Source organism: Alexandromys fortis, unplaced genomic scaffold, assembly GCF_014885135.2.
Source record: "Alexandromys fortis isolate MF-2015 unplaced genomic scaffold, M_Fortis_MF-2015_v1.1 scaffold_150, whole genome shotgun sequence".
Taxonomy (NCBI): Eukaryota; Metazoa; Chordata; class Mammalia; order Rodentia; family Cricetidae; genus Alexandromys; species Alexandromys fortis.
In genome coordinates this window covers 977658-1113683 of record NW_026068027.1, presented here as the reverse complement: position 1 = coordinate 1113683, position 136026 = coordinate 977658, and the positions used below count along the sequence as shown (strand labels likewise).

The window sequence follows — 136026 nt, the reverse complement described above, 5'->3', positions numbered from 1 at the left end:
GTCGTCTGTCGTGCTTAATCTCCGCATGCAAACAAGATTATGTTTCTGCCTACATGTGCTATAGCCACCCCGCATATAACTAAACACATTAAGAAGAGGTGGCAAAATCCCTTGAGGAATGCTTCGTCTTCCAGTGTCCCATAATTTACATAGGATAATATATATTTACAACACCTAAGCACTAATATTATCTCAACGGATGTCGCATTACATGATAAAGGAATAGAGGAAAGAAAACACAAATGTCTGCTTACTATGTGTGTGTATATGCACAAACATGTCCTTAACACAACAGGACGGGAAGACATCAGTTACAGTCCTCATTTCCGTGACTGGCCACAGGGCCTTAGCCGGTGGTACTGATAACTTCTACTACTCGTTCTGTGCCTCCTCCCCTCAGAAAGCGCCTTGAGTGGAGGGGTGACCCATTCCTCTGTCCATGAAGGGTGGGGATCCTGTCCCCCAGCCTGGATTGGGTGGTGGTTTCCCATTGTCCTTGATTGCAGGACAGGGCATGGTAGCACCAAGAGGACGCCCTAAAGCCACAGTTCTCAACCTGTGGGTCGGTGCCTTGCAGGGATCGCATATCAGATATCCTGCATATCAGATACTTACTTTATGAATTATAACAGGAGCAAAATTACAGTTATGAAAGTCGCAACAAAAAATTTTACGGTTAGGGGGTCACCACGACATGAGGAACTGTATTAAAGGGTCTCAGCATAAGGAAGATTGACAACCAGAGCCCTAAAATGTCTTCCGCACTCCAGACGTGATCTTATCTCCATTGTGAAGAAGGAATTCAGCTTCCCCTTGGTAGACTGGATAAATCACCCTCCTAACATCTGTTCCTTTCTTAGCTTGGGACTTGTTCCCCAAAGTGGCGGAGCAGGGGGGGGAGGGGGGGGTGTCTTAGCGTCTACTGAATTGTAATGTTTGTAACTCCTGGCAGGACTGCTCCCCTATGGAGCCACAACTCCTGGCTAGCAGAGCCGAGAGTCCAAGGAACAGGAAGAAAATCAGTTCCTAGGTCACTAGAGGTGAGAGTAGCGGTGCCGCCCTCATTTCCACTCCTTGATTCCTAGACCCTAAACCCTGGCTATGGAAGAAGTCATAGTGTGTACTGGAGGTTGATTCAAAGCACATGCAGTCTTCCGGAAAGCACGACCCCAGCGCTTTACGCTGCTCCCATCTGATTGGCGCTGTAACTGTCTTTAAAAAAAAAAAGCCATTTGAAGCCAGGCAGTGGTGGCACACACCTTTAATCCCAGCATTCAAGAGGCAGAGGCAGGTGGATCTCTGTGAGTTGGAGGTCAGCCTGGTCTACAGAGTGAGTTCCAGGACAGCCAGAGCTGTCTCAAAACTCCCCCCTGCCAAAAAAAAATTCCATTCCAAGGGCTGGAGCAATGGGCTCAGTGGTTAAGGGTACCAGTTGCCCTTCCAAAGGAACTAGGTTTATTTCTAAACACCTGTATGGTGATTCACAACCATCTGTAACTCGAGCTCCAGGGGGATCTGACACCCTCTTTTGGCCTCCAAGAGCACCAAGCACACACATGGTAAACAGACATGCATGCACAGAAACATCCATACACATAAAACTGAAAAAGTGAAAAGCCCATTCTACCATTCTGCCAAGCCAGCTCTCTTCAGGATGGTGGGAACCGGTGAATTCCATGAGCGGGGGCCCACTGGCCCCTTACTTGGCTTAGAAGTGAGTTCCTTAACTACAAGCAAAGCTGTGGAATACCATGGTGGTGGATCAGGCACTCTGTAAGTCCACGGGTGAGTTCACCAGAGGCATGGACAGGAATGGAAACTCCATAAGTATTCAAGTAAGGAAAACACACTGCAGTTTCCACAGTGGTGCCTGCCACCAGGGGGATAGTTGTCATCCTGGGGACTGGTGCCATAGTCTGTATCAGGGTCCTCTCAATGAACAGAACCCGGAAAATGAGCACATCCGAAGGGGATGTATTGGATTGGCTTACATGATATGAGCTGAGTAGTCCAGCCACGGCTGTCTCACACTAGAGAGGCCAACAGTCTGGTGGTAGCTCAATCCACGAGGCTGGATGTCTCGGCAGTCCTGACCAGGTACTAAAGCCCGGGAAGAAGGTTCCTGGGGAGCAGCTGGTCTTCAATCTACGTCGGAATCCCAAAGAAGTAGATTCTGAGATTAGTGAAGGAATGCATCTTTGATAGCAACAGGATAGATGGACTTGCGGGCGAGGCGAAGGCAAGGAGCCAAAACGGAAATCTGCTTTCTCCCTTCACCCTTTTATCTGGGTTAACACCCTCCCTTCAGCTCTCCCCACTTCAAAGAGTCTGGTCAAGGAAATCCCTCACAGAAATGCCCACAGGCTTGCCTCTTAGTTGATGTTAGGTCTGGTCAAGTTGACAACCAAGATTACCACCATCTCAGGGAATCTGTAAAATGGTCCCAGTTCCAACATTTCTTCCACATTTCGCAAGTCCAGTCCCAGAAAGATATGTGCTTTTAAGGGTCCCTTTTTTGTGTGAGGCTCAAGTGATGCTCTCTCGGCCTCGGGAGTAGGCAGTAGTTGGGTGTGCTGGTGCACCCTACCACACACGGTTCCTTGGTTTTGAAACACTACAATTCAGCAAACAACCACCGAGCCAACCTACCACTCATTCTTCTGTTTCTTCGGCTAACACTGATTGGGCACCAAATGTCTGCTTGACCCTTGGGATGCTAGCAGGGTACAAAGAAGATTCAATGCTTGCTCTCGTGGAAACCAGTTGGGGAGAAAAAGATAGGGTGTGCTCAGCGGGAGAGAGCTTTCACATCCGAGGCACCTGGTGCCAGGCCTAGCTGGGCATTGGGAGGTCAGCACTGCTATGGGGACTGGGGACGAGGAGAGAATGCCGAGAGAGCAGCTGGTGTCGCCAACATGCAAGATGGCGGCGATCGGAGAATGTTCTTCAGGGAACCGGGGTTTAAACTGAGACCTGAAGGGAGTTAACAAGGCACAAGGAGGGGCCCGGTGGTGGGCTCTTGGTAGGGAGAATAGTACGCACAAGGCTCTGCAGCAAGCAAGACCTAGAAGTTCACGAAGAGCTCAGGATGAACATGTTCTCTGGCTGGAAGGAACTTGAGCCTGACGTGGGAGGATTACGTGGAGTCAGCAGTATTATAAGAGGGTGTGCTGGAGAGATTTTTTTTTTTTTTAGAAACGTAAGTTCAGAGGTCATAGACTCAGGGTAGTGTGCTTGGATAAGGGAGCAGAGTCCATTTTCCTGAGCACATGGTATCAGAAGACAAAGTCAAACAGATAGGGTACTAACGTGGGAAGCCCTGCCGCTACTGGAGGCATTTAACACTGCAGGGAAGGGAAAACTGATAGAAGTCGGGGCTCAGGGGCCTGCTGCGGCAGGGGTGAGCAGGGACTGAAAAGGCGCCCACGCCTTGTTTCAGGCTGCCCCTTGGGTGATGGTGGGATGAAGGTGCACCTGAGCAGATGTTTCTGGTTGTGCTGAGGAACACTCAGGACCAGCACAGCTAGGAGATGGGTAACCCCACTCCGAAAGGAACTAGGCATGTGATGGAGAGCGGGTCTGAGAGATGGAAAGACCTGGATCCATGTCCAACTCTGAGCAATGTTCCTAACCACATGGAGCCTCGCTCTCCTCGTGAGTAAGTGCCGGTGTCATTCGTTAGTACTTGTGGGATTAATGGCGTGCCTTTGGTGTTTGGCCTCACTATGGAGACCAGGCTGGCCCGGAACTCAGAGATCCACTTATCAGTGTCACCAGGATGCTGGGGTTAAAGACGTGTGCCACCATGCCTGGCTGGTTTGTTTGTTTTGTTTTTAAAGAAAGGACCTCTGTAGGCCAAACTGGAAAGGATCTCTATAGGCCAAGCTGGTCTAGAACTCGAAGATTTTGAAATTCCTGATCCTCCTACCTCCGCCTTCCAAGAGGGTAAATCCCTGAATTTTTTTTCTTTTCTTTTTCTCTTTCTTTCTTTTCTTTTTTTTTTTTTTTTTTTTTTTTGGCAGTGTCTTGCCAAGTACCTCAGGCAGGTCTCAGTCTTGTGACACTCCTACCTCTGCTGGCCAGCACTGTGACCTCTGCAAATATTGCTAGCACAATCACTAATGGAACAGAGAGGAGAGTTATGATCCTTGTTTAAGCAAGGGTAGATTCCCTTCCCCCATGTCAGATGCCTGTGAGTTCCTTGGCAAGGAGAATTTGGAGCTTGGGGAAGAAACCAGAGCTGGTATTAAAGATGGGGGCTCCACCTGCAGATGAAGTTTACTTAGGAGCTGGGAAACCATCCCGAGAGAACTGAGGGGAGGTCCCCGAGGGAGTCTTAGGAAGGATGAGCAAAAGGCCTTAGGCCAAAAAACATTGCCCATCATGCTGCGAGCTCTGGAGGATTGATTCAGGGGAGGGGGTGACCTGCCCAGACTCAGCCTCTCACTCCAACTCCTGTCCCAGGTCTGTGACAATCTTGGCCGGCGACACACACCTGCCTGTCCCCTCTGTGCCTTCTGCTCCCTGAAGCTGGAGCAGTGCCAATCTGAGAGCACCGTGCTGCGGCAGCGGTGTGGTGCTTCCCACAAGATACCCTTCATCAGCCCCTTCCTCTCAGCCCAGAGCATATCCACTGGCAACCAGGTACCTCGGCCGGGAGGCCTGCAGCAGGGAAGGCTGGAGGGACCATGGGAAGGATGTCTGGGGGTAGAGAGGCCTGTGCCTCTCATGTGTCTCGTGTCCACAGGCAAAGATCCCAGAAAAAGGCCGCTTTGGTGGGCTGGATATGTATGGAGGGCTCAGCTCTGACTTCTGGTGTAACCGGCTTGCCTTGAAGGGCTGTGAAGATTACCGAGTCTCCAACTGGCTCAGGGCTGAATTCCTTAGCTTCCAGGAAGGGGATCTCCCCACGAAGGTCAGACACTTCCCCTTCAACCTTGTCCCCCTCAGGCACTCCTGGTTCTCCCTATGAACTTATTCTGGAAAGCCAGAACTTGGGGCCCTGGCTCTGAGACCCGGTCCTTAGTGGCTTCCTGCCATTCTTTAACAGACCCTCCCCCCAGTAAATCAGGGTCATACCCAACAAAGCAGTAGGAACCCAGTGCAGTGAGGAAGCTCTAGACTTGGAGGCAAGATAGAGACAGAAGTTCTGACCCCAACTCTACCCATGGTTTGCTGAGTGGCATTGGTCAAGTCACGGCCTACTGCAAGCCAGAGTTCACTCACGGCCACAGGGAAAGCCTAGACTCTGCCCGGCCCTGAGGAACTCGCCTCCTGAAGCCCTCTTCCCATCTTGTCCAGTGCTTTCCCCATCAGTGATACCAGTGGATTTCCCCTTCCCCCTAAGCTGCCACCTCTGAGTTGTTGATGACCTATCGTGGCTGGGAGCCAGTCCCAAGCCCACTCCTTGGTTTGACAGCAGGCAAGGGCCACAGGGGAATGGTTGATCACTGTCAGTCATCAGAGGTCCTTGTGCCCTTCCCCCTCGGGCCTCCTGATCATTGGACTATTAACTGGGTCACCTTCCTATGTTCTATACTCTCATCTGTGTGTGTTTGTGTGTGTGTGTGTGTGTGTATGTGTGTGTGTGTGTGTGTGTGTGTGCATTGCTAGGCATGGCACCCAGGACCTTTGTATAATAAGCAAGCCCTTGACCACTCATGTGCTGGACCCCTAGCTACCTCCTTCTGTATCCCCAGGAAGCTGACCAATAGGATGCTCCTGGTTCCCCTCCCCTCCTTACTGTTTTCTAAGGACCCAGGACCGAGGGTGGAAGAAGACAAAAAGCACGGTGGGGTACACCCCAGTTACACACAGCTTGCTTCTCTAGGGCCCTGGCCCACCCAGGACTGCCATAACCCTTAATCTAGAGACTGGTGTCCTGTCAGGGTTTTGATACTCTGTCCCTCTCCCTGGCTCCCGGTTCAGATTTGTGACACAAACTATGTCCAGTATCCAAACTACTGTTCCTTCAAAAGTCAACAGTGCCTGATGAAAAGCCAGAACCAAAAGGTGAGCTCCGACCCTGTCCTCGGCCCTTAGTAGCCCCTTAGTGCTCCTGGGAGGGTCTGGTCTGAGCCCTCTCTTCCAGGAGCTGGGTTATGGAAACAGCTCCTTGTCAGCTTCTCTGAGGCAGAAACCTCCTCTTCCTAGTCTGGAGAGAGCCAGGTCCTCTCAGGCAGGAGCAGGCAAGGGGAGCCAGTACAGATAAGAGGGATGGGCCCAGGAGGACCCAGTGGGAAGCCCTTGGCTGGCCTGAAGACGGGATGCTGAGTTTCAGTCTGGCCTCCCAGCCTTGCTCAGTAGGTAGCCTACAGTACTTACTTCCTCTCTGAGTTTAGGCCTCCTCTGTCTTAAAGGAGGGTGAACCATTGAAACCCCGTCTGTGTCCCTTTCTGCCCTGTACCACCTGCCCTGGCTCTGACCGCTCCTCACGTCGTGCTCTCGTACGTAGACGTACGCATGTACGTACATACGTACGTACGTACATACCATCCTTTTGTAGGTGTTCCGCATGAGATGTTTGTTGACCGAGAACTACGATGTGCTGAGCCTGGCTAAAAGCGAGGAGATTATCCTTCGGTGGAACCAAGAATTTAACACTTTGGCTCTAGGCCACTTTGGATGAGCCGGGGTCTGTGCTGTCCCTGCCCCAGCCCGACCTTTCCACTTCCTCCATCGCTCTTAGACCACATCTATCAGTAGGCGTCCAGGTGCCCCTCACAGGTGTCTTACCTGACTTCTACTTACATTTTCCTCGGGTTGGGACAGCAGTCCCAGAGAGGTCCGTGATGGGTGCTCCACGTGCCTTGAAGAATACCTTCGAATAAAGTGTTTATCTCCAGCCCATGTGCTCTATTTAGTGTGGTCCCCGCCCTCAGCACCGCCAGCCACCTCATCCCCTAGGAATCCACCATCCACCTCCAGACTCCCTCCCGTTGGGAGGGCTCCACCTGCGAATGAGAACCTCCTGGGGACAGCTCTGAGGAAGCATCCTGCACCAAGAGAAGCAGCAGGGATCGAGAAGGTATGCTGGCCTTCGTCTCTGAAACTCTGGGCTCCACAAGCTCCCATGTGAATATGGGATTCTCAAGACCGAAGCCTGAGATTGTATCGACCCCAGAAAGTGTGACTTATCTTGCACTTCCCTCTATGCGGAGGGAGGAGACTGAAGCTACATCCTGGAGCTCAGAAGCCACAAGCGTACAAGCCATGTCAGATGGTCTCGATGCTGAAGCACCTTGAAGCGGCACTTTGGCACTGGCCTGGAAGAATTTGGACACTCACGAAGCAGTGCAGCTGGAGAAAGCACGTGTAGCGTCTCTTCGATAGGCTACCCGTCATTAGCAGCGTTTTAGTTAAAAGGAAACAGAACTCAGGGTTGGGGATGTAGCTCCCTTGGCAGAGTGCTTGCCTAGCATGGACAAGGCCCTGGGTTCCATCGGGCGTGGTGATCCATGGGAAGTGGATCAGGGTCATCCGTGGCTGCATAGTTTGAGGTCAACTTGGGCTACATGAGACCCTGTTTCCCAAAAAGGGGTGATAATTGTGGGGGACTAGAGAGATTGCTTAGCAAATAAAAGCATTTGCTGACAGGCCTGGTGCCTTAAATTCAATCCCCAGAACCCATGTTAAGAGGTGGAAGGAGAGAGTCAACTCCACAGTGTCGACACAGGTACCACGGCGTGATTGCACATTGCCTACATGGATCTCCCAAACACACACACACACACACACACACACACACATCTACACCTTCGTAATAAAAACATTCTCAAGCCAGGAGGTGGTGGCACACACCTTGATTTCCAGCACTCAGGAGGCAGAGGCAGGCAGATCTCTGTGAGTTCGAACTCAGCCTGGCCTACAAAGCAAGTTCCAGGACAGCCAGAGCTATATATTAGAGAGACCTTGTCTCAAAAAACCAGAACAACAAAATCAGAGGGGGGGGGGGGGGAAGAAGGCTCAATGGTTAAGGAAACTTCCTGCTCTCGCAGAAATCCCAGACTTGGTTCCCAGCACCCATGTCTGGTGACTCCAATTTCCAAAGGTCTAGTGCTATCGTCCAGCCTTCACAAGCACCTGCATGTACCTTGCACACATAGGCACACTCAAGGATACACATATGTAAAAAATTATTTTTTATTTTAGTTAAAATTTAATTTCTCCCCTTCCTGCTCCTCTCTCCAATTCCTGCCACGTTCTCTCCTCACTCCCTCTCAAGTTAATGGTTTCTTCTTTCACTGTTTCTCTCTCTCTCTCTCTCTCTCTCTCTCTCTCTCTCTCTTTCTCTCTCTCTCTCTCACACACACACACACACACACACACAATCTGCTTTAGTGTTGCTTGTGTATACATAGTTTCAGGGTTGACCATTTCGTATTGCTTAAGTTAATTAAGGGGTTCATCCCTGGGAAAGACTAATTCTCCCTCTCTCAGCCGTCATTAGCGGCCAGCAGTTCTTTGTCTAGAGGTGGGACTGCTGGTGGTTGTGTGTGTCCCCCCCCGTCCCCCCCGTCCCTCCCCACATTAGCAGGTACTAGTGTTGTCATTGTTCAGACCTTGTTTGTTTAGGCAGCCATATTGCTGAGGTACCATGGGTGAAGAAGTATCCTTGTCTTTTCTAAGAGACACGTTCTCACATTAGACTTCCTGTTCCTCTGGTTCTTTCTGCCCCCTTTCAAAGACGTTTCCTGAACCTTAGGTGCAGGAAGTGTATTGTCGGTGTATCCATTGGGGCTGGGCACATCAGTATCGGTTGTGCCCAATTGTGGTTTTTCTGGAGCATAAAATTTCTTTAAGAAAAAAAATCAAGAGATTGCCAGTCATGGTGGTGTACACCTCTAGAACACCAGCACCCAGGAAGCAGAGGCAGGAGGATCTCTGTGAGTTCAAGGCCAGCCTGGTCTACAGAGTGAGTTCTAAGCTAGCCAGAGATACATAATGAGACCTGTCTCAAAAATGGAAAGTTGAAATGTGCCCAAAATAGTAAATCTGGGTGTGGCTTGGTGGAAGAGCGCCTGCTGACCTGCAGGGGCCATCCTGGATTCAATCCTCACAAAGGAAACAAGACAATTAGAATAAGGCTTTCCTTATGCACCCTCAGCCAGCTGGAGTGGTCAGTCAATCCTGGCTTCCCATTCTGCACAATGCTAATGCTGCCTTTTGCCTAGTGTTTGCCAAACTCATGTAACCATAATACCTTTTCCAGACCCCTCCAAAAACACTGCCTTTGATCATGTAGCAAGGGGCAATGCTCAGCCCAAAGATGCAGACAGGAACCACCCTAGGCTCCCTGCCTCCAGGAGCTCCCAGCCTGAGACAGCAGCGGGAGAGGAGGAAGCATCCAGACAGGCCACTGCTAAGGAGGAACTGGGTGTGTGCTGGCATGGAGGGAGAACACTTGGCATGCCCGTGGGCCCTAGGCAGCGGAAGATGCAACCACGAGCCACATGAAGTAAACCACCTACCTGACCCAAGAGAGGAAGAGAGCAGGCAGGGAGGAGACAGGTAAGAGTAGCCTGGGTGGGGGGGAGGGTGTTAGTCATCAGGCATGGGGGTGGGTGTGCCACCTGGAGTTCCCGGAAACTGCAAGTCTGTGAGCCATAGTCGGGATGACTAGAGGTAGGGCTGGGTTTTCATCAGCTCTTGGGACTCGCGTCTCGGACCCATTTGCTGAGGTGTCTGTGGTCAAGGCTTTTCTCCACTCCCCCTCTGTGGGTTTGGAAGAGTGCACCGAGCTGGCCTGGATGGACTGAGATCTCTGGGGTGGGTGTGTCAGGCCCGCCCAGGAGCAGGTCCTACCGGCACAGCTCAGCCCAGCCCAGGGTGTCAGAGTGTCAGCGGAAGCAGTCTTGGGGCAGCGGCAGAGGAAGAGCGGCAGAACACAGGTATGGGGGTGTGACAAGCGGGGTCTCACCAGAAGTGGGGGACATTGGTGAGGATGGAGAATACGGGTGGGCTGTAGGCTTTGAGGAACCCTTTTGGATAAGGCGAGAGGGCAAAAGGAGCTGCCCTCCCCCTGCCGGGGGACAGATCTTTCCACAGGGGGCCTGAAGAGGCAGCCAACATGCCTGGCACACCCGAAGGCCTGAAGCCCCACTGTGAACCACCTTAGGGTCCTCCCCTAAATCGTTAGGCTCCTGCTTTCATGCTGACCCTGAGTTCCCTGAGGAGAGCTCTCTGAGATCTGCTCCCCTCACACCCACTCATCTTGCAGGACCAGGTCCTAACCTGGAAGACACTGAGCTGAACTGATTAAAGTTAGCTAACGATCTGGCCGGGAAAGATGGCCCTCCCTGGTCACCAAGGTGTGTTTTATTTGGTTATTTGATGCTGGGATAGAATGACTATAAGCTAAGCACTTGATCTACCACTGAGTGCCCCCTACCCCCCCTCCCCCGCTTTTGAGATGTAGCCCAGGCTGGCCTCAAAATCTAAACATAGCCAAGGAGGTCTTTGAACTCCTGATTCCTCTCCCTCTGGAGTCTGGGATTCCAGGCACGGACCACCACAGCAGTTTTCTGCAAGTGCTGGGGTTGAACCCAGAGCACACTAGGTAAATACCCCACCAACTGAGGAGCTGCATCCCCGCTCTCCTGACTGACCCTTTTGGGGAATGAAGTCTCATGCTTTTTTCTGGTCTCTGTGTTTGTTTTTTTTCAAGACAGTGTTTCTCTGTTTAACAGTCCTAGCTGTCCTGCAACTAGCTCTTGTAGACTAGGCTCGCTTTGAACTCACAGAGATCCACCTGCCTCTGCCTCCCAAATGCTGGAATTAAAGGCATGTACCACCACCGCCCAGCCCGAAGTCTCATGCTTTCTAGGATGGTCTTCAACTCCTAACCTCAGATGATCCCTATCCTATCAGCTTCCCGGATAGTTTCAACTACACGAGTGTGCCACGACGCTCAGATCTACTTCATCTATTTTTTGTTGTGCCCGAGGTAGAGCCTGGGACCTTGTGAATGCCAGTAACCTTTCTGCCACCGAGCTACCCCCAGCCCTCCCAGCTCTGTTTTAATGGGTCATGAGGAAGCGCTGCCCCTACCTGACATGCTGAAATGGAAGGGTGCTGGGCCGTCTTGGTCTCTCTGTCCACACTGCTTTGACAGACTATGGCTCATGAGTAGCACAAAGGGGGAGGAAGTGCGCTCTTGTGCATGTGGAGAACCTGTGGAAGGCTGTCTGGGACCTTTGCCATCCTCATGCAGGCCACTGCCTGCCTACTGCCTACGGCTTTAAGGGGCTCAGTGACAAGAAAGGGACTCAAAGACTTCCAGAACTTTCGTTTATGATAAGCTGAAGTCACAGCCCTGGGGGAAATGGAGGCAAGGAATATGACAGTGGCCATCACCTCTCAAACAACCAGAGACACCAGAGGCCAGCTCAGTTAATAATAATAATAATAAAACCAAGGAGAACACAGCAGAAGAGGGGAGAGCTGATGAGGATATTGGCGTAGCTAGAAGGCAAAGTGCTTGTCTAGTGTGCACTAGGCCCTGGGTTCATCCCCAGCATCAGAAACAAAGGGCGTGGGCCTCTGAGGCCAGTGGTGTGATGGAGGTTCAGGGTAAGGTCACCCAGCCTAAAAGGCTCCGGGAGCTTACTCAGAAGAGGCAGGACCTGTCAGGCCTGAAGCGAGGGTAAGATGTACACAGGGCAGAGATCAGCACGGTGTGAGCCTACAGCAGTGACTTTGAGGGGGTTGGAACTTTCTTTCCTGTTTTTCCAGCTTTGGGAGGTAGGGTGGAGGGACAGGTAGGTAAGCTGTCATCTACACAACGGGGAAACCAATTACTGGACTCTGGGTCACCTGTGACTTCTGGCTTTCCCAGAAAAGCCTTGTGAAGGCTGATCATAGTCCCAGCACTCTGGAGCCTGAGGCTGAAGAATTGTCGTGTATTCCAAGTCAGCCAGAGATATGCTGTGAGATCCTATCTCAAGGAGAAAGGAAGAAAGGAGGGAGGAGAGGGAAAAGGGAAACCCCACTAAAGGGGGCTAGACAGGTATAGGAAGGGAAATTGAGGCCGGGCGCCTTTAATCCCAGCGCTCAGGAAGCAAAGGCAGGCGGATCTCTGTGAGTTCGAGGCCAGCCTGGTCTGCAAGAGCTAGTTCCAGGAGAGGTTCCAAAAGCTATAGAAAAACCAAAAAAGGAAGGGAAATTGCTGAGCCCACGAGGGAGACTGAATCTGAGGACCACGTTAGAAGGGCAGGGAGAGAAAGACTGGGGGAGAGAGGACAAGCAGGGCTGTCCTGAGCAGGGAGAAGACAGGGCCCCAGTGACGGGGCAGGATTCCTGGGCCTGCAGGAATGGCTACTGGGCCACAGGAGGCCTCTTCTCTCTTTCTGGTGACCCCAGACTCTATCTTCTTCTAGGCTGGGTGACCTCACTCTGAACTCTCCAAACCATTGCCCTGGCCCTCAGTCTCAGGAGAAGCTGACTGGCAGCTTTAAACTGTGCACAGGAAGGCCAGAACACACCTTTTGCTTTAGTTTTGTTTTGACAGCAAGTCTCACCGTGTAATTCTGCTGCCCTGAACTCACTACATAGAAAAGTACGCACACCCCGGCGGACAGGGTTTCTTTGCCTGACCTGAACCTGGTGATGTAGACCAGGCCTGGGACCTGTGGTGACCTTCCTGCTTTCTGCCGCCCAAGTGCTGGCATTACAGGTATAAGCCAGCACACCTGAGACCGGGGCAGAACTAACAAGTCTAAGACAGGGTTCCCGGCAAACCCAGGGGCCCTGTGGGGAGCTTAGTGACTGCACATGATGTCACCCCTGCACCCAGGCTGTCAGGGGTGAGGCGCAACAGCTTGGCAGTGCTTGAACAGAAGCAGAGGAAGTGTCAAAGGGGCAATTTAGACACTTAGGGAGAGGAGTGCTATTTCCTGTGTTTGGGCTGAGAAATGACCTGCGGTTACCCCAAAGGTAATTGTCGGCACAAAGACCTGAATTTTGGCCCCTTGGAGAAGGCAGAAAGATGTGAACTGGTAACAGGAGTCACCGAGCAAGCTGTCTGTGGCACATGGGAGAGAGGCAAGGTGGGGGAGCAGAGTGCCGGTGGTGGGCAGGCTCTCCCTGTCACTGCTGAGCTTGCCAGCTGCAGCGACCTTCCGCATCGCATTGTCGGCTACAGGCTGGGGAGGATGGCCCCCTCAGGCAGAGCAGGGGGGCCGCGTGGAGGGCTGATCATGAGCTAGCCTCCTGCCCACTTTACTCTTGGCTTTTACTTCCTGCCTGTGACAGAAAAAAGCCCTGCCCCTCGCCCTTATCTCAGCTAAGAGCAGCACCCAGCCCAGCTCAGAGGGCAATGGAACAGGTTCCAGAGGTCCTGAGGAGGTAAGGAACAAGGGCCCCAGAAAGACAGGGACGCCTCGAGCCACTGGCCTGCTCTGATTTGAGCAGCGTGAGGGTGGAAAGCATGGTGCCCCTGGTTCCTCTATGTTGACTGTGGTTTCTCTGGTGCTCCATGCCTGTGGGCTGAGATATTTTTTGCATACATCTGTATGAGCATGCGCTTATGAAGAAACCTGGCTCTCTGTGCTTGGTAAAGATTTTCCCTAAGGCAGGGGCTAGGACTCCTCTTTCTTCTCTGGCCCACGTGGCTCTGCAAGTGTGTAACAGCCTGTACACAGACACTGATTTGGATGCTAATGTATGCATGCCTCCGTGTGTCTGTGTATGAAAATGTGTGTCATGGTGTGCCTATGTGACATCAGTGAGTGTCCGTGTCACCAAGCTGTGTAGGCCTCCGTGGCCCCCTCCTAGCTGGAGAAATGAAACATCACTCTTCCTTCTTTTTGGAGGTAACTGCTGCTTAGATTTTTTTTTTTCCATCTCCGCCTCCCCCCAACCTGGCCTCTTCTTCAAGGCAGAATTGGGGAGAGGGTCTGTGCTACTTCTCCCCCACACCTACACCCCTCTTTCCACACTCCTCTTTGGCAGTTTTCCCCATCTTTGCCATCTGGCCTGGCACTGGGCCCGTACAGCTCCTGAGCCAGGAGCCTGGGCGGAGCTCAGGGAAGGAGGGGAACAGGGTAAGGGGCCAGGCAGGGGCCTTAGCAGCTTGGCCTTTCTGTCTGTTGGAAGGAAGCTTTTTCAGAGTCGCCACGATAAAGAAACCCAAGAACTTCTCTTTGGAATAGTGTAATGAGTCCATCGCCGTTTCCCTTTAAGTAGCAGTTCAAAGATTCTTTCACATTTTGATCTACTTAAGATTTATTTATTTATTTATTTATTCATTTGGTTTTTCGAGACAGGGTTTCTCTGCAGCTTTGGAGCCTGTTCTGGAACTAGCTCTGTAGACCAGGCTGGTCTCGAACTCACAGAGATCCACCTGCCTCTGCCTCCCGAGTGCTGGGATTAAAGGCGTGCGCCACCGTCGCCCGGCTACTTAAGCTTTATAACTTGTTTTAACAGACAGACTTGAAATTCCCAGAAAAGAATGTATTCCTGCACTCAATATCTAGAATGTTCTTCCTAATTGTAGGGGTTCTTGATTTTACAAGTAAAATGGTAAGATTTTTGGTTACAAAATGATAGTTCTTGCTGTTTTGCTTACAAACTGTTATTGAATTTTTGAAATGTTTTCATTTTTGTTAATTTTGTAGTGATTTATTTTATTTTGAGTGCATTGTTGTTTTGTCCACATGTATATCTGTATGAGGGTGTCAGATCCCCCAGAACTGGAGTTATAGACAATTTTAGCTGCCATGTGGGTGCTGAGAATTAAACCTTGATCCCCTGAAAGAGCAGCCAGTGCTCTTAACCAGGGACCAGAGGTGTTGGAGTCCCTGGAGCTGGAGTTCCAGGTTGTGAGTCACCCGACAATGAGAGCTTGCAAGTGAACCCTGGTCCCCCACAAGAGCAGTCCAAGCCTTCACCTGCCATCTCTCCAGGTCCCTTAACGAAACTGTAATGCAAGTGTTTTCCGTAAGGCCTGTGCAGAGACCTGGTGTCCTGTGAGTCAGTAAAGAGCGGAGAAGCAGAAGCGTGGTAAACAATTTGGTGGTTATAGAAGCACCGAGAATAGGCTAATTGTTGCATGGAAACCATTTTCCTTCCAGGTGGCCACAGAGATTCACTCAGGGAACCTAGGTGCAGCGCAGAAGTGTGTGTTTAAGAATGTGATCCTCACCCTAGGGCTTTGCCATCTAGTTGGGGAGGGGGGGCTAAATACACAAAACAGCAGGTAGGTTAAAAGCACTTCAAAGCAGCCAGCTAAAAGGCTTTTCTCTTTCGGAGACCAGGTGTCCCTTTTGGCTCAGGCTGGCCCTCGCTCCTGGGCTCCTCCTGTCTCAGCCTCCCGAGTAGCTGGGACTTCAGGAATGCGCCACTGCTCCTTGCTTAAGTGCTTCAGTACTCAGGGGAAGATTGTAAAGAGGCATTTCTGTGTGTGTGTGTGAAAGAGATGGGTGTGTGCAGCCAGTGTGCTGAGAGGATTCAAAAGGAAGTGGGTATTAAAACGAATACCAATCGGACAAATGAGGAAATGATATGTTACCCATGGGCATAGATTTCATACAGGCAATTATAAAAGACCAGGTAGTCTGTGCAGCACCCATCCACAAACCCTCTTCATTCTTGTTGGGAGCTGCAATGTACGGTTTTGGACTTTGGAGCTGGGCGGTCCAAGATTTGGGGCCTGCCTTTATTCCTCGGAGACCAGCTTTTGTTTTCTTTCCCATAACAATGAAGACAAACACCTACCTCAAAGAACCGTGGGGAGGACTAGAGACAACATGCTTGGCCTGGCTGCTGGAGTGGCTCACTTCTTCCCACTCCACCTGTACTGGTGTAGATGCTGAGCTGGCAAAGATGTCAGCCTCCTCCTGAAGCCCCTCCTGCTCAGAGCCTAAGGAGAGGGACTAAGACCTAGCTGTCACTGTGCGTGTAGGGACAGCTGAGGTGTCTGTGGACCCCGGGTAGCCCAAAGGAAGGGACTCGACCACAGCTGCCCTGCAGAGGAAGACAGAGCCACGAAAGAGGTCACACGGCCTCGTGTAAAATGACCAGGTTTATTGGGTAGCAAAGGGGAGGAAGAACATTCCAGGCTGAAGAAATGCCAGCTGCCAAGGCAGAGGCCTGCAAACACAATGTATGTGCAGAATTCGCTGGCTCGCCGTAAGCGGGGCAGAGGGACATGGTCCTTTGCTGTTCCGCATGCTTGCATCTGACTTGGTGCTAGTATCTGTATCTGTGGGGTACGAGTATCTCAGACCCCGTCAGCTGCCAACGTTTTTGGAGCATAAATCCTATACATATTGTCCTATATACCTCAAAGCCAAGGTCAGGTACTACATGCCTGTAACCCCAGCACTTGGGAGATGGAAACTGGAGGAGCAGGAGTTCAAAGCCACCCTCGGCTACTTAGTCTTAGAGCAGTCTAGGTCACCTGAGATCCTGTGTCCTCCCCTGCTTCCCCCAAACCACCTATCTCTAGGTTGCTTATAACCCATGTAATACAATATAAATAGATTTTTATTGTTGTTTTTGTTCCACTTTCTCTTTGAGTGTGTGCACTGAACCCTTCTGCGTTTGTGTTTTGAAAAAGGGAAAAGGGTTTCCCTATATAATCCCATATATTATATATTATATGAGCCTTATCTCATTTCCTTATCTCGGCCCAGTCTATTGTCCTGCCTCAGCCTCTGGAATTAGAGGCCTGTGCCCCACACCCTACTTTAAAGAAAAAAAATTTAAAGAATATTTATTTTTATTTTGTATGAATGGAGTTTTGGCTGCATGTATGTCTGTGTACCTACCACATGTGTACGGTGCCCATGGAAGCCAGAGAAGGCGTTTGATATCTTGAAACTGGGGTTACATTTGTGAGCTGCATGTGGGTGCTGGGAATTGAACCCAGGTCCTCTTGAAGAACACCAAATTCTTTTTTTAAAAAGATCTTTGTTGTTTTGTTTTAGACAGAGGGTCTCTCTACGTAGCTCTGGCTATCGTGAAACAAGCTGTGTAGGGACTGGCCTTGAACTCGCTACATAGAGGGTCTTCCTCTAGAGCCCAGGGTAACCTTGAATTTGGGATCTTCCTGTTCTTTGAGAGCTGTGAGTACCACCATCTCAGACCAGTGCTTCCACGCTGCACTTTTTGAGGGACTAGTGACAAGGGAAAAGTCGTATAAATATTCAAGACAGAAGCGCTTTTTTTTTTTTTCTGAGATGAGGTCCTGCTGTGTTTCCACGGCTGTTTTTAACCTCCTGTGTTCAAGTGGCAATCCTACCTCAGCATCCCTAGCAGCTAGATGTGATCTGTTCAGCTGGCTTGAGACAGTTTCACTTGGTAACCTAGGCTGAACTCTTGGCAGTCTTCCTAAACGCGAGTGTGAGGAGGATGACCTTGAACTCCCGTTCCTCCTGGCTCGGTCTTCCAAGCTCTTGATTGCAGGTGTGTACCATCACACGTGGGTGTACTTAGGGTTTATAAGGCCCTGGGTTCCACCCCTTACCATCACATGCTACAGTGTGGCTGGATGCATGGAAGGATGGATGGAAGAACGAGCAGATCTTGGAAACAGGATGCTATGTGAAATAAGCCAGACACTGGGCGAACACTGTATCGCTCCACTCCAGTGAGGCATCTAGAACAGACAATTCAGGGACATAAAGTAGGAAAGAGGGTACCAGAGACCGGGGAAGGGGTGAGGCAGGTGGTATTGCTTTATGAGTATAGCACTGTTGGACATAATAAAAAAAATTGGTTTCTGGAAATGATTTGTTGTAAGACATATATTAACAGCATGATGTTATACCCTCTTTAAAATGATGCTAAGGGATAGCGAACGGCTCAGCAAGTACTCAGGGGACTTGCTGCTCTTCCAGAGGTCCCAACTTTTGCTCCCAGCACAACTGCCTGTAACTTCAGCTCCAGGAGACCCTGGATTCTGGCCTCCTCCGTCACTACACTCATATGCACGCCCTCACCACCACACACAAATACACATAATTAAAATAGTAATAACAAGGACTTGGAGAGCCAAGTGGTGCACGCCTTTAATCCTAGTACTTGGGAGGCAGAGAGGCAGGAGGAACTCTGTGAGTTTGAGGCCAACTTGGTCTACATAGTGAGTTCCAGACCAGATGGGGTTAAAGAGAGATTCTGTCCCAGGACAGCCAGAGCTACACAGAGAAATCCTGTATAAAACCAAACCAAACCCCAGAGAGATGGCTCAGAGGTTGAAAGCACTTGTCGCTCTTGCAGAGGACTGTGGTTTAGTTACCCCAACCCACATGGCTGCTCACAGCCTCTGCCACTCCAGATCTAAAGAGCCTGATGAAGAAGTTCTAGCCTCCAAAGGCACCGGGCACACACGTGATTCACATCCATGCACTCAAGCAGAGTGTTCATAACCATAAAACTTTAAAAAAATAACTTTTTAAATTAAATAAAATGATGTTAGAGTCGGGTGCAGTGGGAGACACCTGCATTCCCAGCTGAGGCAGAACACTTCAACCCTGGAACTCAGGCCAGACAGCCTGGGCAGCATAGTCAGACTGTGGCTCCAGGAAGAGAAGTCAAATAAAATGTAAAAAGTGAAACTGGAGCTAAGGATGGTGGCGCACACCTGTAACCCTAGCACTTGGAAGGTTGGGGCAAGAGGCTCAAGAGTTCAAGGCCAGCCTCAACTTCACATCAAGTTTAATGCCAGCTTAGGCTACCTGAGACCCTGTCTCAAAAAAAAAAAAAAAAAAAAGTAAAGATCAAGTTATATATATTCTAACACACACACACACACACACACACACACACACACCTGAGTATGAGGCAGCGATGGGGAGGTGGCTCCTGTGGCCTCTTGCCTATGAGGGAGGTGGGGCCCTAAGGCCCTATCTTGTCCATTATCTACCTCTCGGCTCTCTGTGGTGCACCAATTGGTTCCCTGGTAGGGAGTGTACCATGGCTGTAAGGAGGGCTCACAGTTCTTGGGGCTGCAGTTCTGGACCTGTGGGTTGTGTCTCCTTTGGGGATAACATATCGTATCCTGCATATGAGATATTTACATTCATAGCAGTAGCAAAATTACAGTTACCAAGTAGCAAGGAGATAATGTTATGGTTGGGGGTCACCACAAATGAGGAACTGTATTAAAGGGTTACAACATTAGGAAGGTTGAGAACCTCTCACTGCCTTGGAGCCTTCCCCCACCTTTCTGACGGGAATGCTAAAGTGCTCTAAATGTGCCTCTGACCAGGGCTGCTGGCAACTGCCTTGCAGTACACCGGCACATTCTTATTCTCATTTTGTAGATGAAGAAATGCAGCGTTAGTTTAGTCAAACTGAATGCAGCTGGTCTCTCTGACAGAAGCCAGCCCACAAGGGACAGGTGAATACGATGGACAGGACTGGGATTGTGCTGGACTTGAGAGTCTGAACTTTATCCCTAGATAACAGGGCACCCACCCAGCCCCAGGCCCAGAGGAAGTGTGCAGCAGCCCTTCTCCCGCTGGTCAGACCTATTTGTGCTGTTTGTTGGTAGTCTTCCTCTAATGGACCGTGAAGTAGGTGGGTGGGACAAGGCCTTTGTTTTGTTGTTTGTTGCTGGAGCAGGCTGGAACCTTCTAAGGATTCCGTAAGCATTTAAGAGCAGGAGGGAAGGCAGAAATGGAAGCATTTTCATCTTACTTAATGTCCAAACAACGTCTTGAAGTAGAAGGCACTCAGACTCCTTCACAGTGCACCCAGATAAGGAAAGTGAAATTCAGAGGGAATGCCGTCTCTGGGGTCACAAAGCAAGGCAAGTGACAAAGCCAGCACTCCAAGCATAGCCTGTCTGGGATCGGTGACCGCAGGACCTGGGCAGGACACTGACGACAGAGGGGCGCTATAAAGTCATTCTGGCAGAAGGATGGAGTAGGTGGAGCGAAGAGCCCTGAGGCTGAGAAAGGACCCACGGAGGGCAGTCGTGTTAGCTAAGCATTTAGAGGACGGTTCTGTCTCTACTAACTTTATTTTTGCCTTGCCTTCCTATTCCAGGTCTCCGCTGCTGAAGTTGTGGTACCAAAGGCTTCCAGCCTTGGCCAATCATCTGCCCCTGAGGTCATAGACTCCACTCCCATGTCTTGCCTCTGCTGGCTTTGGGACAGACTCAGCATAGCCACCAGGCTACCACCCTGGAGGTGAAAGCCATGCTCGTACCTTAGCATTCCCCATGATGCCTCAGCCTAGTTTCTCTTCCCACTTGGACACGATGTTTGCCAATTCTTCAGCCAATGCCTCTTCTACCAACAGCCCTGTGCCCCAGTGCCGTGACTATCGGGGCACACATCGTCTGCATATGGTGGTCTACAGCCTGGTGTTGGCGACTGGTCTCCCTCTCAACGCTCTGGCTCTATGGGTCTTCCTGCGTGTGCTGCGCATAAACTCGGTGGTGAGCGTGTACATGTGTAACCTGGCAGCCAGCGACCTGCTCTTCACCCTGTCACTGCCCCTGCGCCTCTCCTACTATGCACGGCACCACTGGCCCTTCCCGGACTTCCTGTGCCAGACGTCGGGCGCCATCTTCCAGATGAACATGTACGGCAGCTGTATCTTTCTGATGCTCATCAACGTGGACCGCTACGCGGCCATCGTGCACCCGCTGCGACTGCGCCACCTGCGGCGGCCCCACGTGGCGCGGCGGGTCTGCCTAGGCGTCTGGGCGCTCATCCTGCTGTGCGCCGTGCCCGCCGCCCGCGTGCACAGCCCGTCCTCCTGCAGGTACGAGAACAGCACCGTGAGCCTGTGCTTCGAGAGTTTCAGCGATCAGCTGTGGAAGGGCGGGCTGCTGCCGCTGCTGCTGCTGGCTGAGACCCTGGGTTTTCTGCTGCCCTTGGCGGCTGTCGTCTATTCGTCGGGCCGGGTCTTCTGGACGCTGGCGAGGCCCGACGCCACTCAAAGCCACCGGCGCCAGAAGACCGTGCGCCTCCTGCTGATCAACCTCATCATCTTCCTGCTGTGCTTCGTGCCCTACAACTCCACGCTGGCTGTGTACGGGCTGCTGCGGGCCAACCTGGTGGAATCCAGCCTTGAGGCCCGCGATCAGGTGCGCGGTGTGCTGATGGTGATGGTGCTGCTGGCCGGCGCCAACTGCGTGCTGGATCCGCTGGTGTACTACTTCAGTGCCGAGGGTTTCCGAAACACCCTTCGCAACCTGGGCACCGCGCTCCAGACGAGGCCTCTGGCTACCAATGGGGCTCGAGGCGTGCTCACCGAACCACCCTCAGAAACCACCCAAAACACCGGGCAGGACGCCACCAGTCAGGGGTTACTCCAGCCTGGCAATCTGGAAACACACATCACCCAGAGCCCCCAGGATTCAGCCCTCTGAAAGGACACAGCGTCACAGTGTACTCTCGGGCCTCCCTTAGGGTGTACTTTTCAGCGAGGTGGGCTGGGGACTTGGACTTTGAAGCAACTGCAGTCCTAGTGTGCCGAAGGAGATAAGTGTGTGAGCAAGGGCAGGAAAGCCAGAGTGTTGCTGGTGACAGCGGTTAGCTCTGGTTTTTCTTCAGAGGAAGTCTGCTCCAGGAAGTAGGAAGCCACGTGGTGAGTATGCTCATGGCTAAGAGCTGATACATGGAAGAGAAGCTGGAACTCCTGGATTTAGGTCATCAGTCTGAGAACTGAAGATTCCCTGACCTTGGTGAATCAGCTACACAGAAATTCATCCGTCATCTTCAAATACAAAACTCAGGGTTGGTGGTAGAACCTAGAACCCACTGCCTGCACATGCTGGGCCACCTCATCCCCACTGAACCCCATCCCAGCCCACCTGCTGCCTTCTGTGCTGATGTGAGGGCCATGGGCGCCACGCCGCCTGCCCTCAGGTTCACTTGGCTTCCCTGCGCAGGTGGGAGGCAGAATACACAGGTTTATCTGATATGCACTGACCTCTTTTGTGACCTGTAACAGTTTAGACTTGACACCCAGTATGAGGTGGTGGGGGCAGAGCAGAGCTACGGGTTGATTCCCTCCCAAATCCTGGTTCTTTGTCCCTTTCTCGGCACGTTTTCTCCTTCTGCCACTCTCTGGGCCTTTTCCATTCTGTGTCTTTAGTTTTCATCCTCTTCCCCCCCCCCCCCCCTAGACTGTGCTGCTGACCTTGAACTTGGTACTTAGTAGAGGCTGGCCTTGAATTCTTTTTTTTTCTTTTGAGACAGGGGTTCTCTCTGTTGGCCTGGAATTTTTATTTGAGGAAGGCTCTCTCTACACAACCGCCACTCTGCTTCACCCCCTCCTCACTCATTCTCTCCATACCTGTCCCTCTCTTCCTTTCTCCTCTCCCTCTCTTCTCCCCTCCCCCTGCTCTGCTCTCCTCCCCTCTCCTCGCACCTCTCCTTCTCTCCTCTCATTCCTCTCTCCCTCCCTAAGTCTTAACATTTTTTAAATCAAGCATCAGTCCTCAAACTGTTGGGTCTCCAATCCCTTTATGCAAAAATTGAGAGACCTGAGAGCTTTTTTTTTTTTCTTTTTTCTTATGTTTTTGAAACATGTTAAATGTGTTAAACAATACAGAGGGACATACTCCATTTAGCCAAGAGCAGTGATGTCATCACATTTCATAAACCTTCTGGAAGCTTCTGTATATACTGGGGCGAGAACCAGCATTAGTTCTGGGACGTGTTAGTGTTACAAACATAGTTTTGACCTCAAGGACTTCTTCAGAAAGCCCAGAAAGCTCTGGGTCACACTTTGACATCACTAGCTCTGAAGTATTAGAGTTCACATCTAACTTCCTCTAGGATGTTGTTTTTTGACTCTGGGATGAGGGCATTGATTAGCTAATTGCTAATTGTGGTTCTTAAGAAGGTGGGGAGTGGGGGTTGGAGGCCGGGTGTACAGCCAGACACACAAATGCAGGGCCAGGGTGGAGCATTTCTGAGGAAGGAAAAGACATAGTGTTCAGCAGGAGAGAAGACTGTACAGGGAAGTAAGGGGGACAGGAACACAGGAAGAGCTCTCAGCAAGCAGAGCCTGCCTTTACAGCAAGCAGGCGGCCAGCAAAATGGTTTTCTTCCCTCTTTATCCAAGTAGCAGTTGGGTTGCTGGGAAGGTTGCAGAGTTGGTCCTGCGACAGTTTTAGATCCTGACATTGAGAACTGTGATCACGTATGTGTCCTTTACGCACTGTGGCCCTGTGTCTCCCACTACAGAGAGATTTCCCAAGTGCTTCTGTTTCAGTTACGATTTGGGCCTTTTGTGTCTTTACAAGGGTTTCGGTTGGTGATTCACAAGAGTAAGATGACCTCTGGTGGCCAAACCAGGGAACTAACCTCGCTTCCTCAATGATAGGCTAGTATCAGTCCAGGTGGATGGGAGTCCCCCACCAGGCCCTTACCACCAGCTGCTCTACAGAGGCCTGCTGTTAACATCTGTCCCTTGCTCCTCTGGATTCAAGGTCTGTGCTCTTCCTGAGAGGATAATATAAGCAACATCAGCCCTGCTCGGCTGAATCTCGGAAACTGCTACCCAAACAGAGTTAAACAGAATCGTCAAAAGTCTTGGGGGTAAGGGTGTGGAGTCTGTGGATGTAGCTCAATTGGTAGAGTGCTTGCCTCTTGCCTTGCATGCATGAAGTTCCAGGTTTGAAACCCAGCACCACATAAACCTGGCCTGGTGTTGTATGCTTGTAATTCCAGTACCCAAGGAGTGGGGTCCTGGTGGCACAACCCTTTAATCCCAGCACTGGGGCAGCAGAGATGGGCACCTCTCTGTGAGTTTCAGGCCAGCCTCATCTACATAAAGAGAGTTCCAGACAGTCAGGGCTACATAAAGACCCTGTCTGAAAGAGAGGAAGAAAAAAAAGAAAGAAAGAAGTGGAGACAGGAAGCTCAGGAGTTCTAGGTTGTTCTCAGCTCTGGGATACATAAGACTGTCTCAAAACAAAACAAAACAAACAAAAAAAAACCACAAAGTTCCCAGCTGCGCTGTGGGGGCCTATGCCTCTAAGTCTTAGTCTGGTGTGCATGCCTATAACCCCAGCTTTGTGGATACTGAGGCTGGAGAAGCATGCATTTGAGGCCAGCACCTGCAAGTCACTAGGTGTGATCTCTAGCACTATAAAGCTAAATCAAGAACAAATACATTGACAATATGAGTACTTTCATATTCCGGTTCTGAGCCGACTCTAGAGTAATTAAAACAGCGCGCATCACCCCATGGACCATGTAACTTATTCCAGTGTTTGTATGCGTTCCCTCTCTTCCTCCATCTCCCTGGCCGGGGAGCAAGGATTTGGTTGGTTGGTTCATTGATGTATTCATTGGCATCTAGAACAGTGCCTGGTACAGAGGAAGCACTCAATAAAGACTCGCTGAATGACCAGTCAGACCTCGTGACGTTCTTGGCCATCTACAGGTGAGCAGTAACGCTAATGGAAGACGGGAGGTAAAGGAAAGCAAGGAAGGTACTGGCGGTTAACTGGGGCGGGAGCCTGAAAAGTGCCCAGGGAGGTTTGCTCACAGACATACTTTTTGTTTGTTTGTTTGTTTTGTTTTTTGAGACCGGGCTTCTCTCTGTAGCTTTGGAGCTTGTCCTGGTACTCGCTCTGTAGCCCAAGCTGGCCCCTAACTCACAGAGATCTGTTTGCCTCTGCCTTCTGAGTGCTGGGATTAAAGGTGTGCTCCACCACTGTCCGCCTGGCGAGAACTGTAGGGAAATCAGGCTGGGAGACTCTAAAAAAGAGAGCGAGCTGTAGGAAGAGCTGCAGTACGGGGAAGTGTGGTCAGGTCCCTGGAAGAAGTGAACAGAAGCAGGTTGTCTCTAGGCTGGAACCCATGGTGTCAGATCCAGAACTGTTCCTACACATTTCACCACCGTGAGAACAGAGGCAAGACTAGATAAAAGAGGTACTGGAGCCGGCGGTGGTGGCACACACCTTTAATCTCAGCACTCAGGATGCAGAGGCAGGGGGATCTCTGCCAGTTTGAGGCCAACCTGGTCTACAGAGAGTTCCAGGACAAGACAGGGTAACACACAGAAACCCTGTCTTGAGAAACAAAACAAAATAAAAAGGTATTGTAGGCAGAGGGAATGAACAACACTGGATAAGTAACAGGCTGTGGAGACTGAAGAAAGCCCAGGTCGCTGCCATTAGTGTCCCCACCCCCCATCCCAGTCCAATCAGCACGCCCATGCTCTCTGGGCCTGCCCCATTTAACATCAAGGGGCATTCCAAGGAGAAAGAAGAGAAACTTCCCAGAAAATAAGAACAATCGTCAGATATGTTGGTACAGGATTGTAATCTTAGCTACTCAGGAGGTTGAGGCAGGGGGATCTTTTGTTCAAGGCCAGCCTGGGCAAGTGAGTGAGACCCTGTCTCAAAATAAACAGGGGGCTAAAGATATTTTTTTCCAAGCATGTGTAAAGACTTGAGTTCAACCTCCAGTATGGAAAAAAGAATGAATTAAAGGTAGAAACAAAGTATCTCTGCTCCCTCCCCCACAAAATAAACTGTTATTCCCATGACAGAAGTGTCAAGTGTTGACAGACACCCGAGGCTCCAAACTACTTTGGGGCCTGTGGTAGGAGAATTTAGAATTCAAGGCCAGCCTGGACAAAAAAGAAAAGATCCAAATCGGGCATTGGGGTGCAGGCCTTTAATCCCAGCATTCAAGAGGCAGAAGCAGGCAATCTCTGAGTTTGAGGCCAGTCTGGTCTACAGAGTGAGTACCAGGACAGCTAGGCTACACAGAAAAACCCTGTCTTGAAAAACAAACAAGAAAAAAGGAAGGAAGGAAGGAAGGAAGGAAGGAAGGAAGGAAGGGAGGGAGGGAGGGAGGGAGGGAGGGAAGGGAAGGAGGGAGGGAGGGAGGAAGGAAGGAAGGAAGGAAAGACCCTGTCTCTCAATGAATATATAAGCAAATAAATATTTTGTACACCAGGATTTCAATATAATTTTATATTTAATGCCTCTAATTTTTCTTTTCTTTTCTTTCTCTCTCTTTCTTTCTTTCTTTCTTTCTTTCTTTCTTTCTTTCTTTCTTTCTTTCTTCTTTTTGAGACAAGATCCCAGATCTCTCTGCTATCCTGGTACTCACTATGTGACCAGGCTGGTCTCTAGCTCACAGAGATCTGCCTGCCTCTGTTTCTGGAGTGCTGGGATTAAAGCTAAGCACCACTGCATACCTGGCTTGCTTTTTTGAGACAGGCTCTCGCCTGTCCCAGACTGTCTTTGAGCTCTCAATATTCCTGTCTCAGTTTCTGAAGTGTTAAGATCACGTATGCGCTCCACTGTGCTTTTATTTTGTCAAGAAAGGGTTTCTCTTTACCGTTGTCCCGGAACTCACTCTGTAGACCAGGATGACCTTGAACTCACAAAGCTCCACTCGCCACCTCACCACCACTGCCCCGCCCTGTGTTTCTAGGGTGTCTCATCTTATTTAGTTAGTATAATGGCCTCTGAGATATGAATATGATTGGCCCGTTTCACAGAGGAAATGTGTGAAACCTGAGGTCTGAAGGTCACACAACCAGGAAGTGGCTCAGTTTCCCAAACTCTCACTCTACTTTCAGACTTAGGAAAACTGTCACCCCCTCCCTTAATCATGCAACCAATGACATTCCCAGCTGCTTTCCCTCCAGCCACCTAATTCCTTCCTGGCCCATAATACTTCTTATCTCTGTTATATCTCGTCGTGTAACAAGTTTTCTCTGAGACTGAAACATTCCACCTTGCGGGGGGAAACTTCTTAAGCAGGAAAGTCAACAGTTTCAGGAAGTCCCTAAAACTGATAAGATTCACGAGGCCCCTCACAGTAAGAAATAAAGCTGAGAGGGACTAAGGGGAGCCAAGTTCTAAAGACCCTCAGACCAGGCTAGCTGCCTGAAAGAAACAGAAGTCAGCTGAAGAGGCTTAGACCAACTGAGTCATCACTTGAAGGGATGCTCTCCAAGCTGCTGAGCCGCCTGCAGGCTGTGCAGTGAGCTCCAGGTCCCCAGCTTTGGGAGCTGTCACCCAGGCTGGGGTGGGCTTTGGTGATGTAGCTGTCTTTGAGTCACATCTGCTCCTCTAAGTAACCTCTCACCCATATTCCTATAAGTAACCCCAATAAAACTCAGAGGTTCACCGAGTTGGACTTTGGTGGCATCCACACTTTGTTCTGTCCTGGGCTCCTTATATGGGGTGAGTAGACGTGTGTTGTATCTCCCTGGGAAGTTTTGTCGTGCTTCCGTCCTCGGTCTCCTTACCTCCTCTTTCCCCCCTCCTCTCACGAACCACCTAGCTGTCCCACCTGCAATGATTATCTCTGCATTGCTCTTCCCAGATCCTTCTCCCCACCCTGGACCATTTCCCAGCTCCCCTGAAGCCTCCCTTTATGCTTGCCTTGGACCCGTGCACCACACACTGTGTGGCTGAGTGAGGGCTGAGACCTGGACCCAACACATCCCTGCCGCAGTAGCTGGTCTTTGTCAGTGGCACACAGAGTGGCCTAGACTTCCTGCAGTTGGCCGTGATGCTCTCCCCAAGGCTGAGATATGCACATTTCTGTGACAGTCAGTACTCTTACATTCCCCCAACTCAGCAGGAGGGGATAATTCCTCGGGTCTTAAGTTCCTCCAGGTCCATCCTCTAACGGATGGGATGGCCGGGAGAGTTGGGATGCAGGTAGCAGTCTTGAGAAACAGTTCAGGAGACTCAGGACGGAGGTGAGCATCCCAAAGGATGGCGGAGCTGCTTCCCTTTTGGCCCCGCACTGTCTCCCAGAAAAAGCCTGCAAGGGTTGCGAACTGGAGTTCCATGAGGACTGGGAGAGGAGAGAGAGGTAAACCTCACGTGGGCTTTCCTTCTCTTTCAGCAGGCCCTGGAGACAGACCAGAAGCTAAGATAGTTGTCCCACGCTGCTTTCCAGAACTCTTCAAGAACTGGAAAGAAAAGTTTCTCCTGCTGGGTTTCGAGAAAACCAAAGGCTTCCAGGACTTTGGAATCAAACAGATCTGGCTAGCAGTGTCAGCTGTCACTTCTTAGCAATGCGACATTGACCAGTTAACCTCTGTGAGCCTCTGTTTCCGGCCCTGTGAAATGGGGCTCATAGGACCTACTTATTGGGTGTTTGAGGACCAATGCAATTTGAGAGGCACTTTAGAATCCCATAAACGGGAGCTCCTTCAAGCATCAGGCTCTTCGGTAGGGTTTTGGGCTTGCTGGCAGGACGCTTCTGAAAGCCAGCAAGGAGACCAGGTGCGTCGTCCAGATGAGCCCTGCTACTGAACAGAACTAGAGGCAGGGGAACGAGCATAGGCAGGCTGGGCACGTTTCCATGGTGCTGGGTCAAGCAGGCAGCCTTGGGGCAGCGACTGGCCCATTGCCCTCTGGGGGCACTCTCTCCCCATGAGGCTGATGTCCAATCCTATGGACTAATATGGAGGTGGAGAAGTGCATGAAAGGCAGAGGAGGGAGAGGAGAAGGAAGAGTCAACGGTGGAGAAAGGGCCGGGGAGAAGGCTGGAGGGGAAGTAAGGGCCAGGCAGGCACAGGGTGGGGCTGGGAGAGGGGCCCGTGGCCCTGAGGGCAGCGCCAGCCCTGGAGGGAAAGCTCCGACCCAGGGAGGGAGGAGGGACAGGGAGGGAGACCAGCAGCGCTGACACAGCCTCGATGTGTGGAACGGGCTGGGGTTTGGCCCACAGGTCAGGCGTCTGGCAGTATTATGGGATGGAGAGGCCTTAGGAGACAGGGAGAGTATTATGGGCTGGAACAGCCTTAGGAGACTGGGGAATATTATGGGCTGGTGAGGCCCGGCTCCAACTGGAGGCGGGAGGAAGGGGTGCGGGGCGGGAAGGGGGGGTGGTGGTGGAAGGGAGTATTATGGGCTGGAGGCCTCCTGCGACCAGAGGCAAGAGTATTATGGGCTGGCAAGGCCTTCGGTGGCCAGAGGGGGGAGCAGCGGGGGATGGCACCGGCTGCATGTGACTGAGGGGGGGCCAAGTTGGGGGGTGATGAGTGGGGGTGGGGGAGCTTATTATGGGATAGCTCTTTGTACCTACTGCGGGGACTGCTTCTCCAGAAGATATTATGGGATGTCGTGTGTGGGAGGGGGTGGGGGGCTGGGGAATTATTATGGGATGGTGGTGCAGAATTGGGTGGGCCTGAGGTGCTCTTCTCCCCCCCCCCCCCCCCCGCCAGTTCACCCCTTACTCTCTCACCGGTGGTTCTAAGGTCAGCCTCCCTCCAAGAGCCCAATGGGAACACCTGAAATTCATCTCTCTACACACTTCACCCACACACACCAACAGCCACTCCCCCCCTCCATACTGGGCACCTCAGCCCATCCTAGGCATCTCCCCTGTCTAGCAGCCACCTCCGGACTGTGGAGGGGAAAATGTAACTCCTGGATAATGGGGAGAAAGCCTCATAGCAAGGTTATGATGGCCAGTGGTTCCCACCTGCATGTCACCTTTGACCCCCAAATTCTCATGCCACTCTCCTCCCTTTCCTCCCTCGGGTCCACGAAGTGGGGGCCCTTGGGTCTCCCCTCCCCCGCCCCTCCATTTCCTCTCCACCTCCCTCCACAGCCGTAACCAGTAAAACAGGCGGCCGGCTATTATGGGATGGCTGCTCCCAGCAGCTCTGCAGGGAGGGGGCGGTCACCGCGGAATGTCTCTTGTGGGTGGCTATTATGGGATGGCCGCCTCTCTTCGGGGAGGGGTGGGGGCTAGGGAGGGGAAGTATTATGGGATGGACCTAGCACAGCTGGGTGGGGCTGTCCTGGGTAGGTAAAGCTCTGGGGAGGGCAGGGAGGGGGGGGGAGGAAAGGAAGGAAGAGGGAGGGAAGAAGCTGGGGAGGGTGGGGTGAGCCCTGGAGCCAGACCTGAGGCCTGGCAGGAGTAACTGGATAGAGAGGTTTCTTTGGTGACAGCTGTTGGAAGAGGCCCCAGGGGCAGGCTCCATCGAGCCAAAGCCTAGGACACCTGGGTCCTCTTCACATCTTGGGGGTTGCGGAGTACAGGGTACGCGGGGTAGAGCTGGAAGAGCTCCCTGCTACGTGGCTCAAGCACTCCCTTCCACCTGTGCCGCCTATAGCCTGGGGACTATGTCTTCTGCAGGGGGTTGAACACAGACACGTGAACGCCGAAAATGTAGAGGCTGGGTGGGCTCCTGAAAGACAAATGTCCCTCCACAAGCCCCGTACGGGCTGCATCCTGTCTAGCTGTCTAGTCTTCCCAAATTCTCATTCTGCCAGGGCAGAACAGTAGCCCCTGGGATCTCTGGGCAGAGGTGTGAGGAGAGGACTGTGCTCAACGCTCCAGGATACCCTCCTCGGGGTGTTATTCCGGGTTCTTATATACCATAGGGTGGAAACAATTCTAGATAACTGGCTAGAGAGGCTGCCCCCTTGGGTGCATTCATTAGGAGATTATACCATCCTTAGTCTCTGTGGGCCAATCATGTTAGTGGCTTATTTATAATTGATCAAGGAGGTGGGGATGGGGCAGAGCAGGGAGGGGAGGCACAGAAGCAGGAGGGCCACAGCAGCAGCACAAAAACATACCCTACACCTCTCTGGCATTCAAAAGACAGGGAGTGGAGGTGGAGATTTGGCTCAGCAGTTAAACCACTCTTGCTGGTGACCTGGGTTCCCAGCACCCTCAAGGTGGCTCAGCTGCCCATAACTCCAGTTCCAGGGGCTCTACTGTTCTCTTCACACACTGGGCATGCACATGGTGCACATACGTACATACACGCGCACAAACACTCATGCACATAAAATAAAAAATCTAAAAAGAAAGATTCAACTAAAAGACAGGGAGGGATTTGCATCTTCTTGTGATGGTGTCAGGGAGAGGTGGGGAGTGAGAGAAGCAAAGGGGTAAGCATGGGTGTGGCTGATGAATGGATACCAATAGTTAAGGCATAGGCAAGAGTCTGTGACTACCTACTTGTAAACCCTCCCTGGTTTATATTCCCCCATATGTGGTGATGTGGCACACATAGGAGAGGTAGGATCTGAGGAAGTTGGAGATATTTATCACACAACTGAATTTGAGGCCCAGAGACATGGTGGATGGAAGAAAACAGGGATTAGAAGAGGACCTAATAGGTATCCAGCAGCACTATGTAGGAAGGAACAGCTTTCCTGGAAGGAAAGTTATAGTGTCTTCAAAGAGCCATATCCTAGCTGAGCAGTGTTAGCACACACCTTTAATCCTAGCACTCAGGAGTGCAGAGGTAGCGGATTTCTTGAGCTCTGAGTTCGAGGCCAGCCTGGTCTACAGAGCCAGTTCCAGGGCAGGTAGAGCTACACAGAGAAACCCTGCCTCAAAAAACAAAAATGAAACCCAAAAAAACAAGGGACTGGAGAGATGGTTCAGAGGTTAAGAGCACTGACTGCTCTTCCAAAGGTCCTGAGTTCAATTCCCAGTGATCACGTGGTGGCTCACAACCATCTGTAATGAGATCTGGTCCCCTCTTCTGGCTTATACATGCAGGCAGAACACTGCATGCATAATAAGTAAGTAAGTAAATAAGTAAATAAATAAATAAATGGAAGTGTGAATGAGAGAGACTATGGAAGCCTGTGGGGTGGAGGGAACGGGCCAGTGCACCACGGTAAACACAGCCAGAGGGTGGTCCAGAGAGTTCAGGTAAGGTTTGGAAAAAGAAAACATGAACTTCAAAGATGATGTTGGGAGCTTTTGACAAAAACTTAAGGAGGTTTGCTTGCTTGTTTTGAGACAAGATCTCACCATGTCTTTCTCTGGCTGGCTCAGAATTTACTGTGTAGACCAGGCTGGCCTCAAACTCGGGGATCCACCTGAGTCTTGAGTGCTGGGGTTTCTACCATCGTGCCCTGTCAGACTCTAGTCTCGTGAGAAAATACTTAAATGTGGAATGCTCGTGGTTGTGCTCACAGGATCTGATGGAAAGAAGGTAGCACTGGTAGTCTGGGAGCAAGGAGATGCATTTGTCAGAGTAGAGCCTTCCCCGCTTCTCCAGCACTCACTAATCCAGTGTTATCTGTTGGGGCCTCTTTTCTAGGGAGTGAGATGAGCCACACAGGGAGAGATAGCACGAGGGCCTGCCAGCTCACTTCGGATCAGGAAAGCCTCTTCCTGTGCGAAGTTCCAGTTCCTTTTCAACCTGTCCAGCTTCCACAGATCTTTGGTCTTCCTGAAACAGGCAGATCAGAGCCGAGGAAGACACCTTCGCTCCAGCTATAGGGAAAGAGGCAGCTGGGCAGCGGAGCTGGGATTTTGGTTTTTCTCTGACAGCCATAGTTTCTGGAACCCAGAAAGAGGGAAAAGTGGTTGTCCCGGAACTCAGAGACTAATTTGCTTCTGCTTTCCAAGTGCTGGTGTTAGAAACACCCTCTACCACGCCACGTCTGTGTGTGTGTGTGTGTGTGTGTGTGTGTGTGTGTATGTATTTAATTCTGTGTGTGAAGTGGAGGATTGGGTCCGAACAAAATGAGGATGGAAGCAATTGGTGGTATTATGAGGCTTCAGGATATACAATTGGGGAGTGACTGAAAAAAACGTAGGACACTGAACATCAACAGAATTTAGTATTCAAAAATCAAGGTAGGGGCTGGAGAGATGGTTCAGGGGTTAAGAACACTGGCTGCTCTTCCAGAGGTCTTGGGTTCCATTCCCAGCATCCACATGGTGGTTTACAACCTCCCGTAACTCCAGTTCCAAAGGATATGGTACCCTCCTGTGGCCTCCATGGGTGCAAGGCACTAACATGATAACAGGGGCATATGTGCAGGTAAAAATACTCCCACACATATTTAAAAAAAAAAAAGCTTTCCTGGGCGGTGGTGGCACATGCCTTTAATCCCAGCATTCGGGAGGTAGAGGCAGGCGGATCTCTGGGAGTTCGAGGCCAGCCTGGTCTAGAAGAGCTAGTTCCAGGACAGGAACCAAAAAGCTACGGAGAAACCCTGTCTCGAAAAAAAAAAAAAAAAAAAAAAAAAAAAAGCTTTGTGTAGTGGTCCCTACCTATAGTCCCTATAATCCTAGGATTTGGGAAACAGAGCAGGAGGGTGGTGTAATTCGAGACTATAAAGAGAGAACCTATCTCAAAAGAAAAATAAAAGGCAGTTGGGTATGGGTCAAACACCTTTCGTCCCAGCAGGAGCAGAGGCAGGCAGATCTCTGAGTTCAAAACCAACCTGGTCTACAGAGTGAGTTCCAGGACAACCTGGGCTACACAGAGAAACCCTGCCTTGGAAAACAAACAAAATAGTTTAATGGGTTTGAAAGATGGCTCAGTGGTTAAGAGCACATGATATTCTTGCAGAGGACCCAGGTTCAATTCCCAGCACCCACCTCAGGCAACTTATAACTGTCTGTGACTCCAGCTCTAGGGGATCTGATAATACCCCTTCAACCTCTGCCTCATACACACACACACACACACACACACACACACACACACACCCCTAATAACTAAAAACAAAAACAAAATAACTCCAAGCAAACAAGTAGACGAATGAGGGCAGCAAGTGTGCCACACAGTGATGTGCTTCAGGAAACATATGATAACATTATGGCATTTCAGCATTGGGAGCATGGATGAATGCCACTTACCAATCAAAATCCTTTAGCAAGTGTGACCAGCCTGGCCTCTCTTTCCTCTTGCGCTGTGGATCAAACTGGGGGCCTTGCATGTCCTAGGCAAGCCCTTTCCCAGCGAGTGACAGCTCCAGTTCTAGCTGATACCTTTGCTGCTGTTTTGAGACAGTCGCCAATTTAGCTCAGAATGGCTGCAAACTCAGGATCTTCTTGCCTCTGCCTCAAGAGTGCAGGGTTCGAAGGCATGCATCATCAGGCCCGGCAGATTCTTTTGACAAACCTCTTGTAAATCCTTTAGATTAGTGGTTCTCAACCTGTGGGTAGCGAACCCTTTGGGGAGTCTGAATGATCCTTTCACAGGGGTCGCCTAAGACCATTGGAAAATACAGGTATTTACAGTATGACTCATAACTGTAGTAAAATTACAGTTATGAAGTAGCAACGAAATTAATTTTATGGTTGGGGGTCACCACAGCATGAGGAACTGTATTAAAGTGGAAGGTTGGGAACCACTGCCCTGGGGCCATCTCCCTAGACCTGTATGGGGATGTGATCTCTCTCCTGGGGACAGTTAGGATTTGTTCAATTCTCTATGACAGGACATTGGGAAATGCTGATCAGCAGTAATTCTTTAGCCAAATATTTTTATATTGTATCATGGTCTCTTTGGTAGTTTAATGCTTCTTTTTTATTTAATTTTATTTTATGTGCCTTGGTGTGAGGGTGTCGGGTACCCTGGAACTGGAATTACAGACAGTTGTGAGCTGCCGTGTGGGTGCTGGGAATTGAACTCGAGCTCTCTGGAAGAGCAGCCAGTGCTCTTAACCCCTGAGCCATCTCTCCAGCCCCTAATGCTTCTTTTAAAATTATTTATTTATTGGTGCTTTGTTAGCGCAGTTGGTTAGAGCATGGGTGTTGATAATAATATTTTTTTGATACTTGTTTTTACTGAAGCCCAGGCTGGCCTTGAGTTTATATGTAGGAGAGTAGGGCCTTAAACTCTTTATCATCTTGCTTTCTGCGTGCTGGGATTACAGGCGTGTGACACCATCCCCAGCCGTTTGTTTCTTGCAGGAAGGCACCTGTGTCTTTGTCTTTCTCAGTCATGCCAGCTCTGTGCCTTGCTAGGTAGTCTGTCCAAGGTATGTTTGAATGGATGACCATGAGGGATGGGAGTCGAGAGAGAGCAAGGTACTATGGAGCAGCCTCAGTTCACGTGGGTATGATGGCATATCCACCCATAGAGACTGCTGGAATGTTGAGAAATAGTTTTTGGATGGGGGGTTTATAATTAGTATGAGATGTTCTGGGTCAGTTAAAGTTCATGCAAGTTTTTCATCTAGTCAGCATATTCTTTATTTGATTTTACACAAAATTTCAGAGCTGGAGGCAAGCATCTAGAATATACCTGGATTTTGATTGGCTTGGATGGGGCTCTAGACTGGCTCTGTGTTCCTGAGAGTCTGGAAATGGTGAGCTAGGGAGCCCCAGGTCCTGATGGTTGGGAGACTTCTGGCCAGAATACTCCTTTTGCCCAGAAAGGGAATAAGGTGTGTACTAATAGGGGCGGGGACAGGGCAGTTAGAAGTTTGCCACACCCTCTCTGCTCTTGGGTGTTGGAAGAGACTGACAACTTCTAGAGATGGGGGAGGTTGTGAATATTATGGGATGTCTGGCCAGAAGGCCTGCGTGAGACGGTAGAGTACAGCAGAAGTATTATGGGATGTGGCACTGGGTTGTGTTGGGAGTATTATGGTATCATGGGCTTTTGCAATTATGGGATGTCCGAGTAGATGGAGTAAATGATGGGACGGTTCCCCACTGTTGGGGGGGAGGAGATTTAGATGTCCATTTGTGGGGTGACTGACAGTAAAGCTGCTGGTCATTAGTGAGTATCTCTTTGATAGGGAGGAGTATGATTTATGGGCCATGGAGCTAGGAAGAGACCAGAAAGGCTGGGATATGAGCATCTAGAATCTAGACCCTGGTGTGCAGACTGAGGGCAGCTCTAGGGGGTTGGCTATTATGGGATATCAGTATAGAAAGTGGGAGACATTATTACGGGATGTGTGTGGGAGGAGGCCGAGTGTCCGTTGTTGTAGTGTGGGGTGGGTGAGTTTCTGACAATCATGGGATATCAAACTGGGGGTGGATGAAGGGTGGTTATTATGGGATGTTAGTGGGGGATGGGGTTGAGTATTATGGGATATGAGGCTGAAGTACTGGGAGGGTGCTTATTATGGGATGGCCAAGGGGAGGGAGGGGTAACGAGTTATTATGGGATGTTAGCAGTAGGGCCAAGAGTGAAGAAGTTGGCAAAGAGTGGTTATTATGGGATATCTGAGGTGGGGAGCAGGTTTAGTTTGTAAAAGGTCTGCACTATATGTCAGTAGCCCCCGGGCATATATATGCATGGAGTGTTGGGGGCGGGGTGTGTGTATGTGGTGTGTCCGTGTGTATTATGGGATGGCCAGGAGGTGGGCGGTTGCCCGGGTGACGCGCGCGCGCGCTCGACGGGGGCGTGGCCAATGGTTGCCTGAGCGACGAGGGGGCGGGGGTTGCCCGGGAGACCTAGGGAGGAGGGTGGCGGTAGTGGAGGGGGGTTGGAGTTGGTTGAGGTTATTATGGGCTGTCCGGGGGGGGCGGGGCCTGTGCGGTGGGATTTCCCGGCCGGTGTTTCGGGCCCTTTAAGAGGCGACGCCGGAGCCGGAGCCATTTTCCCCCCTTCGGCCGCGGCGAGGAGGAGCCGGAGCGGAGTGACACCGGCGAGACCCAGCGCGACCTGAGGCGGCTCTAGGGTGAGGAGAGCGCGAGGCTCTGGGAAAGACGTCTCTCACAGCCCGACATCATCCTGGGGGTCGTTCCTTCACCTGTCCCTTCCTCAGGCGTCCCGGGGCCCGCGGGCCGTCCCCCGGCCAGGGAGCCGACTGTTTCTCCTCTCCTGAGGCGTCCGAGTTGCCCTCAGGCGTCGCCCTGCCCTTAGGGAGTCGTGCTCCCCGCGCCCCTCTCCCGGGCTCGGCCTCCCACAATGCCGGGCGCCCGCCCCTCGCCCTTTCCTCACTAGCCCCCCGGGACACGTGGCCCGGCCCCCTTCTCGGTGGGAGCTCGCTTTCCGCCGGCGTCCCGACTCCTGGGGTCCCCCGTGCGCCCGAGCCTCCACGCCCCCTGGTCCCCGCTGTTCCGGAAGAGAACCTGAGTTGTCCCAGAGGACAGCCTTTGGAGAGCTGCCCTGTCTGGGGACTGGCCCCTCCCCGGGCTCAGAGAGGCGCCCCCCCACTCCCAAGTGACCTTGTGTCCCCGAGCGCCGGCCGCCTCCCCTGACCCCCGCTGCGCCTCGCCGCTCGGACCCCCTCCCCAGTCACTCCTGGCTTAGTCTTGCCCAGCTTGTCCCCCCTCCCCGCCATGCACCAGCCTGACCTCGGGGGCGTCGCTCCCTCTTCTTGGGGGCTTCTGTTGGGGAGCTTGCTCACAGGCTGTCCCCGAGGAGTGTGGAACTAAGTTCAGCCTGAGTGGTTCGGGTGCTCGGCTAGGGTGGCAGGGCCGGGGGGGGGGGGGCGGAAAGAGCGGGTGGGGGAGGGGGACTGCGCGTCACTCACTGTTCTCCCCCCTCCCCCGCACAGTGACTCGGGCCAGTGTAGAGGGCCCCAGGCCGCAGGCAGGAGCAGCTGGGCCAATTCCCTGGCCGGGGAGCGGAAGGGGATGGCGTCGGGCCTGGGCTCCCCGTCCCCCTGCTCAGCGGGCAGTGAGGAGGAGGATATGGATGCACTTCTGAACAACAGCCTGCCCCCACCCCATCCAGGTAACATCTTCCCAGAGGGCCCAGGGCAGGAAGGAGGTGTTTGATCTTTCTAGAGACTTCAGTGAGGCTGAGTGCGTTGCTTGTCTCCTGTGTGCAGAGCCCAGGGTGGAGGGCATCCGAAGGGAGTGGTTCTCTTCTGCGGAGCTCTAGTGTGTGTGTGTGGGGGGGTGCGTTGGGAGGGGTGGAAGCCATGTGCCTCTTGGGCACCGCGGACCCAGATGTAAGCTGGCTGTACTCAAGGCTGTCTGGAATACTCCGCAGTTCCCAGTTGAGGGAGCTCTCTGGGTTAGCAGGCAGTACCTGGTGCGGGTTCTTAGGAATGCAGGTGGCCGGGACTCTTGGAGACTCTGCTGGTGACATGGGGTGCGTTAAGATTTCTGTTGTAGGAGCCCTGCCAGGCGCCTGTGATCCCGCGGTTCTCGAGAAAAGAAAGTGGGGAGTGTTGGTTGTTCTCTGTCCGATTATTTTTAGCTTGTAATCAGTTACCGGTTTTATGCGCTGTTTCAAGAGTGTGAAGTTTGAATCTCGCTCCTTATCGGATCTAGAGAACTTTGAGCTAGGCAGATTATTGGAATTTTTTTAAGTGGGGAAAGGATGGGGAGGGTTAAGGGAGAATGCAGTAGACTAGTGAGGAGAGGCAGAGAGAAGAAGGGACTCCTTTTCCCTGGTGTGGACATAAGCCTGGCCTCTTCCCCAGAGGCTTCGGCCACTCTGAGGTAGTTTGGGGTCTGGCTTGGGGTGTGAGGTGTTTGTGTGGGTGTGTTAGGGTTTGCACTATCAGTGTTTTGGGGTGGCTCCCTGGACTGGCCAAACCCGTATAGTTATAACTAGCCTGCCTGAGTGCCTGTCCTCAAGTGATGGTTGATGTCATGCTTTTAAGTGGATGTCTTCCACTTGTCTCCTTATTCAGAGCCCCTTAGTTAAGACACCTATTGTTTTATTTGACTCTCTGTTCACTTAAAAAATTAAAATTTAAATTAAAAAAAAAGCAAGCCTCTCCCCACTAGTACCATTTCTTTATACACACAGCTGCATCATTCTCAAGTCTGGTGGTCCTGGTTTTTTGTTGTTGTTGTTTCTGATTTTCTCAGTGTAATAGCCCTGACATCTGCTCTGTAGACCAGGCTGGTCTCGAACTCTCAGAGATCCACCTGCCCCTGCCTCCCAAGTGCTGGGATTAAAGACATTCGCCACCACAGTCTGGCCTGTTTTTGTTTTTTTTATGACATGGTTTCCACTTGTGCCTTTTCCTTAGATCCAACTGGAATTTGAGGTTTCCAGAAGAAATACTTTTCAAATTTGCCTTTTCCTTTTTTTTTTTTTCTTTCAAGACAGGGTCTCACTATGTGTAGCTCTGGCTGTCCTGGAATTCACTTTGTAGGTTGGGCTGGCCTCAAACTCAAAGAGATCAACCTGTCTCTGCCTCACGAGTACTGAGATTAAAGGTGTTTGCCACCACTGCCCAGCAAATTTGACAATTTCTAACTTGGAATTCTTCACTTCAGTCTGAGACCATTTAAGAGAGCTGTTTTTTTTTTTTTGTTTTTTTTTTTTTTTTTTTTTTTTTTTTTTTTTTTTTTTGTTTTTAAATCTTTCGAGACAGGGTTTTTCTGTAGCTTTGGAGCCTGTCCTGGAACTAGCTCTTGTAAACCAGTCTGTCCTCGAACTCACAGAGATCACTCTCAGCAAGAGCTGATAGTCTTCATATCTTTGGCCACTGGGATAAGGGACTTAGCTGAGGCATAAGGCTGCACATTTCTGCGTCTTTCTGGGATGGTGGTGGGAAGGAGGAGGCCTATTCTTTGTGAGGGCGGGATGAGTAGTGCTATCCCACCAGTGTTGGTCCCCAAATTAGTCTTCTGTTATCCCACTGGTCTAGGGCCTCCCTCCCAAGTCTAGTGTGAGCGCTGCAGGCTCTCAGTGTGAACTCTGCCCCAATATGTAGCATGACCCAGTTTTTCCACTTGACACACCCAATCTGCCCCTTTCCCAAATCTCCCTCAATCTCACACAGCGTGTTGCTTATCATTTCGGCGTGTGATTTGCCTGAGGGTTGGTTGTGTATGGATGGAAAGGTATCTGCTCAGCTTCCATGAGTTTGTCCTTGTCTCCCTTCTCTATAGGCAGAGATGAAGAAGGGAAATGTGGCTGATAGAGGGTAGTGTAAGGGTTATGGGGGAGAAGCCTCTAAGACAATGATTTGAGAGTGAGAGGGACCTTCTAAGTGGACTTGACCCTGGAATGAGTGCAGACCAGAGGCTTGTGGTGCTTTGTGCAGCCTCAGGATGTGCCTTACTCCAGAAGGGCAGAGCCAGGATCATTTTAGGGCTACTTCTGGGGCTCATGAGCTAAGAGTATTTTTGAGATTAAAGGGAACTTTTTTTTTTTTTTTGTTGCTGTTCTCTTGGTCCTACTACTTTTTTGGGGTCTGAACATGATTTCCATATATTGGATAGGATTTTTGTTGGGGATCTGAACTTTGAGACTGATTGTAGGCTTCATTCCTCAGGCTAAAGCTTTTAGGTACCTTCAAGGGAAAAAGGTCATATGGCTTGATAGCCTCCACTGAGTCCTTGTTATTTCTTAGTTGTAATGTCTTAAAAAAAATTAAGATTGAGTTCAGTCCTTCAAATAGGATCCCTCTTCATGCTGTCTTGGTTTGCTTGCCTGGAGCTTTAGGGTGAACACTTAAAAACTGTGCCGTGCTTGAGTAGGTATTAGAGATCATTGGCTTTGGACCCAGGGCCAGGTAATAATTTGAGAAGTTTTCTTTGAGGGTACTCTTTGCTCTGTGTACTTCTGTCGGCTCCACCCCCTCCCCGCCACTTCCTGTCTGTCCTATGTTGGCACTAGGTGCCCTGGGCTGGCTTCTGCGGTCAGGAGCCATTTTCCTTCTCTTCAGTGGGTGAGGCACTCCCTTCTCTCTCCTCTTTCCTACTCCCCCCTTCTTGGGCGGGGGTGGCTTGGGAAGAGAGTGAAAAGAGGGAGGAGGGAACTGGTAGCTGGTGTACATGTCTGGTACAAAGAATGCTACCTCCTAGCCTTCTCCCTCTGTGCCCCTTTCTATCTATCCTTGCCCAGGAGCCCCTGTGTTACCCAGGCTTTGTGTGTGCTTCTAGCCAGGGAAGGAGGTGGAGCCAGATGGGAGGGGGGTTGGGAAGGGGAGATGGTGACAGCTGGGCTGATTCCGGGGCCCCTAGGGAGAAGAGTCGCCTGACCCAGGAGAAAGCTGGAAAGAAACAGTAGGACTAGAGATGGAGAAAGGAAACTGGGAATGGGTATGAATTTGAACTGGAAACTGAATCTGGACTGGGGAGATTCTGGTGGTTCTGAGCAGTGATAATCTCAAAGGGGTTTGATAAGGGTGTGATTTCTCAGACCCTGAAGCTGGTATTTGATCTGGGGTGATGTGGTGAGAACTGAGTTTGTGTTCAGTGCCTCTGGTTAGTCTTCCCTTGCCTCTGTTGTCTGGGCCGTTTGGCCACTTTGTGGGAGACCTGGATCCAGTTCTGTAGGCAGTTCTGTGGTGAGGAGAGGAGGTAGGGGCCTGGACAGCTGCCGAGGTAGGCCTGCTCTAGCCTGGCAGGTTTGTTTCAGGGCTAGCCAGCTCTCTCTGTCTGTCTCTGTGCTGGCTGTCAGCTCCCTTCTGTGTAGTGTAGTAGTTCTCTTTTAGGAGAGTCTGGGATGAGAAATGGGCAGAGACAGTCTAACCCTCTGAATTAGATCCTTAACCTTCTGTCGTTGCTCTTTTCCCCATCTGCCCCACTTTGACAAATGCATGTAGAAAATGAAGAAGACCCAGAAGAAGATTTGTCAGAAGCGGAGACTCCAAAGCTTAAGAAGAAGAAAAAGCCTAAGAAACCTCGAGACCCTAAAATCCCTAAGAGCAAGCGCCAAAAGAAGGAGGTAAGTGGGTGACTGAGTGTTCTGGGGAGTGAGAGGAAGCAAGGAGGTACTCCGAGAGCGGTTGTGGGCCTGAGGGTGTTTCTCCTTCTGGAGCTGTGGGTCAGGTTCTGGGATGAGCCGCAGGACTATCCTGAGGTCAGCATGTGTGTAGCATGTGTGTCTGTCTCCCTCTCCCCCTTCCTTGCTCCAGCGTTTACTCTTATGCCGGCAGCTGGGGGACAGCTCTGGGGAAGGGCCAGAGTTTGTGGAGGAGGAGGAGGAGGTGGCTCTGCGATCAGACAGTGAGGGCAGCGACTACACTCCTGGCAAGAAGAAGAAGAAGAAGCTCGGACCTAAGAAAGAAAAGAAGAGCAAGTCCAAGCGGAAGGAGGAGGAAGAAGAAGAGGATGATGATGATGACTCAAAGGTGCCAAGACTGCTGTCCTGTCCTCTTTCCTGCTAGTGCCTGTCCCTTGTTCCCAGATCCTGCCCTCAGAACACAATCTCTCCATATAGTTGTGATTATTTCATCCTAGCCCTCTTTTACCCTGCTCTTGCAAGCCATAGTTTCAACTCACATTCTCTTAGCAAGTGTGGACAGTAGTAGGAGGCAGGTCCTTGACTGTGTTCTCTCTGCAGGAACCGAAATCATCTGCCCAGCTTTTGGAAGACTGGGGCATGGAAGACATTGACCATGTTTTCTCAGAGGAAGATTACCGTACCCTCACCAACTACAAGGCCTTCAGCCAGTTTGTCCGGTAAGTCAGGAGGATCTTAGGGAATGGAAAGAGAAGATTCCTTTTAGAATTTCTTTTTGTTTCCTTTTCTCTTTTATTTTTATACATGGCCATCTTTCTTACTCTTGTCCATCTTATTCTTGTTCATTTCTTTACCAGACCCCTAATTGCTGCTAAAAATCCCAAGATTGCTGTCTCCAAGATGATGATGGTCTTAGGTGCAAAGTGGAGGGAGTTCAGTACTAACAACCCCTTCAAAGGCAGCTCTGGAGCTTCAGTGGCTGCTGCAGCTGCAGCAGCTGTGGCTGTGGTGGAAAGCATGGTGACGGCTACTGAAGTTGCACCTCCCCCTCCGCCTGTGGAGGTGCCTATTCGCAAGGCCAAGACCAAGGAGGGCAAAGGTGAAATGGAATTTAATGAAGAGTCCAGGGTGGGCTAGGGAAACAAAAGACAGCATAGGAATGCTGTATTGCCCCTAAGGTAGGCGGCAAGAGGCAGGAGTAAGCCTCAGATTTAGAAGATAAGGTAGAGTAGAGCAAGCTTAGGTGAAGACTGTTCTCCCATCACTTGCCTTACGATGCACATTTGGCTGTATCTTGACTGTAGGTCCTAACGCTCGGAGGAAGCCCAAAGGCAGCCCTCGAGTGCCTGATGCCAAGAAGCCTAAACCCAAGAAGGTAGCTCCTCTGAAAATCAAGTTGGGAGGTTTCGGCTCCAAGCGTAAGAGATCCTCGGTGAGCACCTGATCCATCCCACTGGGGAAGGAGGGAGTTGTGTGGTGGAAAGGATGTTGCTTTCTGTCTGGTACGTAAGAATGGGGGGTTTACTGCCTTAGACAGGTGTGACTAGGCTCCTTCTGTACAGTTCTTGCTGGGGTTCTTTCCATTCTTTCCTGGGCTTGGACTTTTAACTTTATTCTTTTCTCATTTTTTTCAGAGTGAGGATGATGATTTAGATGTGGAATCTGACTTCGATGATGCCAGCATCAATAGCTACTCTGTTTCGGATGGTTCTACCAGCCGCAGTAGTCGGAGCCGCAAGAAACTCCGGACCACTAAAAAGAAAAAGAAAGGTGTGTTTCTTTTCTGTACTTATGTGTGATGGGACAAGGTGGGAATGAATGGCCATGGAAGAATCTCCCTTAGGAGATCAGGGTTGGGGGGAGGTGGTTTTGTTCTAATAATTGGGCTTTCCCTCTTCCTTGCCCAGGCGAGGAGGAGGTGACTGCTGTGGATGGTTATGAGACAGACCACCAGGACTATTGCGAGGTGTGCCAGCAAGGCGGTGAGATCATCCTGTGTGATACCTGCCCCCGAGCCTACCATATGGTGTGCCTGGACCCAGACATGGAGAAGGCCCCCGAGGGCAAGTGGAGCTGCCCACATTGTGTGAGTACCTGGCTGCTGTGGCCCCTGGGTACCCCTAAGGAAAAGGGTGGGGTGATAAGCTTCTTTAAGCCTAGGTAGAAATAGAAATGGCAGTGTCCTTGGCTTTGGGAAACATCTAAAGGAACAATGGAGTAGGTTCTGGCTTGGGGAGGGGGTGGGGGTGGTAATAATCTGATCTCTGGTTTTTTATTGCAGGAGAAGGAGGGCATCCAGTGGGAAGCTAAAGAGGACAATTCTGAGGGTGAGGAGATTCTTGAGGAAGTTGGAGGAGACCCAGAAGAGGAAGATGACCACCATATGGAGTTCTGTCGAGTCTGCAAAGATGGCGGGGAGCTGCTATGCTGTGACACCTGCCCTTCTTCCTACCATATCCACTGCCTGAACCCCCCACTGCCAGAGATCCCAAATGGCGAATGGCTCTGTCCCCGTTGTACTGTAAGTGACTTCAGTGAAGGTGGGATGTGGGAGCAGTATCATATATCTCACATATATCTGTAGGCATGGTGAGGCTGAGGTTAGGGAGAGGTTATTGGAGACCTGCTACACATTTTCTTTCTTTTTTTTTAAATATTTATTTCTTTACTATGTATACAATATTCTGTCTGCATGTATGCCGGCAGGCCAGAAGAGGGCACCAGACCTCACTACAGATGGTTGTAAGCCACCATGTGGTTGCTGGGAATTGAACTCAGGACCTCTGGAAGAACAGGCAGTGCTCTTAACCGCTGAGCCATCTCTCCAGCTCCTGCTACACATTTTCTAGCTGAGGCAGGAATTTCTTTTCTCAGTCTTGGGACCCCATTTCCTGTGAAATTAACTGAAGAGAAGAGATAGTGTCTTGGTTGATAGTCCTCTGAAGCAGGATGAAGTACTGTTCTAGTTTGTTTAGAGTAATCATTCCTGTTTTCTTTTTTTGTTTTGTTTTGGTGGTGTTTTGAAGTGATGTCTTATGTAGTCCAAGCTGGCCTTGAACTCACTATGTGTAGCTCAAGCTGGCCTTGGTGTCTCCTGAGTGCTGGGATGATAGGTATGAACCCTACACGGGATCCTGTCTTTAAAAACTTTAATTTTGGGAGCACTGATACTCTTGCAGGACCCTGTTTTGTTTATTGTTGTTTTGAGAAGGGATTTTTATATGTCTTGCCTGTCCTGGAACTAAGGAGACTTGCTGGCCTTGAACTCAGATCTGCCTGCCACTGCCCCTTGCCTGTGGCTGCACTGAAGTTTCTTCCCCTTCCCGTCAGTCCTTTGTTCCTCTTTAATAGGATTGTGTCTACTGTTGTGTCCTCTGTACATACAGGATTTTATGTACCTCTAAGTTTAGGATTCAAAGGTTAGAGAAAACTTGTTTTTCTAAGACTGACTTAATTTGCCTATATGATTGCCATTTTTACCCATTTTCCTGTAAATGACATAACTTTATTCTTTATAGCTAAAAGAATGGCATTGTATAAATGATGCTACATTTTCTTCATTCTTCTGTTGATAAGAACCTAGTTTGGCCCCATAACTTGGCTCTGGTAAATAAGTGCTGCATTAAACTTTTATTTTTGAGACAAGGACCTCATTTTGTATCCCAAGCTGGCCTTGAACTCATACTGTCCTACCTATCTTCCTGAGTATCAGGAGTAAAGCTCAGATTACTATGCCCAGCTTCATTTCAGTCCAATGTTTTCTCTGCCCAGCTATTCTGGGTTATTGTTTAAAGTATGGTTTCTTGGCCTTTTTTTTTTTTGGTTTTGGTTTTTTTTGTTTGTTTGTTTTTGTTTTTTTGAGACAGGGTTTCTCTTTTTAACATCCCTGGCTATCCTGGAATCATTCTGTAGACCAGGCTGGCTTCGAATTTAAAAATTGGCCTGCCTCTTCCCCTCAAGTGCTAGGGTTAAAGGCATAAGCTGCCACCACCAGGCCCTTGGCTTTTTATTATTTATTTGTTTGTTTGTTTGTTTGTTTATTTTTAAGGCTCTGTGATATCCAGAAAGGGAGAGAAAATTCTAGAGTTTTTTACCTAGGGAGGGTCATGGGTTTAGAGTTTATTTGACATGAGGTCTTAATGACTTATTGACAAGATTAAAGTTGTGGGATTGACTGCTAATTTGTTTTTAATTATTTAGAAAGTTTTTTTGGTTAGGGTTCCACTTTATAGCCCTGGCTGACCTGAAGCCCACTATAAAACAGATAGACTGATCTTCAATGAACAGAGATCTACGTACCTCTGCCTTCCCAGTGCTGGTATAAAGGACTTGGGTCACCAGACTCCCTGTAGTTTTTAATTTTTATATTCTGGGTGTAATGGTACAATCTTTTAATTCTAGCAGAGACAGTCAGAACTCTGAGCTTAAGGTCAGTCTGGTCTATATATTGAATTTGAGGCCAGCTAGGGCTCTACAGTTAAGAATTATCTGAAAAGAAAAAAAAAGTCAGTGTGTGTGTATGTGGGGGGGGGACCTGTCAGGAGAGCTGCAGTGTTCTACTCTATTATTCTACTTATTCCTTTGAAAAGAATCTTGGTAAACCTAGCTGGCAGCCACCAAGGTCCTGGGATCCTTCTGTCTCTGCTCCCTTGGTACTGGAGTGCATGACTATGTATGGCTTTCGATGTGGGTGCTGGTGACTTGTTTATGATGGGCATTTTGCTGTGTGTGTGTGTGTGTGTGTGTGTGTGTGTGTGTGTGTGTGCCATGTGACAGAAGAGGGCGTCAGATCCCCTGGAACTGAAGTTACAAGTGATTGTTAGCCACATGTGAATGCTGGGAATCAAATCTGGTTCCTCTGGAAGACCAGCAAGTTTAATCTCTCCAAATGCTGGCCATTTGAACTCATGTTCTCATGCTTGTGCAGCAAGTGCTCTTACCCATCCACCCATAAACATTAATGTTTATTAATTCTTGGGGAATTTCATACATCTCTCTGTGGTTTTTAAGTGAGATAAAGTGGTCTCTTTTTCAGTGTCCAGCTCTTAAGGGCAAAGTGCAGAAGATCCTAATTTGGAAGTGGGGCCAGCCACCATCTCCCACTCCAGTGCCTCGGCCTCCAGATGCTGATCCTAATACTCCCTCTCCCAAACCTTTGGAGGGGCGGCCAGAGAGGCAGTTCTTTGTGAAATGGCAAGGCATGTCTTACTGGCACTGTTCCTGGGTATCAGAACTGCAGGTAAGCCTGGGACAGGCTGTCCATGTGGGGTGACACTGCAGAAGTAGTGAGAAAACAGCCTTTTAATAGGAGACTAGATAGAGATGCGGGATGGTTTACTTTCTCTTTCTGCTCCCAGCTGGAGCTGCACTGTCAGGTGATGTTCCGAAACTATCAGCGGAAGAATGATATGGATGAGCCACCTTCTGGGGACTTTGGTGGAGATGAAGAAAAAAGCCGAAAGCGAAAGAACAAGGACCCTAAGTTTGCAGAGATGGAAGAGCGCTTCTATCGCTATGGAATAAAACCGGAATGGATGATGATCCACCGAATCCTCAACCACAGGTACTACTTTGGCTCCACGGAGGTAGTGTGCCCATTAGGAGTGGCTCTTACTGAAGGGGTTAAGAGTGGACATTGCCCCTGACTTAAGCTCAGGAGACATTCTATAATTCAGTGACTGAGTCCTGGAATTTGGCCTATAGGGAGATTATAAATTAGAGATTAGTGGTACAAAGACAGATATCCTTGAGGCTCCGAGGACCTGTAGATTATGCACATTTAGAATGATTTTGCCAGTGTTTTAAGAGCTGACTGAAGAGGTGAGGAAAGTTGCTTTCTGGCTCTGAGGAATTGTTCTTTATTGACCTTGTAGTGTGGACAAGAAGGGCCATGTTCACTACTTAATCAAGTGGCGAGACTTACCCTATGACCAGGCATCTTGGGAGAGTGAGGATGTGGAGATACAGGACTATGACCTGTTCAAGCAGAGCTACTGGAATCACAGGTAGGTGATTGGAGAGAAGAATAGAGCTGCTCTTCTGCAAGGACCCCTAGGCAGCTGTGGTATGTTCTCATTCCCAGGGAGTTAATGAGGGGTGAGGAAGGACGGCCGGGAAAGAAGCTCAAGAAGGTAAAGCTTCGGAAACTGGAGAGGCCTCCGGAGACTCCAACTGTTGATGTGAGTTGGGGTGGAAGAGGAAGGGCATCATTTGTTGGGTGGCAGAAGTCTTGCCAGCTATAGTCTCATGGTCTGCAGATGGCTCTAGCTCTGGTGTTCTAGAGGCTTCATATCCTGCCTCTGCACAGGTCTATAAACCAGAATACGCTGGGATTTCTTTCTTCACCATCAGAAAAAAAAAAAACCCACAAAAGGGATATTGTGTGTGAGGGCAAATATTATCTAGGGAGTGATCTTATACACAAGGGTTTATTTATTTGAGAAAGGCAGCCTCTCTTAGCTGAGGCTGGCCTTGAACTCCTGATCTTCCTGTTTCCACCTTCCAAGTTCTTTGATTGCTGCTGTGTACAGCCTTCACACCTACTTATCTGGCAGATCTAATGGAATTAGTGTATGGGTAGTGAGTTTTTGATACTAGTATTTTTTAATAATTTATTCTTTTAATAGTATTGGTGTTTGGCCTGCATGTAAGTCTGTGTGAGGGTGTCAGATCTTGGAGTTACAGTTGTGAGCTGCCATGTGGGTGCTGGGAGTTGAACCAGGGTCGTGGAGGATCAGCCAGTGCTCTTAACTGCTGACCATATCTCCAGCCCTGGTTTTCATATTGAACTCAGGCCTTTTTTTTTTTTTTTTTTTTTTTTGAGACAGGGTTTCTCTGTAGCTTTGGAGCTTGTCCTGGAACTAGCTCTGGTAGACCAGGCTGGCCTTCAACTCACAGAGATCCGCCTGCCTCTGCCTTCTGAGTGCTGGGATTTAAAAGCAAGCGCCACCACCATTTGGCTTGAACCCAGTTCTTATGTCTCAGCCTCCGAAGTACTAGAATACAGGCATGTGCTACCATGCCTGGCTTCATTAAGGGTTTTTGTTGCTGTTGTTTTTCTTTTAGCTCTTGGGGAAAAAATATCTAGTGAGGCCATGTAAAGGAGGAAGTAGCTGCTGTCTTATGGGAAAAAGGGAATTCTTTACCAGCTCTTGTCTTCTCTCTCATCCTGCAGCCGACAGTGAAGTATGAGCGACAGCCGGAGTACCTGGATGCCACAGGTGGAACCCTGCACCCCTACCAAATGGAAGGCTTAAACTGGCTCCGCTTCTCATGGGCTCAGGGCACTGATACCATCTTGGCTGATGAGATGGGCCTTGGGAAGACTGTGCAGACAGCAGTCTTTCTCTATTCCCTCTACAAGGAGGTGAGGACAGCAGATATGTTAGTTTTTAGTGTGGGGATTTTGTGGCTGTATTCTTTTCTTGTACTTTGAGGAGAGAGAGGAAGGGAAGAAGGGAGTCTGACTTTGAACACTGCTCAGGGATAAGAAGATATAGGTCTGCAATGGAAAATTTTTTCCTTAACATTTTTAAAAAAATTTTATTTGCGTGGGTGTTGTACCTTTAGTATATCTGTGCTGGAGAGATGGCTCAGCAGTTAAGAGAGCACTGCCTGCTCTTCCAAAGGTCCTGAGTTCAATTCCCAGTGATCACTTGGTGGCTTACAACCATCTGTAATGAGATCTGGTGCCCTCTTGAGGAAGAGACCTGGTCAGTCGCCCTTATCAACTTAGACCATGAAACCCAATATGGACAGGTTCAGCATTGCCAGGGCATGAATTTCATTTCACTCATTCATGTCTCTACACCACCTGTGTGCAGTGCCTGTGGAGGCCAGAGGATTGTCAGATCTCTTAAAGCTGGAGTTACAGACTGTGAGCCATCATGTGGGTCCTGGGATCTGAACAGGGGTCCTCTGCAAGAGCAGCCAGTATTCTTAACCAGTGAACCATCTCTCTAGATCCTACGGCGGAAATATTATGGGAATGGAGCCATGGTAGACTTAGTATATCTGCTGTCCTGGGGAATGGGGAATGCATGCGTTTTGAGGTAAACAGAATTGTGGTTGGACTTAGTGGTAGGGAAAGTCTTGGTGGAAGAGTGTGACTTTAAAGGTCAAGGTGAGCCGTTGCTTTTTGGAAAAGAGGATCAGATATCTTTTGTAATGAGAATGATGGGTGGAGGCAGTGGTGCAGGTGTCAGGCCTCGGTTTCACTGAGGGTCAGGGAGAGATGTGAGTCTGGGGTTTAGGATGATGGTTCTCTTAGTTCTGATTCTGCCTGCTTTCTTCCTCCTAGGGTCATTCCAAAGGCCCCTTCTTAGTTAGTGCTCCTCTTTCTACCATCATCAACTGGGAGCGAGAGTTTGAGATGTGGGCTCCTGATATGTACGTGGTAACCTATGTGGGTGACAAGGACAGCCGTGCTATCATCAGGGAGAATGAGTTTTCCTTTGAAGACAATGCCATTCGTGGTGGCAAGAAGGCCTCCCGAATGAAGGTATTTCAGTGGGGGAGGAAGAGGGTACTGGGGTACTGTGTGAGAGGGATTCAGTGCTTTGGGCTTAGTTTGCTGCCTCACCTGATCTCTGGGTAAGGCAAAAAACAATAGCTCTGGGACCAGGGAAAGCTCACCTGTCCCTGGATGTGCTGATACTGGAGGAGTGGACAGTAATGAATAACCAACTCATCTTTTGCAGAAAGAAGCATCTGTGAAATTTCATGTTTTACTGACCTCCTATGAATTGATCACCATTGATATGGCCATCTTAGGTTCTATTGATTGGGCCTGCCTCATTGTGGATGAAGCCCATCGTCTGAAGAATAATCAATCTAAGGTAAGTAGGTAGGGAGGTGATAGTCTCCAGATTTAGTCTTTGGGAACATCATCTCTTTGAACAAAGCCTAAGTAAAGAAGAAAGGAAAAATGGTCTTTGTTTCCTTCCTTACCTGTGGTAGCACTTCTGTGGCCAGCTTTAAGAATGCGGCTGGCCGTGGGCTGAGAGACTCATTTCACCGAACAGTAAGACAGCTTGGGATCTTGTCGAGGTATATTGGTACCCTGATTTCTTGATTTCACCTCTCTTCACCAGTTCTTCCGAGTTTTGAATGGTTACTCATTACAGCACAAGCTGTTGCTAACTGGGACTCCATTACAAAACAATCTGGAGGAATTGTTTCATCTGCTCAACTTTCTCACCCCTGAGAGATTCCAGTAAGTGTGTTTATCATAGTCAGTCCATGGTTCTGCTTCAATTCTTCTTGGTGCCCATCTCCTCTATTGTTTTCATTTCTTCGTTTCTCTCTCACCGATAACTCTGGTTTTTTTCTTTTTCTGAAGCAATTTGGAAGGCTTCTTGGAGGAGTTTGCTGACATTGCTAAAGAGGACCAGATTAAAAAACTACATGACATGCTGGGGCCTCACATGTTGCGGCGGCTCAAAGCTGATGTATTCAAGAATATGCCATCCAAGACAGAACTGATAGTGCGCGTGGAGCTGAGCCCTATGCAGAAGTGAGTGTGAAGTGTGGAAGCCCAAATTCAGTCTTGTAATCCAGTTAGACCCTGCCATTTTGCCAAGGGTTTCTCCCATGTAGCCTCTAGGCATCTGGTGACAGGAGCAAGCAGGGCCTGAAGAAACCTGATTCCTGGGAGCTGGCATTTGTAGTTCTTAGTTATACCTTCCTGTGTCTAACGTGACGATGGTGTGGCTAGTGCTTGTTAGCTTAGCCCCACAGGGAGGAGTGCCGAAAGATGAGCTCAGGCTGTTGGGTTGCAGCAGTCATTTAAAGCCTTGAGTCCAACCTGTCCTTGCGTCTTGTTCATATAGAAAGTACTACAAGTATATTCTCACGCGGAATTTTGAAGCACTTAATGCTCGAGGTGGTGGCAACCAGGTTTCCTTACTGAATGTGGTAATGGATCTTAAGAAGTGCTGCAACCACCCTTACCTCTTCCCTGTGGCGGCAATGGTAAGATGAACCATCTCTTTGTTTTCCCTCGATTGCTAACTCCTCCTTGTGAGCTTTCTTTCAATATACTTTCTTTTGCTTCTGTCACCAGGAAGCCCCTAAGATGCCTAATGGCATGTATGATGGTAGTGCCCTAATCAGAGCGTCTGGGAAATTGTTGCTGCTACAGAAGATGCTTAAGAACCTTAAGGAGGGAGGGCATCGTGTACTCATCTTTTCCCAGGTGTGTGGGCCCAACTAGAAGTGCAGAGGCAGTGGTGGGACAGCTCTAGTGCCTGAGAAGAGGGGTTATCACCTACCAGCTCTATAATTAATTCAGCTGTTCCTTTTACAGATGACCAAGATGTTGGACTTGTTAGAGGATTTTTTAGAACATGAAGGTTATAAATATGAACGCATTGATGGTGGGATCACTGGGAATATGCGTCAGGAGGCTATTGATCGCTTCAATGGTAAGAGAGGAATGGTTTATTTCCAGGCAATCGTTTTCTTTTCTTCTTTTTCTTTGCCTCCCTTCTTCCTTTCTTCCTAACTTCCTTCTTTTTTTTTTTTTTTTTTTTTTTTTTGGCTTTTTGAGACAGGGTTTCTCTGTAGCTTTGGAGCCTGTCCTGAAACTAGCTCTGTAGACCAGGCTGGCCTTGACCTCACAGAGATCCGCCTGCCTCTCCCTTCCAAGTGCTGGGAATAAAGGCATGTGCCACCATATATGTTTGCTGGGTGGTGGTGGCACATGCCTTTAATTCCAGCACCCGGGAGGCAGATCTCTTGAGTACCAGGCCAGGTGGTTTACATAGTGAGTTTCAAAACAGGTAGATTATGTCAAAATCCTTTCTCTCAGAACCTCCCCCAAAACAACAGAGATTACTTTTTGTGTGTGAGTGTTTTGCCTGCATGTAAGTATGTACACCATGTGTGTGCCTAGGTACTGGAGTTACAGACAGTTGTGAGCTACCATCTCAGTGCTGGGAATTGAACCCAAGTCCTCTCTCTGTAAGAGTAACAGAGTCTTACTATGTATCCTTCACTGGTCTGAAACTCTCTAGACCAGGCTGGACTCAAATGCAGAGATGAACCTGCCTTTAACTAAGTGCTAGGATTAAAGGCATGGACCCGTCCAGTCTCAATCATTTTTCATATATCTCTGGAGTGATCACTTTATTTTCTGTAATGTGTACATGCATGCTTGTGCGCTTACAACTGCGTCTGCACACTTGTGTACCATGGCACAGATGTGGGAGTACAGGGAAACTTACAGGAATTGGTTCTCCCCTTCTACCACATGAGTCCTTGGAATTGAACACAGATATCAAAGCATCTTTGCCTGCTGAGCCATCTCACTGGCCCCCCACTGGTTTGTTTTTTAAGATTTTATTTTGTGTGTGGGTGTTTTATCTGCATGTGTGTCTGTGTACCACAGGTATGTAGTACCTGTAGAGGCCAGAAGAAGGCATTGGATCCCCTTGAACTGGAGTTACAGCTGTTTGTGAACTGCCATGTGGATGCTGGGAATGAACCCAGATCCTCTGGAAGAACAGCCAGTTCTCTTAACTGTGGAGCCAGCTTATTCTTGTGTACCTGTTTTCTTAGTAGTTCTTTTGGGTCTTGGTCAATTGATATGGAGGAGGAAAGCTTTTGAAGAAAGAATTGGATTAGCTCTATTTTCTTACCTTCCCCTTGGAGTCTTTTCTCTATTAATTATATCCCAAGACTGAAAGAAGGGATAGATTAGTTTTATTTTTCAATTTATTTTTATTTATGTATATGTTTATGTACCTACTTGTCTGTATGTGTAGCGTGTATGTACAGGTGCCTGAAGAGGTGTCTGGAGTTATGAGCTACCTGATAAGAACTGAACCTAGGTCCTCTGAGAGCAGAGAGTGCTCTTTATCTCTAGCCCCAAGGGTCAGATTTGTTGAAGCTCAAATATGTGGTAGACTTGTCTATCTCAGTAGATGCAACTACCCCTTCCCCAAACTTTTTTTTTTAAACATTTTTTATATTTTATTTATTATGTATACAACATTCTGCCCGCACGCCAGAGGAGGGCCCCAGATCTCAGTACAGATGGCTGTGAGCCACCATGTGGTTGCTGGGAATTGAACTCAGGACCTCTGGAAGAGCAGCCAGTGCTCCCAACCTCTGAGCCATTTCTCCAGCCCCCCCCCCTCCCCAAACTTTAATTTTTATTTTTTTGAGACAGGGTCTTTGGCTGTCCTGGTTATTTAAAATATTTTAGACTTAAAAGTTGTAAAACAATACAGAATTAACCTGCTGTTCTTAATAATAACAACTTCCAGTGCTTGGTGGCATATGCATGTAATCTCAGCACTTGATAAAGAGCATTGGCTGTTCTTCCAGAAGACCTGGATTTGATTTCTCAGCACCCATGTGGCAGCTCACAACTCTCTAACCCCAGTTCCGGGGCATTCAGCATCCTTTTGTGGTTTCTCCAGGCAGTGCACATATGCTGTGCACAGACATACAAAGGGAAAACATGCATATAAAAAAATAGCTGGGCAATGGTGGTGCACCCTTTAATCCTAGTACTCAGGAGGCAGAGACAGGCAGATCTGGACAGGCAGTTCGAGGGCAACCTGGTCTACGAGTGGTAGTTCTAGGACAGGCTGCAAAGCTACAGAGAAACCTTGTCTCAAAAACCAAAAGTAAACAAACAAGTACATAAATAAATAATAGTAAAAATATTTAAAAATAATTCAAGGATATCTGGGCTACATGTAGTATATAAGCCCTGTCTAGAAGTGGGGAAAGGGGGCCAGTGAGATGGCTAGCAGGCGAAGGTACTTGCTACCAAGCATGTCTCTCTGATTTCTATCCTGGTACCCACATGGTAGAAAGAGCCAACTTCTGCAAGATGTCCTCTGACTATACATATGTGCACATGCATGTATATATACAAAATAAGTGTAATTTAAAAATACTTTTATAAAAGGCCAGTGAGATGATTCAGTAGGTAAAGGTGCCAAGCTTGTTTACCTGAGTTTCTATGTCTAGGAGTGACATAGTGGAAGGGGAAGACTAGCTTTGTCCTCTGACCTCCATGTAGGTGCTGAAGAGTACACTCACATATACTGGCACACAAATACACACAAAACAGAGGTGGGAGGGGTTGTTTGGGGATGTAACTCAATTGTTAGAATGTTTGCCTAACCTTCATGAGGCCCTGGATCCCATTCCCAGCACTACTTAAAGTGTGGTGACACTTAACTGTAACCTCAGCGTTGGGAAGCAGAGGCAGGTGGAGACAGGAAGTTCAGTTATCCTCAGCTGTCTAGAGAGTTCAAGACCAGTCTGATCTACATGAGACTCTGTCTCAAAAAAACAAACGAAAAAACCCCCAAAACTCAAAAACAAAAATCACTTTATGTGACCGTGGTAGGAAGTTAACATTGAGTCATACTGTCAAAGAACTGTAGATCCCGAGTGTCACCAGTTTTTCTCTTAATGTTCTTTTTCTGTTTTGAGGATCCAGTCCCAGGTGCACACTGAGATCCAAGGGTAGATCCTACTCTTTTTTTTTTTTTTTTGAAAGATTTATTTATTTATTATATATACAGTATTCTGTCTGCATGTATGCCTACAGACCAGAAGAGGTCACCAGATCTCATTATAAATGGTTGTGAGCCACCATGTGGTTGCTGGGAATTGAACTCAGGACCTTTGGGAGAGCAGCCAGTGCTCTTAACCACTGATCCATCTTTCCAGCCCCTAGCTCCTACTCTTTACACCATGGTTAGATAGGAAACTTCTTAACTGATTTTTCATCCCCCACCCCTTCCTTTATGATATTAGTGCTTGGATTTCTGGTCAGTTATTTCTTCTTTGCTCCCTTCTCTGCCTTCTCTATCTCTTCTCACTCCTCTTCCAGTAAATCTCCTGTGTGAGCCCTGTTGTATGGTGTTACTCCTTTCCAGCTGATTATAAATAAATTACAGCAGATATTTTTTATGCTGATGTATTTTGACTATAGATTTTGATGCTGATTTCCGTATCCTTCAGGGTACCTTGTTTATGACAGTCATTTGGTGTTTTTTACTGGCTGTTTCTTACCTTCCTTCTCTACTTATTTGTTGTAATTCAGGAGAGAACTCATAGTGTTTTCTGTTTCTTAGCACCGGGTGCTCAACAGTTCTGCTTCTTGCTCTCCACTCGAGCTGGAGGCCTTGGGATCAATCTGGCCACTGCTGACACAGTTATCATATATGATTCTGACTGGAACCCCCATAATGACATTCAGGTGAGTAGAGAAACTCTAGGAGGTCCCAGCAGCCCCTACCTACCCTCCAGGAAATGTTCTGTTATTTGAAAAATTTTTTTTTTTTATTTTTTTATTTTTTTTGGTTTTTCGAGACAGGGTTTCTTTGTGGATTTGGAGCCTGTCCTGGAACTAGCTCTGTAGACCAGGCTGGTCTCGAACTCAGAACTCACAGAGATCCGCCTGCCTCTGCCTCCCAAGTGNCGCTCTTCCAAAGGTCCTGAGTTCAATTCCCAGCAACCACATGGTGGCTCACAACCATCTGTAATGGGGTCTGGTTCCCTCTTCTGGCCGTCAGGCATACATACAGACAGAATATTGTATACATAATAAATAAATAAATTTAAAAAAAATGGAGAGAATAGAAAGGATGCACTAAACAGATCAGAATCAGCCAACTGTGGTGGCTTATGCTTAGGTGGCTTATGCTTAGGGCCCCAGGTACTTAGGAGACAAGGCAGGAATCTCACCTGAGCTCCAGTCCCAGGCCTGGCCTGGGCCACAAAAGCCAACTGGAACTAGAACATGAAGAGCAGGGATCTGGGCCAGGCCGGTTAAGTGAGTGTCGAGGGAATAGCATGTCCTGGTGTCTGCTGGGAGCAGCCAGTGTTAGAACTGTGCCCTTGACAACCACAGCTCACGACCTCCCCTCCCTTTTTTTTTCCCCTCTGCAGTCCTGAAACAGCTGGAAGAATTGTTGAGTGACATGAAAGCCGATGTGACTCGACTCCCAGCTACCATTGCCCGAATCCCCCCAGTTGCTGTGAGGTTACAGATGTCAGAGCGGAACATTCTCAGCCGTCTGGCAAACAGGGCACCAGAACCTCCCCCACAGCAGGTAGGACCAATTTCTTAGTTGCAGCTCTTTGCTTGTGTCCTTGGCTTTCCTACCTCGGCTCTGTGTTCTGACTCTTGGCTGTTTATCCTTCTAGGTAGCCCAACAGCAGTGAAGACCCAGCAATGATCCCACTTCCACCACTGAGCAGTGACCTTCCTCACTTTCTCTTGTCCCGGCTGCCCCCTGGGGGGCCGGAGAGATCCTCGCCTTCCTTCTGCCCATCTTCTGAGTTGTAAAGGAACAGCCCTGTGCACTAGGGGCAGGGAGGGAGTGAGGGGCAATGGTGCCTGCCCTTCCTGCTGGAGAGACAAGCAGCAATAGCGCGGCGCCATGTGCAAGGAGCTGCAGGCTGGCTGCCTTCTGGACCCTGGCTTCTCCCCACCGCGCACCTGTTACAAACTGTTGTGGGTTCTGCCAGGCTTGAAGAAAATGATCTGAATTTCTTCCTCTTTTTGGTTTTATTATTTTGTTGGTTTACTTTGTGTTTTCTCCTTTTGGGGGGTATTCAGAGTGGGCCGGGCCCCTGGGCGAGACACAGCTACCTCTGTTGGCATCTTTTTAATACCAGGAACCCAGCGGCTCCAGCCACTGAGCGGCTAAAATAAAGTTGGAAAAAAAAAAAGAAAAAAAGAAAAAAAAGGAAAAGAACCAAAAGCATAAAAAAAACCACAACAAATTTCTTGATGAGAATTGAAAATAAAAGTTTCCTTGTATTTTAGTGATCTGGTTCAGTGTGGGTGAGTGGGTGCCAGGTGCTGCTATTGTAGAGAACAAGAGGCTGCTGCACGGTCCCTTTGTAGCCTCTAACCTGGAGCAGATGCATTCCTGCAGAGTCCTCCATGCAATAGTTACCTGCCTGGTAGTTGTGAAATATGGCCAGCAGACCACCTAGGGAAGCATTCTATATGGGAATGTGTAACACATACATATGCACACACATTTTGTGTTTGTTTTTTGAGGCAGGGTTTGTAGCTTTTGTGTCTATCGTGGAACTCTCTGTAGCTTCGATCTCAGAGATCCGCCTGCCTCTCCCTCCCTAGTGCCGAGTGGATGTGAGCCACCACCTCCTGCCCTTTTTTTTCTTTTGGACAGGCTGGCATTTGGACAGAACTGCCTGTCTGCCTCTTGAGTGGGCACTAAGGAGGTGTGTTTGAGGCTGCCCTCAGATTCTGCTTCCAGAGAGCTGGGTTAACATTAATGGAGTCCACCACCACACCCAGCTTATTGTTCATAACTTTTCTTTTTGTATTACATACAATTGTGGGGAGGACTACTGTACACGTGGAGGTCAAAGAGCAATTTGCAGAAGTTCCCGATGTCCACAATATGAGTGTGTCCAGTAATGAACTCTGGTTGTCAGGCTTAGCCGCCTGGAAAGTTCTTTACTCTTATCTAGTACTGCTTTGGAGGAGGGCAAGTACGTATTTCTGGCTAAATGAAGAGGGGAAGATTAGCTTCCTTAAGGAAAGCGGTTCTAATCAAAACCTGGGAACAGGAGTGCGGAGACGTGGAACCTCGCGATCTTGAGATCTAAGACAATCCGCAGGATGCCAGGGCAAGGGTCGTGCTGCGGTTCTAGATAGAAGCTTGGCGGCCTCGGGCGTCCTAAACTGGAACCCTCGGAGGAAAGCCGACGTCGGCGGGAGGGCGGAGCGAATAGGAGCCGGCTGCCGCACGTTTCCCTCCCTGAACCGCTGGAGCCGGTGACGCGTGTGTTCCTAAACTTGGTCCGTTCCGGCGCCCCTGCCGGAAAAGGCGGGGCACTGCCGGAGGACCTTTGCGCGTGCGCAGTATACTTTGTCGGCTCGCTGTCTGGGACCTCTTCCCCGAGTGCACGTGGAGAGGGCCTTTGCTGGAGCCGCTTAGTCTCCGGGAGCCAGGTTAGCCAGGCGGAGGCTTCAGGTGCTTGTGCGGTATCCCGGAAAAGGGTTTCGACCTGGGCGCCCCGAGAGGGGCGCGGTGCCAGGGTTTGGTGGGAGTGCCTGGAGGGAGCCCATCAGGGGTCACGAGCATGGCTCTGGGCCGGGCGGGTCTCCTTCCCGGGTAATATCGCTGTGGCCTGCGTTCCCCTTTCAGTATCCACAACGCTGCCCTCCCCCGTTTTTCTTTGCTTTAGCACCATGGGGCGTAAGTTGGACCCTACGAAGAAGGAGAAGCGTGGACCTGGCCGAAAAGCCCGGAAACAGAAGGGTGCGGAGACCGAACTGGTTAGATTCCTGCCTGCAGGTGAGGGTCGTAGCTCCCTGACCCCGCCTGGCCCCTGGTCCATTTTGTATCATAACCTCGACCCGTTTGCGCGTCCGCCTTCACCTGCTGCGTAGATGTGAGTTGTTAGGACAGAAGTCATCCGTGTCGGAAGATAGGGTAGATGCCACTGGGGCACGGGTACCCGGGTGTGCGAGTAGAGGTGCCGTTCTCCGTTTCCAGAAAGGGGGCTCTCATGAAGAATTTAGAAAGGTTTTGCCGAGCCTGGTTTTAGCAAGCAGGAGTTGGAAACGGGACAGGCCAGTCATGAATTGTCTGGAAGAAGGGATGAAAAGCAGGGGTCCGAGTGCAGTGTAGTGAAACACTATTTGGGAGAAAAGACTGCGCAGGGAGCTGGGGTCCGGTTTTTAATGGAAGGTGCAGTTTATTGAAGCATTGGCCAGTCACAGCCCCATGAAAGAGATCCTCAACTCCATGGACGCATGGTATCGCTTGTTAGATCTTAGAGTTCTGGGAAAGAGGCTTCGTTAGGAAATGGATGCTGAGGAGTTGGGTGTCTTACACACAATGGAAAGCGCTACAATTTCTTGTAGAGTATAACATTAGCAAAACTCTGCTGTAGTTGATAACTGAATGAGCTGAGAATAAAGGAAAGGGCAGAGAAAAGGTTTTGAGGTTCTGCTGTCATCAGAATGTCCCTTTTGGTTTGATTTGGTTGCTGAACAATCAGGTAGATGACCGCTTCATCGCCTCTACGCCTTTTACCCCCCCCCCCCCCCCCCCCAGACAGGCTTTCTCTGCAACAAACAGCCCTGGCTATTCTTGGAGCCTTTCCTGGAACTCTGTAGACCAGGCTGGCCTCAAACTTATAGAGATCCACCTGCCTCGGCCTTCCAAGTGCTGGGATTAAAGGTGTGTGCCACTGCTTCCCAGTTTTACTATGGCTATTTTTTTTTCCGAGACAGGATCTCCCTGTATAGTCCAGCCTGGTCTTGAACTCATGGCCTTTTTACCTTAGCCTCCCAAATGTAAGATTACACATGTTAACCACAATATCTGTCTTTCTCTGGTTTTTAAGACAGGGTCCCATATATCTCAGGCTATCCTGGAACTCATTATGTAGTCAAGGATGACCTTGAGCTTCGGATCCTCCTGCCTCTACCTTCTAAGTGCTGGGATGATGGACCTGTGCCAGGTGTGCAACTGCTGTGTCCTGTTCATGTGGTGCTGGGGTTGACTATGACCTCTGCCCTCATGAAAAACACTGCGCACTGTGCTTTCTTTCCAGCTTGTTCTTGGGATATTGCTTCTAGTCATGGTTTATGTGTAACCGGCGGGGAAATTTTATATAAATCAGCAGTAAATTCAACCAAAAACTGCTTTTTGATAGGAAATCTTACTCCTTTCAGTGGCAGAGAGTGAAATTGCCTAGCAGAGCACTTGTTAGGGGGTGACCTATGCAAGTATATGCAAGGATACTTATATACATATATGCAAGTATATGTGTTCTGTTCATTATTTTCCTTATCTGATTTTTTGTTGTTGTTGTTGTTGTTGTTGTTTTGGAGACAGGGTCCCATTATGTAGCTCTGGCCTGGAATTCACAGAGTGTCTGCTTCTGTCTCCAAGTGTTGGTTAAAGGCATCAACTATCACACCTGGGTATTTCTTTTTAGACTGTTTTGGTGGGGTTGTTGAAGATGGAACCTGGGGCTAAGCAGTTAATCTGCTACTGAGTTATATACCATTCTAAAAGAATTTTTGTTTTCTTTTAATATTTTTAAAAGATTTATTTATTTATTATGTATTCAGTGTTCTGTCTTTATATATGCCTGCAGGCCAGAAGAGGGCACCAGATCTCATTACAGATGGTTGTGAGCCACTATGTTGTTGCTGGGAATTGAACTCTTGAAGAACAGCCAGTGCTCTTAACTGCTGAGCCATTTCTCCAGTCCCTTCTTTTAAATTTTTTATTATGTATATTCATTATACATAGTACTATGTACTTTAAAAATATTTCTGGGGACAGGGTTGTTTTTTTTTTTTTTTTTTGAGACTGTAGCCCTAGCTGTCCTAGAACTCATACTGGCTGTAGACCAGCCTGGCCTCAAACTCATAAAGATCTGCCTGTCTCTGCCTCCCAAATGCTAGGATTAAAGGTGTACACTACCACTGTCCGCCTGGGGCAGGGTCTTGTGTAGCCCAAGATAGAATTTAGGCAGCCAGGAATGATGTTGAACTTCTGACCCCTTTGCCTCTGCCTCCCAAGTGCCGGGATTATAGGCATCTGTCATCACACCTGGTTGTATATGGTGCTGAGAATTGAGTCTAAGAATTGGTGCATGCAAGGCAAGCACTTTACCAACCAAGCCATATCCCTAGTCCCTCTATAAGTTGTTGCCCAAACTGGCCTTGAACTTTTGGTTCTCTTGCCTCAGCTTCTGTATTGGCTAAGACTTGTACTATTAGGCATAGAATTTTATTTTAATGGCCAGGCCTCATTATATAGCCCACTCTGACCTGAAATTCAATTCCGGGCTGGCCTCAGGCTCAATTCTTCTGCCTCAGATTCCTGAGTGCTGAGATTATAGGTGTGTGGTGATGAATTTAATACATAAATATTATTGCTGGGCAGCGGTGGCACATGCCATTAACCCCTAGCATTCAAGAGGCGAAACAAACATCCCTTCAGTTCAAGGCCATCCTGGTCTAGTAGGGAGTTGGCATCTCAGCACTACAAAGTTAGAGTGTATCTCAAAAGTCAGATTGGAAGGGAAGAGGAGTTTAAGAAAGCTTATTTTGTCTTCCACATTTCAGCAGCTTTAGTGGATAGTAGGTACTGTTGCTTATGGGCAACGGGTCTATCCTAGCAGGGTGGCTGCACTGAGGAAACTGCTCGAGGGCAGGGTAAAGCAGAAAGGTGGGCAGTGGTGGCACACACCTTTAATCCCAGCACTCAGGAGGCAGAGGTAGGTGGGTCCTGTGAGTTTGAGGACAGCCTTGTCTACAAGAGCTAGTTTCAGGACAGTCAGGACAGAGAAACCCTGTCTCGAAAAACCAAAAAGAAGAAGAAGAAAAAGGGGGGATCCAAAAGAGAAAAGGCTGCTGTCTTAATGTCTTGGTCAAGTACATGCTTTCAGTGATCTGACTTCTTCTCAGTAGGTCTCTATTCCATGGAGATTCCACCACTTTTCAGTCACACCACGGACTGCTTATCCAAGCCATTGAGCAACGTGGCTCAAATTTTAAAAGAAAATAATATCTCTTCCACCCTGTCCTATCTAGTTCTCTTCTGGGACAATTGTTTTCACTTTGACTGCGCGTGTGTGCATGCGTGCGTGTTGTATACATATATATATATATATATATACACACACAATGTACATATGGGTGTGTGTTGTGTGCATACATATGTACATATGGGTGTGTGTGTCTATCTGTCTTACCCAGGCTCTGATGCTGTCTTCTAGTCTCCTTGGGTTCCAGGTGTGATTGTGGCACACAGACTTACGTGCAGCCAAAGGATATACATAAAATTAAAAATTTGAAAATAAAAATTTTAAAGGCAGTTATGATTTTGGGGTATTTCAGTTTTATATTCTTAGATTTTGTTTTCTTTCATTAGGGATGACCATCCTATTCTATAATTTAGTTGCATAGGGATTTAGGTTATTTCTTTGTACATTTATATGAAAGAGTTTGTGTGTGTGTGTGTGTGTGTGTGTGTGTGTGTGTGTGTGTAGGACAGACAAGTTGCAAGAGTTGGTTCTCTCCATATGCGTCCCAGGGTCAACTCTGACATTTAGATTGTTTGTACTTAGGCTATGAATAATGGTTTTACTCTGTCTTGAGGGACTTGGATTTTGCTTTTTTCTTTGAGACATGGTTTCATATATTCCAGGCTGGCTTTGAATTCACTATGTAGTTGAAGTTGATCTTGAACTCTGATTTCTCAAAGGCTAGTATTAGAGGCACATGCTGCTCTGCATGACTTATGCATTGCTGGGGTCACACCTAGGGCCTTGTGTTTGCTAAGCAAGTATCCTCAGCCCAGGATTTGTATTTAATCAGTATTTCTGAAGTGTCTAAGGGGAAAAGAATCTGGAACTTGGGTAATAAGACGTAGAGAGCCAAGCTGGGCAGTTGTGGCACAAGCCTTTAATCCCCAGCACTCAGGAGGTAGAGGTACATAGATGACTATGAGTGCAAGGCCAGCCAGGACCACACAGAGAAACCCTGCTCAAAGAACAAAACAAAAACAATCTGGCGAGCTTTAGAAGGTACTTAAGCGTGTTTCTGTATATATGCATGTGAGGAAGTGTGTGTATGTGCACGCGCGTGACTTTGTTTTTTTTTGTTTTTTAAATTTCTCAAACAGTTGATACTTTTATGTGGTTAATTAAGACCAGATTATTTTCTGGTCTGTTTGTGCCTTGAAGATCTCTTGCAGTGTTTGGAAGCCTCCATCCTGCCGGCTAAGGTGTAACCTTCCTCTCTTTGTTCTCCTGCTTTTGGATGTTGCCAGTAGGAAGGGATAGAAGCTGCCGCAGTGTCTTTTGTCTCGTCAGAATAGTTCTCCTTCTCACATTTTTCTTTAATCAGGCTAACTGCTAATCTACACATAACCTTTGAGGAGCTCTCTCCTGTCTGTTAAATTTCTTCCAAGTTTTTAGGTCCAAGCAGGCACACTGAGGGTTTACAAATCCAGCCATGCAAAGGAGCTATCAGAATGGGAATTGTGAGGACCAGGGGTAGCTGGTGGTGCTGACTTCAGCACCCCTGAGTCCTGGCCCTCCCTCTGCCCCAGGAGGAAGAGGAGGTAGAACGGGAAATCATAAAACAGGAAGAAAGTGTGGATCCTGACTACTGGGAGAAATTGCTGCGGCACCATTATGAGCAGCAGCAAGAAGATCTAGCCCGAAATCTGGGCAAAGGAAAAAGAATCCGTAAACAGGTCAACTACAATGATGGCTCACAGGAGGACCGAGGTGTGTGTGGCCGGCCCCGCCCCCCACCCACGGGCCGTTCTACTAGAGCAGTGGGCCCCGCTCATCTGCCCTCTCTCCCTCCAGATTGGCAGGACGACCAGTCCGACAACCAGTCCGATTACTCAGTGGCCTCAGAGGAAGGTGATGAAGACTTTGATGAACGATCAGAAGGTGAGAGTGGTGCCATCTTGCCGGTTCTGTAGCTGTTGCAAGTGTTTGCTGTCATCAGTGTCACTCATCCATCCTTTCTGCTTACAGCTCCCCGCAGGCCCAGTCGCAAGGGCCTGCGGAATGATAAAGATAAACCATTACCTCCTCTGCTGGCTCGTGTTGGTGGAAATATTGAAGTAAGTACTGTAGATCCTTTAGTGGGATGAAAGGGGGCGAGAGAATGTCATTCAGTGGGTCTTTGGTGGGAAGAGGCTTGCTTTCTCTTATGGTGGTTCTTTTTCTTTAGGTACTTGGTTTTAATGCGCGTCAGCGAAAAGCATTTCTTAATGCAATTATGCGATATGGCATGCCACCTCAGGATGCTTTTACCACTCAGTGGCTTGTGAGAGATCTTCGAGGCAAGTCAGAGAAAGAATTTAAGTAAGTTGAGGGCTGGGCATACCAGTTGGAGCCAGGGCCTAGCCCATGTTGTGCAAGGAAAGGGGTGTTGCTAGGTGAAGCTGTTATTCATGAGAGTTGTGTTCCTGGCTTCCCTGAAAGAGACTTTGGGTTATAGTGTGGATCTGGAGATCAGCATTCCAGAGCATTACAGGGCCTTACCTTGAGATGGAGCCATGTTTATGGCCCCCCAGTGTCTGACGGGCTCTGTTTGACTTCCTACAGGGCTTACGTGTCACTCTTCATGCGGCATTTATGTGAGCCTGGGGCAGATGGGGCGGAAACCTTTGCCGATGGCGTCCCCCGTGAAGGCCTGTCTCGGCAGCACGTTCTTACTAGAATTGGTGTCATGTCCTTGATTCGCAAGAAGGTAAGTGCCAAGCCTGTTTTCATTTTTAAGGATTTCTAGAGAAATTGGGGGCCAATAGGAAAGTAATCTGCAGCTGGAAGGAGTCTTTAACTTGCCATCCTTTGCTATAGGTGCAGGAGTTTGAACACGTGAATGGGCGCTGGAGCATGCCCGAACTGGCTGAAGTAGAGGAAAACAAGAAAATGTCGCAGCCAGGGTCACCCTCTCCAAAGACTCCTACACCTTCCACACCAGGGGACACACAACCCAATACTCCTGCACCTGCACCACCTGCTGGTAAGTCGGCCTGTTATGTCATTTCTGTCCTTTTTTAAAAACTTTGTCCTGTGCCTTTTTCTGCTCCCCTGTGCTCAGTCTTTAACAGGGTAGTCTGGCCGGACACACAGCAATTTCCCTTTCAGTTTAGGAGGGCTGTCCTAAGAATAGGGCTGGCTCTTAAAGGCACGAGAGGACATTTAAGAAAGAGACAAACAGCCTGACCTCTGATCCTGAGACTTCCCTAATTGACTGTCTTCTATTGGTCTGCAGAGGATGGGATAAAAATAGAGGAAAATAGCCTTAAGGAAGAAGAGAACACAGAAGGAGAAAAGGAGGCGAAATCTACAGCCCCTGAGGTGACTGTGGAGGTGAGAGATGGGGTAACTGGATGCTCTGCTAACGTCAGATGGCTCTTGAGATTCAGGCCCATTTGCTTCACCTTCCGTCTTCTGTTCCTTTGAAGTGTGCACAGCCTGCTGCTCCTGCCCCTACCCCTGCCCCTGCCTCTGAGGATGATAAGGCTCCTGCTGAGCCTCTTGAGGGAGAGGAGAAAGTAGAGAAGGCAGAGGTGAAGGAGAGAACAGAGGAGCCTATGGAGACGGAGCCCAAAGGTATACATATATATATATGTTTACAAGCACTCCAGATTGCTGTGTAGTTCTAGACTTTTCTAAGTGTTTGGAGTATCAGGAAGAAGTGATAGACCTGGGACCCTTGACCCTTGCTTCTAAATTATCCCCAGCCTCTGACATCTTTGAAACTCTACTTATAGCAGTATAGATGTGTAACACTGTCCAAGTTTTATGGGGGTCAGAGTGGAGTTGTCTTTCTTTAGGGTGTTCTCAGTGCCTTCTTCTTTAGGCTCTGCTGAGGCGGAGAAGGTGGAGGAAAAGTCTGCAATAGACCTGACCCCTATCGTGGTGGAAGACAAAGGTCAGTGTGTAGAGAAGCTGATTTTTTTCTTATGATTTATTTTTTTATTATGTATATAGTGTTTATTTATTATGTATACAGTTCTGCCTGCATGTATGGCTGCAGGCCAGAAGAGGGCACCAGATCTCACTATAGGTGGTTCGGAGCCACCATGTGTTTGCTGGGAATTGAACTCAGGACCTCTGGAAGAGCAGCCAGTGCTCTTAACCTTTGAGCCATCTTAACCTCTGAGAAGCTGATTATTACTTGGACTAAATTTGTACTAAAACCAGAAACAAAATTATAACCCACCCTCACCTCATTACCTATTACTATAGACATTTTATTCTAAGATAAATGACTTATTAGAGAACTGGCTGGTGACACTTCTTCTGGGTCTGGGAGACCTGAGTGTGGAGGTGGAGGTAGACAGATACAGCATACAAGGGCTGTAGTCCTGACATTTGCCTTTGTGGTATCATGTAGAAGAGAAGAAAGAGGAAGAAGAGAAAAAGGAGGTAATGCTTCAGAATGGAGAAACCCCCAAGGATCTCAGTGATGAGAAGCAGAAGAAAAATGTCAAACAGCGCTTCATGTTCAACATCGCAGATGGGGGTTTTACTGGTATGGGAATAGGGACCTGAGGTGAAGTCAGTGTGTGGTGGGGACATGCTATGAACACCTCTTGGTTCTGTGTTAGGGAGCTAGAACTAGACCATACCAAGATGGATGGGGGAGGACAGGACAAGAATAACTGTTTGTTTGTTTGTTTGTTTGCTTTTGTCTTCGTGTTTTTTGGAACAGGGTCTCATTATGTAGCCCTGGCTGCCCTGGGACTTAGTATATGGACTATAGTGCGCTCCACCTTTCTTGCACACCTCAGTGGTTTTATTCTCACGGGTGTTTGCCTTCTTCTCCACTCTCTAACCTTCCTCTCAATTCCTTCTCAGAGTTGCACTCGCTTTGGCAGAATGAGGAGCGTGCAGCCACAGTCACTAAGAAGACCTACGAGATCTGGCACCGCCGACATGACTACTGGCTGCTAGCTGGCATTATAAAGTATCCTTGCCTGAGTCAAGACTGTGTCTAGGTGCAGGGATCTTAAGGCTTTAGCTTGAGGCTCTTATTTCCTTTGTTTTTCCTGAGCACTTTTCCACTAGCCATGGCTATGCCCGATGGCAGGATATCCAGAATGACCCACGGTATGCCATCCTCAATGAGCCTTTCAAGGGTGAAATGAACCGTGGCAATTTTCTAGAGATCAAGAATAAATTTCTAGCTCGAAGATTCAAGGTGAGCAGGATGGGACAAATGAGACTGAAGGTTCTGTAAGGTCCATTCATTCAACCACTTGTGCCACCCCCGCCCCAGGATACTTACTTTTATGTTATGTGTATGCATGTTTTGTCTGCACGTTTGTGTACTGTTTCTGTGCCTGAAGCCTACAGAGGTTAGAAGAGGGCGTTAAATCCCCTGGGATTGACAGAAGGTAGTGACCACCCTATCCTTGCTGGTAACTGCACTGGGTTTTCTGCAGGAGCAGCCAGTGCTTTTAACCTAGCCGTCTTCCCAGCCCTATAGTTTGTCTTTTTGTAGTCATGACTTGACACAGGGATCAAGATATATAGACTTGGAGGCTGAGCGAGACATGCAGGCCTCTGCGAGTTTGATGCCAACCTAGTCAACATAGCAAGCTTTATCCAGGCCAACCAATGTTACACAGACCCTGCCTCAAACAAAAAGGAGACATATACAGAGTTGAAGTTATTGATTTGTACAAGAGTTGTAGCTGTACCTAATGAGTGGCACAGACTAGTTCAGTGGGTTTGGTGCCGAATTTCTATAGGTTCAGGGGTTTAGCAAAGTTAGGAAGGGATTGAATTGGATCCCTGAGGAAGTAGGGCTGTGGGTAGACTGGGGTCTTGTTTTTTCTGTATGGACGAACGGAAAGCTGAGTGCAAAGAGAAGATACAGGGTGAACCCTGTTTTCAATATTCCACTAAGACAGCCTCATTCAAGTATTTAGCAGCTATTTATTGATATATCTTGTATGTAGATATCAAATAGAATACCATGGAAATAAGATGCACTTCTCCTAAGTTGAGTGTATTTGAGGGAAAAGAAAATGTTTATTAGGCCTGAAGAGGTGGCTCAGGGCTTAAGAGGTCCTGAGTTCAATTCCCAGCAACCACGGGGTGGCTCACAACCATCTATAATGAGATCTAGTGCCCTCTTCTGGCATGCAGGAATTCCTGTATGCAAAACACTGTATATGTGATAAATTAATCTTGAAAGAAAAAAATTATACTAATAATTGTATGCCTTTAGGTGTTATATACTAAGCAGTGAGTTGCACAGAGACATAAGAAGAGATAAGCAATGTGTTTGTTTTTCTAGCATTTGGTTTCACATAGATGACATTGTGTGTTAGGGGGAAGAGGCTACTTAATGCCCTAAGGAAGTTCTACAGGGCAGTTCTACAGAGGTAGCTCATGAATGACTATAAAAGTTTTAATATATATAATAGAGATTATTGGGTAGGAGCAGAGGGACTTATAGATTTGCGTTGAGTAGTGGTGGGAGATAGGTTAGAAAGAGGTTAGGAATTAGAGGACAGTAGGCATCATACCAGAAGGCCAGTGGGTCTTTGTACCAGAAACAGAGTATGGATTTTATTCCTCTAGTTCATAGGCAACCATTGAAGGTCTTTGGATAGGACCAAGGGAAATGAAAACATTGACAAGATTGTAATTATATAGTTAGAGATATTAAGAGCTTGACCTGTGATGCTGACTGTGGACATGTGACGGTTAAAGGGAAGAAAACAACATCAAAGGGTTCTGGACTTTGTGATTTACTGTGGGGTTAGCAAAACTTTTCTGTTAAAGTGCCAGAGACAGCTGGGTAGTGGTGGCACACACCTTTAATCCCAGCACTCAGGAGGCAGAGGCAGGTGAATCCCTGTGAGTTTGAGGCCAGTCTGATCTACAAATCAAGTTTCAAGACACAGAGAAACCCTGTCTTGGAAAACTAAAAAAATAAAGGGAGAGAGGAAAGGGCAGAGAGAGTGAGTAATGCTTAGTAGGCCTAATGGCTTCTGTTGTGAATCCACAGCTTTGGCATTGAAAGCAGTGGGAATAGGGACACATAGTTAGTTCCAATTCTACTTGTGGATGCTCAGATGGGAATTACAGGTAATTTTCAAAAGGAAGCATGTATTCTTATTTTTTAATTTCCCCACAGCCATTTATCTATAACAAAACTTAATTCTTAACTCTTGGGCTATACCAAAGCTTGCCATGAGCACTGGTGAGTGCTGAGTCTGGTGTACATAGTAAGACCCAGAAGTAGCTGACTGAGCTTGAGTCAGTGAGAGGTGCTCCTGTGAGAGCAGAGATTCAGTGTGAGGAAAGCTGCTTAGCATTTCTCACAGTTGACACCCCTTCAGCTACCTTCCTTACCACTGCCCACATCCTCAGTGGGAGGCACATTGAGGGACGTCAGTCACCTGCATAGCAGTGCTGCCCACTACTGTGGACATCACTTGAGTTTGAAAACAGTGGCAGTAGTTAGGGGTGTTGACACAAGCCTGCCACCTAGCTAGCACTCAGGAATTTGAGGCAGGAGTTTAAGTACAGGGCAAACTAAGACAACTTAAAAAGATTACAGCAGCTGAGCCGGGCGGTGGTGGTGCACGCCTTTAATCCCAGCACTCAGGAGGCAGAGGCAGGGGTGGGGGGGGGGTGTCTCTGTGAGTTCGAGAATCAGAAGTTTAGTATTATCCTTAGCTAAGTTTGAGTCTTAGCTAAGTTTGGCCACAGTTGGATCTATCTTAAACAACCCTTCCTAAAAGACAAGACTAAACATTTGGAATGCTTATAACCTGAGGTGGGGGAGTGAGTTGGTGTGGTATATAGACTAGAAGTAGATGTCTATTTGGGCATAAATTCATACATCTTGACTAACACAAGTCATATGTAAACAGGCCCATTCTTATAACATCCTTTATCCCTAGTGGGTCTGTGTAAGGACCAACAGGAACAGCATGTTGGGAGCTCCTGCCTGTAATTCTAGTGCTTATGAGGCTAAAGCAGGAGGAACCCTGCCTTCGAAACAAAATAAAACAACAAAAGCCAACCTGCTTGACAGCAGCAACAGCAAAACAGTATATAAGGCTGGGTATGGGTGTAGCTTAGTCACACAGCACTTTACTGGGCCATGAGCTTGACCTTCAGTACTAGGGAAAGAACTTTTAAACAATGGATACGTTTTGTAATTTAAGAACTAACATTCACTAGGCGATGGTGGCGCATGCCTTTAATCCCAGCACTCAGGAGGCAGAGGTAGAGGTGAGTTTGAGGCCAGCCTGGTCTACAAGAGCAAGTTCCAGGACAGGCCACAAAGCTACAGAGAAACACTATCCCAAAATTCTTAGGCAGAAGCAGGTGTAATTCTGCTACATCATGAATTCATGGCCAGTCTTGGGTTTATGAAACTTTGCTGTTTGTTTGTTTCCGAGATCCAGATAACCTGATTGGTACAGTTCCTATCTGCATAGGATAGATTACTGTGCCACAAAACTATTTTTTCCTTAATCCCAGCACCTGGGAGAATGGATCGTGGCCAGTTTGAGGCCAGCCTTATTTGCAAGTGAGTTCTAGGGCTACCCAGAGCTACAGAATGAGACCCTGCCTCAAAAAACAAAGCTATTTTTGGAAGGTGTGGTAGTGGTGGTGCTGGTTTTTGCCTGCAGGTCTATCTGCTCCCAGGTATTTGAGAGGCAATTTAAGATTTACTTACTTGTAATGTATTTGTGTGCCTCCAAGTGTCCCAGCATCTAGCACAGGCATCTGATGCTCTCTTACACTGCCCTCTTACTTTGAGACAGTCTCTACCTGAACTTGGGGCCAGCAAGTTCCAGTGATCTTCCCTGTCTGAGAGCTCGGGCCACATGCTTATTACCCTAGGGCTGAGATCTGAACGCCAGCTCTTGTGATTGTCTAGCAAGCCCTCTTCAGTGCTGTGCCATTTCTCCAGCCCCAGGGTTGCAATTTCAAGACCAGTCTGGGCAACACAGCAGTATTCTGTTTTATTGACCTCTTGTCCCCTCAAACCAGAAATGGTGCACATTCCTGTAACCCTAGCACTTGGGGAGTAGAGGTAAGAGGGTCAGGAGTGCAGTCATCCTAGGCTATCTAGTGAGTTTAAGGCTACCCTAGTCTACTTGAAACCCTGTCAGAGAACAAACTTTTTTTTTTAGGCAGGGTTTCTCTTTGTAGTCCTGTCTGCCTTCTAACTAGCTCTGCTGCAGACTAGGCTAGCCTTGAACTCACAGAGCTCCATCTGCCTCTGTTTCCCAATTGCTGGGATTAAAGGTGTGTGCCGCCACCACCACCACCCATTGTCAAAGAACAACAACAAAAAATTGAAAGTGAAACTAGTCATCCTATGGTTTTGAGGAGCAAAGGAAGTGCCTGGTATATAACTTAAATGTGCATGGTCATCAATATATGACTTAACTGCTGTAAAAGATGTATACATAGGAAGATTTTTGGAAGAAAATTCTCAAAAAGTTAACATTTTCTCTAGCAGGGGGATTACCTATGGTTTTATTTTTTTCTTTTTTGGTTTTTGATTGTTCATGACAGGGTTTCTCTTTCTAGTAGCCCTGGTTGTCCTGGAACTCACTCTGTAGACAAGGCTGGCCTTGAACTCACAGAGATCCACGTGCCTCTGCCTCTTGAATGCATGCACCACTACCACCCAACTTTATTTTATTTTTCTAAGTTGAGTTTTTATTACTTCTCTATGACGTTCTAAAGAATAAGGAATTGTAAAAGTGTGGGCCTCTAATGGGAAGGAGATGGTGTGCCGTGATCCAACGTGGGGAAGGGGTAGTACTGAGGAGCCGCAAGTTCACCTTAGAGGCCCATCAATGAGAAAATGACAATTAGTCCAACCCCTCTTTCTTTTCCCTCCCGTGCAGCTCTTGGAGCAAGCCTTGGTGATCGAGGAGCAGCTTCGAAGAGCAGCTTACCTGAACATGTCAGAAGACCCCTCTCACCCATCTATGGCCCTTAACACTCGTTTTGCTGAGGTGGAGTGTTTGGCAGAAAGTCACCAGCACCTCTCCAAGGAGTCGATGGCAGGAAATAAGCCAGCCAATGCAGTCTTACACAAAGGTCGCCAGTGGCTCCCCTGCCTCCTGCTCCTTCAGCCTCCCTCTCCACTCTTCCGTCCCCAACATTCATAACTTCTTACTGAGGATCTTTTTTTTTTTTTTGCGGCAATCAAGGATAACAGTTTGCTCTTTGAACTCTTAGTATATTCGGGTTCTTGAGAATAATAGTGTCACCTGGGATATTTTAGAGGTGACTTCAGTTGATTTTTAGATCCCTTCAAATTCTAGACCCCTTTCAGTATTGTGTTTCTGATTACAGTAAAACATTATGAGGGGTGGAGGGTAAAATATGAACGGATGGGTGTCATAAAGGTGGTAGGAGACATCCAGAAAGTAGAAAAGCATGAGTCTAAAAGAGGAGATCATAGGTGTTAGCTGTTTGATCCCTGATGCTGAGAAGAAAAGCTGTAAGAAATAAAGCCCTGTGTTGGCATTCACCTGTCACCTAGCACAGAGAGGCACAGGCAAGAGGATGAGGAAATCATGGTCAGGCTTGGCCACAGTGAGTTTGAGGCAAACCTTTTAAAAAAAAAATGGAGAGGGGCTGGAGAGATGGCTCAGAGGTTAAGAGCATTGCCCGCTCTTCCAAAGGTCCTGAGTTCAATTCCCAGCAACCACATGGTGGCTCACAACCATCTGTAATGGGGTCTGGTTCCCTCTTCTGGCCGTCAGGCATACATACAGACAGAATATTGTATACATAATAAATAAATAAATTTAAAAAAAATGGAGAGAATAGAAAGGATGCACTAAACAGATCAGAATCAGCCAACTGTGGTGGCTTATGCTTAGGTGGCTTATGCTTAGGGCCCCAGGTACTTAGGAGACAAGGCAGGAATCTCACCTGAGCTCCAGTCCCAGGCCTGGCCTGGGCCACAAAAGCCAACTGGAACTAGAACATGAAGAGCAGGGATCTGGGCCAGGCCGGTTAAGTGAGTGTCGAGGGAATAGCATGTCCTGGTGTCTGCTGGGAGCAGCCAGTGTTAGAACTGTGCCCTTGACAACCACAGCTCACGACCTCCCCTCCCTTTTTTTTTCCCCTCTGCAGTCCTGAAACAGCTGGAAGAATTGTTGAGTGACATGAAAGCCGATGTGACTCGACTCCCAGCTACCATTGCCCGAATCCCCCCAGTTGCTGTGAGGTTACAGATGTCAGAGCGGAACATTCTCAGCCGTCTGGCAAACAGGGCACCAGAACCTCCCCCACAGCAGGTAGGACCAATTTCTTAGTTGCAGCTCTTTGCTTGTGTCCTTGGCTTTCCTACCTCGGCTCTGTGTTCTGACTCTTGGCTGTTTATCCTTCTAGGTAGCCCAACAGCAGTGAAGACCCAGCAATGATCCCACTTCCACCACTGAGCAGTGACCTTCCTCACTTTCTCTTGTCCCGGCTGCCCCCTGGGGGGCCGGAGAGATCCTCGCCTTCCTTCTGCCCATCTTCTGAGTTGTAAAGGAACAGCCCTGTGCACTAGGGGCAGGGAGGGAGTGAGGGGCAATGGTGCCTGCCCTTCCTGCTGGAGAGACAAGCAGCAATAGCGCGGCGCCATGTGCAAGGAGCTGCAGGCTGGCTGCCTTCTGGACCCTGGCTTCTCCCCACCGCGCACCTGTTACAAACTGTTGTGGGTTCTGCCAGGCTTGAAGAAAATGATCTGAATTTCTTCCTCTTTTTGGTTTTATTATTTTGTTGGTTTACTTTGTGTTTTCTCCTTTTGGGGGGTATTCAGAGTGGGCCGGGCCCCTGGGCGAGACACAGCTACCTCTGTTGGCATCTTTTTAATACCAGGAACCCAGCGGCTCCAGCCACTGAGCGGCTAAAATAAAGTTGGAAAAAAAAAAAGAAAAAAAGAAAAAAAAGGAAAAGAACCAAAAGCATAAAAAAAACCACAACAAATTTCTTGATGAGAATTGAAAATAAAAGTTTCCTTGTATTTTAGTGATCTGGTTCAGTGTGGGTGAGTGGGTGCCAGGTGCTGCTATTGTAGAGAACAAGAGGCTGCTGCACGGTCCCTTTGTAGCCTCTAACCTGGAGCAGATGCATTCCTGCAGAGTCCTCCATGCAATAGTTACCTGCCTGGTAGTTGTGAAATATGGCCAGCAGACCACCTAGGGAAGCATTCTATATGGGAATGTGTAACACATACATATGCACACACATTTTGTGTTTGTTTTTTGAGGCAGGGTTTGTAGCTTTTGTGTCTATCGTGGAACTCTCTGTAGCTTCGATCTCAGAGATCCGCCTGCCTCTCCCTCCCTAGTGCCGAGTGGATGTGAGCCACCACCTCCTGCCCTTTTTTTTCTTTTGGACAGGCTGGCATTTGGACAGAACTGCCTGTCTGCCTCTTGAGTGGGCACTAAGGAGGTGTGTTTGAGGCTGCCCTCAGATTCTGCTTCCAGAGAGCTGGGTTAACATTAATGGAGTCCACCACCACACCCAGCTTATTGTTCATAACTTTTCTTTTTGTATTACATACAATTGTGGGGAGGACTACTGTACACGTGGAGGTCAAAGAGCAATTTGCAGAAGTTCCCGATGTCCACAATATGAGTGTGTCCAGTAATGAACTCTGGTTGTCAGGCTTAGCCGCCTGGAAAGTTCTTTACTCTTATCTAGTACTGCTTTGGAGGAGGGCAAGTACGTATTTCTGGCTAAATGAAGAGGGGAAGATTAGCTTCCTTAAGGAAAGCGGTTCTAATCAAAACCTGGGAACAGGAGTGCGGAGACGTGGAACCTCGCGATCTTGAGATCTAAGACAATCCGCAGGATGCCAGGGCAAGGGTCGTGCTGCGGTTCTAGATAGAAGCTTGGCGGCCTCGGGCGTCCTAAACTGGAACCCTCGGAGGAAAGCCGACGTCGGCGGGAGGGCGGAGCGAATAGGAGCCGGCTGCCGCACGTTTCCCTCCCTGAACCGCTGGAGCCGGTGACGCGTGTGTTCCTAAACTTGGTCCGTTCCGGCGCCCCTGCCGGAAAAGGCGGGGCACTGCCGGAGGACCTTTGCGCGTGCGCAGTATACTTTGTCGGCTCGCTGTCTGGGACCTCTTCCCCGAGTGCACGTGGAGAGGGCCTTTGCTGGAGCCGCTTAGTCTCCGGGAGCCAGGTTAGCCAGGCGGAGGCTTCAGGTGCTTGTGCGGTATCCCGGAAAAGGGTTTCGACCTGGGCGCCCCGAGAGGGGCGCGGTGCCAGGGTTTGGTGGGAGTGCCTGGAGGGAGCCCATCAGGGGTCACGAGCATGGCTCTGGGCCGGGCGGGTCTCCTTCCCGGGTAATATCGCTGTGGCCTGCGTTCCCCTTTCAGTATCCACAACGCTGCCCTCCCCCGTTTTTCTTTGCTTTAGCACCATGGGGCGTAAGTTGGACCCTACGAAGAAGGAGAAGCGTGGACCTGGCCGAAAAGCCCGGAAACAGAAGGGTGCGGAGACCGAACTGGTTAGATTCCTGCCTGCAGGTGAGGGTCGTAGCTCCCTGACCCCGCCTGGCCCCTGGTCCATTTTGTATCATAACCTCGACCCGTTTGCGCGTCCGCCTTCACCTGCTGCGTAGATGTGAGTTGTTAGGACAGAAGTCATCCGTGTCGGAAGATAGGGTAGATGCCACTGGGGCACGGGTACCCGGGTGTGCGAGTAGAGGTGCCGTTCTCCGTTTCCAGAAAGGGGGCTCTCATGAAGAATTTAGAAAGGTTTTGCCGAGCCTGGTTTTAGCAAGCAGGAGTTGGAAACGGGACAGGCCAGTCATGAATTGTCTGGAAGAAGGGATGAAAAGCAGGGGTCCGAGTGCAGTGTAGTGAAACACTATTTGGGAGAAAAGACTGCGCAGGGAGCTGGGGTCCGGTTTTTAATGGAAGGTGCAGTTTATTGAAGCATTGGCCAGTCACAGCCCCATGAAAGAGATCCTCAACTCCATGGACGCATGGTATCGCTTGTTAGATCTTAGAGTTCTGGGAAAGAGGCTTCGTTAGGAAATGGATGCTGAGGAGTTGGGTGTCTTACACACAATGGAAAGCGCTACAATTTCTTGTAGAGTATAACATTAGCAAAACTCTGCTGTAGTTGATAACTGAATGAGCTGAGAATAAAGGAAAGGGCAGAGAAAAGGTTTTGAGGTTCTGCTGTCATCAGAATGTCCCTTTTGGTTTGATTTGGTTGCTGAACAATCAGGTAGATGACCGCTTCATCGCCTCTACGCCTTTTACCCCCCCCCCCCCCCCCTTTACTGGAGGCTATGGAATGGAACCCGGGGCTTTTCCCATTCTTGGCCCAAGCTGTCCCATCAGCCCCGCCTCCATATCTCCCCTTAACTCCCAGGAAAGTGTTACAGAGTGTTGCACACTGACTATACTTTGTAGCCCTGTGTCTTTCTTTCCTGTTGCTGGGTGAACCCCGGGGCCTGTACCTGCCAAGTGCACACTCTACCACTGAGCCACATCACTAATTCTCTGTAACACTTTAGTGTAGCAGCCCTCTTCCTAGCTACATTTGTGCTTCCTTTTTGTGTGTTTCCCTTAAACTCCTAATCTCCTTTTTAACAGCTGGTGATGAGAATTTCAAGAGGCTGTCTAGTCGTGCTCGGAAAAGGTGAGTGTTGGATGCCCAGGTTTAGCAGAAATTGGAGCTGCTTGGTACATGGATGAAGAGGGCCAGTTGTGCATTGCCATGTTTCCTTGTTAAGGTGGGAGGTAGCAGAACCTAGAGGCATGTTCCCATGTCTTCACTTTCTGTATCTACAGGGCAGCGAAGAGGCGGTCCAGGTCTGTTGAAGTCCCTAAGCCAAATAAGTCTCCTAGAATCGAAACATTGCCTGGAGCGCTATCAAAAGGTCAGTGAAAACAGGATCAGTTGCTGTGTGAAGAACCTTCTGGACCCTAGATAGGCTAGAATTCCTAGAATGGAAGGAATAACAAGTTTTTTTTTTTTTTTTTTTTTAATATAAAGTCTATTTTTGTTTGTTTGAGGCAGAATCTCCTTTTGTAGCCTTGACTGTCCTTGGGCTCATTCTGTAGACCAGGCTGGCCTCGAACTCAAAAAGATCCTCTGCCTCCCTAGTACTGGGATTAAAGGTTTGTCTTGCCATGCCTGGTTAAGATTGTTTTTTATCTTACTTTTTTTTTTTTTTTTTTAAAAACTGTCTCAATTTATCTTATGTGCATGAGTGTTTTGCCTGCGTGTATAAGTGTGTATCGCATGTATCCTGTTGCGCATGGCGGTCAGAAGAAGGTATCAGAGCCCCTAGAACCTAGAATTATAGTAGTTGTGGACCACCATGTGAGTGCTAGGAACCAAACCTGGGTCCTTTGCGAGAACAACAGCTGCACTTAACCGCAGAGCCTTCCCTCCAGCCCTATTTCTATTTCTATTATTTGTTAATTATGTGTGGGGGTGGGAGGGAGGGTGTGGGTGTGTGCACATGATGCTGATTCTACTGGAGATAGAGATGCAGGTCCTGGTGAATTGTCACGTGTGGGTTCTGGGAACTGAACTCCGGTCCGGGGCAAGGTTAGTTTGTGCTCTCCATCCCCCAAAGGTCATTCTCAGGGCTATAACGACAGGCTCCAGAGGTGTGGGACAGGGAATGTGGCAGCCATCTGCTCAGGATGTGTCAAACCCTTTACTGTTCTCAGGAGCAGTTCAGGCTCGAGGTAAGAAGCGCCCAGCACCAGCTCAAAACAGTGATGGGGATGAGGAGGAAGAATCTGAGGAGGAGGCAGTGGCAAACCAGGGGGACCTCTGGGGCTCTGAGGACAGTGATGCCGATATGGTGGATGACTATGGAGCAGACTCTGGCTCGGAGGATGAAGAGGGAAAGGTGAGAATCACTTCTGTGTGTTCTCAGATCTTTTTGTTTGTTTGAGATCGGGTCTTACTGTGTAGTACAGGCTGGCCCCTTAACTCAGAAATCCGCCTGCCTCTGCTTTCTGAATGATGGGATTAAAGAGAGGGATCTTGGCAGATGAAGATGTAAGAAGGTAGATACTTGGATATCCTGCTGAGTGTAAATACACGCATACAATTAAGTTTTTTAGACATTTATTTAGTGTGTATATGCACATACATACTGTGAATGTGGAGGTTGGAGAATAATTTGGGGGTCTGTTCTCTCCTTCCACCATTTGGGTCCCAGGGACTGAACTGAAGTTGCCAGGCTTGGCAGCAAGTGCTTTTGCCCGCTGACCCTAAGTACTTTTTAAATTTTATCTACTTGTGTGAGTGCAGCTGTATACACACGCCAAAGCACACATGTGGCGGTCAGAGAACAGCTTTCCAGGAGTTCTTCCACCAAGTTGTCTTTCTTTACTTATTCACTTTTTATTTACTTATTTAATTTGTGTGTGTTTATTTAATTTGGGGATGAGTGCTATCCTGCTGTCCTTGAAGGTTCTTTTGGTTTTTTTTGAGGCAGGGTTTCTCTGGGTAGCCTCAGCTGGCTCTGTAGACCACGCTGGCCTTGAACAGAGATCTGCTTGCCTCTGCCTCCTGTAAGTTGAGATTAAAGGTATGCGCCACTACCGCCCAGCTTGAATGCTCTTTTTTTTTTTAAGATTTATTTATTTATTTTATGTATGTATGTTCTTGTCTACATGTACATCTGCACACCAGAAAGAGAGCATTGGATCTCATGACAGTGATGAGATGGTTGTGAGCCACCATGTGGGTGCTGGGAATCGAACTCAGGACCTCTGGAAGAGCAGCCAATGCTCTTAACCATTGAGCCATCTCTCCAGCCCCATTGAATGCTCATTTTTAATGAAGCAGTTGTTTGGCAGGGCTCACCTGACATGTGAGGCTGTGATAGTTGAACCCAGCACGGAAAAGAAGTTTCCCATCCAGATGAGACAGGCCAGTTGCCCAGGGGTTCAAGAGCAGCCTGGATGGTATAGTAAGATCCTGTCAGAGAAAAAAAGATTTCTTTTTATCTAGTTTATTGGTAGGGAGGTGGTATATAATGAGGGTAAAGGTTTGTTTTCTGTGGTACCAGCAATTATATGACTAGGATGTGTTTATTCAGAAGAATGGAAAACTGGAGAGGAAATACACGTAACATAGATTCTCTGTCAGAGCTTACTCGTGTCCTTAGCTTCTCTGTTTGCTTCTGAGAGAGTGTTAGATTGTGGGAAGGACAAGTGAGGCAGGATGACAAGGGAGCCTTCGCCTTAGCCCTTCTCTCCTTGCAGTTGCTGCCCATCGAAAGAGCCGCTCTGAAGCAGAAGTCGCGGGAGGCTGCCGCTGGGTGAGTTTGGCAGCAGCTGGGCGGGGGAGATTTGAGGAAGGAGGGTATCTGTTTTGGCTTGAACCTCTGTTCCCGGCTTGTTTCTAGGGGTCAGTGGAGTGAGGAGGAGACGGATGAAGAGGAAGATGATGTTCCCCCTGAGTCCGGTCCCCCAAAGGCTGGCAAAGCAGAGGGGGATTTGCAGATCAATGTGGAGGATGAGGAAGCCTTTGTGCTGCCCCCTGCTGGGGAAGTGGAGCAGGATATCCTTGGAGTGCAGAGTGAGGGTTGGAGGAAGGCACCAGAAGAGGGTTTCTTAGGCCTACCACTTGAGGCAACATTTCCTTAATGGGCCCACATGCCCAGGCTCCAGACCTGCAAGGAGTTCACAAGCGGATCCAGGATATAGTGGAGGTGCTTCGGAATTTTGGGGCTCAGCGGGAAGAAGGACGGTCTCGTTCCGAGTATCTGAATCAGCTTCAGAAGGATCTGGCCACTTACTATTCATATGGAGACTTCCTGCTGGGCAAACTCATGGAGATCTTCCCTCTGTCTGAGGTACCCGCCTGCCTGCCAGTCTCTTTCTTCTGCTTTTCTCACCTTTGTAGGGTGTGAAGGCATCCTAGGACCCCGCCCCCAACTCTACCCATGGCTCTCTTGACCCAGTCCCCAAACACTGTCTCCATTGCAGTTGATAGAGTTCTTAGAAGCTAATGAGGTGCCTCGGCCAGTCACCCTTCGGACCAACACCTTGAAAACGCGTCGCAGAGACCTTGCTCAGGTGAGGAGTCAGTGTTGTTTAATTCAGGACTGGACCAGCTTTTGCTCACCTGGCCCCAGCAGGTAGGCTAGGAGAACCTGCTCTCTGTCTCTGGTCTAAGGGCCTAGGCCATGTAGAGCAGGGCCTTGTCTTTGCCACCTCTGCTCCCTGTGACTGGGCTGAGACATCTGCGTCAGGATGAACTGCTGCCTTCTAAGGGATGGAGGAGGCCACAAGAAGCCCCCAGTAAAACAGCCATACAATTTTAGTCTTCCAGAATCAGTGTTATCTTGTATACTGTTTGTTCGTTTTGAAGATTTATCTTATTTTATTTATGAACGTGCACCATGTGAATTAAGGAATGTTGGTGTGAGCCACATGTGGATGCTGGGATTGAATCCTGGTCCTCTTTAACGGCATGGTTGCTGAGCCATCTCTCCAGTGATGCATACTGTAGCTGTTATTTAACAGAAGACTGTAGTCTGCTTATTTGGAATGTACTTGACTGAGTTAGAAACCTGGAGTTAAAAAATGGGAGTGGGAAGCCAGGCGGTGGTGGCGCACGCCTTTAATCCCAGCACTCCGGAGGCAGAGGCAGGCGGATCTCTGTGAGTTCGAGACCAGCCTGGTCTACAAGAGCTAGTTCCAGGACAGGCTCCAAAACCACAGAGAAACCCTGTCTCGAAAAACAAACAAACAAAAAAAACCGGAGTGGGGCAGAGGGGCTGGGGATGTGGCTTGTGCTAGAGCCCTCTGCTTTAGCAGTCACAAGTCCTAGCCATGGTCCCTGTAAGCGGAAGTTTCTGTCATGCCAGCAGCTCTCTATAAATAAACACGGAGGCTTAATATTACTAGTTAACTCCTTTTATTTATTTGTTTGTTTGTTTATTGTGTATACAATATTCTGTGTGTATGCCTGCAGGCCAGAAGAGGGCACCAGACCTCATTACAGATGGTTGTGAGCCACCATGTGGTTGCTGGGAATTGAACTCAGGACCTTTGGAAGAGCAGGCAATGCTCTTAACCTCTGAGCCATCTCTCCAGCCCTACTAGTTAACTCTTACATTTAAATTAACCCATAGTTCTTACCTATGCTTTGCCATGTGGCTCGGTGCCTTTTTTCAGTACGGCATGTCCATCTTGCTTCTTCCTCCTCCTGCTTCAGACTCCGCCGTTCTTCCCAGCATTCTCAATGGCTTTCCTGCCTAACTTTATCCTGTTCAACTCTTGGCTGGTCAGCTGCTTTATTAAACCAATCACACAAAGACCCAACCAAGAAAGAGCCTATCTCACTCATGAATATCAACGCAAAAATTCTCAATAAAATACTGGCAAACCGAATTCAAGAATAAACCAATCACAGCTACAAATTTTCACAGTGTACAGAAGAATTATTCCACAGGCAATCCCTAACTGGGCTGTGTGGCTAGATGTGGTAGTTTACACCTGTAATACCAGCACTTGGTAAGCTGAGGCAGGATAGCTCAGGCTACATCGCAATACCCTGTCTCAAAACAAAGGGACTTGAAGGCCGAGGACTAGAATAGCTAGCAGTCGTCCAGTCTTTATAAGGCACTGGATGGTCTGAGGAGAGAGTCTGCTGGTTGTTGAGTGGGCGTGCTTGGACAGGTTCTCATGCCTGATTGGTTTTGGGTAGAATATATGGTTTTGACATCTTCGTCCTTTTTTTCAGGCTCTAATCAATCGTGGAGTTAATCTGGATCCCTTAGGAAAGTGGTCAAAGTCTGGACTTGTGGTCTATGACTCTTCAGTGCCTATTGGTAAGTGTCCCCGCCAGTAGCCCTTGCACTGCATCCCTGTGCCAGCACATTCCACAGAGGTCCTCTTTCACAGGCGCTACTCCCGAGTATCTGGCCGGGCACTATATGCTGCAGGGAGCCTCAAGCATGTTACCTGTCATGGCTCTGGCGCCTCAGGAGCATGAGCGGATCTTAGACATGTGTTGTGCTCCTGGAGGGAAGACCAGCTACATAGGTATGGGAAGGGCAGGCTGGGTGGGTGTCATCTGACTGCACTTTAGAAAGAATATAGGGGGTGCTGGAGAGATGGCTCAGTGGTAAAGAGCATTGCCTGCTCTTCCAAAGGTCCTGAGTTCAGTTCCCAGCAACCACATGGTGGCTCACAACCATTCTGTAATAGGGTCTGGCGCCCTCTTCTGGCCTGCAGGCATACACACAGACTATTGTATATATAACAAATAAATAAATAAAATTTTTTTTTTAAAAAAAAAGAAAGAATATAGGGTTCATGGCGTTTTCTGGGATTTAGGCTCTGGTTTCAGCTCTGTTTTTTAACCCTTTAGCTGACCTTGGCTGACTTGGATAGTAATTTTGGTTACATCGTTTCCTAACATGGTTGGCTTTAAAAGGTGAACATAATGCCTGTAGAAGCCCTTGGCACTCTGAGCTGGGTGTGGTACTGTAAGTCTGTAATCCTGTAGTCCAAGAACACTAGAAGGTCAAGGCAGGCCGTGGCTATAGAAGAACCTTACTTAGAAAAGGAAAGAAATGAGAGTAATTTTGTATGTAGGGCCAGAAAGCTGGTCAGCAAAAGTGGAAGCCCCGTGGGTGGGTGTGGTCCCCACTGGACAGGCTGGATAAGCAGAGGGGAGTTGGCCTGCAGGCTCTGTGCTGGAGGGTAGGTAGCAAGTGTGAGACAGGGGAGCTGCTGCTGAGCCCTAGTGCTCCCCTCTCCTGCGCACAGCTCAGCTGATGAAGAACACTGGAGTCATCCTTGCCAATGATGTCAGTGCTGAGCGACTCAAGAGTGTCGTGGGCAACCTGCATCGCTTGGGCGTCACCAACACCATCATCAGCCACTATGACGGACGCCAGTTCCCCAAGGTGGGCCTCTTGTCTTCCTGAGGCTTCGGGTTACGTCGCCCTTGGCGATGTTGCTGTGTTTTTAGCACTGTCCTCGGGAAGTTGGTAGTGCCCTTTGCAGCAAGCATTGGGTTGACCTTTCCTTTCCCCAGGTGGTGGGGGGCTTTGACCGAGTGCTGCTGGATGCTCCCTGCAGTGGCACAGGAGTCATCTCCAAGGACCCTGCAGTGAAGACGAACAAGGTGAGGGGCCTTGGCTGATCTTGTGGGCTGGGGTGTTGAAGTCAGAACACCCATAGGCAGCAGGTCCCTCCCTGAGGCTGTTACATGGAGTCTCCACTCCTGTTCTCTTGGGCAGGATGAGAAGGATGTCCTACGCTGTGCCCACCTGCAGAAGGAACTGCTGCTCAGTGCTATTGACTCAGTGAATGCGGCCTCCAAGACCGGGGGCTACCTGGTCTACTGTACCTGTTCCATTACGGTGAGATCTCCGCAGGGGCAGATTAGCCGAGACTGGGTGGGAAGGAAGGCTGTTTGCCTCTGAGAGCGAGCGTCTCGGATCTGGATCCGACTCTACTCCTTCTGCTTTGTCTCCCCTCGTCCAGGTGGAGGAGAATGAGTGGGTGGTAGACTACGCCTTGAAAAAGAGGAATGTGCGACTGGTGCCCACTGGCCTGGACTTTGGCCAGGAAGGTTTTACCCGCTTTCGAGAAAGACGCTTTCACCCGACTCTGCGCTCCACCCGACGCTTCTACCCTCACACTCACAACATGGATGGTTTTTTTATTGCCAAGTTCAAGAAGTTTTCCAATTCTGTTCCCCAGCCCCACACAGGTAATTAATTCGCTCTGCTTTTCCCATCATCTCCTTTGCTTTTCCTGTCTTTCTTAGTACGTGTGTGTGGTGTACAGTGTGATGCCTGTGCGGTGTGCGGTGTGATGCCTGTGTGGAGGAAGTGTGCTCCTGAGCATGTGGGGAAGCTGGAGCTCACTTCAGCCATTGACCTCTGTTCTCCACCTTACTTACTTATGATTTATTTATTTTGTGTGTGGATATATGTGTGGGCATGTGCATGCAACAGAACACCTGTGGAGGTCAGAATAATGAAGAGAGTTCTCTGTTTTCCACTGTGTGGCTCCTGACCCAACACAGGCTTGCCAGCAGGTAAAAGCGCCTGCTGGGCCCACCCCTACTTTTAAAAAGACTTTTAAAAAATATTTTTTCATTCGTATAATGTGTTTTAGATCAAGTCTTTAATTCTTTCCTCACCACCTTCTCTCCCCTGAATCAATTTAGTGTTGACTATATATGGATGGTATGAGACCATCTCCTGGAGCCAGACTCCATCCCCAGCAGCCATCAGTTGCCAGGAGCTCCTAAGAATAGCACTTCATAACCCTGCCATACACACACACCTCACTTCACTCTTTCCTTCCTTCCTTCTTTCTTTTTTTTAAGTTAAACTGTCTGCAACAAGAACCCCTGGGATCCACCTGCCTCTGCTTCCCAAGTGCTGGGATTAAAGGCGTGCACCGCCACCACCCAACAACCTCCCTGTTTCTTAATGATCAAACCATCTCTAATTTTTACCTCAGGAAACACAGCAGCAGCTACCCCTACGGAGCCTGAGCTGAAGGATCAAGTGGCCCCCACATCTGAGAACAGTAGTCAGCCAGCCAAGAGAGCTGGTGGGGCGCCAAAGGCCAAGCAGCAGCTGGGGAAACAGCAACGTTCCAGAAAGCCCTTCCACAAGATGAATGGTACCTCCAAAGGGCCAAGCTCAGAATCCACTGTCCCTTCTGTCCCAAAAGCCCAAGTGTCTGCCAGGCCCCAGGAGAGTGGCCAGCCTGGTGGAAAAGCTGGAGTGAAGAAGAAACTAAAGCGAAGAGGACCTAAACCAAAGTCCTCCAAGGAAGCTGCTCCCTCAAAGCACAAAGCCCCTCCCAACGGTGTGGACTCACCTGCTGTGCCGCCACCCTCTGAGAATTCCATGGCCCCAAGGCTTAAGGACTGCAGTCAATCCCTTGGGATAACCAAAACGATTGAAAAAGGAAAGCAACAGTTTCCAGGACAGCCTGCCAAGAAAGCTGCTTCCCTAAAAGAGGATGGTGCCCCCAAGGGACCCTCAGTCCCCACTGGGTCCCCCCACAGTTCCACCAGGCCCCCACCAGCAAAAAGGAGGAAATCTGTGACAAAGGGCAGCAGCCAGCCACTGTTGTCTTAGATGGACTTGCAAACCAGACTCTTACATCCTTCTGCAGTGATGGCCTCACCACTGTGCATACATATGAAATTTAATACACATGTTTTCACCACTAGTCACTGTTGTGTTTTTTAAGGTGCTGGCTATTGGCAGCCTGTGGGCCTGGGAGTCTCTTGAGAGGGAAACAGCTGGGCATTGCTTGAATCATAGGTCTATATAGGTCAATGATAGGCTGCTTGTATTTCTTGGTCTCCCAGAGGAAACGCCAAAGAATCATATCCAGGGTACTGGGGAGAAGACAGCAGGGATGTAGGGAAGACGATCTTCCGCTGCTGGTGCCTCCTAGGTACCAGAGCTGAAATCTTAGGCTGTGCCCAGCTCCCTAGGGAAGTGCTAGTCAGGCTTCCTTCTAGTGCTGACTCCACGCCCGCCCAGACTCAGACCCGGAAAGGTCCAGGGCTAAACCTCTAGTGAGGGCCTTTCATTGGCTTCCGCTGGTCCCGCCCTCATAACCTCTGCCCTCCTACCGGCCTGTCCGATTGGCTGATCGTATCCCGCAGGCGCCTCATTGGCTCTTATCCTCTCCCTCTGCTGCACTGGTCTCCATCTCCCAGCAGTAGGCGCAGCCATGAATCCGTTATTCGGTCCTAATCTCTTCCTCCTACAGCAGGAGCAGCAGGGCTTGCCCGGGCCGCTGGGGGACCCCCTGGGAGGTGACCACTTTGCCGGGGGAGGGGACCTGCCCCCGCCTCCGCTTGCCTCGGCGGGTCCCGCTGCCTATTCGCCTCCCGGGCCTGGTCCGGCGCCCCCTGCAGCCATGGCTCTCCGCAACGACCTGGGCTCCAACATCAATGTACTCAAGACCCTGAACCTCCGATTTCGCTGCTTCCTAGCCAAGGTACACGAGCTAGAGCGCCGGAACCGGCTGCTAGAGAAGCAGCTGCAGCAGGCTCTGGAGGAGGGTAAGCAGGGCAGGCGGGGCCTGGCCCGCCGCGACCAGGCGGTACAGACCGGCTTCATCAGCCCGATCCGGCCCCTGGGGCTGCCCCTGAGCTCCCGGCCCGCCGCTGTGTGCCCCCCGTCAGCGCGGGTGCTGGGCTCCCCCGCCCGCTCGCCAGCCGGACCCCTCGCATCCTCTGCGACCTGCCACTCATCATCCTCCACCTCCACCTCTACCTCCACCTCCTTCTCCTCGTCGACCCGTTTCATGCCCGGCACTATCTGGTCCTTCTCACACGCCCGCCGGCTTGGACCGGGACTGGAACCCACGCTGGTACAAGGGCCTGGCCTATCGTGGGTACACCCCGACGGGGTGGGCGTTCAGATCGACACCATCACCCCTGAGATACGCGCACTGTACAACGTGCTGGCCAAAGTGAAGCGGGAGCGGGACGAGTACAAGCGGAGGTAGGGATCTGAAAAGTAGGGACAGGGTTCGCGACATGCCACATATAGACACGAAAGGGCAGGGAGTTGGGGGTGAGGGTCCCAGACCCGGGAACTAGGGGCCCAACAGTCATGGCAACAAGACTTCCTGCTTCGAGAGCGAGGAGCTTGGAAGGAATTGGATGCAGGGGCTGCAGTCCACAGACAGTTCCCGTCAGACTCCTGACTAGAAGCATTCTAGAAATCCTTGGGATCTGCTACTTTTCTTCCTTCTGGCACGTCTCCCTGTCTCATGCAGTCTGCAGTGTTTGCATGACTCTGCTAACTGTGGGGTGTTGTGTTGTCTGAAAGGGAGACGGAGCCGAGAGAGCTTCGCCTCTGTGGGTCTTGTTGTCTGGCCAGCCTCAGACCTTGGGACAGTTTCAGAATATAAACTCCACACTTGAGGTGAGGGATGTAGTTTTAATTTTGGAGGTAGATTAAGTGAAACCGGAAGGCAGAGGAAGGGATCATCTGCCCAGGACTTTTCCCATAAGGCAAACCCAGGTCTCACCTTGATTCCGTATGAGAGATTCAGGGGCTCCAGAGCCTAAAGGCATTGATTGCTTGGACCAAACAGACAGGAAAAGAGAGAAGGAAGGGGCACAGACTGTCCTAGGACAAGAAGGAATGACTGTCGTCATAGGGCTGGTAGAGAGGTCATCTCAGAAGAATTGGGAACAGAGAGCCAGCAGGGGGATGGAAGAAGAAAAAGCTGGGAACATGGGCACACCCTACAGTAATACGGGTGTCTCAGGGCCAGCCCAGTGTATTCAGAGGGTAAAGGTTTGGCTTTCGGAGAGGAACCCCGCCCCCAACAGGTTAGCACAAGCCTTAGGAGGAAGGGATGTCACATTGGAATGTTGACTGTATACCAGGAGGATTCACTGGGTGGCTGGTAACCAGGCTGTAGGACGGGATCACAGGCAGAGCAAGTGCTTGGAAGACTGACCAGGCTGTGACTGAGGAGGAAGGAGACCTAGGATTACCCAGTTTCTTATCTAATATGACCCTTTTGGGGGTTAGCCTGCACTACTTGTGCAGGCCAACGTGGCAGGGATTTGTCTTGGTCAGCTGTGTGTGGGGACCATCTGGAGGCCCTGAGAACACAGTGCTGGGTCTGGGATGACCTTCAGGGCTTGGTAACCTGTGAGCATCCACCCAGTTACATGCAGCAGCAGGTTCTCTGAAGTTCAGCCCTCACGCTGGTGTCCATGACTTTGGCCCGTCTTTGGGCTTTTAGTTGCCCCAGCATCTAAGTACCACCCAGAACGAGGCTGTGCCTGCCTCTGCCCCCGTGGAGCTTAACCCAGAATGGAACACTGGTATTTCTAGGGTTCTGCCATAATCCTAGGAACAGCTGCTCTTCCCCAGGGCAGCTCTTAAAACAGAGGGTGTTTGTCCTTGGTGCAGCTGTTGAGGGCAGCAGAGTTATCCCTTGGGGGCTGATTGTCTCATCGCCCTGCAGCACATTGCTTAGCCGTGCAGGGCCCCGTGGCTACACTTGCGAGGTATGCGGCAGCCTTCCGCCCCAGCCCCTGCCTTCCTTCGGGGCTCATTATAGCAACACTGGGCTCCGCATCTTCAGCCTGGACAGCTTGGGGACAGGGCAGGCGGGAAGCCTCACCCCAAGTCCTGTTTTTAGCTCCTCTGCCTGTGTGTCCTTTTCCTGGGGTTCAGTTTTACCAAGACAAGAGGAGACCCTCACTTTTTCTCTTTAACGCAGAGATAGGGTTTATTTTGCAAGTGAGGCCTCTGGTAAATGCAGGATGTACAGAAATTGCCCAAATTCTACCCAAGTTATGGGAACCTTGCAAAAAAAGAAAGAAAGAAAGAAAAAGGCAAGAGTTGGATGGACGCATTTGTGTCTGGGTGGAGAGCAAGGAGAACCCTCCTGAGCGCCCAGATGAGTCGTTTTCAGATCTTTCCTGTATGGTCCAGCTCATTACTCAGCATCCTGCCTAACGCTCGCACGTCTTACTTGGATTTATTGAGTTCATTATTAAGTAGATTTCTGGCGCTCCCTGATCCGTCTTGGCCAGGGTTTTAACTTCTTGTCAGTCCGGTGGGCTTCCTCCAGAGACGCACAGATTCTGGGCGCACGGGAGGCCCCTTCCCATACCTGCATGTTATAGATGAAGAACCCGAGGCCCCGCAAAGATGAAGGTCTCATCTAAGAAAGCGTATGGCATAAGGCTGTCAGTCTGTCATCGCCAGGACGAAAGCAGAAGCAGATGGGGGCTGGCGGGGAAGGGGATAGAGGCTGAGGGAGGCCAAGAGCTGAGCTGCATGGTCAGCGGCAGGGTGGTGGCTGGGCTGGCCGCCTCTTCCCCCAGCCAGCTGGGAGGGGCAGCTGCTGCGGGGTTATTATTAGGGACACTGCAGTGCGGCTGTGGCTGTGAGAGCAAAGACATGGAACCTGAGAGGGTGAGGGGCAGGGAGAGGACTGAAGGGCCACAGACTGCAGAGGCTCTCCTCCGCTGCTTCCTTCCCTCTCCTCTTATGCTGAGCCTTCTCCTTCAGCTCCCTTGCCCTCCTTTCTGAGGCCAGAAGGATTCTATGCGGAAAACAGCCGGAAGTGATGAGCTCACGCACTGAGCCTTAGCCCGGCCACTGACTCAGCCAACCTCGGGTTCTAAATCTACAGAGCCAAGCCCCGCCCCACCTTCCATCTCTGTGACAGGATGGAACGTGCACTTAGCCCTGGGTAATGCCCCGCAGACTCTGCCCATGGCAAGTGTGTCTTCCAAGCTCCTGTTGATCTCTAGTGTGAACCCAGGCTTGAGGGATGCTATGCTGTTTATGGGGGCCTTCGTACCCTCTGGTTCCCTGTCCCTTGGGTGTGACTACTTAGCCACCCCTAGCTTCTGATAGCCACTTCTTTCACACTGCTGGGAGGACATCACGTCAGCCCTGTGACCTTCTTGTAGCTCACTTCAAGGGGCTGGGTGGGGAAAGACTTTGTTCCCCACAAGACTGCTGAGCAGCTCTTGATCCCGCCTGTGTCCTGCAGATGCTTCACAGGTTTAAGTGGTACCCAGGAGGCAGGGCAGCAGGCTAGCAAGCTCTGTTCTGTGCGGGCAGGAGCAGGAGACCGGATCTGTGCCACTGAAGGTGGGAGACTGGGCTGAGGCGGGGGACATGGTAGACTGGTGTGGGCAGGAGGAGGGGGGATGAGTCCAGCCAGGCAGCTGGCGGAACTGGGCCCACGTGGGGATGGGTACTGCAGAGAGCCAAAGTGGTGGCAGTTGTTCTTAAATATAGTTCCTGGTACACGGTCCGGAGGTTCTGGCCAGACAGTTGGTGAGCTCGGCCCTTGCCAGGAAGTATGGAGCCACCCAGCAGCTGCAGCTGCCCACTGGCTGGCGGCCCATGTATTCTTGTCTCCACGAATTCCCATCCAGGGAGCTAGACCTGGGGTCTGATCTGGGCTTGGGGGGGGGGTGTGCGGGGACAGGAGGGACTCCAGGTCTGTTCTCTCCCCCTTCCCCATGTCTGTCAGGTGGGAAGAGGAGTACACAGTGCGGATCCAGCTGCAGGAGCGAGTAAACGAGCTCCAGGAGGTGAGGGCGGCCACCCCTGCTTCCCCGCAGCCCCTGCTTCCCTGCAGCACCACTGAGCCTGAACCCTGCTCCTCCCATAATTTCCCACATTGACATCGTGCCCCCCTTTCCTCCTGGCTGTAGGAGGCCCAAGAGGCTGATGCCTGCCAAGAGGAGCTGGCCATGAAGGTGGAGCAGCTGAAAGCCGAGCTGGTGGTCTTCAAGGGCCTCATGAGTAACGTGAGTGCAGACTTGCCTCTCAGCTCTCAGGGACCCTCCGATGGCCTGCTGCCCCTGCCCGTCGGTGGTCGGTGTCCCGTGTGCCACCTTCTCCCCTCACTTTCCCACCCTTTCAGGGTTCTGCTCTTTGCCACTGTCTTCTTCCAGCAGACAAAGAAGCTGTTGTCGCGTCACAGGCAGGGTGGGTGGCCTCGCCGTTACAAGAGGTTGTTAAGGAGTTATTGAGAGCACAACTCTGCGCTCTCTGGTGGCTCATACCTGTAACCCTAGCATTTGGGAGGTGGAGACAGAACGGTCAGAAGGATGAGGGGTTCAAGGCCAGCATCAAAACAGAACAAAAGAATGTGCACAAGTCTGGAGCCAGCTGCCTCGGCTCCTTTCCAAGTTCTGCCACTTGCTAGTTTTGTGGCCCTGAGCCTTCTCCTCCTCCCCTGTACCTCCTCTCTGGCCTCATCCGAGGAATGGAAAGCAGAAGGAAAGATTGTTGAGGGTTCTTTGACGAGGATAGTGCCCTGGCTGGTGCCCGATGAGTGTCATCTGCCAGTACTTTCTCCACTCTGTTTTGTTTTGTTTGAGACAGGGTTTCTCTGTATAGCCCTGGCTGTCCTGGAACTCGCTCTATAGACCAGGCTGGCCTCGAACTCACAGAGATCTGCTTGTCTTTGTACTGGGATTAAAGGTGTGCACACCACCTGGCTGTCACTCTTACCCCAGTGGCGTCTTTCGTCTGTGGGAGCTTACGTTTCCGTAGGAGAGAAAACCGTGGTTGGTTCAAGGGAGGCCCCACTCATCCCAGCCTCAGCCTAGCCCTCCCATGTCTGTACTGCCTTGGGGGCTAGTTTCATGAGCTGCCCTGTGGACATGCACAGTGTAGGATGGGTCCCCGGGGAAAGGGACGCTGGTCCAGCAGGTCAAGGACTTTGTGGAGGAGGGGGCAGTGGTGTGCCACAAAGGACGAAGATCCTGCTGAGGTCTTATCTGTCCCGGCTGAGGGTGCTGAGCATCTCCTCACACTTCCTTCCCTGTGTTCCTGGTACAGAACCTGACAGAGCTGGACACCAAGATCCAGGAAAAGGCCATGAAGGTCGACATGGACATCTGTCGCCGCATAGACATCACGGCCAAGCTGTGTGACTTGGCTCAGCAGCGCAACTGTGAGGATATGATCCAGATGTTCCAGGTGAGAGGCCCGAAGGCCACGGCTCCTAGGGGCTGGGCAGGTGGAGAGGCCTCTGACATAGCTGGCCTGAATCTCAGGCCCTGCTACCCTTCACCGCTGGGACACATCTTGGCCCCTGGGGCCCTTGGTGGGACTAGGTTGGGGGGCAAGGGACAGCCTCAGGAGAGAGGTTTCGGAAGCCTTCTCTAATGCCATCTCCCCCTCCCCCCTCCTCTGTCTGCTTCTCTCCTCTCTGTTCCTCTCATCTTTTCTCTTGCTTTCTCCATAGAAGAAGCTGGTTAGTGTGAACTCACGCAAGCTTATTGTCCTGGTCCCGTCTCTAAGCCGCCCCACCCTGAGTTTTGAACCACTAGGCTCTTCAGCCAGATGTCTTCTTTCTGCTTTCCCTGCTCCTCCCGTTTTTAGTCTCCTCCTCGTTGGTTTTTCTTCCCTTTCTTTCACCCACTGGCCCTCCAGATCTGGATGTGATTCAAGTTCTCCGTAGTAAACCTAAGCATCTTCCTCGAAACCCAGACTGTTCCCTGGAGTCTTTTCATGAGAAAGACTGCAAAACTAAGCAAACCCAATTCCTCTGTAGCCATTAAACCCCTCTTCTCTTTTTGTAAAGACTTATTGTATGTGTATGGGTCTTTTCTCTCCATGTCTGTGCACCAAGGGAGTGCCTAGTGCCCCAGGATGCCAGAAGAGGGCAGTGGATCCCTTGGAACTGGAGTTATGGAGGGCTCTGAGCCGCCATGTGGCTGCTGGGAATTGAACCTGGGTCCTCTGGAAGAGCATCCAGTGCTCATAACTGCTGAGCCATCTCTCCAGCCCCCATTAAACACAATGTAGTCACTACAAGCCATTTCTCTCCTTCCTTAGCTTACTGCTCTGTTCTGTTTCTCCTTCCTTCTTTGTCCGCAGCCCTGCCCTGTCTGTGTGTGTCTGTCCATGTCTCGGTGACTGTCTTGTTTCTGTTCCTGTCATGTAACTGTGTGTCTTCTCTGTCTGCCCCTCCCTTCCTGCTGGCCCCGCGCCACCCTGCGGCCTCCCTGCCCACCCTCTCCTCATGCACCCGGCCTCGCCTCTGTAGTCTCTACACTTGTCTCCCATCAAGGTCCCGTCCATGGGGGGGCGGAAGCGGGAGCGCAAGGCCGCTGTGGAGGAGGACACCTCCCTGTCGGAGAGTGATGGGCCCCCCCGCCAGCCCGAGGGGGACGAGGAGGAGAGCACAGCCCTCAGCATCAACGAGGAGATGCAGCGCATGCTCAGCCAGCTGTGAGTCCCGCAGGGCCATCCCAGCTGCCCACACCAGATGTCCCCAGTCCCCCGAGGCCGGAGCTCCCCTAGTGCCCTGTGCCTGCCCGCTCAGAGGCCCCAGTGCCCTTGACACCCAGGTTCCCTGTCTCTAGGAGGGAGTATGATTTTGAGGACGACTGTGACAGCCTGACTTGGGAGGAGACTGAGGAGACCTTGCTGCTTTGGGAGGATTTCTCAGGCTATGCCATGGCAGCCACAGAGGCCCAGGGAGAGGTAACCTCCTCCCCTTCTGGCCTTAGGCCCCTCAGGCTCTGCCTCTGTGTCCTGCCACATTGTCTCCCTCCCTGCCTCGCCTCATGCTATGTCCCCAGTGTGGCTTTCATCTTCCCTTGGCTCCTCCCCACTCCCCTCTGTATCCTTCTCTCTCTTCTTTTCCTCTAACCAGACTTTCTCTCTTCCCTCCTTGGCCCATGGAATGCCCCGCTCCTGTCCCTTCCTGGCTGGCTGCCCCTCGCTTCTCTTTCTCCAGCAGCAGCAGGAGGACAGTCTGGAGAAGGTGATTAAGGATACTGAATCCCTGTTCAAAACCCGGGAGAAGGAATATCAAGAGACCATTGACCAGATAGAGGTAAGGGTGTCGGCAGAGGGGGCTCCATTCCTGGGGCTACAAGCCAGGCTGTAGGGATGGGATAAGGGTCTTGGCAGTGGGGGCTTCGTTCCCGGAACTCACAAGCCAGGCTGCTGGCCTCCTCCCTGCTAGACCCACGACCAGGACCCCCCCCACACACACACACACTGCTGACAGGCAGCGTGCAAACTCCCAGTTGTGGTAGCTCTGCTGGACCCTTGAGACCTCAGGCTCTAGAGGCAGATAGATGTGGGTTCAAGTCTTGGCTCCATCACCACTTGGAACAGATCTTTTGTCTTCCTTCTTTTCTGATCACTTTACACTTATGTATGTATGTGTTTGCCAGTGGGTATGTGTGGAGGTCAGAGGACAGACATCTTGAGGAAGTGAGTTCTCTCCTTCTACCGTGTGGGTCTCAGGGATCAAGTTTAGGTTGTCAGACTTGGTGGCTTATGCCTTTACCTGCTGAGCCATCACTCACCAGCCCCTTATTCTTTCTTAATTTTGGGGCGGGCTGTGATAGGGTTTCTCTGTTGTTCTGGCTGTCCTTGAACTCCCTCTGCAGACCAGGCTGACCTCGAACTCAGTGATCCACCTGCCTCTGCCTCCTGGGTCTGGGATTAAAGGTGTGCACCCCCACTCCTGGCTCCCTTGTTCTTTTTGAGTACCTGTTTCATTATTTATGTATTTGTTTATAAGTTCTTGTCTTGTAGTCTAGGTTGGTCTCGAACTCCTGGTCCTTCTGCCCCCAATCCCCATTTGCTAGGATTATGGGTGTGAGCTACAACATTACAGCTTTGCAATGTGTGTGTGTGTTGGGGGAGCATGCAGATGTGCACACACATGCATGTGGAGACCAGAAGACAAACCTAATGTTCTTTAGGTGTGGTTAGCTTTTTTTGTTTAAGATTTATTTATTATGTATACAGTGTTCTGTCTGCACGTATGGCTGCAGGCCAGAAGAGGGCCCCAGATCTCATTTTAGATGGTTCTGAGCCACCATGTGGTTGCCTGGAACTGAACTAGGATCCCTGAAAGAGCAGCCAGTGCTCTTAACCTCTGAGTTGTCTCTCCAGCTCAGGTGTGGTTAACTTTAAAAGACAAAAAAAAAAAAAAAAAAAAAAATTGAGATGGTCTCTTGCTGGTCTGGAACTTCCCGAGTAGGCTATGCAGGCTGGCTAGGGAGCTCTAGACTCTAGACTCCATCTGTCTGTGCCTCCCGCAGGATTACAGTGTGCACTACACTGTCTAGCTTTTCTCATACAGGCTTTGGATCCACTCAGGTCTCAGGCTCATCAGGTAAGCACTTTGCTGGGTGAGGTATACTAGCGAGCCAGCTCTTGTTCCTCTTTAGTTCTTTGATACAGGCTCTTACATGCATGTGTGCACACACTTGTTCTCTCTCCCCTCTTTTCTGTGTGTCTTTTTTTATTACTCTGTGTGTGCATGCGCGTGCGCTTGTGTGCACGCACCCCTGGAGGTCAGAAGAAGGCCTCAGCTTCCCTGGAGCTGGAGTTCGCAGGTGACCGTGAGCCTGACATGGTGCTGGAAAACAAATTTGGGTCCTCTGCAAGAGCAGGGAGTGCTCTTCACTACTGAGCCACCTCTCTAGGTGCCCATACAGGGTCTTTCTGTGCTGCCAAGCTGGCATCAAACTGGAGGCAATTCTCCTGCCTCAGCCTGCTGAGTGCAGGAGTTACAGACGCTTGCTGCCTCTTGATTTGTCAGATGGAGACGGACGTCTCTCCCTGCAGGCTGGGTTATTAGGATGATCAGATAGAGTGAGACACGTGGCGCTTGGGGCAGAGTCTGGCAGCCTGGTGTGTCGCACTGCACTGTTTACTGGGAACACCCTAAGTCCTGTACCACTCAGCCTTGAGCTCCTGGGGGAATCTCCCTTTTGGTCTTGAGTCTTGGGGAGTCCTTTATAAATGGTGATAGAGTAGGGGTTTGACTGTCCTGCTGAGGCAGGTGTGTAGAGAGGAGGTCCTTGGCAGAGGAGCCTCGGGTGGGGCTGTGTGACGACTGTGGCTTGGACTCTGCTCTGTGAATGAGGCAGGAGACTTGCACGTCCAGCCTCCATGGAGGTCCTCTGGGGCATTCCCACGCCTATAGGGTGCCTTCTGAGAATGAACTTTGGAAGTTACTTTCCTGCGTTCTCATGTCCCAGCACATGTCAAATGGTCGTACTATCCTAAGCAAACCCAGGGAAATTCTGAGTTTCAGAGGCCCAGCCAGTGTTGTGCCCCTAGCTGGGGTTTGTGTGGGGACAGGTGACTCCTGTCTCCTCCTTCCCCTTCCCTGCCCTCCCTCCCTGACGTATGCCAACCTTTTCGGGATTCCAGGCCTTCAGCCAGGTAGGGCTCTGAGCACAGTGACTGGGGCTGCCCTTGGGCCACAGATGCCTAGTTGTCAACATGACTTGGTGAGACAAACAAGAGCCTCCTGGGCTGGGACTCTAACCGTGTGAAGCCCTGAGTTTAATCCCAGCACCACATGGAACCGGATGTGGTAGTGCGAGCCTGTAGTCCGAGCCACTTGGGAGGCAGGGGCGTGACCAGAGGTCCACGCATCATCCTCAGCTACGTAACAAGTCTGAGGCCAGCCTGGGCTACATAATCCTTGTCTTAGAAAAAAAAATCTGAAAAGAAAACATGGATCTGGAGCTGTTTCTAAGCTGTGGGACTTCTGTCCTCTCCTGGAAGAAAGGTGAAGAAAGCTCACTTGGTGGCTTTGAGGCAGGGCTGCTCCTGGGGTATCTGTAGTAGCTTATCTTTGTGACCCTTGATCCCTGTTACTGAGGAAGAGCAGCCCGGTTACTGGATGGCAAACTCATGATAGGTTGGAGTTTTCTCCCATGGCCCTGGCTCCTCCCATCTCTCCCATCTACCCCCACTGCTCTGATCTCCCACGCTGAGTCTGGAATGGGGGGGGGGTGACCTGTTGAAGACGTCCTCTATGATGTGCATCTTCCCTTTCAGTGTTTAAGTTAGGGTGAAGTGTGGACTCACAGAGGGAGGCCGTTGTTGGTAGTGCTGCCTGGGCGTTGAGAGGCCATTTGTGCTTCACTTCCGTTGCCTAGAAGAATGGGTTCTAGCCTTATCCCCTGCAGTCTTCCTGGGGAAGGAGGGAGAGAGAGAACGTGCGCGCATGCACGAGTGTGTACAGGGCAGCTGACCTCTGACCTGGAGTATCGTATTTTTCTCACTGGTACACAGACTCCTGTGGGAACAAGCACGCCTTTCAAGCCAGCTGTCCACTAGATGACCCAGAATGCCAGTGTCCTGGCTGCCCCTTTGTCTGCTCCTGCCCATTCCCACCCTCTGGCCCGTTTGCATTTGTTGCGGGTGGCTTCCCCACTCCTTATTCGCATGCCTCACGGCCGTTCTTCTGCCTTCCTTTGGCTCCCAGGCAGCCAAGCTGGCCTTTGCACACACAACAAAGAGAGGCAGCAGATTTGTCTCTGGCCTAGATTCTTTTCCGCCTCAGCTCACTTTTCCTCTGCCTCCAAAACTGGCTGCTAAGGCAGCTCCGGGAGGGAGATTTTTCTTGGTGCAGGTATCCCATTTCTTCCGTGCGAAACTTCTGAAATCAAGATAGATCTTGTAATCACTCAGTGTGGATGTCTCTCCTGTTGGGGGGGAGTGGGTTATTTATGAGTGAGAAACGAAATGGACTGAACGCTCTAAGCACAAGCCAGCCTTGCTCCACTGTGGTGACTCTGGGCCACTCCACAGTGAATTAGCGCTAACAGAGGCAACTTCTCTCCAGCGGTACATCTCCAGACTCTTTTGTTTTTTTTTTTTTTTGAGACAGCCTCGCCTGTGGTTCAAGCTGGCCTCAAACTTGCTATAGACCAGGCTGATCCTCAACTTCTGATCCTCCTGTCTTCACCTCCCTAGCTGGGATTGCAGACACATGTCACCAGGTCCAGTTTAATGTGCTGGGGACCAAACCTTTGGTTTTGTTGCGAGCAAGGCAAGCACACTGCCAACTGAGCTACTCTGCAAGCCTCTCCACACCTATTAATGCTTTTTTAAAAATTAAATTTATTATTATTATTATATGTCCGTGTCTGCATGCCATGGTGCATGTGTGGAGGTCAAAGAGCAATATGGACTTCATTCTGTCCTTCTACCCTACGGGTCCCTGGTATCAAATTCAGATTGCCAGGCCTGAGCAGCAGGTGCCTTATCCGCTGAGCGCCTGGCTAGTCCTGTCCCGTGTCCCCGCCACCCCCATTGTTTTCTTTCTTTGGTTTTAGTTTGTTTCTTTTGGTTTTTCGAGACAGGGTTTCTTTGTGTTACAGCTAAGGCTGTCCTGGAACTAGCTCTGTAGACCAGGCTGGCCTCCAACTCTCAGAGATCTGCCTGCCTCTGCCTCCCGAGTGCTGGGCTTAAAGGTGTGCTCCACCACCTTGCTCAGCTTCTTTCCCCTTTTTGAGACCAGGTTTTACTATTTAGGTCTTAGGTTTACAATGAAACTGCCCTTGAAATCAAGGTCCTCCTGCCTTGGCTGCCGAGGGTGGAGCTACGGAAGTGCTCACTGTTCTTATTGCTCCCTTAGAAAGAACTGAGACATCTGACTCTGGGAGTGGGAGCGAGAGTAGAGATCCCCGGGACAGGGGTGAGCGCGGAGCACCGTCCCGCGTGCCTTCGCCTAGCCAGAGTGAGGGTCTGGAGTTAGATTGCCAGTAGCTGCCCCGCCCCCCAGGTGGGAAGAAGGCAGTTGTGGTGTACTTGATGCTTTCTGCCACCTGTGTGACTGCCCCATCCGGGGGCCCAGCTGGCGCTCTAATCCCGTCTGCCCTGGGCTCGCTAACCTCCTCATCCCGCCCTGCCCTACTTGACTGCAGCTGGAGCTGGCCACAGCCAAAAATGACATGAACCGCCACCTGCATGAGTATATGGAGATGTGCAGCATGAAGCGGGGCCTGGATGTGCAGATGGAGACCTGCCGCCGGCTCATCACACAGTCAGGGGACCGGTAAGGAGCTGCCCTGATGGGGCCCGCCCACCCGCTCACCCCCCACCCGCTCGCCCCCCACCCGTCACCCAGGAAAGAAGGGTGGAATAGAGCCCTGATGGCCTGTGGGCAGTGACTGGGTCACCTGTAGGTGTGGCCCGGATTGATAGCTTCCTCTCCCTGCTCTGGTGGTCAGATGAAGCCTACCAGTGCCCCAACTCTGAGTGTCTGAGAGCCAAAACCTGGCCAGGAAGGAAGAGATACAGAGGCAGGTTTTTATGCAGAGCCAGAATCATGATTTGTGTACTTGACCTTATGTACGAGTAAATTTGGGTTTGGGGGATATAGCTCAGTTGTAGAGTACTTATGTAGCCTGCCTGAGGCCTTGTGCATGCACACACACACACACACACACACACACACACACACACACACACACACAGAAAGGGAGAGAGAGAGAGAAGGAGAGAGAGAGAGAGGGAGAGAATTTAAAAAAATATGGAAGCCGGAGAGGGGTCACTGGTTAAGAGCACTGACTCCTCTTTCAGAGGACTTGGGTTCAGTTCCCAACATCCACATGACACTCACAGCTGTCAGTAACTCCAGTTCCAGGCAGGACTTCCGACACCTTCACACAGACATTCATGTAGGCCAACACCAATGAACACAAAAATAAATTCTATAAAAAATAAATCTCCCCCCATCAATTATCACAGGTACTCACTTATAGGTGGTTTTTAAACATAAAGCAAAGAAAAACCAGCCTACAAACCACAATCCCAGAGAACTTAGACAACAATGAGGACACTAAGAGAGACTTCTAACATAGATCTAATCTACATGGGAAGTAGAAAAAGACAAGATCTCCTGAGTAAATTGGGAGGGTGGGGACCTTGGGGGAGGGCTGAAGGGGAGAGGCAGGGAGGGGAGCAGAGAAAAATGTAGAGCTCAATAAAAAGAAAAGAAAAATAAATCTGTAACGTGGCCCACGTCTGCAGTCCCAGTCTTGGAAGGGTTGAGGCAGAAAGATTGTCACGCGGGCTGACCTGGACCACAGTAGCAAAACCTTGTCTCAAACTAAAGGAAACGAAAAGCAACAGTAACGATCAGGCCTACCCTAAGTAACCACAGTCAGTCAGGTGTGGTGGTGCATAGGCGTCCCAGGCAGGTGGATTGCCACAAGTACTAGGCCACTCTCCCCTCTATATAGAGTTCCAGGCCAGCAAGGGATGGATACTGAGACTCTGTCTCAAAGAAATCAAAAACCCCAGCCCACTCCCCCGAATTACAGTAAACCGGGCACAGTGTGTGTGCTTACTCACACACTCAGTGGCCTTTGCTTGTCATCCCAGCTACTTTGGAGGCAAAAAGATTGCTTGCACCCAGGAGTTTGGGTTCAGTCTTGGCAAAAGTGAGATATCTGTCTCCCCACCCCCATTACAGCTGGGCAAGAGGCTGGGCACTAGTGTCAGCAAGTATGGGCTCTGTGCTGGGACCTGAGACTTTTCTGATCTCCAAGCCTCTCAGAGCCTCTAAGAAGGGAGCTGTTCCCCATCAAGGTGAATAGGGACGAGTCTTCTCACTCCGCTTCCCTGCCTGGCATCCAGCTGCTGCCTCCCAAAAGATAAGGCCATGAGCTGGAGAGCAGGCAAGCCTCCTTAGGCTTCCTGCTTGCTCCAAGGTGACATCTGGTGTTTTTTTCTAGAAAGTCTCCTGCTTTCACTGCGGTCCCGGTTAGCGACCCGCCGCCACCGCCAAGCGAAACTGAGGACTCCGATCGTGATGTCTCATCTGATAGCTCCATGAGATAGGGGCCACTGCCTGACTCCCCCGAGCTCACTGAGGCAGGGGTGGGGGTGTGCCGCTGCAGGAAGCCTGGCCCTGAGCTCTCTCCTCCCCAGGGTTCCCGGGGTATCTGGAGCTAGGCTTGACCCCACCCTTCCTGGACAGCTCTCCTCAGTGGGGACACTCCTGCCTTCTTCACTTGTGGCTGTTTGCTACTTGTCCATCTTTGAAATGCTGCCAGACCACTTGTGATCCTCCCTTCCCCATTTTGTAAGGAATGCAATTCTGGGCCCTGCCTGTTCTCCTGGGGTATCTTGGACTTTGGTACTGGTGCTAACTGGCCCAGGCTGTGTGAAGCAGGTTCATCTGGGAGTTGCTGAGGGTTCCTACATCCTGTACATCTGGAGGAGGCTCTACTTTACCAGTAAGGCCTCAGAGGGAGGCAGGGCACCTGGCCTTGGGAAGTGAACTCGTGCCTGAGCTGAGAGGGGGTCCAGGAGGCAGACTCTGCTCAGAGGCGAAGGTGAAGCCCGGCCTGGCCTGCACGCAGGTGTAGTTGGACACACCTCTCCAGGGATCAGCTGAGGGAGGGTCTCACAAAACCCACAGGTTAAGACGTTCTTGACCTTGGAAAACAGGGGAGGCCGTGGAATCAACTAATGAGGGATATTTATTGAGCACTTCGTGTTGCTGTTTTAAGCACTTTGATTTTTTGAGACAAGGTTTCTGCTAACAACACAGGATGCCCTTGAATTTAAGAGATTCTCCCGCCTCCGCCACTCCAGTGCTGGGATTGTTGGGATTAAAGGTATGGGCCACCACTGTCCCACCAGAGGCCTGATGTTGAGATCTTCATTAAACGGAACGAGGTGCTGGATACAAGCCACTCACTGCCTCGGAACCAAAGCACCCTCAAGTGTCCACCAGAGGGCGTCATGAGACTCCTGGCACATATCCAGCTCAGCTGTGTGAGGCTCCCCTGACTGATACATTCTTACTGTATTGGGCACCCTTCCAATTTCACCTAATGTTTGGAGAGCCAGGTACAACTGACCTTTGCTGATAAAAGGCACACACAGCCCTGAAACTCAGGCCAGACCCTACCCTATGGTTCCATTGTCAAGCCCCACCCTGACTGTGCCAGACACCTCAGGAAGGGCCACCTGGGCTGGCATGTGACTAGCCGGTAGCTTTGGACCCTGCAGCACCCTATGTGACAAGCGACAGCCATATGCACAATAAGACTGAAACTTTCCCAACATTGCCTCCTTCCCCCGACCCTGTATTTATTTAGAATACCAAAGGAAGAGGGGTGCAATGAACTTTATTGATGGTATTCAAGAGAGTAGGGCTCCCTAAGCCCCCTCCTGCTATTCTGGGGGTCTGGGATGGAAACTGTGAGGGAGATGCTTAGTGTCAAGGGTTAGTTAGGACAGGGACTGCTCAGCAGCCGAGGACCTCTCTCTTGCTGTGTCCTTGCTGGGATGGGTGGTCCAGGGCGGGCTTCTTACTCCTTGGAGGCCATGTAGGCCATGAGGTCCACCACTCTGTTGCTGTAGCCGAATTCATTGTCGTACCTGGAGCACATTGGGAAGACAGTCAGTTAGAGAGTTACTCTCTGGGCTGGCTACCAGGGGTGCCATTGCTTTGCCCGTTTCTGATCCCCACATACCAGGAAATGAGCTTTACAAAGTTGTCATTGAGAGCAATGCCAGCCCCAGCATCGAAGGTGGAAGAGTGGGAGTCACTGTTAAAGTCACAGGAGACGACCTGGTCCTCAGTGTAGCCCAGGATGCCCTTTAGTGGGCCCTCGGATGCCTGCTTCACCACCTTCTTGATGTCGTCATACTTGGCCTGTTGAGAGCAAAAATCAAGGTGACTACAAGCCCCAACCTCACCGCTACAGTCAGCCGACAACCCCCGGCCCACCGCAGACATACAGCTTTCTCCAGGCGGCAAGTCAGATCGACGACGGACACATTGGGGGTAGGAACTCGGAAGGCCATGCCCGTGAGCTTCCCATTCAGCTCTGGGATGACTTTGCCCACAGCCTTGGCAGCGCCAGTGGACGCAGGGATGATGTTCTGGGCAGCGCCACGGCCGTCTCGCCACAGCTTCCCAGAGGGGCCATCCACAGTCTTCTGGGTGGCCGTGATGGCATGGACTGTGGTCTGGAAAACATGGAGTAAGTGAGGTCTTGCAGGGCACCCACAGAAGGCTCCACTGCCAGCAGAGTGAAACAAATAAACTACGTACCATGAGTCCTTCCACGATGCCAAAGTTGTCATGGATGACCTTGGCCAAGGGGGCTAAGCAGTTGGTGGTGCAGGAAGCGTTGCTGACAATCTTGAGGGAATTGTCATATTTGTCATGGTTCACACCCATCACAAACATGGGGGCATCGGCAGAAGGGGCGGAGATGATGACCCTCTTGGCCCCACCCTTCAAGTGGGCCTGTGTAAGAGAAAGTTGGTTTCAGACTCGGTTCTTCCTAATTTTTAGGCACCAAATTGCAGGGTTCCCCTCATCTCCAGCCTAGTAGGCACCTACCCCAGCCTTCTCCATGGTGGTGAAGACACCAGTAGACTCCACAACATACTCGGCGCCGGCATCGCCCCATTTGATGTTGGCGGGATCTCGCTCCTGGAAGATGGTGATGGCCTTCCCGTTGATGACAAGCTTCCCATTCTCAGCCTTAACTGTGCCTTTGAACTTGCCATGGGTGGAGTCATACTGGAACATGTAGACCTGGGGAAACAAGCATGGGCATCAGGGACTGGTTCAGCAGACGGTTCCCTCCTCCCCCTATCACCTGCAGGAGCAGCACCCACCATGTAGTTGAGGTCAATGAAAGGGTCATTGATGGCAACAACCTCCACTTTGCCAGAAGTGAAGGCGGCCCTGGTAACCAGGCGTCCAATACGGCCAAATCTGAGGCAAGAAAACAAGGGGAGTGTCAGGGGTCTCCAGCCAGCGCTGGGTCAACGAATACTCGAAGAAACCCCGGCCCACTGTGTGGCTCTAAGAACAAAGGCACGGCTTTTTCTGTGCAGGTTCAGTACAGTATTGGAATGTAAGAAGCAGGAAATTCAAGTTTTGTTTAAAATTTCCTTTAATAAAGCTGGTAGAATACTCAGATGTAGAACCCAAATATAGGGCACGTGCATCCTTAGGAAGCCCCACGAGGCCTAATTTTATTTTCCATGAGCAGCTGAGGGCTGGTTGGGCTTTTACAGCACAGCCATAAAGTGGAGCTTTCTTTCCTGTGAAATCAGCCTCAAAGCCTTGTCCAACACCCCCCCCTCCTTATACTCCAGTCTGGGCACAAGCCTGGCACATGGCAATTCATCACCCCCACTACCCAGCAGGCTCTGGGAAGTTTGTTCTAGCCTGGCCTGGCCTCAGGCTACACCCCTGGACAGGAAGGACTTGTGCACTCAGCATCACCAAGCTCAAAGGGCAAGGTTAAAGGTCAGAATGAACAGCACAGGGTCAGCCCATCTGCTTCCTCCAAGCCCCTCCTCCTAAAGGGAAAGAGACCGAGAAAACCACAGGGCTAAAACCCCTAATCCCAGCACCTGTCTTTGCTAGTTAAAAATCAGAAGCAGGAGCAACAGATGTGTGTGGGGGCCAACAGGGTGGAAGAGCCCAGACCCCAGATACAGAAAGGTCAGTCGGCTAAATTTAACCTCCGATTAGGGTGGAGTGGGGAGATCTGGTTTCTGGAGGATGGAATGGGGAGAAGGGCAGGATCCCCAGGCTCAGAGACACCCAATCCGCTTAGTGACCTTTACAGTCTGGCCTATAGGGTTTGGGAAGTCGAGGTTATGGGGGGGAAGGGGCTGCCAGCTCCGGAGCCTTTTTCTGGTGGAAATTTTCTCTTCGGAACCACCATGACTCATCCACCGCTCCCCCCCCCCCCCGCACTACGCCATCGCTACCACACCTTTGGAGCTGGGAGAAGGACAAGCGGACCTAATTCTGCTTAGATTCTCAAAGAACAATCTAGAAAATGCATCCTAAGCCCGAGGAGAATCAGGCTGCTTGGAGGCAGAGCTCTCCCGAGAGCACGGAAGCCTTGCATCACCTGGCTCACAGGATAGAGGTGACTCCACCCGGCAAGAGGGAGTGGGAAGGTTAGTCATAAGCTAGAAAGGAGGAAGGCCCGAGGATGGTTTCCTAACGGTGGTTCATTCATTTCCTTCCCGTTTGCAACATGGCGGCGGCCAGTTACTCTAAGGGAAGCCAAGCCCTTGGGAGATGATGCGCCAAGAAAGGCGAACCTCACATCCCCTTGCCACCAAACAGGAGGAAGGGGGTGATGGGGGGAGGGGCTCCCCTCAGACACGTGACTACTCAGGGCGCGAAAGTAAAGAAAGAAGCCCCAGCCAGGGGATTAGGGGATGGATCCTGAGCAGGCGTGCGCGCGGGGGGTGGTCCTCCTAGTGAGGACTCCCGGCTGCTCATCCCCCCCCCCCCGCAAGGGCGGAGCCGGAGCCTTCGTCCGGTCAGATCGCTGACCTTGAGGTCTCCTTGGGTGCTAAGGCCACCTTTCCACCTCCCCACACTACTGCAAAGTCCCCGGGTCAGGTAGACCTGCGTAAGGAACGGAGTGGGGTCCGGAGCCCCACCCTAGCCCAGCCCCGAACTCACCCGTTCACTCCGACCTTCACCATCGTGTCTCTGGAAAGAGGCTGCGGAAGAAGAAAGTGAGATCAGCGTGGCCTGGTGCACCAGGCGACCTCCCCCTACCCGCCACCATTCCCGCCGCTCGCCCCATCACGTCTTCCTCCAGCCCCTGCAATGCGGAGTTCCGGCTCGGACAGCGGAGCTCGCACCAGCGCTCCCAGACCCGGACAGCGCGCACCCCCTTCCCGGTTTCCGACCGTTCCAGGCCTTTTGGGGCCCACTCCGCGTTTTTCACCTGGCACTGCGCGAAAAGAAGCGGCTGTCTCTAGAACAGGCAGGAGCAGAGAGCACCGGGGAGGGCTGCAGTCAGTATTTATAGAAACCGGAGCGGGGGAGGGAGCTGATGACGCGCGCCCCGCCTCCCGCCCCGTTCAACCAGTCCCAGCACAAGGGCGCTGAGGCCTGAGGTACGTGCACCCGTAAAGCCGCGAGTAGCTGGGCCTCTCTCGTTTCCTCCCAACCCCCTCTCTTTGGACCCGCCTCGTTTTTGAAATGTGCACGCACTAAACGTGTGGGCTCGGGGCTGAGAGGGGGAGGGGAACTGAGATTGCTTCGCTGGGGAGGTGACCCGGTGATGGGTCCCAGGATAAGACGGAGGGAATATAGACTATGGACTTAAGGACGTGGAGTGTGCACCCAGGACATCCAGGACCCAGAGACCTGAAAGTTGTCCCTGGAAAAAAGTGGGAGGACCTTGGGAGCTGCAGGAACGGGGGAAATAGAGCAGAAGTGTGGGTCTGCCCACAGCTGCACCATCGACCCTCTCCTCTTTTTGAAAAGGCTGCGGAAAAGTTGAGGATCTTCTCGTTGTTTTTCGGTAGTGACACAGACTAAAGCAGCAAAGCTGAAGAAAAGGCCCGGGAGGGGCCCCTTTGCCTCCTGCGGGGGCCCTTCGCATTTGCGGTCCCACCCCCACTCCACCTCCCCTCCACCTCCTGGCTTCCATTTCTTGGGCCAGAGGCCAGGCTTGTGTACTGAACTGTGAGAGCAAGGGAAGAGGCCTGAAGGGGCGGTCCCCATAGGTCGGGATGCCCTGCAGCCTGGAGACCTGACCATTGAGACTCACAAATACGCCTCTGTGTTCCCCAGCTAAGGTCTAGGTTGGGGCCCCGGGATGAGGGCAGTACCCTGATTGTGGGTTGGGTTGGAGGAGGTTAAGAGGCCTTTCATAGTGTCCTTCCTCGGAACCTGCCGCCCAGGCTGAGACACTGCCCCTTTCACCCACGGCAGCCCCAGGGTGGAGTGCTGGACGTGAGGGCGGAAGTCCCTCCCCGTCCTGGGACGTGCCTGCTAGCCCTGCAGCCAGGGACTCTCTCTCCTTCCTTGGCTGCCCTCGTGGACGCCGGGTGAGGTCAGAGAGGGGAGAACTTAAAAGGGGCGGTATTATGCCCTGAGCCAGAACAGGCAGACAGGCCCCCGGCCCGGGATTCCTCAGTCTGAAGGGTAGGGAGGGTGGAAAGGGCGGGTTCTGAGCGCTTGGAAGGACTTGGGAGCACACCAACAGGTGCAGGGCAGGGGGATCCTGGGGCCTCTTTACTAGGCCAGCGCAACTTGAGACCAGCCAGCCCCCTGCTCTTCTAGCTGAAGAGCCTAGTTGCTAAGTTTAGCTGGCCTGGTGATAACCTTTGCTTAAAAGGCAGGGAGCATGCTGACTGCACCCCAAATAACAGTCCTGGCTCCTGGCTCTTCTGGGATTGCCCTACTTCCTTGGGGTCCCAGAGCCAAGGCTGTAGGACTGACAACTGTGTGGGCCATGGCCAGGCTTTCCATGAGCAGGGAGCAGGCTTAGAGAACGGGGTGGGGGTGGGGCGATGGAGAGTGGGGGCGTGGTCATATCGTGGTGCGGGGAGCAGAGGCGTCTTCAGCCCCGTCCTTTTTCTGCCTTTCTTCCAACAGAGGCTCCACAAGCGGCTTTGACCCTATTCCCCCAGGTCTCAGGAGCCCCTCCACAGTCCTGCCCTAACCTAAAGCATGTTTCCGAGGAGCCATCTCCCCTTTTTCCTCATGCCTATCATCTGCCAGTACTGTTCCCCCACCACACACATAAGAGGTAGGGACCGTTTCAGAGGCAATGTGCTGTTGTCATGGCAGCAGAAACATCAGTGTGCTTCCTGTTCCAAGTGACTCAGCAGATGAAGGAGTTGGGGAGGGTGGGCAGCACACAGCAGGGTTTGCAGCCGAGGGAGGGGCTGGACCTCCTGCAGACCCATAATAGTGAGAAGGAAGGACCTACAGGGGAGGTAGACCTTGCCACCCACAGAGCTGGGGGGAGGGGGCACAGCTCATGATCTCTCCCGGGTTGGAGCACATGGAGGAAACAATCCTTAGGTCTAGAGCATTTTTCAAGTTGGCACTGCTGGCACACTGTGTTGGGGTGTCCTGTGTATGAAGGATGTTAGTCAACACGCTCCTCCCAAGGCTTTTGTTGAAAGAATGCTTATTCTATGTCCCACAAGGCCGCGATAGAAATAGGTCTCTGGGTATTGTCAAATGTTGTCTTGGGTACTGAGAGGTGCTTCTACGAACCTAGACCACGTAATTCTCTACAGTGGAATCTCTCACTAGTTGTGCAAGATGAAGCAATGCGCATCATGAAGATCCAGAGACAGCCTGAGGGTACCTGGGCTTCCTTATCTTCTCTCTGGACTGATAACCCTCAATCTGCTGCCTGAACCTGGGCGAAGGTGAAAGATGAAACAGACCAGCAGAGGACTTAAAAGTATATAAAAACATTTATTCTTAAAAAACATGACGATTGGTTAAGTATCTCTTGGGAAGTGAAAGCAGCCATTAGATGGGCTCTCAGAGAAAGACACTGAATGCAAAGACCATTTACATGTTAAAAACAAAGAGGCAACAAACATTTTTACAAGGGAGGAACTGAATTCAAAGGCATCCAACAAGACACCCTGCACAGCAGGGATGGGAATAGGTGAAGGCCACTCCTAGGACCTCTGTCTCCGGGAAGATGCTCTGCGGATGGGGGTGGTTCTCTTGGGTGTCTCCTCTTCTGTCATCTCTGCTGAAAGTTCTATTCAGAGAATCATGGGAACAAAAACTGAGTCACCAAGATGGCACAAAACAATCTTAAAACATATCCAGAGCTGCAAAGCACACCTCGGAAGTCAGCCAGGCTGCAGAGCGGGGTGGCACTACCAGGAGGAATGACTACACCCAGGCAAGCCCCACTGAGACCCCAAGGCTGTCAGGAGGGCAGTCATACCGTCCTCGCTGGCCTCATCACTTGAAAAGGTAACTCTGGCTTTCTTCTTGGACTTCCGTTGCTGAGTGTTTGGTCGAGGACGGTTGGTGCGTCGAGGCTTAGGCGTGACAAAGTCATCGTCGGAATCTACAGAAGCCAGAGGCCGTTGCCTTGAGACTAGAGGTGGAAGGGAGACAGGATTTCAAAAAACAAAAACCACAAAGGAAAAACATAAAAGATGGTGGAGACTGCGTGTGGGAAGCCCCGTGAGGGCTTGCCTCTCATACCGGCAGAGGGTTTCTTGGCAGACAGGGCTCTCTGGCTGCCTCCTTGGCCAGCTTCAAGCTCCTCTACTCCATCCATGCCTCTGGTGTGACAGGCCCGAAGCTTCTGCTCAAATTCATCAATTGTAGACTAGAGGAAAATTAAGTTAAAAACAGGGCTGGAGATACTGTCTCCCTGTTTAAAAACAGCCGTGAAAGAAACAGACTTGAAATGTTTATTCTAAGTGACCTATATCTATCATGCATCTCTATCTGTTTATATGGTGAGAGCACAACTAAGTGGCAGCACCATAGGAGTGAGTGTGAGGGCAGTGAATGTCTAGTATGACCCCGTAGTGACAAGTCACTGTATTTAGGGAAGCCAGTGTCAGTGTAAACTGTGGCCCCTGGGTACTCATCTGTCAATCATATCCACTCATGCAGGTCAATGGAGACTGTAAGACCACAGCACCGAGGACAAGGAGCTGATGGGTAGAGGACGTACGTGGATTGGGACAGAAGCAGACAGAAACTCTACTTACTCAGTTTTTCTTTAACATGAAACGGCTCTAAAAAAGAAGTCTAGTGCCAAGCATGTGGAGGCACGCCTTTAATCCCAACACTCAAAAGGCAGAGGCAGGGAAATCTCTGTGAGTTTAAGGCCAGCCTGGTCTACATATCAAATTCTAAGTCAGCTAGAGCTACACAGAAAGACAATGTCTCAAGTAGAAATTGGCTTTTCCTGGGGGCTGGAGAGATAGCACTTGCTGCTCCTGCAGAACACCTGGATTCAGTTCCCAGCACCAACACGGCAGCTCACAACTTTCCTTAACTCAAGTTCCAGGGATCTGGCACCTTCACACAGACACACACACATATATAGGCAAAACACTAATACACATAAAATTTAAAAAAAAAATCTTTAAAAAAAAAAAAGACCTTTTAAAAAGGGACAGGAGCGGGAGAAAGGACGAGGAATTGGACAGAGATCTGGCCTCAAGTCACCATGGTTAAATGGTTGTACTGAGGCTAGCGAGGCAGGAAGTACACAGGGGGGTAGACTGTGTTTACAGCACTAGAACCCAGTAGGGCCAGTGACCCTATGCCACTCACCTTGCCCTCAGGCTTGGCCCACCGACGCAGTTTACCCACGACTGACAAAAAAGCAGTGAAGACAGAATCATCTAACAGCTTATCCCCAAAGCAGTCAAAGTTGTCCAGCATCTTGTGGAGGCCTCGCTCTGTGAGGGGCAGCTGGGACACACAGTAGGCCAGATCCCGGTATTGCCGCTCAGTTCTGCACAAGGAATGGACACTGTGAGGTTCACATGTCCTCCCGCGTCAGTCTCCCTTGGTCCCTCTGAAGAGCCCCTCTAGGCAGAGACCTCCCGAAATGGCAGCATACCGGGCTGTGCGGAACCGCTGACACAGCTTCTCCACCAGGCTCTCCGTCTGTTTGTCCTTGGTGATGTAGGAAAGGAGCTGCCTGAGAGGGGGTGGGAGGGAGTGTGTGACTAGCCAGCAAAGTTCTCACCCCCACCTTTTCTGTCCTTGCTTTAGAAGAATGCTCGTGGCCAAGGCCTCCCAGCATTCCTCTTGTCCCCTTCCATGTACTGAGAATGCAGATAAGAACAGCTGCTATCTGGTCATCCTGCTGTGTGGACAACCTGGGAGTCATACCCATCTGGGAGCCTGGAGAACTGTGAAGCAAGAACTAGCACTCTCAGAGAGGGAAACAGGCAAATGGGCCAAGCTGTTTTGGAGAAGGTACAGCTAAAATGGACACTTGGGGCCGAAAACCGTGGCAAGAGTGCTTGTCTATCGTACGCAAGGCCCTGGGTTCATTCTTGTTCACTCTTAGCCTATCATAGCCAACAACCAGCCAACCAGAGCTGGGATAAAAAGCATGTCTGGTTCCTAACCAAGTCTGTGTGCTGCACACACACCACCCATACCACACTACATCCCTGTAAGTTTATGTAGAAAGCCGTACTTCATGATGGTGTGGAAGGGCTCCTCCTCCACCCCACCCTCTGGGTCTGAAAGGCGACTGATGATATCAGGGAGGAGATTATAGATTGCGTTGCCCTGTAGAAGAGACCAGAGAGATGAGATGGGGGCGGAAAGTGCGACCCACCCACTTCCTCTGCAGAAAGCTCCAAGCTGCTTCTGTCACCTTGTGGGAGAGCTCATTGAAGAAATTCTTGGCCAGAGCAGCGATGTGAGGCTCAGGGTCGATGAGCAGCACCGCCATCTCGCTCACCTGCCCCTTCACTTTCACCATGTCCTTCAGGATCAAGTGCGTCATCACCAGCCCCGCTGTCCTCCGCACTTGCTGAGCTGGGTCTCGGAGACTAGGAATAAAAGCTCTAGTCAGAGATCAAGAACTCCTTTATACCTTAAGGCCGACATGAAGGCCCGATGTAAGGATCTATTGTTCTACAGTATGCTGTTCCGGAAGCAGCTCGAAGGCTATTCTGATTTGAAGACTGGAGTCAGGGACAATGGAAGGCTTGTAGGCAGATTTCAGAAGGCTACTTCAGCTCCCAGTGTCCACTTAGAGCTCATTCGTACAAGGTGAATAGCCAGCAGATACTGAACTCTGCCACGAGTCAGGGGAAGAGCTGTGGCTCGCTGCAGTAATGGACTGCAGAGTGAACTCTCGAGGTGTCTGAGGGATCTCTTACCGGGCGTACAGATGAGGAGTCCAGGGATCCACCAGGTTGGGGAAGCGGATAGCCAGATCCCCAGTGGCAACCATGAGATTAGAGCGGACAGTGGGGAGTGAAGACTTTTCAAGCATGGTGAACAGAAGACGAAGCTGGGAGTCACAGAACGGGGCACTGAGGGCAAAGAGAGAAAATCATCAGGGAAGCAGGAGAGCCGTGTCATCTCATCTTCCTAGAGCTGAGACCAACGGGGCTACCTGATCATGCAGAACTTGCCAAGGGCCAGCGAAGCAGCCGCACAGAGGTCTGGGTTGCTGTAGAGGCCAGGGTTGTTGCAGACTTTAAGCAGCAGCGGAACAAAGGCAGCTAGCACCTGACTGCCTGTTGGAAGAAGAGCTCGGGGTTGGGGCAGATGGAACAAGGGGGGAGAAAGGCAAACGGCAGTGCTTCTTACCGTCCAGCAGCTCCTTCTCACAGATGCCGCGGATTAGCTCTGCCTCTGTGTCATCAGCAGTGGCCCCGACCAGCCCCATCTCCTCCTCCATGGTCGTTTCAGAGCTTGTACTCTGGAGGGAAAGAAGCCAGGGTGATCACTTTTCTTTCTTGAGACAGGCTCTTACGTAGCCCAGGCTGTCCTGAAACTTTCTATGTAGACCAGGCTGTCCATGAATTCACAGGGATCTGCCTGCCTCAGTCTCCTAAGCAGGGATAAAGGCATATGTCACTTCACCCTACTTTGAGAAAAAGAAACAAACTTTTTTTGGTTTTGAGTGTTTTACCCTGCATGTATATAAGCACAGCATATGTGTGCATTGCACATGGAGGCCAGAAGAGGGCATCAGATTCCCCTGGAGCTAGAGTGACTGTGTACAATCTGAGAGCTGCTCAGGTTCTCTTCAAGTGCAGTAAGTGCTCTTAACCTCTGATCCATTTCTCTACTCACAAGACAGCATTTTCTGATTCTAGCATAACACTTCATTTGCATGAAGAGATCTAAGATGAGGTTTATAAAACCATCCACAGAAGTGCCAAGTATGTCCATAAAGAAAGAATTCCTGAGTGGAGAAAGAATAACCAGGTCCCTACACCTCTTCCTCTGAAAACATAATTGACTCTAAATGGCAAATTTGGCTCAAGGTCACTTTACTCCACCTGCAAGACTCTCTTCTTTGTCTACAAGCAAATAAGCCTTTAGCAGAGAGGACAAAGGATCTCACCAGGTGACAGGCTAGTAACACAGGCTGATAAAAAGAGGGGGTGCTGTGTGTGTTCAAACAAGCAGTACTTCAGATGGAGCCTGTATCCTAGACCAAGGTATACAAGTCAGTCTGTGTACTAACACCCCCCCCCCCCACTGGATGAGCATGGGGAGACCATGCCATCTCTGTTGATATTAATCTTCCCCAGGGAAGCAGCAACAAAGAGGCAGGGTCTACACTTACTAATAAAGCAGAGATTTCCCTAGGAAATGTCCTGAACTGAGGTTATGAAAATCTGGGAAACGCTTGGGGACCTAGCCACTCATTCACCTTCTCCTTGGGGTCCTTGGTCTTGTGCTCCTGCTCTTCCTGGAGAACTCGCCGCCGACCCAGCTCTCCACTCACTGCGTGTTCCAAGTGTACCAGCTGCTGTAGGGCCACGTCCCCAGCCAGTGAGAGCAGATTCATCAGCAGGAATGTGGGGAGCATGGGGACACTGTCCTCTGATGTAGAGGGAAGGGAAAAAGCAAAGGCACACTCAAGTTCCATCAACTCCCACTCCTTCCTCATGTGCTACTCAAAGTAGGAACAGGAGGTGGGGTGGACACATGGGTAAACAAGAGCGTGGGCTGAGGGGGGTCTGGAGAGATGGCTCAGTGGTTAAGAGCACCGCCTGCTCTTCCAAAGGTCCTGAGTTCAATTCCCAGCAACCACATGGTGGCTCACAACCATCTGTAATGAGGTCTGGTGCCCTCTTCTGGCCTACAGGCACAGTACTGAGAATACTGTATATATAATAAATAAATAAATCTTAAAAAAAAAAAAAAAAAGAGCGTGGGCTGAGGCTCTTTACCCTTTAGGGAAACAACAGAAACCGGCTGCCCACTCCATCCCCAGCACTCAAACCTCTGCCCACTTACTGGGGTCCTCCTCAGTGGTGTTCTTCTCAAGCTTCTCCAAGGCTTGCTTTGCACAGCCTTGTAACATCTGGGCACAGATCACTTCAGGGCTCTCTGCCAGTTGGTAGGTCAGAGTCACGGCCACCTCTTTGAATGGGATCCAGAGGGGATCTGGATGTGCAAACCCCTTTGTGACCATCTCTCCAAGTCGCTCAAACAACCTGTGTTCCCGAGGCAGCCGGAAGGGAGGCTGACGTTCACCCAGGGAAGGCTGAGAAGAAAACAAAATGCCAGGGTGGGGAAGACAGACAGAGAGGCTCTCCACTCTCTCAGCTGAGCCATGGCCATGCCAGATCACCTACCTTCCTCCTGTCCGAGATGTTGGCAATGGCAAGGCACACCTGCTGGGCCAGCCTGTAGTCCTGTGGGAACTTCTCCGCCAGCCCTACCTTCACCAGCGTGTCTAAATTGCTTCCTACAATTTCTGGTTTTCCTCTAGAGAAAGGAAAACGGAGTTAAAGGCAGCCCTGGGCAGGATTCCAGGGAGACGAGGGCAGTGCGGGAAAGCCCCAGAACCCGCCCTGGGGTTCCTAGAGCCCTGGAGCACTACAGAAAGGCCCTGACTCAGGGCCAGGTCCCCGGACCACTTGTGTTAGTGACCGTTTCTACTACACAGGCGGGTGCTCTCTCCACCCAGGCAGCCGCTCTCTCCACCCAGGCAGCCGACCAGGAAAGCTCAATGGGCTGTGACTGGATGGAAGGCCTCTCAGACCCTCCTTTCCTTCCCCACGGTCTGAGCCTCACCGTGCCATCATGCCAAGAAGCATGACAGAGCAACAGCGCTCCAGCGGAGAGCAGGGGACCTTCTCTGTGGCTCGCTCCCACAGCAGCTGGGTCACTGCTGGCTTTATCTCACCCTTCTGCACAAACTCACACAGCTGAGGAGGAAAGACAAAGAACTCAGCTTCAGAATAACAGCTCCCGGCTGGTCTACTTGCCTGGATGGAACTAACGCTGGCAAACAGAAGAGGAAGGAGTGTGGGGAGGCACTTCTCGCTCCAGTCTCTCTTTTCCTATGTCATGCCTTTCTTCAAGGCTACACTTCCTAAAGTAACACATTCAAACGAGTCTTCTGAGTTCTGTGTGGACCACTGTTCTGACTGCACTCTGGATATTTCTGGCAATTTTTCTTACTGTGAGAACAAGGTCAACCTGTATCTGAGAGGGTCACTGTCCTTTTTCCTCTTCTTTAGAATCCATTTTAGCCACTCACTCCTGTCCTCTCATCCCTGCCCACCTACAGGAGCCGCAGGCCGCACTTCTACCCTGCCCACAGCTCTCAGGTGGCTTGTGTGACAGGCAGGGCGTCTCCTCAGCATCTGTTTCCAGGTCTTCGCTGCCTACTGTAGAAGTTTTGAGCATCAGGCAGCCTGGGAAATATCAAGGCAGATGCCTCCCCCAGGTTCTTTTTCCACAGAAAGGAACAAAAGTAGCAACCAGGAGACGAGGCCTGGCAGGGCACCACTCCCTACAGTGCAAGATTCAACTCATTAAAAAGCAGGGGTTCCTTTGACTTGAAGGCACCAGCCTATGCTCCCAACTTGACTATCTTGTGCAGGTAATGACTCCGAGACAGAACACAGACCTTCATTCTCAGGCTGGGAGAGTGGACTTTCTATGATTTTTGCCAGAAACTCTCTCTTCTTCTCTCTCTATCTCTCAATTTCACTGAACTTCCATGATCCCTGCTGACTAGCACCAACCACCTTGATGGGGCAGTCCCTGACCTCTACCGTAAGCAGCTCTGTGGTCTGTTACAGCACAGAGGCTGCATATGTTTTCTGGCGGATATACAGTGTAACTGCTGCAGCCAGGCAAGTTGCCGAGCCTCTCCTTAAGCCTCCCTCACAGACCTCATTCTACTCCAGAGTCACCCAGTGGTGTTAACAACAGCGCCCAACACATAGTAAACAGCATGTGTTATTACTGCTATTACAGTTGTTACCTATGCCACCAATTCTACAAGTGAATTTTGTTTTGTTTTTCAAGACAGGGTTTCTCTGTGTAACAGCCCAGCTCTCCTGGAACTAGTTTTTGTAGATTAGGCTGGCCTCGAACTCACAGAGATCCGCCTGTCTCTGCCTCGTGAGTGCTGGGATTAAGGGTAGGTGAATATTTACTTGCAACATTTTTCTAAACATGTTTTGGTTTTTTTACTCTAAGCAAACTACTGGCGTCTTTAAGTTTGGGCATGCGAGCTGAGCACTGCGAGTTGGAGGCCAGCCTGGACTACACAGTGAGACAACTGCCCCAAACACAGTAGCACACAGGAAACAGCAACTAATTATACCCTGCTGAATGAGAAGAGGACAGAGCAGGAGACTTACAATTTCCTCAAGACACTGGATGGTCCCGACGGAGGCATCCACTAACAACAGAGAGAGGTTCTGTATCAAGGCCTGGGCCGTGGCTCTGTGGGAACAGCAGAGATCAGTGGTCATTATGACCGGGAAGCTGTTAGGTTAAATGATTGCGTGAAGTAGGAGGCCTCAGCAGAAATCCACCTTAAGCCTGGTATGGACCCATCCATGAGTTCAGACTCCCCCAGACGAATATCTTTCAGGATACTAGGATTAATCCTCTGAGAAGCTGACCTCGGAAAAGTTAACAGAGACAAGGAACCCCATATACCTGGCTGAGTCCCCTTTTGGATTGAGGTAGAGTTGGCGGTAGGCATTAAGTACAGCGTCCCGGACACCAGGCTCCTTAGACCAGATGAGAGGCAGCATGCGGCGAACCCCAAACAGGGCCTGAGGTACCCCAAATTGGAATACCATCACAAAGAATTCAATCACCTCCTGCACCACTGAAAACAAATACAAATGTCACCCATCTACTTGACAACTCTCCCAACACCCATAGATGGGACCCCTGCTAACACAGTAACATAGATGTGAGGTCACTGTCATTGTCCCAGAGAATGACTGCTACGATGCCTTCTCATGACACTGGCTAAACTAGGTACAGTGGTAAACACCCCTGACTTTTAATGGTGCAGGCACCAGGGGATGACTGATAGCTCCATGGTTAAAAGCACTTGCTGTTTGTTCAGAGGACCTGGTTCAAATTCCCAGTGTCCATGTGGTGGCTCAACAAATCCTAACTCCAACAGTTCCAGAGGATCTGACTCCCTCCTATGCTTCCTGCAGGCACCAAACATGCATGTGATACACATGCATGAGGGCAAAATACTCATACATGTGAACAATAAAATCTTAAAAATATAGCAATAAGAAAGGTATGGGCATCAATAACTACGAGCCGGCAGAACTGTTTCTCAGCCCCACGACCAATTCCTTCTGAAGAGCCCTGGCTTACCTGTGCTTGTGTTTTCATACATCATCTTGCTGATGATGCCGATGGCCTCTGTAACCTTCTGGGAGAAGCTGTAGGCATCCCGCAGATACTGCACCAACATCTCCTGCTTCACCAGCTCATCGTCCCTCTGGGGTCCTTCAGGCTCGGATGCACTGGGAGTGTCTTTACTGTTACTCAGCACAGGGACACTGTCCCCATGAGACTCCTGTGTGGGAGCTGCAGAGCCTAGGAATTAGAGAGGTACAGGCCATTGGCTACCAACATCCCTGGGTATTTCTTTCAACAATTTGAAGGTATAAAATTAGAACCTATTCTAACACACTTTGGTTCGTTTCTTAGTAGATCCCTGTAGACCCCTATGACTGGGCTGCTCCCCTTCCAGATCAGCAGTGTCAACCCCTCCCCGAGCCTCCTTCAACCCAAAGCTGTGCTTGCTGACTGAAAGGATTACCTTTGAAGATAACTCCCAGGAGATTCAGGAAGCTGTTCTCCTCCAGGTCTGTGTGACTGAAAGGTTGGGACTCCTGGAAGTGACTGATGGCTTCTCTAGTGAGAATAATAGCTTGCCTGAAAGAATACCAGTCTGTCACCAATTCAGTACCCAGAAGAATGTCACCGAAGCCCTTGTAAGGGATCCTACCTTATGATTCCATCCAGCCCCTACAAGCGGTACCCTAAAGAAAAGGGATATGTCTCATGCTTCAAGAGCTGAGCAGTACCTACTAGGATATCAGGCCCCAAATTCCAGGCCTTTACTGTAGTCTTCAAAGAAGTTGGATCTTTTTTTTAAAAGTTTTTAAAACCATAAACCCAGGGCTAGCCAGAGAGCTTGGCAAGCTAGGGTACCTACCACAGAGCTTAACGACTTAGAATTGATTCCCCAAAGTTGTCCTTTATCTTTACATGTGCTGTACCCCATGAACATTCCCATAAATAAATAACTAAATGTATAATTTATGTATATATAAAAGCCTACTCCAAACACCTGTGTAAAAACCTACTGTGTTTGTAGTCAACAGAGTTTGGATAATTGGTTACTTTTATGACATAACCACACAATGAGGTTCTTTTCTTGAAACAGAGTTTTACAATGTACTCAGAATGACCATGAACTCACTATGTATCCCAATCCTCCCGCCTTAGACGCCCTAAATCCTGGGTTTGCAAACAAGTGCTGCTGCCCCATAGTAACATCTGTGTAGTCAGGCCATGGCTGGGAGGCGCAGTTTAGCAGTGAGCATGTGCTGAGCAAACCAAAGCTCCTGGGTGCCAAGTCTCGCAGGAAAAACAAAAAAGCAAGAGGAGGCACCACACTTGGTTTATATAGGGCTAGGGATCGAGCACCCACCTCAGGTGCAGCTGAGCTACATCTCCATCCCCTTTCACCTTCTGGAGATGAAGTTTCATTACACAGCTATGGCTGTAAGGAAGACTTGCTGTTTAGACCTTGCTAGCTTTAAATTTGCAGCAACCTCCTGCTTCCGCCTTCGGAGTGCCAGGATTAAAGGCGTGCGCCACCACTGCCCAGCCTCTGGAGTAGTTTTAAAAACATTTTAAAAAGTAGAAAAGCAGTTGTGGATTATGCTTTTGGTCTGATATTACTACAGTAAAAATGCCTATCACCTCTGGGAGCAGCAAAACTTAAGAACAAATTATGTTCTTTGTTTCTTTTTTTCTTGTTTTTTTTTTTCTGAAACAAGGTTTCTCTGTGTAGCTGTCTGCCCATGAAACTGGCTCTGTAGACCAAGGTGGCCTTGAACTCACAGAGATCCACCTCTCTGCCTCCTGAGTGCTAGGATTAAAGGCGTGCACCACCATTGCTTGTTTAGTACTAATCATTTTTAAGGACTCATCATAAGTCTCTCAAAGGTTAACTCTAAATCCTCACAGACCTGTTGTGAAATCATCTTTTTGTACACTGTGAAGATGGGTCACTCTGGTTTATTAAAAAGCTGAACAACAATAGCTAGAAAGGATTTTCAGGGCAGAGAGGATGCTGGGAAGAAGGCAGAGTTGCCAGCCGGATGCAGAGCTAGCAGGATGGGGAATATGGAGATGAGGTAATAAAGCCACAAGGCAGAAAGTGAATTAACAGATGGGTTAATTTAAGTTAGAAGAGCTAATTAGAAACCAGCCTAAGCTATCGGCTGAACTTTCATCATTAATAATAAGTCTCTGTCTTTTTTTTTATAAGCTGGCAGCCCAAAGAAAGATTCACCTGCACAGACCTGCAGAGACCATCCTAATCTTGTACATACTTGTAACTAGCCTTGGCAAGCAGCTGACGGATGCGTCCTTTCACCTCTTCCACAGTCTCTGTTCCAGCGATTTGTTGATCTTCCTCTTCCTGGGGAAGCTTTAGAAGCTGCTGCAGGGTAGACTTCAGTTCTGGCAACATGGCTTCCCATTCCTCCTCTGGGTCTAGTGCTGCAGCTGAAAGGGAGTCTTGTTTAGTCTCTCTCAGGCTTTGTGACCAACCTCGGGGAAAAGCAGCTCAGACTCCTGGGGCAGCTGAATACTCACGAGCAGCCGTGGGTCGCCTCTGGGCTCTCATGTCTTGTAACTTCTGGATCTCCTTCTGCAGTGGTCCAGCAAGGTCAGCATCACTGAGCTGTCAGGTAGAATGCGTGTCAGGTCACTGAGTGACATAATGCCATCTCTGCCTCCGTTTCATTCCTCTTTTGCATGCACCATGTTGACTTACCTTGCAGGAAAAGGGATTATTGGCTAGAAAACTGGCCAGCAGCTGGATGGCATTCTTACATACTAGCACCGACTTGTCTGCCAGACGTCCCACAGCTAAGGCCACCACGGTCTGGAAACGGTTCAGGGGGAGCACCTAGATGAGCAGAAGGAGAATCAGCATAAATTCAGCACCACCCAACTACAGCCTATGGGTCACTTGGAGGGTAGCTATATATGTGGCTCAACACAAGATCCTAACCCTACTTAAAATATTGTGATATTTTGCGGTGATTTCTCTTATTGAAATGGGTATGAACTTGTAGATGGTAGTGTTAAGTTGCAATGTCCAAAGGTTGGACACACTCGTGAGTTTAACCTGAGCCTCACTGTAAAGCAGCTTCTCTGTGAGATTATAAACTATGTGAGCAGCACCACACTGCAGTCCTTAACTGGAGCAGGCACCTTGGTCCTTAGAAAGGGAAGACTTTCATTTCATTTTATTTATTTATATTGTATGTATGAGTGCTCGCCTATATACCTGAATGTCAGAAGAGGGCATCAGATCCTATTATAGGTGGTTGTAAGCCACAATGTGGTTGCTGGGAATTGAACTCAGGACCTTTGGAAGAGCACCTAGTGCTCTTAACCGCTGAGCCATCTCTTCAGCCCCCATAGCAGACTTTATTACTGGTAGTAAAAATCTCAAGTCTAGACTCTTCTTTGGGGGCAGTTACCAGATTCTGTGTCTATTTAAATTTAAATAAGACAAAAAAAAAAAAAAAACCAACAAACAAAAGCCACCTTTTTCAAGGATTAGAGAGATGACTGAGGTTTAGAACACTGGCTGCTCAACTAGAGGACCTGGGTTCAATTCCCAGCACCCACATGACAGCTCACAACTGTCTGTAACTCCAAACCCATGGAATAAGAGGCCTTCCAGCCTCCACAGGTACTGTACATATGTAGTACAAGCACTCATGCACATATAATAAAAATAAAGGAAAACATCTTTCCTTGCTTTTTTAAATTGCAACAAGGTCTCACATAGCTCAGCTGTTTTCAAACTTTCCATGTGGCTGAGGATGACCTCAAACTACTGACCCTCTTACCTCTACTTCCCCAAGTCTGGTATCATGGGCAATGCCACAGTGCTCAGCTAGATTCTCTCTTTACTTTGCCAAGTATACAGAGAAATATTCAGAGTTTTAGCATAGAGAAGGTTGTTTACCTTCTGTTGGACAATTCGGGTAAAGAGCTGCAAAACACGGCTTCGCACAAAGGAGTTGACGTCGTGGACATGAGCTTGCAAGATGTCCAGGAACTGATCTCTGGTTTCTCGGGCTGTTTCTTCTAGTTGGTCACCTTTTAGAACCTGCAGGACCATCTCGGCCATGGCTGCCAGCACAGCATTGCGCATCGCGTAGTTCTGAGAGAGACATCAATTGGAACGGCTCTCATTTCTTTCCCACACTCTCCTGCCCTTAGTCAAGGTGAAGATTGCTTGTTCTAAACTGTGACTTTCCTGGCCAATTGCCTAGGTGTCAATCCCCAGGGTAACAGGAAGATACAAAATCCCAAGGGGATTTGTTGGCTCAGAGAATGTCAGAAAGTAAATAAGAGTCAAAATCAAAGGGTTGTAGCAGGGCGGTGGTGGCGCACGCCTTTAATCCCAGCACTTGGGAGGCAGAGGCAGGAGGCTCTGTGAGTTTGAGATTTGAGACCAGCCTGGTCTACAAGAGCTAGTTCCAGGACAGGCTCCAAAACCACAGAGAAACCCTGTCTGGGGGGGGGGGGGGGGGGGGGATCAAAGGGTTGTGATTCCTAGTCTGAAATGCTTGGGACACAGTACTTTTTTGTCTGTCTATGTATACATAGTATCTTAGGGATGGAAACTAAATCTAAATGTGAAAGACATCTATGTTTCAAATATATCACACTCAGAGCCTAAGGGTAATCTTAGATACCACCAAACCCGAAGACCTGAGTTCAATCCCCAGGACCAGTGAAAGGAGAGAACCAACTTCCACATATGTACATACTATACACATACACAAAGTAAATGAATATATAATTGTTTTTCTTCCGAGACAGGATCTCACTATGAAGTACTATCTGGCTTAGGAGTATGAAGAAGAGCAGACTGGCCTCAATTCACAGAGGTCCACCTGTCTCTGCCTCCTGGATGCTGGGATTAAAGACATGTGCCATGCCTGGCAAATAATATTATTAAAAAGAAAATCAGATCTGTCTATCAAGGTACATTTGAGAAACTTGAGAAACATTTTTTCTATCTTTTTTTTGAGACAGGGTTTCTCTGTAGCATTGGAGCCTGTCCTGGAACTAGCTCTTGTAGACCAGGCTGGCCTCAAAACTCACAGAGATCCACCTGCCTCTGCCTCCCGAGTGCTGGGATTAAAGGTGTGTGCTCCCACCGCCTGGCAAGAAACATTTATTATCCTTTATCTATAAGGCCATAAAATGTTGCAGGATATTTGATCACACCAACTTTCTGATTGGTTTAATAAAGAGCTGAATGGCCAACAGCTAGGCAGGACTTCTGGGCAGAGAGAGAAACTGGGAGAAGGAAGCTAGCTAAGCATGTGAAAAAAATCACCAGTGAGACGTGGAGGAAGCAGGATGGGTGGGGCAGTATAAAGGAGAGGTAACAAGCCAAGTGGCAGATCACAGATTTAAAAATATGGGTTAATTAGCTTTGGAGCCAAGAAGTCTGTTATACAACCTGGTAGAAAACAGGGCAGGGGATTCCCTCTGCCTAGGCCAAGAGCCAGAGACTAGTTTCATAAAAGAAGTTAAAGAAAACTTGATCAATGAATAGACTGTCTTTGACATTTCTCTAGGAAGCCCCAACACTAGTCGGGGAAGAGGCCAAGCAAGCATCCAGGAAAGAGAACTTAGGAGTAGAACAGGTTGGTTGAGAAAGCTCATTGTTTATAAAAAGCAATGCTAGCCAGATGGGAACAAGAGGCTGGAGCCCAAGGACTGGATGGGACTGCAAACCAAAGCTGAGTTCTTCTCACTAGACCAGTATAGAATGGTCATCTCTACCAGAACTGCATAAAACCAAGTGATATAAAAACAAGATTCATAAAAGGGTTTCTTGCTGGGCATGGGTGGCGCGTGCCTTTAATCCCAGCATTTGGGAGGCAGAGGCAGGCGAATCTGCTCTACAGAGAGAGTTCCAAGACTGGCTCCATAACTACTGAGAAACCCTGTCTTGTGTGTGTGTGTGTGTGGGGGGGGTGGTTTCTGTACAAACTGTCACAGTGATAAATCTAAACAACCTGTCTTCTTTGTGTGGAAAATGTATTTTGGGGACAGTCTTACTTTGTAGTCCAGGCCCTCTGAGTCTCAGACTCCAGGGTACACTTTCATTTTAACTAAAAGCTACTTTCTTTCCCAAGAAACAACCTTGAGGTCAGGCAGTGGTGGTGCACACCTTTAATCCCACCACTCAGACAGTGACAAGCAGATCTCTGTGAGGTCGAGGCCAGCTTGGTCTACAGCAAGTTCCAGGAGAGGTTCTAAAGCTACAAAGAGAAACCCTGTCTAGAAAAACAAAAACAAAGAAACAACCTTGATCTGAACCTTGGCTAGGCATGGTGACACCTATAATTCTGGAACCTGGGAGCCAGTCTAGGCTACATGACAAGCCTTTTCTTTCTTATTTTGTTGCGCATATATGTTGCATATGTGTGTTTATATGGGAGCATGCATGCACCAAGGAACATTTGCAGAACTCAAAGTATAACCTTGGATGTCAGTCTCTGCCTTTTTTTTTCTCTGTACAAATTTACATGCAGGCAAAACACATAAAAATCATAAACTTTTTTTTTTGGCTGGAGAGACAGCTATAGGTGCGTGGGAACTGAACTCATATTTTTTGGCTGTAGGCCTAGCCTTTAACGGCTAAGCCATCTCTCCAGCCCATACATTTTTTTAAGGAAACAAATTTTTCAACTTTTAGAGCATGTGCTTATTAGCATATATAAGTCCTTGCGTTGTTACCCAGGACCACGTTAAAGTGAAGGGAGAGAGAGAGACAGACTTCAGAAATGGGCTTAAATCCTAGACAAATCTGGACTGCCCACCTCTTCATCCAGATGATCTAGCAAAATGCACATGCTGGACATAAGGACAGCAGGGATTCGCTCTGCTAGCTCAGTGAGGAAGGCTGCAAAGCTCTTTGTCCCTGCTGTGTCTCGACTCAGCTCCTGTGGACACTTCTGCCCAATCTCTCTATAGAGGGAAGAAAACACAGATATGGCAAGAAAGTTAATTACTGAGTTCCCAATAAGGGAAGCCAAGACAGGCAGCTAACATGAAGGAACCCAACATCACATGGAGAAAAGGCCTCTAACTTTCCCTTACCCCACCCACACCTCCAAGAAAACAGAAGCTTGGAGGGTCAGGAGTCACCTTACAATCTCGCCCACGATGCTCTTCATTCCATAGTCTGTTGCCCACAGACTCACAGCCGCCACTAGCACTGATGGCAGATGCTCAAAGTGCTGCAGCATCTGGGTGATCTTCACAGTCGCACCTGGGAAGCACCAACATGTGGCGTTCAGGGAGCAAGGGCAATGCAGGGAGCAGGCGCCAGGCGAAAGGCAACTTACTGAACATATGATTATAACGGACCAAGGCCACCCCAAGCAGGTGTGCTACGGCTTCCCTCGTGGGGCGGTTCTTCTGGTGACTAATGGTGGGATTTTCTAAAATGCGGTAGCAACAGCCAGTAACCAAACTAAAAAGGAAAGAGATGGACAGAAAGCAATCAGTTCTGGAGTCACCAGCTGCTCCCCTTATTAATTCTGCCCCTACTATGTCTGAATTGAGGTTTCTAGAGCCCTGTTCTTTCGGTCTAAGCACCTTCCACATCAAGGCGCTTTGGAGAAAGCAATCCTGGAAGAAATTCTTACCTTTTGATCATCAAATTTCAGCTAGTTACCATGCCAATAAGAAACCTGAATATATGATCAAGACGGTAGGGCAAGGTTACTGAAGACTTCTCATTGTTAAAAATGGCCAGTTGAATCTTTATTGAAGAGACTTATTTACATCTGCTGTGACTGATCATTTACTTTGGTTTTACTGTGTGTGTGTGTGTTTCCCTGTATGTGCATGTGGAGACCAGAGGTCAACCTTGGGTTTCATTTCTCAGGAGCTGTTTGCCTTAGTTGTTGTTGTTTTTTGTTTGTTTGCTTGTTTTTTTTGTTTTGTTTTTCGAGACAGGGTTTCTCTGTAGTTTTGGAGCTTGTCCTGGAACTAGCTCTTGTAGACCAGGCTGGTCTTGAACTCACAGAGATGAGCCTGCCTCTGCCTCCCGAGTGCTGGGATTAAAGGCGTGCGCCACCACCGCCCGGCTTTGAGACAGGGCCTCTCACCTAGGGCTCACTGAATAGGCTAGGCTGGCAGTCTTCAATCCCGGAAATCTGCTTGTCTCCACATCCCCAACACTGCGCCATGTTTGGCTTTTGACAGGAGTGTTGTCCATCAGTGTTGATGATCCTAAGTCCTCATGATTGCATAGTAAGTACTTCACTGAGCCACCTCCCCAGCCATTATTTATTTGGAGACAGGTCTCAGGATGACAGGAGGTCTCTGTCAACCAAGATGCCCTTGAACTCAGACACCTGACTCTGCTTCCTAAGTGCCGGGATTACAGATGTGTGCCACCATGCCTGGCTACTTATATTTTGAGATAAGGTCTTGCTATGTACTCTTGGCTGCTCACAGTACAGCATAACTCGCCTTGAATTCCTGGCAAACCTGCTTCAGCCTCTTAAGTTCTGGTATATAGGCATGTACCACAATGCCTGGTCACTTTCTCCTTCAAACTCACACTTCATTTGGCTTCTGGACTCTGGACCCCTATCTCAGAGTCCCTGGCTGCTTCTCAGCTCACTCTACTGGTCATGGTGTACCTTGGTATATAGTCCTTGGATCTATGCTCTCTTGTAGTTCCTGATTTAGTGACCTCATTCGATTTCAAGGGTTTAACCACCATCATATCCCCAAAGGTGTCTCTTTAGTCCACACGCGCCTTCCTTTCAACAGCTGAATCTAATACTACTCAGATGTCTAACAAGCACCTCAAAGTGCATGTCCAAAGCAGGACTTCTGATCTTCCCTGCCAAATACCCCATACCTCCATTATCAGCAACTCCTTTTCGCCAAAGGCTTGGCCACATCCCTGGAACAGTAATCCTTGACTGTACCCTTCTCTCGAATTTCATACCCATATCACCATACATGCTATATATTTTCCTTATTTTAAACATTGCCAGTCAAGAGTGATAGCTCATGGCTGTAATTCCAGCATTTGAGAAGTTTGAGGCAAGACTGAGTTCCAGGCTAGCCTGGACTGTAATAGTAAGTTCAAGACCACTTGAGCTACATTGCAAGACTAACCTAAAAAAACAACTCCCCCCTAAAAGCACAAACAACAAGAATAACCACCACCCCAAAATTGCCTTCTATTCTAAAACAGAAAGTGTCTATAATAATGCCACCATCCACCTAGGGGATTCTTAGTAAATACATTTCCACAAATATAGGTATTAGCAATGAGAAATTCATTGTAGTGGCACATACCTTTAATCCCAGCACTTGGAGGTAAAGGCAGTGAACCTCTGTGAGTTCAAACCCAGTTTGGTCTACATAGAAACTTCCAGGCCAGATGGAGGCACAATGAGACAGTCAGTGTCTCATAAAAATAAGAAAACAAAACAAAGCAAAAAACAAAACAAAAAGGCCAGAACCTCATTCCTCAGAGCTTAAGATCATCTCCAGCCATCTTAACCACCCACCTGACAAATTCTTCTTCAATTACTGAGTGGTTCCATAGGTGACGAATGTCCAGCTGGAGTAGCTGTGTTAAGAGCTGAAGAACTGGTTGCCTCTCTTCCTCCCAATCAAAGCCAAGGGCTGCCTTGGCCCGGGCCTTCTTACCCTAAAGTGATCATACAGACATTCAGGGGTGGGGTGGGGCGGAGTGTGGATCAGAGAGTAAAGATCATCTAGTCTGTGTGCCCACACGATCCAGGATCAAGGCAAGGTCAGGCAAGGCCATAGAGGATTACAGGTGCTGGGATGCACAAGAACTACTCGCCAGGGAAGGGGTTCCAGTACTTGAGGACTCTCTCCTAAAACCCCAAGCAAGACATAAAGCATCCTAGAATCCCGGGCTTCTCCCCCATCAATATAAAATGGCCAGGCATTCTCACTTACCCTCCCACCCACATCCAGGTTGATGAGGCTTGTCTGGCTGGTCATATTCTCAAAGGACTCCAGAAGGCGGATCAGGGCGTAGCAGTTCATCTTGAGGGTGTTTAGATGGGCAGTTCTATCGGATACACTCAAAGTGGCATCATCCAGGATGGATGGAAGTTCCTGGGAGTGGCAGGATACCACTGTGAGGGGCAGAATCTGGGAGTTGGTTTTGTTGACTTTCTTCAGGTACCCCAACTTTTAAACACTTAGCACGTGTAGCCATCAGATTACCAAAGATCTGTGTATCATCTCTCAGTGGCCACGACACAGCTAAGTCCTTTGGGACCCCTGACCCCTGTATCGAGATAGAGCCTGTTCCTACTTTCATTCCAATGACAAGTCCTCGCAGGCAATGGAGAATCACCCCTACTTAGGGAGGTGGTTCAAAAGCAGGAAAATTTCTGTTGGTCCGCCCTTACAGCGATCGCACATCACTCGGTATCGACCACCAAGATTACAGACCTGGATAAGCCAGGGGTCCCCGGACTTAGCCAAACCAACTGAATCACAACAGCCTTGATATCATCACATGGCTCAGAGAACGGAGGAAATGCTATACACAACAAGCACCTTCCAGCCCCCTACCCCCAGACCCACAGACACCTTTTATCAGGAATTCCAGGGTATCTTCCTTGAGGCCAGGATCTATACTTCGAAAGTGACTATGAGGGAAAGAAAGTGTGGGAGTGAGATAGGAGCCTGCAGAGCCCATTCTCCTAGATCAGATCTAAGGTCCAACACGTGAAAATATCCCACAATTGTCAAATAAACATGGTGGAAGCTGGATCAATGCTCACTATGGATGTCAGTACCCAGAACCAATAATCGGTGAACCTATAATTTGGAATTTCAAAACTAACATGCAAAAATGAGAGAAATAGCCACCAGGTGTTTAAAAAAACCAGCTGCGTATCTCACTTACTGTAAAATGCTGTAGACTGTATCAAAGTGCTCCAGCATAGCGAGAGGCCCCTGAGCCCGGAAAGCAGACTGAAATGCTAGAAAATGAAGGATGCTGTTTAATTTAGAGGAAAGACAGATTTTTTTTTTTTTTTTTTGGTAAATTCTATTTCTATGTAGAAGGCATTTAACGGACATGTTTCCTGAATCTTCAATCTTTGCCTTTCATAATTGTGTTGTTGTTTGGGTTTTTTTTTTTTTTTTTTTTTAGACAGGGGTTCTCTGCGTCTCCCTGGCTGTCCTGGGGCCTCCTTGCTCTGTAGACCACTCCTCTGCCTCCTGCAGTGCTAGAATTAAAGGCATGCACCACCACACCCGGCTCATTCCATGTTCATACACAAACATCATGGACTTTAGTCACATGCACCACATTTCTGTCATAAAAAGCAGCAATGTTTCCCGTGTCACCGCAACTCTGTACATGTGCTGCTAGAGTGAGCATTTATTTTCTTACTTCCTCACACCACAAGATGCTCCAGATTACCTTCTACTTTCCGTGGCCTGGTGCTGAAATCAACAATTCTTAGTAGTATGAAAGAACAGTTTATAAAAACCCAAGCTCTCAGCTGGGTGGTGGTGGCTCACGCCTTTAATCCCAGCACTCGGGAGGCAGAGGCAGGTGGATCTCCGTGAGTTCGAGGACAGCCTGGTCTAGAAGAGCTAGTTCCAGGGCAGGAACCAAAAGCTAAAAGGAAACCCTGTCTCGAAAATCAAAAAAAAAAAAAAAACAAGCTCTTGGTACTGCATAGATTATTAACTGTTGGTCCTGGCCGATAGTACCAGTCATTAGAGAGGCTGAGGCAGGAGGATTAAAAACTCAAAAGCCTCACTGGCTACAAAGTGAATTCAAGGCTAGCCTACGCTACTAGCAAGACCATGTGAAAATACAAATAAAAAGAAGGTGTAGCCATGTAGCTCAGAGAAGCACTTATCTGGCATATGCAAGGCCTTGGTTCAATCCCCAGTCCTGAAAAAGGAGAAACCAACCCAGCAGACGAGAAGGAGGCTAGGAAGAGCAGAAGTTCAAAATCATCCTTAGCTACGTATTCAGTTTGAGACTGCTCAAATTAAGACCTTGTCTCAAAAAACTTAGAAAAAAATTGAAAAAAGAAAAAGGACAAGACAGAAATGCCTTTTCCCATTTCTGAACCTTACATCTAGGAGCTGCCATCTCCAGTAGGAGGTCACTTGTTCAAGCTCAGGGTGGCAGAGGAGACAAGCCCAGGTCTGGCTCCAGCAGCTTCGGTCTACATGTAATTCCCTAAAGCAACCCAGTGTGAACCAATTCCAAGAAGTACAGTGGCACTGTGGGGTCTGACTGATAATATACAAATTGTTTTTAAGTTGTTCATAGACGTCAGGAGGAACTACACTGTGCATCCAATCACAGGCACCACACTGTCAGTGAACAGCCACATATACGGTATCCTCCTCTACTGCAATGGAGCTGAAAACTTCCTACTGCCTAGTGACGTTTTAGCCACTGCTACGTTTGCATCTGTAAGGTTTGCAGTGCAAACACACTCACTCTACACTTCAAATCCCGTAAAGCATGGCACAGACGGTTATGAACAGTAGATAATTCTTGACAATAAAAGACTATGTTACTGGCTATGTAAGTGCTGTAGCTGTTATTTAGGGTATATTCCTCCTGGTAACTTACTATAAAATGCTAATGCTGGGTTACTCTAACAGTAGCCTCATATACCCATCTCTTATTTTTTCTTGTTGTTTTGATTTCTGTTTTGGAGACAAGGTCTTACTCTGCCGTAGTCTGCTCTTGAACTTTCAGCAATCCCAACTGCTGGGATTACAGGTGTGCACTACTACATCTGGTTTCATCTGGCGGTGAGGATGAAACCTAGGACTTTGTGTATACTAGACAAGTAATTTGGAGTACATGACACCATTTTTATTTTATTTTGGTTTTTTTGAGACAGGGTTTCATTGTGTAGCTTTGGAGCCTGTCCTGGAACTCACTCTGTAGACCAGGCTGGCTTTGAACTCACAGAGATCCACCCGCCTCTGCCTCCTGAGTGGACTATGCCATTTAAAAAACTTGTACATGTATACTCTATGATGAGGTTTCACGATAATGAATCATCTAGCAACAGGCTTCTCAAAACATGTCTCCCACTTGTTAACAACAGATGACTGTTTTGTGTGTTGTTACAGCTATGTTTCTCCTTTATTACACTTCTTGGAAACACGACCTAGATTTAAGAGTACTCCCTAAGAAAAGGCAAGTCAAATACTGTCCATAACTGCGGCATGTTTTATTTTTTAATTTATTCATGTATGGTATGCAGGTTGGTGTTTTGCCTGCATACATATCTGTGCACTACATGCACAAGTTACAATCAGTTGTGAACTGCCACGTGGGTGCTGGGAATCAAATCTGGGTCTTCTAGAAGAACAGTTGGTGCTTTTAACCTCTAAGCCATCTCTCCAGTCCCTAGCCTACAATTCTTAATTTTACCATGGTAAAGGGTAAAAATACAGCCAAGTGGTGGTGGTCCATGCCTTAGTTCAAGGCCAATCTGGTCTACAAAGTGAGTTCCAGGACAGCAAGGACCGTTACACAGAGAAGCCAAAATCGAAAAATCAAAAAAAAAAAAAAAAACCAAAACAAGACAGAAAAACAAAACACCCCCACCCCAACCCCCCAAAATATAGAGTAACTAGACTAAGCAACACTGTTCCTTGAATAATCCAGGGAGGACAGCCACTTGCGTCATGAATCCCATGCAGAGCTACTAAACAAACAAACAAATAAACAAGTGAAATAAAATTAGGGACTAGTAGGAAAGATATTCCCTGCCCCGATGGAATGTCACAGAGCTATAGAACAGAGATGCTAATTACACACGGGGTGTTTCTCTACTGGAGCTCACTGGTAGCCATGGTGTCTCACCTCTAAGTTGCGATGGAAGCTGCTTGATGGGCAACACCTCCTGAACAACATACTGATTCACACCTCTACTCTTCAGCAACTCCTCTGGGGCTAAGGGCAGGTGGAATTCAAAGTTTTGGGGAGACATCCTTCTATCGATTCACAGGCCTAGAAGACAACAAAAACTTCAGTCTAAACCAGAAGTTATCAACCCGCGGGTCTTGACCCCCTTCACAGGGGTCTCCTAAAACCATCAAAACACCGTTATAATTTATAACAGTAGCAAAATCAGTTATGAAGTAGCAACAAAATAATTTTATGATTGAAGATTACCACAACATGAAGAACTGTGTTTAAAGCCCAGCACTCGGGAGGCAGAGGCAGGTGGATCTCTGTGAGTTCGAGACCAGCCTGGTCTACAGAGCTAGTTCAGGACAGGCTAGTTCCAACGCCACAGAGAAACCCTGTCTCGAAAAACAAAAAAAAAAAAGAGCATTTAATACAGCATTAGGAAGGCTGAGAACCACGGGTTTAAATATAAGAATGTTGTGGTTTTTATTATGTAGTAAGAGCTTTGCTTTCTCTTTTTTTTGGGGTGGTGGTGGTGGTGGTGGTACTGGTAATTAAACCTAGCATTTTTGGTATGGTAGGCAGGAACTTTACTTCTGAGCTATAACCCCTGCCTCAGAAATTATCTAGTTCAATTATGTCCCCCACTTTCAACAATATGTTTTTCAGTCTTACAACAAGCTACTAACATCTTGTGAGGTATAATAACAGAGCCAAGTAAAGTAGTACACGGTTGTATTTCTATTCCTAGTATCCCAGCATTAGGGAGGCAGAAGGATGCAGTTCAAGGCCAGCCTCTTCTACGTGATCTTGGCTATATAAGACCTCTAGTCCCCAATATAAAAGTAACTCTAGACGAGAATCTAATTCTTGTTATTACTTTGCCACTAGGTAGGTCACTGAGTCCTCATGGTTTCATCTCTAAAATGATATTATTCTGGGGCTCAAATGAATCAAGGGTTAAAAAATTCGGAAAGAGCCGGGTGTGGTGGTACAGGCTTATAAATTCAACACTAGGAAGGCTGAGGCAGGAGAACTGCTGAGTTTGAGGCCAGGCGGGGCTGCAGTGAGTACTAGGCTGCCAAGAGCTATCTCAACAAAACAAAACAAAAAAATTTAAATATTAATGAACCAGTAAGTGACAATCAGTTGTACAAACAACCTTACTAATTCCATTTTAAATTCAAACGATCCTTACAGCGTCGGGGTTCCTGGATGCAGGATGAAAGAACATTGGCGTTTACTTACTCATTCTGTAGTCTCCAATCTTGGCCGCTCGGGGTGCGTAACGAAACAACTAAGTTGACAGATTGAGTAGCAAGGTTATGCGATCTGCCCACATCACACGTTCCGTTTCTGATCTATCACTCACTGATACTTTGGATTTCAAGGGCATCCCTACCAGACGTCGCTGCCGACTGCACACAGGCAAAGGCTGCGTCCTGTCCCGGACCTGATTTTCTCAGCCCCTTCACTTCCCGCTTCCTACCCAGCCTACCATACCTCACCTGGACACTTGGACACCGCTCACCCGCCGCTTCTTCGACTGGGATCGACCCCGCTGAAAAAGAAGGAAGAAAACACCAGCGGACCATCCGCGCCAAACAGCTAGATGGTTTTCAAGCTTGCGGAGAAACCAGCCAATCCTCGGCAGGCTGGGACGGAAATCCGCCTCGGAGTCAGGAGTCGAGCTCGCAGAGCCCGCGAATCGGAGTTCAAACTTCAACGGCTGCCAGGAGGCGGAGCGTGACGCGGCTGGAGAGGCTGACCAATCACAGAGTCGGGAGGCCGAGAGAGGCTGACCAATCACAGCACCGGAGGCGGGGCAAGCGGGCGAGGCGTGGCCCCAGGGCCTGCGCTTTCTCCGGTCCCTCCACGGTGCGCTGTCCCCGGAATGGCGACCCGGATATCCCTCCGGGAGGCCCCGGACCTCAAATCCCTGCCCTCTAAACTGCTAGAGTATATTGTCTCAGCAAAACCGTGTGTCGAGGTGCAAGGGGATCTTGTCGCGGCGCCGGGCTCCCATCCTCCACCTCCCTCACAGTGGAGGACGCTCAGGGAAACAGGAGAGGGTTTATTTGCACGGACACGGACTTCCGGGTTGGAGATGTCCTACCCTGCGACAAGTAACGTGCCGCAGCCCTAAAAACGTCCCCTGGCTAAACCGGAAGTGCCTCAGCTGGGCGCGCAGGCTAGGCCGGAACTTGGAGGGCGGAGCTTGTGGCTAGGGCGGTGTGAGCCGAGGGGCGTCCGCTCCCAAAGCTAGCTGGGTAAAGCCCAAGATGGCGTCTCCGGCTGTCAGTCCCGTGTGATCCCCGGCTGAGACTGTGTCCTTTACCTGGTCTTTGAAATCTACACCTGGTCCCCATTTTTCTGGCTAGTGCGGGGCTCTGTCGAGGTAGACGGGCGCTAGAGTAATGGCAGGGAGTCTCCCTTGGGTGGCAAGTAGGAGCCTGTGGGGCTGGATGCCCTTGGCGTGCAGAAGCTTCTCTCTGGGTAAGTGGCTAAGGTACAGATAAGACAGGCGCCCCGCGAACTGCTTGTTGATAGGCGGTGCTGATTCTTCTCCTTTCCGATCCTAGGTGTACCGCTGTTGACCCGTGTGAGGCTTTCGCTGCCGCCCCCGAGAGTGGTTGACCGCTGGAACGAGAAGAGGGCTCTGTTTGGTGTCTACGACAACATCGGGATCCTGGGTAGGACTTGATTGCTAATTTCAGAAGGACTGGTAGGCTGTTTTGACTACTTTGTTTTTATTTGCTTGGAGAATAGTAGTGTGCTCAGAGCGGGCTTGGTGGCACAAGCTGGGGACTAAGGCAGACAAGACCAGTCTAAGTTACAGAGAATTGTGTGATGATGAGACGGACTAACACACGTGTGCGTTGTTCTGAGTGCCCAGAGCTGGATGGTAGTGTCAGTATCTGAATCCCAAGCATTTGGGCGCGCGCTTGCCTGTTTTACTGTACGTGTGCCATGTGTTATTCAAGCAAGGCCGGCAGGTACAGGATGTCAGGCTCCCTAGAACTGGCCTTGCACACAGTTGTGAACCTCTAGATGTGTGTGCTGGGTCCCGGGCTCTTTGCAGGAACAAGTGTTCTTACCGCAGAGCCATCTCTTGAGCCGCCAAGACTGTTCTTAGTAGCATTACGGGCGTGCCTGGTCTGTAAGCTCTGCTCAGGGAGCTGCAGCCATGGGGTGGAGGCTTAGCTGGCCTAGGCTGCCTTCCCTTCTCTGCAAGCTTAGCGTTCTCTCGCATTACAGGGAACTTCGAAAAGCACCCGAAGGAACTGATCAAGGGTCCGGTATGGCTTCGAGGCTGGAGAGGAAATGAATTGCAGCGCTGTATCCGAAAGAAGAAAATGGTTGGAAGCAGAATGTTCGCCGAGGACCTGCACAACCTCAACAAACGGATCCGCTATCTCTACAAACACTTTAACCGGCATGGGAAGTACCGCTAGAACGGAGAACTGGGGACTCGAGAAGAGATGCGCTTGTCACCCTGGAGAAGGGGAACAGGACCTATCCCTGCTGTCTGATAAAATGGGCCGTCTTTGGGGTGGGATATGCACACTGTGTGTTCTCACAGTGCTACTTCTGCTCACTCCTGCAGACTCAAGTTTCTCATCCCTGAGTCGTAGGCTCTTCTGTTAAGATCTTACTTATTTACAACCCAATCATACTTTCCGTCTTAGAAGTACGACAATTAGAATCATTGTTGGCTCTTTCTGACCTTGGCCCTTCATGTTTGGTGTTTTTGGGTTTTTTGTTTTTGTTTTTGTTTTTTTATGTAATCTTAGAGACAAAACCCAGGAACGTTGTCATTCTAGGGAAATACTCTGCCACTAAGCTCCCCGGCCCCTTGGAAGTGCAATGATGCTGTTGTCTCTAAAGAGTGTGACACCAAAATGAAGTGGGAAAGTGAAATTACACTTGTACTGCTCTCATCAAAATAAATGAGGTTAACTTCTCTGAGTAGAGAAGTATTTCAGAGGATGACCTTTAACCACATCCAGTTTTGTTTGTTTGTTTTTTTCTAGTTTTTTTTTTTTCAAGATAGGCCTTCTCTGTGTAGCCCTGACTGTCCCGAACTTGCTCTATACACCAGGCTGGCCTCAAACTCACAGAGATCCGCCTGCTTCTACCTCCTGAGTGCTGGGATTAAAGGCGTGCGCCACCAGCACCTGGTGAACCACATCCAGTTTTATGGAGTGTTAAAGATCACACTAGGATTTCCTATGTGCTAGGCAAGCACTCCTCCAACTGAGTACCTCTTCCTTATTTAAAAAAAAAAAAAAAAAAAAGTGTGTGTAGTGGGGGGAACGGAATGGACAGGGTTTCTCTAATTCTGACCTGGAACTCAACTATATAGACCAGGCTGGCCTCTGACTCAGAGCTGCTCCTGCCTCTGCCTCTGTCTTCTGAGTGCTGAGATAGATGTCTGTGCCTCCACACCTGGCTTTCTCACTTTTTTAATAATAGTAAGTGCCACGTTAGAGCACACGGGATGTGAAGCTGAAGTCATCAGAAGCCTCATCCGTTGGCAGAGATGAATCTTAGACTTTCATATGTGGCTTTATTTTGTTTTCTGGATGTAAAGTCTCATGTTGCTTAGATTGGCCCAGAACTTATGATTTGCTGAGGCTGCGCTTGAGCTCCTAGTCCTGTCACCACCTCCCAATGCAGGGAGTCCAGGTGTGCTACCACACACGTTTTGTTGTTATTCTTGTTGTTTTCTTTAAGAAAAAAAGGTGGCACTTAATAAAGATTTTTTTTTTTTTTTTTTTTTTTTTTTTTGGTTTTTCAAGACAGGGTTTCTCTGTGGCTTTGGAGCCTGTCCTGGAGCTCTGTAGACTAGGCTGGTCTCGAACTCACAGAGATCCGCCTGCCTCTGCCTCCCGAGTGATGGGATTAAAGGTGTGCGCCACCATCACCCGGCTTAAAGATATTTTAATATGGGTGTAAGCACCAGGGTTATGAGAGAGATGCTCAGATGAAAGTAAAACTCTTAAAAAGCATGAACAGACTTCTTCAAGACTTACGTGTGTTATAGTGCTGGGATCTTGAATATACCAAGTACTTGTTCCACAGTGAACTGTACCTTCTGCCTGGATTTTGTTTTTGTTAGTATATATTAATTGCAAAAAAAAATTATGTTTTTCTTTCATTTATTTTTGTTTTTTGGAGGCAGGGTCTCTATATACTTCCAACTGTCCTGGAACTCACAAGATCCACCTGCCTCTGCCTCTTTAGCTCTGAGATTTAAGGCTTGTGGTACCATGCTTGGGCTCATTATGACATTTTTCATACTTTTTTTTTTTTTTAAATAAAAACAATTGAGTGGGAAGTCTGGAAATTACAAAAAGGTAATCCAGTCAGGCAGTAGTGGCGCAGGCCTTTAATCCCAGCACTCAGGAGGCAGTGGCAGGCGTATCTCTGTGAGTTCGAGGCCAGCCTGGGCTACAGAGCTAGTTCCAGGCCAGGCTCCAAAGCTACAGAGAAACCCTGTCTCAAAAAACAACAACAAAAAACAAAACCCCAAAAAGGTAATTCCCTTTGGTTTTTGTTTTGTTTCTAGGGACAGAATCTGGGGGCTGTAGAGATGGCTCAGCGGTTAAGAGCCTACTTCCAGCCAAGTGGTGGTGGCACATGCCTTTAATCCCAGCACTTGAGAGGCAGAGGCAGGTGGGTTTCTGTGAGTTCGGGGCCAGCCTGGTCTACAAGAGCTAGTGACAGGACAGGCTCCAAAGCCACAGAGCTACAGAGAAACCCTGTCTCAAAAAACCACACACACACACACAAAAGAGCCATCTTCCAGAGGACCCACAGCTGTCTGGCTCCAGTTCCTGTGCTTCCCATGGAAACAGGCATGTACATGGTGCTCAGACATACATGCAAGCAAAACTTGAGTATAAAAGTAATTTTTGTTTTTGGAGATAGGGTTTATCTGTGTAGCCATGGCTATCCTGTCCTGGAACTACCTCTAGACCAGGC

General features: G+C 49.5%; 8 protein-coding genes and 2 non-coding genes across 18 annotated transcripts in view; 7 read left to right on the top strand and 3 right to left on the bottom strand.

Annotated features, from left to right (window-relative positions):
• The window catches only part of Acrbp (acrosin binding protein), a 14327-nt gene extending 6771 nt beyond the window's left edge, over positions 1-7556 (top strand). For 2 of the 3 annotated variants that reach the window (XM_050163982.1, XM_050163981.1), the window contains 4 exons: positions 4465-4644; positions 4748-4915; positions 5929-6012; positions 6506-7556. In XM_050163982.1, coding sequence (XP_050019939.1) covers positions 4465-4644; positions 4748-4915; positions 5929-6012; positions 6506-6628 — 555 coding nt within the window. In that variant the 3' untranslated portion in view covers positions 6629-7556. The remainder of the gene's footprint in view (positions 1-4464; positions 4645-4747; positions 4916-5928; positions 6013-6505) is intronic. The other variant, XM_050163984.1, reaches the window with a different exon arrangement.
• Positions 7557-9608: 2052 nt separating this feature from the next.
• On the top strand, positions 9609-24325 carry Lpar5 (lysophosphatidic acid receptor 5). 3 transcript variants are annotated; one of them, XM_050164161.1, is made up of 2 exons: positions 9609-9890; positions 20248-24325. In XM_050164161.1, exon 2 carries the CDS (start codon positions 20294-20296, stop codon positions 21323-21325), a length of 1032 nt encoding a protein of 343 aa, XP_050020118.1. In that variant the 5' UTR covers positions 9609-9890; positions 20248-20293; the 3' UTR covers positions 21326-24325. The 3 variants fall into 3 exon arrangements, with proteins under 3 accessions (XP_050020118.1, XP_050020116.1, XP_050020117.1); XM_050164159.1 differs by having other exon boundaries at positions 19993-24325; XM_050164160.1 differs by lacking the exon at positions 9609-9890 and adding an exon at positions 13248-13344 and having other exon boundaries at positions 19993-24325.
• Positions 24326-36147: 11822 nt separating this feature from the next.
• On the top strand, positions 36148-73767 carry Chd4 (chromodomain helicase DNA binding protein 4). The gene is made up of 42 exons (XM_050164034.1): positions 36148-36307; positions 37130-37308; positions 41093-41214; positions 41426-41620; positions 41833-41951; positions 42090-42331; positions 42537-42664; positions 42867-43002; positions 43140-43318; positions 43514-43753; positions 46268-46471; positions 46590-46795; positions 47106-47237; positions 47315-47411; positions 48407-48598; positions 49532-49732; positions 49932-50069; positions 50325-50446; positions 50573-50746; positions 51063-51204; positions 51296-51427; positions 51539-51656; positions 55335-55523; positions 56152-56315; positions 57870-58018; positions 58196-58287; positions 58392-58541; positions 63304-63507; positions 63592-63678; positions 63766-63854; positions 63965-64098; positions 64342-64486; positions 64597-64762; positions 65015-65112; positions 65208-65355; positions 65606-65677; positions 66143-66280; positions 66607-66715; positions 66817-66949; positions 71643-71838; positions 72886-73049; positions 73144-73767. Exons 2-42 carry the CDS (start codon positions 37209-37211, stop codon positions 73159-73161), a joined length of 5964 nt encoding a protein of 1987 aa, XP_050019991.1. The 5' UTR covers positions 36148-36307; positions 37130-37208; the 3' UTR covers positions 73162-73767.
• Positions 64806-64942, top strand: LOC126514930 (small Cajal body-specific RNA 11). The gene has a single exon (XR_007595708.1). It is a non-coding gene; the product is annotated as a small Cajal body-specific RNA 11 (non-coding RNA).
• Positions 73768-74780: 1013 nt separating the features above from the next.
• On the top strand, positions 74781-84950 carry Nop2 (NOP2 nucleolar protein). Its single transcript, XM_050163964.1, has 16 exons — positions 74781-74929; positions 75166-75275; positions 76356-76401; positions 76554-76642; positions 77445-77629; positions 78996-79051; positions 79139-79295; positions 79391-79588; positions 79722-79811; positions 81484-81571; positions 81645-81785; positions 82515-82654; positions 82786-82875; positions 82991-83113; positions 83238-83466; positions 84228-84950. The coding sequence occupies exons 2-16, from the start codon at positions 75170-75172 to the stop codon at positions 84854-84856; spliced, it is 2367 nt and encodes a 788-aa protein (XP_050019921.1). The 5' UTR covers positions 74781-74929; positions 75166-75169; the 3' UTR covers positions 84857-84950.
• Positions 84951-85437: 487 nt separating this feature from the next.
• On the top strand, positions 85438-101003 carry Iffo1 (intermediate filament family orphan 1). Of its 3 annotated transcripts, XM_050164069.1 has the most exons (10): positions 85438-86242; positions 89763-89823; positions 89947-90042; positions 91082-91222; positions 91491-91499; positions 92295-92479; positions 92614-92734; positions 92994-93089; positions 97945-98075; positions 99760-101003. In XM_050164069.1, the coding sequence occupies exons 1-10, from the start codon at positions 85464-85466 to the stop codon at positions 99863-99865; spliced, it is 1725 nt and encodes a 574-aa protein (XP_050020026.1). In that variant the 5' UTR covers positions 85438-85463; the 3' UTR covers positions 99866-101003. The 3 variants fall into 3 exon arrangements, with proteins under 3 accessions (XP_050020026.1, XP_050020025.1, XP_050020024.1); XM_050164068.1 differs by lacking the exon at positions 91491-91499 and having other exon boundaries at positions 92319-92479; XM_050164067.1 differs by lacking the exon at positions 91491-91499 and having other exon boundaries at positions 92319-92479; positions 92991-93089.
• A 141-nt stretch (positions 101004-101144) lies between these two features.
• Positions 101145-105742, bottom strand: Gapdh (glyceraldehyde-3-phosphate dehydrogenase). Its single transcript, XM_050164070.1, has 9 exons — positions 105656-105742; positions 104726-104828; positions 104493-104533; positions 102671-102770; positions 102390-102587; positions 102096-102293; positions 101780-102010; positions 101512-101693; positions 101145-101416 (listed from the first exon to the last, which is right to left on the bottom strand). Exons 3-9 carry the CDS (start codon positions 104513-104515, stop codon positions 101347-101349), a joined length of 1002 nt encoding a protein of 333 aa, XP_050020027.1. The 5' UTR covers positions 104516-104533; positions 104726-104828; positions 105656-105742; the 3' UTR covers positions 101145-101346.
• Positions 105743-107241: 1499 nt separating this feature from the next.
• On the bottom strand, positions 107242-131734 carry Ncapd2 (non-SMC condensin I complex subunit D2). 3 transcript variants are annotated; one of them, XM_050164086.1, is made up of 32 exons: positions 131547-131734; positions 131287-131335; positions 129991-130137; positions 127039-127114; positions 126720-126778; positions 126075-126256; positions 125654-125796; positions 123461-123588; positions 123261-123384; positions 122933-123080; positions 120052-120249; positions 118843-118977; positions 118662-118749; positions 118397-118571; positions 116590-116705; positions 116139-116363; positions 115452-115626; positions 115148-115232; positions 113565-113698; positions 113123-113255; positions 112782-113031; positions 112192-112364; positions 111117-111228; positions 110920-111043; positions 110681-110836; positions 110170-110347; positions 109987-110081; positions 109399-109479; positions 109107-109290; positions 108018-108144; positions 107752-107907; positions 107242-107559 (listed from the first exon to the last, which is right to left on the bottom strand). In XM_050164086.1, exons 3-32 carry the CDS (start codon positions 130115-130117, stop codon positions 107474-107476), a joined length of 4173 nt encoding a protein of 1390 aa, XP_050020043.1. In that variant the 5' UTR covers positions 130118-130137; positions 131287-131335; positions 131547-131734; the 3' UTR covers positions 107242-107473. The 3 variants fall into 3 exon arrangements, with proteins under 3 accessions (XP_050020043.1, XP_050020042.1, XP_050020044.1); XM_050164085.1 differs by lacking the exon at positions 131287-131335; XM_050164087.1 differs by lacking the exons at positions 129991-130137; positions 131287-131335; positions 131547-131734 and having other exon boundaries at positions 126075-126236; positions 127039-127101.
• On the bottom strand, positions 126334-126650 carry LOC126514933 (small nucleolar RNA U85). The gene has a single exon (XR_007595711.1). It is a non-coding gene; the product is annotated as a small nucleolar RNA U85 (small nucleolar RNA).
• Positions 131735-132294: 560 nt separating the features above from the next.
• On the top strand, positions 132295-134043 carry Mrpl51 (mitochondrial ribosomal protein L51). Its single transcript, XM_050164088.1, has 3 exons — positions 132295-132534; positions 132621-132731; positions 133297-134043. The coding sequence occupies exons 1-3, from the start codon at positions 132456-132458 to the stop codon at positions 133491-133493; spliced, it is 387 nt and encodes a 128-aa protein (XP_050020045.1). The 5' UTR covers positions 132295-132455; the 3' UTR covers positions 133494-134043.
• Positions 134044-136026: the final 1983 nt, after the last annotated feature.

Coding starts and splice junctions, on each gene's coding strand:
- Ncapd2 (XM_050164086.1), bottom strand. CDS start 130,117: ATGTCTCCCCAAAACTTTGAATTCCACCTGCCCTTAGCCCCAGAGGAG. Junction 111,229..112,191: donor CCAAGGACCCCAAGGAGAAG/GTGAATGAGTGG, acceptor CTTTCCCTCCAG/AGTACAAGCTCTGAAACGAC. Junction 108,145..109,106: donor GGGCCAAGCCTGAGGGCAAG/GTGAGTGGCATA, acceptor ATTTTCCTCTAG/TCTACAATTGATGAATTTGA.
- Mrpl51 (XM_050164088.1), top strand. CDS start 132,456: ATGGCAGGGAGTCTCCCTTGGGTGGCAAGTAGGAGCCTGTGGGGCTGG. Junction 132,535..132,620: donor GTGCAGAAGCTTCTCTCTGG/GTAAGTGGCTAA, acceptor TTCCGATCCTAG/GTGTACCGCTGTTGACCCGT. Junction 132,732..133,296: donor CGACAACATCGGGATCCTGG/GTAGGACTTGAT, acceptor CTCGCATTACAG/GGAACTTCGAAAAGCACCCG.
- Gapdh (XM_050164070.1), bottom strand. CDS start 104,515: ATGGTGAAGGTCGGAGTGAACGG. Junction 102,588..102,670: donor TCATTGACCTCAACTACATG/GTGGGTGCTGCT, acceptor TTGTTTCCCCAG/GTCTACATGTTCCAGTATGA. Junction 101,417..101,511: donor TTTGTAAAGCTCATTTCCTG/GTATGTGGGGAT, acceptor AATGTGCTCCAG/GTACGACAATGAATTCGGCT.
- Lpar5 (XM_050164159.1), top strand. CDS start 20,168: ATGATGCCTCAGCCTAGTTTCTCTTCCCACTTGGACACGATGTTTGCC.
- Chd4 (XM_050164034.1), top strand. CDS start 37,209: ATGGCGTCGGGCCTGGGCTCCCCGTCCCCCTGCTCAGCGGGCAGTGAG. Junction 49,733..49,931: donor AGAAGGCCTCCCGAATGAAG/GTATTTCAGTGG, acceptor CATCTTTTGCAG/AAAGAAGCATCTGTGAAATT. Junction 65,113..65,207: donor CCCCTGAGGTGACTGTGGAG/GTGAGAGATGGG, acceptor GTTCCTTTGAAG/TGTGCACAGCCTGCTGCTCC.
- Iffo1 (XM_050164069.1), top strand. CDS start 85,464: ATGAATCCGTTATTCGGTCCTAATCTCTTCCTCCTACAGCAGGAGCAG. Junction 86,243..89,762: donor CGGGACGAGTACAAGCGGAG/GTAGGGATCTGA, acceptor CATGTCTGTCAG/GTGGGAAGAGGAGTACACAG. Junction 90,043..91,081: donor TCAAGGGCCTCATGAGTAAC/GTGAGTGCAGAC, acceptor TTCCTGGTACAG/AACCTGACAGAGCTGGACAC.
- Nop2 (XM_050163964.1), top strand. CDS start 75,170: ATGGGGCGTAAGTTGGACCCTACGAAGAAGGAGAAGCGTGGACCTGGC. Junction 83,114..83,237: donor ACTGTACCTGTTCCATTACG/GTGAGATCTCCG, acceptor CCCCTCGTCCAG/GTGGAGGAGAATGAGTGGGT. Junction 83,467..84,227: donor TGTTCCCCAGCCCCACACAG/GTAATTAATTCG, acceptor TTTTTACCTCAG/GAAACACAGCAGCAGCTACC.